Genomic DNA, 144179 nt, shown 5'->3' on the forward strand with positions numbered 1-144179 from the left:
CGGTGAAACATAGGTTGCTTTGGTAGTATAATATTTTGGGTAAAATTTTGAGTAAAATATTAATTTTTCTGATCTATGGGCATAAGATATCTTTCCACTTATTTGCATCTTTTTCAATTTATTTCATCAGTGTCATACAGTTTTTGGTGGATAGATTTTTCACTTTTTGGTTAAATTTATCCCTATTATATTGTTTTGATGCTGTCATAAATGATATTATTTTATTTATTTCTTTTTCAGATTTACTGTTTATTGTACACAGTTTATTGTTACTGTGTACAAATACAACTGATTTTGTATCTTGATTTTCTATCCTTAAACTTTTACTAGATTTTTTATTAGGCCTAAGAGTATTTTGGAGGAGTCTTTCAAATTTTCTATAATACAAAATCATGTCATCAGCAAACAAAAATATATTTATCTCTTCCTTTCCAATCTGCATGACTTTTATTTCTATTTCTCACCTAAATACTCTCGCTAGAACTTTCAGTACTATGTTCAATAGGAGTGGTGAGGGGAGGAACCCTTATTTTGTCCCTGATCTTAGAGAAAAAGCTTCAAACTTTCACCACTCAGTATACTGTTAGCTATGGGCTTGTCATAGATGGTGCTTTATACTCTGAGAGATTTTTTTCATGAAATAATGTTGAATTTTGTTAAATGCATTTTCTATGCATATTGAGATGATCATATGATTTTTGTCTTCATTCTATTAATGTAATGTATCACATTTATAGGCTTATGTGTGTTGAACCATCCTTGCATCCAGGAATAAATCCCACTAAAAGGATATGATCTTTTTAGTGTACTATTGAGTTCAATTTGCTAGTATTTTGCTGAGAATTTTTGAAACTATATTCATCAGTGATGTTGGCCTGTAGTTTGCTTTTCTTGTAGTATCTTTATTTGGCTTTGGCATCAGGATAATGCTGGCCTTATGTAGGAGTGTTCCCTCCTCTTCGACTTCTTGCAAGAGTTTGAGAAGAATTGGCATTAATTCTTTTTTAAATATTTGGTAGAATTCACACAGGAAGCCATCTGGTTCTGAACTTTTCTTTGTTGGAAGGTTTTTGGTTACTGATTAAATCTCCTTGTTATTGCTCAATCTCCTTACTTGTTACCTATAACAAGTAAATTACTCTTTATGATTCAGACTTAGCAGGTTGTATATTTCTAGGAGTTTATTAATTTCTTCTAGGCTGTCAAATTCATTGGCATATAATTGTTCATAGTAGCGGCTTATGATCCTTTGTATTTCTGTGGTATAAATTTTAGTATCTCCTATTTCTGTTATTATTTTATTTGAGTTATCTCTTTTTTTCTTTGTAAGTCTAGCTAAAGGTTTGTCAGTTTTGCTTTCTCTTCAAAAAATCAACACTTAATTTTATTGATCTTTTCTATTGTTTTTCTATTCTCTATTTCATTTATTTCTCCTCTGACCTCCATCCTTCTACTAACTTTGTTCGTGTTTTTCTGGTTCTTTGGGGTGTAAAATTAGATTATTTGAGATATTTCTTTTTTCTTATTGTAGGCATTTATAAACTTTCCTCTTTGCCCTGCTTTTGCTGCATCCCATAAGTTTTGGTATATTGTGTTTCCATTTTCATTTAAGATTTTTTTTAATTTCCCTTTGATTATATCTTTGATCCATTGGTAGTTCAGGAATGTGTTGTTTCATTTCCTCCTATTTGTGAATTTTCCAATTTTCCTCCTGTTACTGATTTCTAGTTTCATTCCATTTTGGTAGGAAAAGATAGTGATTCAATAATTTCAATCTTTTTAAAATAGCTACAACTCATTTTCGTGACTTAACATGTGATTTATCCCAGAGAATGTTTCATGTGCACTTGAGAAGAATGTATATTCTGCTGCTGTTGGATGGTGTTCTATATATGTCTCTTTTTTTTTTTATGAAATTTATTGACAAATTGGTTTCCATACAACACCCAGTGCTCATCCCAAAAGGTGCCCTCCTCAATACCCATCACCCACCCTCCCCTCCGTCCCACCCCCCATCAACCCTCAGTTCTCAGTTTTTAACAGTCTCTTATGCTTTGGCTGTCTCCCACTCTAACCTCTTTTTTTTTTTTTTTCCTTCCCCTCCTCCATGGGTTTCTGTTGAGTTTCTCAGGATCCACATAAGAGTGAAACCATATGATATCTGTCTTTCTCTGTATGGCTTATTTCACTTAGCATCACACTCTCCAGTTCCATCCACGTTGCTACAAAAGGCCATATTTCATTTTTTCTCATTGCCACGTAGTACTCCATTGTGTATATAAACCACAATTTCTTTATCCATTCATCAGTTGATGGACATTTAGGCTCTTTCCATAATTTGGCTATTGTTGAGAGTGCTGCTATGAACATTGGGGTACAAGTGCCCCTATGCATCAGTACTCCTGTATCCCTTGGATAAATTCCTAGCAGTGCTATTGCTGGGTCATAGGGTAGGTCTATTTTTAATTTTCTGAGGAACCTCCACACTGCTTTCCAGAGTGGCTGCACCAATTTGCATTCCCACCAACAGTGCAAGAGGGTTCCCGTTTCTCCACATCCTCTCCAGCATCTATAGTCTCCTGATTTGTTCATTTTGGCCACTCTGACTGGCATGAGGTGATACCTGAGTGTGGTTTTGATTTGTATTTCCCTGATAAGGAGCGACGCTGAACATCTTTTCATGTGCCTGTTGGCCATCCGGATGTCTTCTTTAGAGAAGTGTCTATTCATGTTTTCTGCCCATTTCTTCACTGGGTTATTTGTTTTTCGGGTGTGGAGTTTGGTGAGCTCTTTATAGATTTTGGATACTAGCCCTTTGTCCGATATGTCATTTGCGAATATCTTTTCCCATTCCGTTGGTTGCCTTTTAGTTTTGTTGGTTGTTTCCTTTGCTGTGCAGAAGCTTTTTATCTTCATAAGGTCCCAGTAATTCACTTTTGCTTTTAATTCCCTTGCCTTTGGGGATGTGTCGAGTAAGAGATTGCTACGGCTGAGGTCAGAGAGGTCTTTTCCTGCTTTCTCCTCTAAGGTTTTGATGGTTTCCTGTCTCACATTCAGGTCCTTTATCCATTTTGAGTTTATTTTTGTGAATGGTGTGAGAAAGTGGTCTAGTTTCAACCTTCTGCATGTTGCTGTCCAGTTCTCCCAGCACCATTTGTTAAAGAGACTGTCTTTTTTCCATTGGATGTTCTTTCCTGCTTTGTCAAAGATGAGTTGGCCATACGTTTGTGGGTCTAGTTCTGGGGTTTCTATTCTATTCCATTGGTCTATGTGTCTGTTTTTGTGCCAATACCATGCTGTCTTGATGATGACAGCTTTGTAGTAGAGGCTAAAGTCTGGGATTGTGATGCCTCCTGCTTTGGTCTTCTTCTTCAAAATTCCTTTGGCTATTCGGGGCCTTTTGTGGTTCCATATGAATTTTAGGATTGCTTGTTCTACTTTCGAGAAGAATGCTGGTGCAATTTTGATTGGGATTGCATTGAATGTGTAGATAGCTTTGGGTAGTATTGACATTTTGACAATATTTATTTTTCCAATCCATGAGCAGGGAATGTCTTTCCATTTCTTTAAATCTTCTTCAATTACCTTCATAAGCTTTCTATAGTTTTCAGCATACAGATCCTTTACATCTTTGGTTAGATTTATTCCTAGGTATTTTATGCTTCTTGGTGCAATTGTGAATGGGATCAGTTTCTTTATTTGTCTTTCTGTTGCTTCATTGTTAGTGTATAAGAATGCAACTGATTTCTGTACATTGATTTTGTATCCTGCAACTTTGCTGAATTCCTGTATCAGTTCTAGCAGACTTTTGGTGGAGTCTATCGAATTTTCCATGTATAATATCATGTCATCTGCAAAAAGCGAAAGCTTGACTTCATCTTTGCCAATTTTGATGCCTTTGATTTCCTTTTGTTGTCTGATTGCTGATGCTAGAACTTCCAGCACTATGTTAAACAACAGCGGTGAGAGTGGGCATCCCTGTCGTGTTCCTGATCTCAGGGAAAAAGCTCTCAGTTTTTCCCCGTTGAGGATGATGTTAGCTGTGGGCTTTTCATAAATGGCTTTTATGATCTTTAAGTATGTTCCTTCTATCCCGACTTTCTCAAGGGTTTTTATTAAGAAAGGGTGCTGGATTTTGTCAAAGGCCTTTTCTGCATCGATTGACAGGATCATATGGTTCTTCTCTTTTTTTTTGTTAATGTGATGTATCACGTTGATTGATTTGCAAATGTTGAACCAGCCCTGCATCCCAGGAATGAATCCCACTTGATCATGGTGAATAATTCTTTTTATATGCCGTTGAATTCGATTTGCTAGTATCTTATTGAGAATTTTTGCATCCATATTCATCAGGGATATTGGCCTGTAGTTCTCTTTTTTTACTGGGTCTCTGTCTGGTTTAGGAATCAAAGTAATACTGGCTTCATAGAATGAGTCTGGAAGTTTTCCTTCCCTTTCTATTTCTTGGAATAGCTTGAGAAGGATAGGTATTATCTCTGCTTTAAACGTCTGGTAGAACTCCCCTGGGAAGCCATCTGGTCCTGGACTCTTATTTGTTGGGAGATTTTTGATAACCGATTCAATTTCTTCGCTGGTTATGGGTCTGTTCAAGCTTTCTATTTCCTCCTGATTGAGTTTTGGAAGACTGTGGGTGTTCAGGAATTTGTCCATTTCTTCCAGGTTGTCCAATTTGTTGGCATATAATTTTTCATAGTATTCCCTGATAATTGTTTGTATCTCTGAGGGATTGGTTGTAATAATTCCATTTTCATTCATGATTTTATCTATTTGGGTCATCTCCCTTTTCTTTTTGAGAAGCCTGGCTAGAGGTTTGTCAATTTTGTTTATTTTTTCAAAAAACCAACTCTTGGTTTCGTTGATCTGCTCTACAGTTTTTTTAGATTCTATATTGTTTATTTCTGCTCTGATCTTTATTATTTTTCTTCTTCTGCTGGGTTTAGGCTGCCTTTGCTGTTCTGCTTCTAGTTCCTTTAGGTGTGCTGTTAGATTTTGTATTTGGGATTTTTCTTGTTTCTTGAGATAGGCCTGGATTGCAATGTATTTTCCTCTCAGGACTGCCTTCGCTGCGTCCCAAAGCGTTTGGATTGTTTTATTTTCATTTTCGTTTGTTTCCATATATTTTTTAATTTCTTCTCTAATTGCCTGGTTGACCCACTCATTCGTTAGTAGGGTGTTCTTTAACCTCCATGCTTTTGGAGGTTTTCCAGACTTTTTTCTGTGGTTGATTTCAAGCTTCATAGCATTGTGGTCTGAAAGTATGCATGGTATAATTTCAATTCTTGTAAACTTATGAAGGGCTGTTTTGTGACCCAGTATATGATCTATCTTGGAGAATGTTCCATGTGCACTCGAGAAGAAAGTATATTCTGTTGCTTTGGGATGCAGAGTTCTAAATATATCTGTCAAGTCCATCTGATCCAATGTCTCATTCAGGGCCCTTGTTTCTTTATTGACCATGTGTCTAGATGATCTATCCATTTCTGTAAGTGGGGTGTTAAAGTCCCCTGCAATTACCACATTCTTATCAATAAGGTTGCTTATGTTTATGAGTAATTGTTTTATATATTTGGGGGCTCTGGTATTCGGCACATAGACATTTATAATTGTTAGCTCTTCCTGATGGATAGACCCTGTAACTATTATATAATGTCCTTCTTCATCTCTTGTTACAGCCTTTAATTTAAAGTCTAGTTTGTCTGATATAAGTATGGCTACTCCAGCTTTCTTTTGGCTTCCAGTCGCATGATAAATAGTTCTCCATCCCCTCACTCTCAATCTAAAGGTGTCCTCAGGTCTAAAATGAGTCTCTTGTAGACAGCAAATCGATGGGTCTTGTTTTTTTATCCATTCTGATACCCTATGTCTTTTGGTTGGCGCATTTAATCCATTTACATTCAGTGTTATTATAGAAAGATACGGGTTTAGAGTCATTGTGATGTCTGTATGTTTTATGCTTGTAGTGATGCCTCTGGTACTTTGTCTCACAGGGTCCCCCTTAGGATCTCTTGTAGGGCTGGTTTAGTGGTGACAAATTCCTTCAGTTTTTGTTTGTTTGGGAAGACCTTTATCTCTCCTTCTATTCTAAATGACAGACTTGCTGGATAAAGGATTCTCGGCTGCATATTTTTTCTGTCTAGCACCCTGAAAATCTCGTGCCAATTCTTTCTGGCCTGCCAAGTTTCAAAAGAGAGATCAGTCACGAGTCTTATAGGTCTCCCTTTATATGTGAGGGCACGTTTACCCCTTGCTGCCTTCAGAATTTTCTCTTTATCCTTGTATTTTGCCAGTTTCACTATGATATGTCGTGCAGAAGATCGATTCAAGTTACGTCTGAAGGGAGTTCTCTGTGCCTCTTGGATTTCAATGCCTTTTTCCTTCCCCAGTTCAGGGAAGTTCTCAGCTATGATTTCTTCAAGTACCCCTTCAGCACCTTTCCCTCTCTCTTCCTCCTCTGGGATACCAATTATGCGTATATTATTTCTTTTTAGTGTATCACTTAGTTCTCTAATTTTCCCCTCATACTCCTGGATTTTTTTATCTCTCTTTTTCTCAGCTTCCTCTTTTTCCATAACTTTATCTTCTAGTTCACCTATTCTCTCCTCTGCCTCTTCAATCCGAGCCGTGGTGGTTTCCATTTTGTTTTGCATTTCATTTAAAGTGTTTTTCAGCTCCTCGTGACTGTTCCTTAGGCCCTTGATCTCTGTAGCAAGAGATTCTCTGCTGTCCTGTATACTGTTCTCAAGCCCAGCGATTAATTTTATGACTATTATTCTAAATTCACTTTCTGTTATATTATTTAAATCCTTTTTGATCAGCTCATTAGCTGTTATTATTTCCTGGAGATTCTTCTGAGGGGAATTCTTCCGCTTGGTCATTTTGGATAGTCCCTGGTATGGTGAGGACCTGCAGGGCACTTCCCCTGTGCTGTGGTGTATAACTGGAGTTGGTGGGCGGGGCCGCAGTCAGACCTGATGTCTGCCCCCAACCCACCGCTGGGGCCACAGTCAGACTGGTGTGTGCCTTCTCTTCCCCTCTCCTAGGGGCGGGATTCACTGTGGGGTGGCGTGGCCCGTCTGGGCTACTTGCACACTGCCAGGCTTGTGATGCTGGGGATCTGGCGTATTAGCTGGGGTGGGTAGGCAAGGTGCACAGGGGCAGGAGGGGCAGGCTTAGCTAGATTCTCCTTAGGTGATCCACTTCAGGAGGGGCCCTGTGGCAGCAGGAGGGAGTCAGATCTGCTGCCGGAGGTTTGGCTCCGCAGAAGCACAGAGTTGGGTGTTTGCGCGGAGCGAGCAAGTTCCCTGGCAGGAACTGGTTCCCTTTGGGATTTTGGCTGGGGGATGGGCGGGGGAGATGGCGCTGGCGAGTGCCTTTGTTCCCCGCCAAATTGAGCTCTGTCGTCAGGGGGCTCCGCAGCTCTCCCTCCCTTTGTCCTCCAGCCTTCCCGCTTTCCGAGCAGAGCTGCTAACTTATGTCCTCCCAGACGCTAAGTCACGCTTGCTGTCGGAACACAGTCCGCCCGGCCCCTCCGCTTTTGCAAGCCCGACTCGGGGGCTCTGCTTGGCCGGTGAGCCGCCCCTCCGCCCCGGCTCCCTCCCGCCAGTCCGTGGAGCACGCACCGCCTCGCCGCCCTTCCTACCCTCTTCCGTGGGCCTCTCGTCTGCGCTTGGCTCCGGCGACTCCGTTCTGCTAATCCTCTGGCGTTTTTCTGGGTTATTTAGGCAGGTGTAGGTGGAATCTAAGTGATCAGCAGGACGCGCGGTGAGCCCAGCGTCCTCCTACGCCGCCATCTTGCCAAAGTCCTCTATATATGTCTCTTAAGTCCATTTGGTCTAAACTGTTATTCAAGTCCCATGTTTCCTTATTGATTTTTAGTCTAGATGATCTATCCATTGTTGGAAGTGGGGTATTGAAGTCCTCTACTATTATTGTATTTTTGTTGATTATTCCCTCAGATCTGTTAGTATTTGCTTAATATATTTATGTGTTCCAATGTTGGGTGTGTGTATATTTACAGTTATTATATTCTCTCTTATTTTTAAATTTTTATTTAAATTCTAGTTAGTTAACATACAGTATAATATTAGTGTCAGGTGTACAATAAAGTGATTTGACACTTTAATACATTTGTTGCTCATCACAAAAAGTGCACTCCTTATTCCCCATCACCTATTTAACCCATCCCCTTGCCTACTTCCCCTCTGGTAACCATCAGTTTGTTTCTCTATAGTTAAGAGTCTGTTTATTCATTTGCCTCTCTGTCTTTTTGCCCTTTACTTGTTTGTTTCTTGAATTCCACATAAGAGTGAAATAATATGGTATTTTTTTTCTCTGACCGACTTTATTATCATTCTATTGTTGTTTCTGGATATTTTCTCTGATCCTTCCTTGTCTTTGTCACTTTTGCTCTTTCCTTTCTACTCAGAGTCCCCTTTAATATTTCTTGCAGGGCTGATTTAGCGGTCATGAACTCCTTTAGTTTTTGTTTGTTGGGGAAACTCTTTATCTTTCCTTCCATTCTGAATGATAGCCTTGCTGGATAGAGTATTATTGCCTGCGGATTTTCCCCATTCAGCACTTTGAATATACCATGCCACTCCCTCTGGCCTGCCAAGTTTCTGTTGAAAATCTCCTGCTAGACTTATGGGTCTTCTTTGTAAGTGAAGGATTTCTTTTGTCTTGCCACTTTTAAGATTTTTTTCTTTATCACTACTTTTTGCAAATTTAATCACAATGTCTTGGTGTTATCTTGCTTTTGTTGATTTTGATAGGAGTTCTCTGCGCCTCCTGGATCTGGATGTCTGTTTTCTTCCCCAGATAAGGAAGTTTTCAGCTATCATTTCTTCAAATAACTTTTCTGTCCCCTTTTCTCTCTTCTGTGATCTCTATAATATGAATGTTATCATAGTCAATGGAGTCACTGAGTTCCTTAAGTCTATTCTCATCTTGCATAATTCTTCTTTTTCTCTTTTGTTCAGCTTTATTATTTTCTATTATTTTGTCTTCTAAATAAATAATTCATTCCTCTGCTTCTTCCAGTCTAATGTTCATTACATTAATCCTGCTTCCAATCTCATTTATTGCATTCTTCATCTCTGACTGATTCTTATTTTTAACACTTTTATCTCTGTGGTGAGGGCCTCCCTGATGTCTTCTATTGTCTCAAGCCCAGTGAGTATCCTTATGATTTTTGCTTTAAATTCTCTATCATGTATGTTACTTATATCTGCTTTGCTTAGATCTCTGGCTATGGTCATATATTGTTTTTTCATCTTGTCTAAGTTTCTGCCTTCTGTGTGTTAGAAAAGCCAGTTATGTTTCCTGGTCCTGAAGGTAATGGCTTTATGAAGGAGAGATCATGTAGTGTTCAGGGCCTGGTGCTTCAGTAAATGTCTGTACTGTGTGCTGTGTGCACTCTGCTGTTGTGTTTTGGTTACTTTATCCTTCGGGTTACTTTTCTAAGAGACTCTCCTTGCCTGCTGTGGGCATTGTTTTGTCTCTGGACTGAATGTAGTGAGTTTTAACTAGATGTGCTCTGGTCTGCTTGTGAAATGAGACCTGCTACAACCTCCACTAGGACTGAAGCCCTGCAGAACTCTCTGGTTGGAAGACATGGTGTTGGCAAGGGTTTGTGCTGGTTTTCTGGGGGAGGGGCCACCACGCTGAGACTGAGGAAAGTTTGACTGAGATTGAGGCAAGCTTGACTGAGAAGGGCAGTCAGGCCAGAGTATGGGCAGTGGAGGGTGAGGGGGGCTTTGTTTAAGCAAGTTAGGCAACCTGTGTTGGGGCTGTGCTGCTTCCCACAGGTGGCTCTGTGTTTATTCCGAGGGCCAGGGGAGGGAAATGGTGCTGGCCAGCTCCTTTGTTCCCAGAGAGGTGTCCCTCCATGAATGCTGCCTCTCATGGAAGCACTTCAAGAAGAGAAAATAATCTAACTCCTGTGTGCCCTAGGCATTCTTCAAATCCCTGTTTCCACATCATTTGCCCCTGTTTTTTGCCTGCCCTCTCTCTGTCCTAGACAAACTTATTGACCTTTAAAACCCCAGGGTTTAAGCCCCACTGGTTGCAAGAACTTACAAAACTCAGCCCCTCTTATTTTCAAATCCAATGGCTTTGGAGAAATATTCTCCTTGTGCAGCCCCCTGAGTGCTCTACTCTCTCTCTCGCCGTTCTCCATGAACCATGGCTCCCTCACCTCTGCAGCACCCATGACCTATTTCTCCCTAAACCATGTCTCTGTACTTCCTATTTTCTTCAATGTGGCCTCTTCTCTCCCTTCAGTTGTGGAGTTTGTTCTGTCAGTCTTCAGGTTGATTAATGGGGTATTTAGGATGATTTGATAGTTATCTAGTTGTGTTTGTGGGACAAGACAATCCTAGGGTCCTCCTACTCCACTGCCATCTTCCCTTTAGATCTACAATTTTTGTATTCTTTTGATAAATTGACTTGTTTATCTTTATATAATGAATTTCTTTGTCTCTTATTACAGTTTTTGACTTAAAGTCTATTTGATATGAGTATAGCTACCCCTGCTTTCTTTTGGTTTCCACTTGATAGAATGGTTTTTCCCTTCACTTTGAACCTATGTGTGTCCTTCAAGTTGAAGTGTGTCTCTTATAGGCAGAATATATTTAGGTCTTGGTCTTTATCCAGTTAGACACTCTATGTCTTTTGATTGGAGAATTTAATCCATTTATATTAAAAGCAAAAAGCATAAACACACTGGCAGCTGTGAAAGCCCTAGTTACTCACTTATTCTACTGTGACTGCTAGGTTTTATCATGGTCACATGCAAGTGAAAGCTGGTGTCAAGTCAAACTGGGGGTGGGCAGGTGCACAGATGGGTTAGCTGCCATTAGGTAAGCAGTTGGTAAGCCCACTGCTGCAGGCCAGTGATAGAAGACAGGACCTGATTCAGGCCTGCGATCAGCTGAGAGAGTCCTGGCTATTAGCAAGCCATTCTGTGGCTCCAGGATCTTCCCACAGATGTGTACACAGCAGTGGAGGCAGGTGATGGGTGTCAGGCCAATGGCATGCAGATACACAGCTGGGGAAGGGAGGAGTTAGCCCCAAGTGCACACATGGTAGTAAGGATCATCTGAAAGGGTCTAGACTGACAGCTTGCACTTGTATGGAGTCACAGAGGACTATGCTGGCTGCCCAGTGTGAGTCCTGGACTCCAGTGGGGGTGAGGTGGGTGGGTGGAGGGAGCCAGGAGAGACCCGGGTGGCTGGCATCAGCAAACATGAATACCAGCAGGGCAAAAACTGGTGAAATCTGCAGGAAGTCCATGGTAGCTGTGCTGGCCATGCAATGGGAAAAGCTGCTGAGGTTCTATGCAGCAAGGTCACTGGGTACCACGGTTGCTACAACAGCATGCTTGATACTGGCAGCTTTTGCTTTTGTTCCTTGTTCTTAGCTATCTCTACACCTCTCAGTTTTGTGGGTCTTTAGATAGGATGAAACCAAAATGGGTCCTTCACGCAGTGCCCCAAAGGCTGGAAAAGATTTCGGTTTGGCTACTGTGATTTTCAGAATTTCCATTTAGTTTCTTTTTATAATTCCTATTCCTTAATTGATCTTCTTATTTTGTTCACACATTGTTTTCCTGATTTCCTTTAGGTATTTTTTGTTGTTGTTCATGTCTTCCTTTAGTTCTTTGAGTATATTTAAGGCAGTTGTTTTAAAGCTTATAGATGATATAATTCTGACATCTGGACTTCCTCACAGAAGGCATTTATTTTTTTCCTTTGAATGGGTCACACTTTCCAAGGTTTTTTTGTATGTCTTATGGCTTCTTTTGCGAAAACTAAACATTTGACTACTATAATATGGTAACTCTGGAAATCAGATTCTTCCCCTTCCCTGGCTTTGCTCATTTATTGGTTGTTAAAGGTTGTAGTAGTGACCTTTCTGAACTATAACTGGAAAGACTACATTGTCAATGTAGTCACAGGAGTCTCTAATCCTTAGCTTTTGTTCAGCTGCTGTTTTGATAGAAATTTCCTTGAATTCCAGAAGCGCTCTCAGTCTTTGCAAACTAACTCTGTCCTGGGGCCCTCCTTTAACACCTAGCTAGATTTGCACTAAGCCTGGGAATCAGACCAAGATGAAAGCCCAGAGTCTTCTCAGGTCTTTTCTGAGCATGTGTCTTGACCTGGTCATGCACATCACTTTCCAAATTCCCCAGTATATATAGTTGCTTTCAGATGTTCTGATTTCCCAAAGACACTTATTCTAGATTTTGCCTAAGGCAGTCTATTGTAGGTTTTGACTATAATCTTAGGTGTCTGAAGCTTGTTAATTTGGCTTGCAGTGTTTTCAAGCTTTTCCAGTCTGAGTTCAGAGTTAGGTGAAATAGAGGGGAGCACATTGTGTCAGTTCTTCAGGTATCCCCCAGACAGGTTAGAACAGGCATACACAATTATTTGTGAATGTGGTCTTCTCTGCTCCCCTGGAACCAAGAAAATGGTTTTACACGGGGAACACAGCTGCCCCCACTTTAAGAGTGACACTTTATGACTGCTGCTCCTTTAAGACTGTCACCACACAAGAGAGAGAGCTACAGTCATTATTTTGTTTATAGTCAACATTTGGTAATGTCTTTTTCTTGATTCAGTGCTTGTTTGGTTGCTATAAACTTTTGACTATTTTCCTGAGTTCTCCAAAAATTGGTTCTGACAGTTTCTGTTCATTGTTCAATGGAGGTGAAAGCTTAGAGTGACCCACTCCACAATTTTGCTGGTGTCACCATTTTTATGATGTCATCCTGATTTATTTCTCTTTGAAGACTTTTTATATTCTTTGTCCATCTTTCTCCTAATGGTTTCCTCCTGTCTTTTTCTGTTGATTCACATAAATCCCTTGAATAGTCTGACTATCAATTTCTGGCTTTCTTTGTATCACTTTCTCTCTTCATGTTCTACCTTTCTCTTTTTCTGGCCCTTTGATGAGATGGATGTTAGACTGCCCAGGTCATATCTTTCAAGTTTTATTTCACTGTTTCTATCACTTTGCCTCTTTTTAATACATTTTAGGATAATTCCTGGGCTTCATATTTCTATCCACTAAGTTCAGTTCTGCCCATTCTGCCATTTAGCCCATCCTCCAAGTATTCTATTTCCACAGGTTAAATTTTCCTTTTCAACATCTTTGGGTAGACAGTATAGTGCAGTATTTAAGAACTAGAACTCTGGAGTGAGGACACTGGCCCTGAAGTGGTCAGAGTTGGCATATGAAAATGAGAGACAAGGAGTGTGAACCTGTAAAAAGAGCTTGTGTTAACTCACATCAAGGATATGGTGCTGAAAATGCCTTTTTTATAATTATAGACTGAGAAACTTGGCTATTTGAAATTATATAAGTGAGAATAAAATATCTCACTCATCCCTGGATGCTCTGAGTCATGTGGTTCACTGACAGAGAAGCAGCTTCAGTTTCTAACCAAGATGCTGAGCTTTAGATAAGGGGTTTTTAGACATAGCATTCCATATTTCTCTTAATTTTGAATTTTTGAGATAACAGGAACTCTGGATCTGCTTCTTAAACCAGCCTGACTATTAATCCCTTTATACACACTCTCTACTTTACTTGGTGCCTAACAACTAGAAAACATCATTATCCATATCCTGAGAGTCTTGAAAGAGCCCTCATGGAAGAACAGAAGTCACTTTGACAGAAAAGATATATTCCTGTCACTATTTGGTCAGGAGGAGATATCCATCTAAACCAAAACTAGGAGTACAGGTTCTAGAGACAGACCCATCATGAACAAAACAATCAACTTCCCTGAACCTTCACTGTTCATCTGAAAACAGAAATAGAAATGCTTAACTCACAGGTTCAAGTGTTATAAATTTATAACATTTGTTAATATAAGTAAGTATGTGCTCAATAGATGTTGGTGCCCTGACTTGTCCACATCCCACCCCATTCCAGGATATTCAGAATTCAAGGAGAAAAATAGTATTACCATTGGAAGGTTGCCTTGGGAAATTCTGTGGCAGGGAGAGGAGACTGTCAACCCCTAAGCCGTGACCACCAAGGTCCATTGAAGGTCCCTGGATAAGTCCCTAAGTCTCTAAACTGCAGTTTCCTTCAAATTACTTCATGGAACTGTTGTAAAGATTAGGTGGGGTCATTTGATACTACCTGCAAGGTCTGGCCCATACAAGATGCCCAATAAATGTTAGTGCTTTTTCCCCTCATGCCTCTCCCCACCATCTGCAAAATATTCTACCTGTGAAAATAAGTTTCAGGGACAACATGTATATGGTACATGATGAGTGTGAAATATAAAATAAAATAAAAATCAAGCTGGTAAAGCGTCAAGCCTTGGCACCTAGGGAGGAGACAAGAATTAAGCAGGTAGGTCTTAAAGGTAAGAAAGAGTGGTTTCTGTACCTTGGCATTGTAATGTGCCTCAGCCATACCCACACAACTTTGGTTTCAGAAAAGAGTTTTTGCCCTAATACATCAATAAAAATCTCAAAATAAAGCCTGGGAAAGAGGCTTTTTCAGTTCTACCTTGCTGATGAAATGAATCCCCTTTAGAAATTAACTCTAAGTTGGAATTAACTCTAAGTAAACTGTTTTCAAAATGTGGTCCACAGACCAGTAGCATCAAAATCATCTGGGAACTTGTTAGAAATACAAATTCTCAGGCCCCACTTCAGACCTACTAAATCAGAAACTCTGGAAGTAGCCCCAATAATCTGTGTTTTAACGAACCCTCCCGGAGATTCTTATATAAGCTATTTTGATAATCACTGCTCTAAACTCTTTATCTGGTTCCTAAATGCCTATGTACATGCTGCCAGAACTTATATCAGGTGGGCAATTGCCACCAGTTTTTCAAGCAGGGGATGAATTGTATAAATCACATATTCTTTGAATTGCTCTTAGGATTACAAAAGCTGACTTGGTCAGGAATTCAATATGGAGCTCTGAAACTAAGCAACACTCACCTGAACCTCCCAGTGCCAGCCAAGCAACAATAGTGCCATTAACCTCATCCACAGCTATCTAATTCCATATTACCAATACATTAAGGCAATGGTACCTCGTTCAAATAATTTCATTTACCAAAATTCAATTCGAAGGTTAGAAGGAGTTTTCTTGGGGCTAGACTGGGAGGAAAGTTAAGAAACTTCTCTTCACCAACTAACTGCACATGTTTCTCTCCCATGGTTTTCTTTTGTAAAGAAGGACAAGCTGCAATGCATCTTTTAGGAGATGGTGATTCCCACATCAGGGAAGAGTAGGTTCCAGTGACTTTCAAAGGTAGAAATTTCTCTAAGTGAACACCAATGCCTGACTCAATTACATAAAAGTAAGCAATGCTTCCAGGTAAATCAAAGGACCCCAGCCTAAATTCACTCTGCAGGGAAGGAGGCCTGTCATTTCATTTGGGGATATTCTTTTTAAAATAGTGATCTAAATTTAAAGAATCTTTTTTTGCCTGGTTGGACCTGATTTTCCAGTTCTATAAACTGACCATAACAAGAAGTCACTCTGTCCCCAAATACTCATCTTTCAATTGAAATAAAAAATAGTTGTCTATACTCCTGAAATTATTCTAGCACAATTTATCACTTACTGGCCCTTCGTTACCCACACGATTTAGTCTGTCCTAAAAAGACATTATGTATTGAAAGTAGTTACCTCATGTTTACTAGATGTTTTGAAGTTGAAATCATCTCCTTTGCTACCTTTTATTCAAGTGGCTAGATTCTATTTTCAACTGTCTTGGCTCCTTTTTCCTAATCCACATCTTGTGCCAACTAAAGCTCTCCACGTAGTATTTCTTTAGAATATCTAGAAAGCAGAAAACCTGATGTTACAGTTTTTTTATGTTTTTATTATTATCAAAGTAATACATTTTAATTTATGGGACAAATGCTGTTTAATATAACATCTGCTTGTTATCTTTCATGTATGTATCTGTCATCCCCTTTACAAAGTGACCTAGTCACACCCAGAGGAGGTAGGTAGATGCTATAAGCACCAAGGTCCCCATTTTTCAAACAGAAAAATACACAGTTAAGACAAAATAATTTATCACAATATACACAGTGAATCATTGACAATGCCAGAAACTGAATCTAGGACAAACTAGATACGTTGTACCCACTTCATCCACTAGCTTTCAATCCTCTCCCTTTATCATCCCAATCCTCTCCCTTCATCATCCCTTTATCATCATACCACAAACTCCATATGAAACTGAGTCTGCTGAGTAATGCCAGACATGTGAAATTCCCCAAGTTCCCCTCTTCTCTGCCTCACTTAAAGGCAATATGAGGGTGTATCAAATAGTGCCCTTCCTTCCACAAGAACAAGATATCCCTTTGCCTGTTGAACCATTTTTACACCTAGGAGCTGTTCCACAGCACCTCAGTTCCACAGCACCTCAGATCCCAGCTCTTTCCTAAGCTAGTTTGAAATCAGGCAATACTAACATCATGACTTTTTCTTAACTTCAAAGAGTACATACTACAACATAATTGAGATTTCACAGGTGAGACTAAAAGAATTAAATTTAATTAATTATATTTAAATTACATTTTAAACACTTCTCCCTAGGAAACAGGTTCAACAAGAAATACACTCCTGTCAGCTAACAGTGTTGAGTGCTACCACTCAGGACAGAGACCACCTACCCTAACTTTGGTCAGTGGATGATCACCAACCAAGACACCCCAAAAAATAAGGGCTGTGGTCACATTTACTCATGGGGAAGAGAATATTGGGTTAATTGTTTACATGTTTCAAGAGACTGTGGCTTATTTGAGATGACGGATGTCCCAAAAGGTATAATTGCTCTATTCTGTGACATAGATCAGCTTCTAAGCTCATATGTCAACATCTGCACCATAAGGAAGAATGGCCTCTGGAAAATGCATTCTAATTGATGAAAGTCATCAGAGTGTGTACTTTGTGCAGCCACACACACACACACACACACACACACACACAATGTTTAACCAAGGGCCAGGCTTACGTAAAAATAAAGCAAGTGTTTATAAATAAATTGCCAAATCATCCATTCAGTCCATAAGCATTACTGAGTGCCTAAGACATTCCAGATACAGGAAATGACAAAATAAGTCAAATCTCAAACATGAGGAACTTGCAATGGACATCTTAAAAAAAAAAAAAAAAAAAAAAACAGAAAATCCCTTGACTCAAGATTATCCACTTTCCCCACATGTCTGAGACTAGTTCCTGGGTCCTTCCCTTTGGGGTAAGTCCTGCCATCCCTAAGCTTTCCCTTCAAAGAGAAAACACCAAGGGCAGGGACTTGATCAAGCTCCCAGCTTCACCTTCCATGCATTCATCAGTTTATCAGATTGATTTCCTTGTGCCAAGAAAAAACTTGACAGGGATGTGAGAGGGCAAATTTTTCTCTTAAAAAAAATGAGGGGAAAAAAAAGGAAAAAAAAATGAGGGGAAGGTCATATAGGGAAAGTGGCATGAACCAGGGAGACCACAGCTCTTAAAGTAATAATATTCAAGGATTACAACATTGACACACTGAATCTACCTGAGACAAATTTGCATCAGACATTGCAGAGCTTCTCTTTCTTAGTCCATCTTTTCCTGGACATGACTGAGTTGGACTTTCTTTCTGCAGCTCTAATATGTACAGCTGACAATATCACACTGGCCTCAAATACATAAGTTAAGAGCAAATTAATGATTTTTCTTCAGCTAACCTGCAATTACACCTGTACACATTTATCACTTGGGCAAAATTTACAACTGGCTGGTTTACTTTAATACCACAGAATGGTACTAAAGGAGGCAGAGGAAAAGTCTGGCCTTCCCAAACACAGCCCATAGCAGAAGGCAAGGCTCAGGCAAAAAATGCATGGCAGAAAACAGCCACGGCAAGCAGGATGATGCCATTGATATTAACTATTGTTCTCCACAAAGGCTTCTCAGAGGTGTCTGTCATCTTCAGCTTCATTGCCGCCTCCTCTTCCTTTGTCATCTTGGGGCCCTTCTGTTGGTCCAGGCCACAAAACAGGTCATAGGCTCGCCTGAAACATCCTTTTTTCTCCTCAGGAACTTCTGTGTCAGGGGAAAGATAAAGAGAGAGAGAGAGAGAGAGAGAGAGAGAGATGATTGGATATAGAAGCAGGAGGCACAGGGAAAGGTTTCAGGGGAGATGTCATGAAATGGAACATCTACCATTCTACAGACATTTCCCAATTTTCTTGTTTGCAGGAAAGGAAATGGTACAAATGTTTAAGTGAACTTATTAATTATAAGATGATGGTAATAGATGAATTCTACATCTTTATGATCAAATAAATTATGTTTTATCTCTATCAGGCCAATTAAAATAAATTTTGATTTAGGTAAGTCATAATCAAGCAGGAAATAATACTTTGCGAGAAAAAGTGTTAACAATGGGCTTGGAAATATGACATATGAACAACATGGAAAACCCACTTCTGAAACACATAAGCTCATATCTGTTTACCACATCACTGGAAAGCAGTGAGACTGGCATGAGTCAGGAGCATATTGGCTACACCTGAAAGTTCCAAAGTTTTACAACATATCCAGCCATGTGGTAATAATTGGTCTGAATACTCCGTGATACAGGGCAGCAACAATCAACACTTCCAGGGCTTAATGTCTGCTCTTGCATATAAACACTGCTGAATCAAACCACCCAACTGGCCCTGTCATTCAAAGCAGATGCCCACCAAGGGAACTGATTCTCTCCTCTGAGCCAGTGTGTGACACTGAAGATATACAGACCTGGATTAGAATCCCAGATCCATGGCTCACTAGATATGAAATCAAGCACACTGTGTTTTCAACATGATGGTCAGAGACTACTCCTCTCCACTCTCTCATTTTTTAAGAGTTACAAACTTTTAGAATTGCAAATAACCTTAGTGATTAAGCACATACATGTGTCAGAACTGGAACCAAAACTCGGGTTTATGGTTTTGCTAATTCACCTGTCTTATCTTCAAGTGCATGTAAAATTGGATAAATAACACCTTCATTATAAGATTTTATAAGAGAATGCCCAGAGTGTAGTTGATATCAAGAAGTAATAGTCTCCTTCTATTCTTTTCTCTCATGCGTATAAGAAAGATTCCAGTCTCCTTGCACCCATTCTTTGGTTCACTCCACCAAAATAGGAGAATGGAGAGGGAGTAACAAAAGTTGGGCTCACTGACCAGCCCAAGTAAGAAATTCATGGTGATCTGGATCAATAAAAAGTTGGGCAGCCTTGAGAAAATCTCTATATCTCATTTTCCTTATCTGTAAAGTTGGAAGAATTATATTTTTATTATCTTATTAAAAGTATGATATGGTGCTAAAATGAATCTAGAGTAAGGTATTCATAATTTAAATATGTCATGATCATATTATCAGTCATGATGACAATAATGGTGATGATGACAAGATAGGTTCATGCTGCTGTTGCTCAGAGAATGGTGACAGTGATATATATTATCTATAAAAGCCCTCAAGAGATCTTAATTTATTTTATTACAATAAGTCAGGGTCATGTGTTTTCACCACGAGTTCTTCAAGAAAGAACAGAATTCAAGGTTGCCATGAACCTTAGAAGTCATTAAGCCAATTCTCTAGGCAGTGTGGGAGTCTCCACTATGGAATTCTTGATAGATGCACACTTTCTGCTTACCCCTTTCTAGACCAATTCAGTTAGAAAATTCTTCCTTAGCAGAAATCAAGATGGTGATACCTATAGCCAATTCTTATAATGGAGCATTATCTCATTCAGTGTTTCCAACAATGATATAAGGTATAGTCTATCATTTAGAATACTTTTATATAAAGAATATAAGCTTTAGAAAAAATGTAATCACTTGCACAAGGAGTAAGTAGAGAGGTAAGAATTCAACCCCAGTTCTTATTGAATCCAAAGCCCACACTATGTCTCTGCACTATACGGCCTCCTCACTTTGAGTTAAAATTGGATGAGTTCTACTCTGGTGAACAGGGGACATTGCACTGCAGGGCACTACAGGACCTCTTCTTCATACTTTCAAGAACAGGAGACGTAGCTGACTTTCCTAACACATAGAAACAGACAGAGGAGTGCCTGCATGGCTCATTTGGTTAAACATCCGACTCTTGATCTCAGCTCAGGTCGTGATCTTGCAGTTCTTGTGTTCGAGCCCTGCACTAGACTCTGCACTAATGATGCAGAGCCTGCTTGGGATTCTGTCTCTCCTTCTCTCTGCCCCACTTGTTCTCTCTGTCTCTCTCTCTCTCTCCCTCACTCAAAATAAATAAATAAGCATTTAAAACATTTTGAGACAGAGAGACAAAATGAGGAGACAGAGGAATATGTCCCAAAAAAGACAAAAAAAAAAAAAAAAACAGCAAGAGATCTAAGCAAAAGAGACAAGTAATATGCCTGATAGAGAATTTAAGGTAATGGTCATAAAGATACTCACTGGACTTAAGAAAAAAGTGGAGGACCTCAGTAAGACCCTTAACAAAGAGACAGAAAAAATGAAAAAGAGCCAATCAGAAATGAAGAACTCAATAACTGAAGTTAAAAGTACCCTGGATGGAATAAATAGTAGACTAGAGAAAGCAGAAGAACAGATCAGCAACCTGGAGGACAGTGTAATGGAAAGCAATCAAACTGAACAGGAGAGAGGAAAAATAATAATTATAAATGAAAATAGACTTAGGAAACTCAGCAATACTCTCAAGCATAATAACATTTGCATTATAAGGATCCCAGAAGGGGAAGAAAGGAAATGGGGCAGAAAATTTATTCAGCACTTGTTGGTATGAGCACTGCATGTTGTATGTAAGCCAATTTGACAATAAATTATATTTTAAAAAATAATAAATATATTTCTGCAATATTAAAAAAAGAAAAAAATATTCAAAGAAATAATAACTGAGAGTCCCCAAATCTGGGGAAGGAAACAGAAATTTAGATCCAGGAGACACAGCAAGCCCCCAAAAATCAACCCAAGGAGGTCCACATCAAGACACATAGTACTTAAGATGGTAAAAAAAAGTGGCACCTGGGTGGCTCCGTAGGTTAAGTGTCCAACTCTTGTTTTCAGTTCAGTTCATGATCTTGAAGTTTCATGAGTTCAAGCCCTGCATCAGGCTTTGCAGTGGCAGTACAGAGCTCACTTGAGATTCTCTCTCTCCCTCTCTTTCTGCCTCTCCCCCACTGGCACTGTCTCTGTCTCTCTCAAATAAATAAATAAACCTTTTACAAAATTATAAAATGGCAAAAAGTAGTGATAAAGAATTTTTAAAGCAGAAAGAAAAAGAAAAGAAAATGGTTACATACAAGGGAAACCGCATAAGGCTATCAGCTGATTTTCAGCAGAAACTTTGCAGGCCAAAAGGGAGTGGCATGATATACTCAAAGTGCTGAAAGGAAAAACAAACAAACAAACAAACAAACAAACCTGCAGCCAAGACTATTCTATTCAGCAAGGCCATCATTCAGAATATAAGGAGGGATAAAGAGTTTCCCAGACAAACAAAAATTAAAGGAATTAATGTCCATGAAACCAGCCCTACAAGCTGGTTAAAGCTGTTAAAGGGGACTCCTTGAGTGGAAAGGAAAGTAGGAGTAAGAAAAATAAGAAACACGAAAGCAGTAAAAAACAAATATATTTATGAATATTAGTCAAGAGAGTCATAAAATAAAAGGATGTAAAGTATGACACCATTTACCTAAAACATGAGGAGAGAGGAGTAAGGAATGGGTTCAAGTTTAAGCGACCATCACTTAATATAGACTGCTATATGCATAAGATATTATATATAAACCTAATGGTAACCGTGAATGAAAAACCAGTAATAGATATGCAAAAAATAAGAGAAAGGAATCCAAATATATCACTAAAGAAAACCATGGAAGAAGAGAGCAAGAGAAGAAACAGAAGAACTACAAAAACAACCATAAAATAAATAACAAAATGGCAATAAGTACATTCTTATCAATAATTACTCTGAATGTAAATGGATTAAGTGTTCCAATAAAAAGACATAGGGTGACATAATGGATTAAAAGGCAAGACCCCCCCCCCAAAAAAAAAGCAAGACCCATCTATACACTGCCTACAAGAGACTTATTTCAGACCTAAAGACACATGCAGATTGAAAGTGAAGTGGGCAACTGATGAATGGATAAAAAAGATATATAAGCGACCCAGTTAAGTAATATATATATATATATATATATACATATACATATACATACACATATACATATACATATATATGTATATATATATATAGTGGAAATAAGCATTATATATATATATATAATGGAAATAAATTAGAAAAAGACAAATACCATATGATTTCACTCATATGTGATATTTAAGAAACAAAACAGGGGCGCCTGCATGGCTCAGTCAGTTAAGTGTCCGACTTCAACTCAGGTCACGATCTCGCGGGCCATGAGTTCAAGCCCTGCGTCGGGCTTTGGGCTGATGGCTCAGAGCCTGGAGCCTGCTTCGGATTCTGTGTCTCCCTCTCTCTCTGCCCCTCCCCCGTTCATGCTCTGTCTCTCTCTGTCTCAAAAATAAATAAACGTTAAAAAAAATTTGTTTAATAAAAAAAAAAAAGAAACAAAACAAATGAACATAGGGAATGGGAAAAAAGAGAGGGAAGCAAAGTCTTAATTATAGAGTCTTAATTATAGAGAACAAACTGAAGGTTGCTGGGGAAGTGGATGGGGGGGATGAGCTAAATGGGTGATGAGTTTTAAGGAGGGCACTTGGGCTGAGCACAGCGTGTTATATGTAAGTGATGAATCACTAAATTCTACTCCTGAAACCAATACTACACTATATGTTAACTAACCAGAATTTAACAAAAATTTGAAGAAAAAAAAAGTAAAGGGATGGAAAAGATTTATCATGCAAATGGAAGTAAAAAGAAAGCCAGGGTAGCAATCAGACAAAACTGACTTTAAACCAAAGACCATAGATAGATAATAAATAAATAAATAAATAAATAAATAAATAAATACTTGTAACAAGAGACAAAGAAGGACACTATATAATCATAAAGGGCACAAACAAGAAGATATAAGAGTTATATTTATGCCCCCAACTTGGAGACACCCAAATACATAAAGCAGCTAATAACAAACATAAAGGAAGTAATCGATAGTAATACAATAATAGTAGAGGACTTTAACACCCCATTTACATCAATGTATAGATCACTTAAACAGAAAAATCAACAAATAAACAGTGGCTTTGAAGACACATTAGACCAAATGGACCTAACAGATATATTCAAAATATTCATCCTAAAACAGCAGAATACACATTCTTCTCAAGTACAATTGAACATTCTACAGAATAGATTCACATATTAAGCCACAAAACAAGCCTCAACAAATTCTAAAAGATCCAAGTCATATTCTGCATCTTTTTAAACACAATACTATGAAACTGGAAATCAATCATAAGAAAAAATCTAGATAAAACACAAATACATGGAGGTTAAATAACATGCTACTAAACAATGAGTGGGTCAACCAAGAAATCAAGGAGGAAATCAAAAAATAAATGGAGACAAACAAACAAACAAACAAAAAATACAATGGTCCAAAAGTTTTGTGATGTAGCAACAGTTGTTCTAAGATGGAATTATATAGCAATATAGTCCTACCTCAAGAAGCAAGAAAAATCTCAAATAAACAACCTAACCATGCACCTAAAGGAACTAGAAAAAGAACAAACAAAACCCAAAACCAGCAGAAGGAAGGAAAAATGATTAGAGAAGAAACAAACAAAATAAATACTAAACACAGACACACACACACACACACACACACACACACACAGTGGAACAGATCAATGAAACCAGGAGCCAGGTTTGTTGAAATGAGGTTTGTTGAAAAGACCAAATTCCTTTAGCCAGACTCATCAAAAAGAGGAAAAGAGTTAGAGAGAAGACTCAAGTAAAGAAAATCAGAAATAAAAGAGGAAAAATAACAACCAACACCACAGAAATACAAAGAATTATAAAAGAATATTATGAAAAAATCTATGCCAGCAAATTGAACAACCTATAAGAAGTGGATAAATTTCTAGAAACATAAATTTCCAAAACTGAATCAAGGAGAAATAGAAAATTTGAACAGACCAATGACCAGTAATGAAACTGAATTAGTAATAATAAAAAAAAAAAAAAAAACCTCCCTGGGAATGCAAGCTGGTGCGGCTACTCTGGAAAACAGTATGGAGGTTCCTCAAAAAACTAAAAATAGAACTACCCTACACCCCGGCAATTGCACTACTAGGCATTTATCCACAGGATACAGGGGTGCTGTTTCGAAGGGACATATGCACCCCCATGTTTATAGAAGCACTATCAACAATGGCCAAAGTATGGAAAGAGCCCAAATGTCCAATGATGAATGAATGGATAAAGAAGATGTGGCATATATATACAATGGAGTATTAGTTGGCAATCAAAAAGAATGAAATCTTGCCATTTGCAACTAGGTGGATGGAACTGGAGGGTATTATGCTAAGTGAAATTAGTCAGAGAAAGACAAATATCATATGACTTCACTCATATGAGGACTTTAAGAGACAAAACAGATGAACATAAGGGAAGGTAAACAAAAATAATGTAAAAACAGGGGACAAAACAGAAGAGACTCATAAATATGGAGAACAAACTGAAGGTTACTGGAGGGGTTGTGGGGGGGGGGGTGGGCAAAATGGGTAAGGGGCACTAAGGAATCTACTCCTGAAATCATTGTTGCACTATATGCTAACTAATTTGGATGTAAAATTTAAAAAGAAAAAATAAAATTAAAAAAAAAATTTTTAAAAACTGCCAACAAACAAAAGTTGAGGAACATATTTCTTCACAGATGAATTCTACCAAACATTTAAAGAGTTAATACCTATTCTTCTCAAACTATTCCCAAATATATAAAAGAGGAAGGAAAGCGTCCAAACTCATTCTATGAGACCACTCATCCTGACACCAAAAACATTAAAAAAAAATACAAAAAAAAAAGAGAACTACAGGGCAATATCCCTGATGAACATAGATGCAAAAATCCTCAACAAAATATTAGCAAACCAAATCCAACAATACATGAAAAAAAGCATTCAACACAATCAAGTGGGATTTATTCCTGGGGTGCAAGGGTGGTTCATTATTCACAAATCAATCAACATAATACATCATATCAATAAGAGAAAACACAAAAACCATATGATCATTTCAATATATCAATAGATACAGAAAAAGCATTTGACAAAGTACAGCATCCATTCTTGAATTAAAAAAAACAAAAAACAACAACAAAAAAACCTCAATAAAGTAGGTTTAGAGGGAACATACCTCAACAGAATAAAAGCCATATATGAAAAACCCCCACAGTGGACATCACACTCAGTGGGGAAAAACTGAGACCTTTCCCCCTAAGGTCAGGAACAAGACAGGATGTCCACTCTCACCACTTTTATTCAACATGGTACAGGAAGTCCTAGTCACAGAAATTAGATCATGAAAAGATTAAAAAGGCATCCAAATTGGTAAGGAAGAAGTAAAACTTTTACTATTCACAGATTACATGGTACTATATACAGAAAACCCTAAAAGACTCCACCAAAAATCTACTAGAACTGATAAATGAATTCAGTAAAGTTGTGGGATGTAAAATCAATATACAGAAATCCATTGCATTTCTATACACTAATAATGAAGTAGCAAAAAGAGAAATCAAGAAAACATTTCAATTTCACCAAAAGTAATAAAATACCTAGGAATAAACCTAACCAAGGAGGTGAAAGACCTGTACTCTGAAAACTATAAAACATTGATGAAAGAAATTGAAGACAACACAAAGAAATGTAAAGATAGTCTAAACTCATCCATACTACCTAAAGCAATCCACAGATTTAATGCAATCCCTATCAAAAATACCAACAGCATGTTTCACAGAACTAGAAAAAATAATCTTAAAATTTGTATGGAACCACAAAAGACCTCAAATAGCCAAAGCAATTTTGAAAAAGAATAAAACTGAAGGCATCACAACCCCATATTTTAAGATATACTACAAAGCTGTCGTAATCAAAACATGGTATTGACACAAAAATACAAGAATATGCAATGGGAAAGAGTCTCTTCGAAAAATGGTGTTGGGAAAACTGAGCAAAAGAATGAAACTAGATTACTTTCTTACACCATACACAAAAATAAACTCAAAACGGATTAAGGACCTAACTGTGAGACCTGAAACTATAAAAATCCTAGGAAAGTACAGGCAGTCATTTCTCTGACATCAGCCATACCAATATTTTTCTAGATTACGTCTCCTGAGACAAGGAAAACAAAAGCAAAAATAAACTATTGGGACTTCATCAAAATAAAAACTTCTGCACAGCAAAGGAAACAATCAATGAAACTAAAAGGCAACCTATGGAATGGGAGAAGATATTTGCAAATGACATATCTGATAAAGGGTTAGTATCTAGAATATACTAAAAATTTATACAACTGAACACACACACAAAAAAAAACCCAAATAATCCAATTTAAAAACAGACAGAAGACATGAACAGACATTTCTCCAAAGAAGACATCCAGATGGCCAACAGACATGAGAAGATGTTCAATATCATTCGTCGTCAGGGAAATGCATATCAAAACTACAATGACTACTTAACACTTGTAACAGTGGCTAAAATCAAAAACACGAGAAACAAATAGCATTGGTGAAGATGTGGAAAAAAAGGAACTCTTGTGCACTGTTGGTGGGAATGCAAACTGGTGCAGCCACTGTGAAAAACAGTACAGAGGCTCCTCAAAAAATTAAAAATCAAATTACCATATGATACAGTAATCGCACTACTGGGTATCTACCCCAAAATATGAAAACACTAATTCATAGGGGTACCTGGGTAGCTCAGTCAGCTAGGCATCCGACTTCAGCTCATGTCATGATCTCATGTGTCATGGGCTCAGGCCTTACATTAGGCTCTGTGCTGACAGCTCAGAGCCTGGAGCCTGCTTTGGATTCTGTGTCTCCCTCTTTCTCTGCCCCTCCCCTGCACACACTCTGTCTCTCTCTATCTCTCAAAAATAAATAAACATTTAAAAATTTTAAGAAAGAAAACACTAATTCATAAAGATATTTGACCCTTATGTTTATTGCAGCATTACTTACAATAGCCAATTTATTGAAGTAGCCCAAGTGTCCATCAATAGATGAATGGATAAAGAAGATGTGGTATATAGATACAATAGAATATTACTTAGCCATAAAAAAGAATAAAATCTTGCCATTTGCAACAACAGGGATGGACCTAGAGGTACTTCTAAGTGAATAAGTCGGTCAGAGAAAGACAAATACCATATGATTTCACTCATATGTGGAATTTAAGCAACAAAACAAACAGACAAAAAAAGACTCTTAATTATATAGAATACACTGATGGTTACCAGAGGAGAGGTGGGGTGATAATAAATTAGGTGACGGGGATTAAGAGCACACTTACCTGAAGGAGCACTGAATAAAGTATAGAATTGTTAAATCACTATATTATACACATGAAACTAATGTAACACTGTATGCTAACCACACTGGGATTAAAATAAAAAATAAAAATAAAATGGTGCTAGGGCAACTGGATAATCATATAAAAAATAAAAATAAAAATAAAATAAAATAAAATAAGATTCCACTCATCAGTCTTAAATTTGCCCTCTGGTACATAACTAACCTCTTCTTCTACATTAAAACATGCAAAAGACTTCTCATCCATGTCCCTTTTAAATCTATGATATTCTCACTCAGTGTGGAGACATTTTTGGAAGTGGGAGAAGCAGGTAGCATGTCCATGTCTCCCTGCTCCAAGGAAGCAGAAAATGTCTACCTTTTTCAACAACATGGTCAACTGCTTGTGGCTCTAGATTCTTTCCAGTACATGCAGAGTCACAGGTTTCAAAACTAAAAGGTCTTTAGAGACCAAGAGAAGATTGTATCAGAGCTGGGATAATAGGCAAAGCCACTTCCTTCCTGACTCCCAATTCACATGTCCATAAAATAAGGCCATAAGACCAAATGATATCTAGAGCCCTTTCCAGAGCTAGGGTTATATATTTCTGATGCATATTCAGAACTTATTCTGCTGCATCTGTGCTCCCCTTCAGATGGAGTGATGTGACTTCCAGTCCAGCACCAGATAAAGCACATATGATCTTGCACTCCCACACCTCTACATACAATACATCTCCACAACCATCCTAAATGTGTGCACCACTCCCGAGTAGGGAGAAAAAACTCCAATATATAAGCTGAGGAAAGCATTTCCCCATGATCAGGATAAGTCTCTAAACACTGACTATGCATTATCTTACTGGACTTCAGGGAAATTTGATTTTCTAAATCTGATGTGGTAAGCTGATGAGACATAAGACCCCAAGAGCCTCTCACCCATCTTCCTGATGTCACTAGAACTAACGATAGCTTAGGTTGCAACTGCTTTCAGTTCACAAGCTCTGATTCTTCCCTTGTCCTTGGCCATGCCTCAAATCAAGTCAGGGTGGCAAATACCCAACTCATACTTACATAGTTCACACTGTGAACTATGAGACATAATGAGGCCGGGATTGTTCTGCACCTCTCTCTTCCCCTTGACCAGGCCTCAGAGTGAATTTCCCATCCATTCCATCTCATTCCCCACCTCACTCCCTACTCCCTTCCAGAAGAGAGATCTGAGCTTTGATGAAGACATTTCATAAATGCTTCAGTACAGTGGCCTTGCTATTGGAGGAGTAACTTTTTAGGGCTTGGAACTAGGTTCTGAATCACAAATCACCTATTTCAATGGTCTCCTCTGGGGTTTCTTGGATGTCCTCCTCTCCTGCATCCAAGTCAATACGTTCCTCTTTGCTGTTGCGCAGGCTCCAACACAGACGATAGAGCTATGGAGAAAGCAAAACAGGTTAGCAGAAAGATCCAAATAGTGTCTTGGGTCAAGAAGTTGGAGAACAAAGATATGTGCTCAAGAAAGGAAAAGGTACATCACTTCCTGAAAGGTGTCAGTGGATAGCTAGCCATTGCTCTAGAATACAGTGGGCATTGGAGGCACTCACAGTGAGACATTCACTTTGCCAGTGTTTGCTCAATGAAACTCAATAAAAAATGAAAACAACAACAAAAAAAGAGGTATCGTAGTCTCTCAGTACCAACAAAAACATAGATTAACAGTTCCATCTACAACATTATTTCTAAATATGGATACTTCAATGTGAATTATACACATGAATTCACATTGTGTGATATTATATTCAGAGACTAAGAGACTGCCTTGAATAAAGAAATTTTTGTTGAATGAATGAACTCTTCTCACACATGATAACCAAATTTGTTCCTTTACACTTATTTGTCTAGACCAACAGTATAAGAGTAGAGTTTTATACTATGTGTTTGTTACCTTATAAGGACATAATCTGTAGAATTATGAGCCATATTAGAATAGAATAGAGCTGGAGACACAGCTTCTATGGACATGAAACCAGAAACTCGTAGAAGTCTGAAAATCAATTTAATGTGTTCATTCTACCCATGACCTCTTTTGGTAACTACCTTCCTTTCTCTACTTCAAGAGGAATCATGGAGCTAAATGTGCTTGGGGCTGCAATACTTGCAAACACTGAGATATCAGGAAGCATTAAAAACAACACAAAGAAAGCCAGTTGACAGATTCAGCAAAAAAACATAATGGCAGTTCTTCTGCTATAAAAGCAGTCTTTGTTTTACATCAAGATTGGTCACAGCTTTGAAAAATTCATAATGAGGTTGAAGGTCTCTTAGGGATTCCGTAAGTCCCTGTGACTAAAAAGTCACTTTCTCTTTCTCTATGGGCAAAAATGGCCTTGGCTAACTCTCTAGCTCTGTTCCTAAGAAACCTTAAAAAGGTAAAATGTCAGCTGTACTGAGCTACCAGACTATATTGCTTATGGTAAAAATGACCCATAATGGGAAATCTTCATCTGCATTGGGAGGGCTGTGAATAAATCTTAAACCAAGGGTGACATCTAGAGTTAAAGGAGAGTATTTACTATTTTTGGAGTCTTGAATCAATTGGACTTTGATATTGTTTGAAATTTCTCAAACTATACGGGTAATTGTTTGGAAGCTTAATTGGACAAAAATTAAGGGAATACCGTACTTCAAATTTCCCTGAGTGTGGTGATTTTTGTAACTAAGTATATCCCTTGCTGGGACCCCTGGAAGTCATGCCATGGGACTATTAGAAAAAATCTAAGTTCCTATTTGAGATATGAGCATCTCAGCCAGAGTAGCCCCTGTGCTCACCCATGTGATCTCATGCCCTTGTGTTGTGCTGTCACTCAGGGTGAAGGATCCAGAGAATACCCTTTCAACTGAAATTTGAACTACTATGAAAACTTCTGCCAAAGACACATGCTTGATACTGCTTTGCTGGCACACCATGTTTTCTGTTCTGTGTCTTTCTACGTAAAACAAATTGCAAGCATGGGCTATTTTAGTCATATGAGTGCAAATGTCTAATTGAGCAAAGAGCAACCAAGGTGGGTGTTGCAGCATGAACATGAAACAAGGGCAGGACACCTCCCCAAAATGGATACTCACATGCACATCTGGAATGGGCTTGGTGAAGAGAGACACAACCACAATGATGATGATAGAAATGACAAAAAGGATGATGGCAAAATACAGGTAGTGCACACCACAGATAATTTTGGGACAGTTGCTAGGCTGCATGCAGCTCCCAGTTCCATAGGAAAATTCAGCCACCATACGGGACACCCCAATCAGAAATCCTATGATCAGTCCCCAAAAGGCTCCCTGTGAAAGAAAACCCTGGGTTAACCAATACCGAACACACAAAACAGCTGGGCATTCCTAGGGGGACAGAGGCAAAGGAACAAAAATGAAACAAATGATATCTTCAGGCCATCTGAAGCCAGAACACTGGAGTTCAGAATATGGCTAGGAGTGTGATGTCTGGCCTAAGCCTTCAGCAGGTGTGTTTATCATGTTTCAGTGATGTGATTTTACCTGGGTCTTAAAATGAGGATTCATAATATAATGGGGTACAGTGTCTAATAACTGGTGTTGAATGTCAATCCAAAGATTTAATTCCAAAAATTCCCTTTAATTTTAAAAGTAATTTGAATCTCTCTCCCTGTAGCTACTACCACCATCAGCTTCCAGATTTAGCCATGTTCAGATGCAACGTAATTACTTGTGAAGTAATACGTATTCCTTGAATACACTGAAAAAAAAATTGGGTCTTTTGAAGATGGAAGAGAAAGGAATGTTTCCATCAAGATATAAATACTACTTTCTTCATTAACCTCTTTTAAGATCCAAAGTCACTGTTTTTAATTTGAGAACATAAAACTATACTATGTGTTTTTACATTAAGCTTTGGGTTTTCATATTAGAAATATGGAAAACTTTAAGAGACTAGAATTATTGGGGGACAATTTCTCAGGGTTTTTTTAACCCTTTCCATCCTTCCTTCCTTCCTTCTCTCTTACCTTCCTTCCTTCCCTCTACCCACTCCCCCTTTTTTTTGGTCAGTCCTCACCTAGAGAACCAAGTCTGAATCTAGAGACCCACATTTTAAAAGGAGCAGTGACAAAGTAGAGTGAATTCATAGAAGGGTGGGAAGAAAGAGACTTCATGTCAAATGTTGATTCTTGAACTCTGCTAGCCACAGGTACCCCTGCACTTTATATCCCAGATGTTCTGCATTATCATGTCATGAGTATTTATGTCCTGGGTCTTTGCACAGGTCATTATATCTGGGAAAGCACAGGCTCTTCCCTTCCTAGTAACCTTGTTCTCACTTAAATGTCCCCTCTCACCCTCCCAAGACAGAATTGGGCAGGCCCATCCTCCTTGCTGTGACTGCACTGCAGGCACACCTCCATGCCAACACTGATCCCACTGCTATGGAATCATTCATTCACTTACTTCTCTTTCTCCCCATCTGAATGGGAAGTTGCCCAGAGAAGGAAACAGAACTTATTCCCTTTGTGTTGCTAGTGCCTATTTCTATGTCTGGCATCTGGAAGTATCTGATAGATAGATAGATAGATAGATAGATAGATAGATAATAGATAGATGATAAGGAAAAAGAAAAAGGCATTCCCCATTAACCCCCCATACACTTATTCATTCAAAAAATATGTTTTTACTTTAGTTTGTATAAATAATATTGATAAAATCTGCTCTAGAGCTTTCCTTCTCTCTTGGCAATTTGCCTGTTCCTGTTCTTTTAGTCTTATTTGCAAGAGGCCCTTGAAAAATCTTGGAAATCTTTGACATTTTCCTCAAGATTTAGAGTCACCCTCATCAAACACAATCTCTGACCTGTCCTGAGAATCACTTTGCAGTCTCTACATGTTACTCTCCAGAGACTCTAGGCAAGGGTTTTTCACCCTCAGCACTGTGACATTTGGGCTTGAAAATTCTTTTGGGGGTGGGAGGTGAGCCTGGGAGAAGCTGTGTTGTGCACTGTAGAAAGTTTAGCGGCATCCCTGGCCTCCACTCACTAGACAGCAACCCAAATCATAGCAATCCACCCAAATCATAGCAATCAAAACTGTTGCCAGACATCGCCAAATATCCCCTGGGGAAAGGGCAAAATCACCCCCAGTTGAGAACCATTACACTGTATCCCAATTCTTAGCCTTCTTTTTTGAATGCCCCAGTCCTTTGTTGAATTGAATCTGTTTTTGGTTCGTGGCAATACCCAACTGGGCTTTTAGCCATACTTTACTAACTTACATTTTAGAAATCTCTCAGCTTCTGCCAATATCTATTGAAATATATCCTAAGATTGTACCCATTTTTCTAACCTGTCATAACTTGCAGGTTTTTTTCTTATTTTTCAAGGGTGTTTATCTGTGCATGCAGTTTTGTGATACCAGCAAATCTGGACTATGTTCCTAATGGCAAATGTTGAAGGAAGAGAGGCACATGTGGTAATTTTATACTTCATATCTGGGTCACTCCAGTGAGGTATTTGTTTCTGTCCTATTGGGAGAAAGAATTTATCTCTAACCAAAAATATATCATCATTTATACTGCTTCAGACAATAAGCTACATAGTCAACACCCCATTCCATCCCAGCCTTCCTCAGACATGTAGGTGGTTTGATACAGAGAGAGCTGAGCAACACTTCAGTCAGAAGGCATATCCAAAGACATCCTTTTCATGGTTGAATACCTGTGACAGCACTCCACTGAAAATCCAAACTCTTTAGCCTGGCTTTCAAAGGAGCCATTCCTTTTTTCCCCAAAAACTTTTATTTAAAGGTTGTTCTTTTTTTTTTTTTTTTTGAGAGAGAGAGAGAAAGAGAGACAGAGAGAGAGAAAGAGAGAGAGAGAGAGAGAGAGAGAGCGTGTTTGAGCAGGGAAGGGGCAGAGAGAGAGAGAGGGAGAGGGCGAATCCCAAGCAGGCTCCATGCTGTCCAGCACAGAGCCTGACACAGGGCTCAAATTATGAGATCATGACCTGAACTGAAACCAAGAATTGAATGTTTAACCAACTGGAGCCATCCAGGCACCCCCCAAATTTTTACTTAAATTCTAGTTAGTTAACATATAGTATAATATTGGTTTCAGGAATAGAATTCAGTGATTCATCACTTACATACAACACCCAGTGCTCATAACAAGTGCCCTCCTTAATACTCATCACTCACCACCATCCCCACTCACCTGCCTCCATCAACCCTCAGTTTGTTCTCTATCATTAAGCATCTGTTATGGTTTGCTTCCCTCTTTTTTTCCTTCCCATATGTTCATCTGTTTTGTTTCCTAAATTCCACATGAGTGAAATTATATGGTATTTGTCTTTATCTGATTGACTTATTTCATTTAGCATAATACACTCTAGCTCCATCCACATTGTTGCAAATGGCAAGATTTCACTATTTTTTATAGCTAACTAATATTTCATTGTGTGTGTATATATACTACATATATATATATATATATATATATATATATATATATTCTTCAGTCAATGGACACCTGGGCTCTGCTCTTTTTATAGTTTGGATATTGTTGATAATGCTGTTATAAACATTTGGTTACATGTACTCCTTCATATCTGTATTTTTGTATCCTTTGGGTAAATACCTAGTAATGTAATTGCTGAGTCACAGGGAATTTCTATGTTGGGCTTTTTAAGGAACCTCCATACTGTTTTCTAGAGTGTTTGCAACTAGTTTCATTCCCATCAACAGTGTAGGAAGGTTCCCATTTCTCCACATCCTCACCAACAACTGTTGTTTCTTGTGTTGTTAATTTTAGCCATTCTGACAGGTGTGCAGTAGAATCTCGTCATGGTTTTTATTTGTATTTCCTGATGATGTAGGATGTTGAGCATCTTTTCATGTGTCTGTTAGCTATCTGGATGTCTTCTTTGGAAAAGTGACTATTCATGTCTTTTGCCCCTTTTCTTAACTGGGTTGTTTGGTTTTTGAGTGTTGAGTCTGATAAGTTCTTTATAGATTTTGGATACTAACTCTTTATCAGATATGTCATTTGCAAATATCTTCTCCCATTCCACAGGCTACCTTCAGTTTTGTGCATAAGCTTTTTATCTTGATGAAGTCCCAGTAGTTCATTTTTGCTTTCATTTCCCTTGTCTCTGGCAACATGTCTAGTAAGAAGTTGCTGCAGCCGAGGTCAAAGAGGTTGCTGCTTTTTTCTCCTGTAGGATTTTGATGGTTTCCTGTTTCACATTTAGGTCTTTCATCCATTTTGAATTTATTTTTGTGTATGGTGCAAGAAAGTGGTCCATGTTCATTCTCCATGTTGCTGTCCAGTTTTCCCAAAACCATTTGTTGAAAGGACTGTCTTTTTCCCATTGCATATTCTTTCCTGCTTTTCAGAGATTAGTTTACCATATAGTTGTGGGTCCATTTATGGGTTTTCTGTTTTGTTCCATTGATCTGTGTGTCTGTTTTTGTGCCAGTACCATACTGTCTTGATGACTACAGATCTGTAACATAGCTTGAAGTCCAGAATTGTGACGCCTCCAGCATTGATCTTCTTTTTCAACATTACTTTGGCTATTGTGGTTCCATACAAATTTTAGGATTGTTTGTTTAGCTCTGTGAAAAATGCTGGTGGCATTTTGATAGGTATTGTATTGAATATGTAGATTTATTTGGGTAGTTTAAACATTTTAACATTTGTTCTTCCAGTGCATGAGCATGGAATTTTTTCCCATTTTTTTGTGTGTGTCTTCTTCAATTTCTTTCATAAGTGTTCTATAGTTTTCAGAGTACAGACCTTTTACCTCTTTGGTTAGGTTTATTCCTAGGTATCTCACTGTTTGTGGTGCAATTGTAAATGGGATTGATTTATTGATTTCTATTTTCTGCTGCTTCATTATTGGTATATAGAAATTCAACAGATTTCTGTACATTGATGCTATATCTTGTGATTTTTCTGAATTCATGTATTAGTTCTAGCAATTTTTTGGTGGGGTCTTTACAATTTTCTACATAAAGTATCATGTCATTTGCAAATAGTGAAAGTTTGACTTCTTCCTTACCAATTTGGATATCTTTTATTTCTTTTTGTTGTCTGATTGCTGAAGCTAGGACTTCCAACACTGTTAAATAGTAATAGTGAGAGTGGGCATCCCTGTCTGGTTCCTGATCATAAAGGAAAAGCTCTCAGTTTTCCCCCATTGAGGATTATATTAGCTGTGGGTCTTTCATATATGGCCCTAATGATGTTGAGGTATGTTCCATCTATCCCTACTTTGTTGAGGGTTTTATCAATAATTTTAATTTTTGTCAAATCCTTTTCTGCATCTATTGAGAGGATCATATGGTTCTTACCCTTTGTTTTATTAATGTGGTATATCATGTTGACTGATTTGCAAATATTGAACCACCCCTGCAGCCCAAGAATAAATCCCACTTGATCATCGTGAATAATGTACTTTTGGATTAGATTTGCTAGTATCCTGTTAAGAATTTTTGCATCCATGTTCATCAGGGATATTGGCCTATAATTTTCCATTTTAGTGGGACTTTGCCTGGCTTTGGAATCAAGGTGATGTTGGCCTCATAGAATAAGTCTGGAGGTTTTCCTTCCATTTCTATTTTTTTTTTTTGGAACAGTTTGAGAAGAATAGGTATTAACTCTTCCTTAAATGTCTGGTCAAATTCCCTTAGGAAGCCATCTGACCCTGGACTTTTATTTGTTGGAGACTTTTAATTACTGATTCATTTCTTTGCTGGTTATGGGTCTGTTCAATTTTCTATTTCTTCCTGTTTCAGTTTTGGTAGTTTGTATGTTTCTAGGAATTTGTCCATTTTTTCCAGATTGCCCAGTTTGCTGGCATATAATTTTTCATAATATTCTCTTATAACTGCTTGTATTTCTATGGTGTTTGTTGTGATCTCTCCTCTTTCATTTGTGAATTTATTTGGGTACTCAAAGGAGCCATTCCTAATTTAACTCTAACCTGTCTTTCTAGCATGTCTTCCATTATCCATACACACAAACTTTCTCTCAAGCCAGGTGAGATTCCTTTCAAGCCCCTGACCCTCACTCTTACCTTTGCACTTCCACCTCTGAGCCTCAGGAAGGTGCTGTTCTCTCTGCTTTGAATGCCCTCTCTTCCCTCTCAGTTTCAGTTCATGTTGATACAGCCTGAGAATCCTTTCTTATGTTCTATGCCATATTTTATCCCTCAATTACTATCTACCTTATGCTATTTTGCATATAAACTGCTTGAGCACCAGGACTTCATCCTTCACTGGTCCCTGAGAATTACCAGCTGGAAAGCCAAGCTCACTGAAGAACCACTGAAGGTAGCCTATGTTAAGACTTGCTCCTGAGCTGCTTACCCAGGGGCTACAAACTTCCTAGGGAGTGTCATGTTGTCAGGTCAAAATCACCAAGATTACATGGAAAATGTACATCATTAGTTGGGAATGAGTTTGGAAGCTGCAGCAAGGAGGAGTGGGAGTCCAAAAGAATGTGAACCTAGGAGAGTCCCTGAAGCCTTTCCCATACAAACCCTCAGCAGCACATCTTCCTGCTTGAGATCTGTGGGAAATAGAATCCCTCTCACAGAGAATATATCGATCTGGGTGGGAATTTCTGTGTCAGAGTGGTTTTTCGGGGCATGCATAAATGATACCTACCTGTTCATTGACTCTCTTGCAGAAAATAGCAAGCAGGAAGACAGCTGCAATGGGTGGTCCCAAGTAACTGGTAATGGACTGGATGTAATCAAAGAGCTGCCCACTTTGCGCTGACTGCACAATGGGCACCCAGGCAATGCTGATGCCAGTCAGCACCAAGATGAACAACCTGAAATCAAAGCCCCCACAACAGAATGTCAATAAATGGCTCTGTGTGAATAAATATATATCTCTATGTATCAGGTGTGTGTGTGTGTATACACAGATATATAGGGAGACAGATAGATAGATAAATGTATATATTTATATGTGTGTATATGTAATTTCATTTATTATATATCATATATACATGGTGTGTGTGTGTGTGTGTGTGTGTGTGTGTGTGTGTAATATGACCATGGCAAGGAAAAATAATTAGCAAATTCATTCTTGAGGCTTTTTTCCTCTGTATGCTGCCTCCTTGGGAAAGTCATCTGTGCCTATGAATAACTGAAATGTACTTGACTTTCCATAGTAACCTAAACCAGTCACTGACATAAAAGAATCACACTTCGACAAGTAGTAGTGTATAGGAATAAATGTATGGATTTTGGAGCCAGACAATCCTGGATTCACATGTTTTTCTCTCTGCAACAAAGGACACCTTGCTTAACCTCTCTGAGTCTCAATTTCTCCATTTGTGAATTTGGAATAATATGACTGACCTTGCTATTTTGGAATAAGGATCAACTATAGTAAAACACCTAGCAAACAGTAACCACTCAATAAATAGTAAAGACTATAATTTTTATTTTCTTCTTCTCCTCCTTCTCCTTTTCCTCCTCTTCTTTGTAATAAAGTGAAAACCACAAGCCAAAAAGAATTTTATAAAGGAATGGACGCTACCAAGTATTTCCGATTCTCCTCTCCTTGAGTTTCACTTCAAGTCTTGAAGAGATTGAAGGATTCCCTTAAAAGCTCCTCTTACTTGTGCTCTTGATTTAATTAGAAAGAGGGCTATGATTCCCTTCCCTTACTTACATGAATTTAAGGCAAGAGTCTTAAACTAACCTTCGTAAAGCAGTGTTTTCACTCATATATTTCTCCCTCTGGAATGTCCTTCCACTGCCCCCCATTTACCCACTACCCACCATTTTGGACTTAGTTCAGGTCTCCCTCCTCCAGGAGATTTCCTCAAGTACTGCATGCCATGCTTACCTCTCCCTTCTCCGAGCTCTTGATTGCTCTTACAGTCCCCATAGCAAAGTTTGGGATTGTTTCCTGTAAACCTGTCTAGGGCAAGGATAAGCCCCAGGGCAGCAGTCATAGAATACACAAAAATGTGAGCTCCAACAATCTCAGAGCCAAGCAGGCCAGCCCTGAGCAAACCCAAAACAAAACAAAACAAAAAAAAAAGGTTCTCTTTCCATGTTCATCTTGAGCCTTATAGATAACAGGAAAAAAATTATGAAGTCGTTTCTAAGGGAAAAACCATTCAGGGTGATGGTGCTGCCTTCTGTGAAGCAAAGTAGTAGACTCTGGCCTGGTCAGATCTCCCCTGGGTGCCAGGTATTTCATCACCTGAGAGTGGCCTGTCATTTTCCCTTTCCTTCCTTTGCCCTAATCTTACTGATGAGACCTATGAGGTGGCAGCCCATACCCCTTCTGCACTCACTGTGAAACTTTCCCTTGACTGATATCACACAGACTTGATCCTCCTGATCTGAAGAAGTTGACCTGCCATAGCCCCACAAAGAGGCATTGCAGAGGTTTGGTTAGTACTCTATCCAGAGCATCCACTCTATGAATTACTCTATTCATCACTCTATGAATTATGAGCACCTCCAACCCATGTACCAACTCTTCTGGCTTTCAGTATCCTATTGTGTCCATTATCCCATTTGGCAATAACAAATGTACACATAGTATTGTGCTTTAGACTTTACAGAGCATGTTCTCAAGCATACTATCACTTGACCTTCATAATGGTCTAGCAAAATGTTGCAGCAAAGAGTCAAGGCATCAGAGGCATCTGGGCCTCAGAGATGGCCCATATGAAAAGCTATAGTGTAGGACTGAGGGGGGGTCACATGGGAACGGATAATGAGCCTTGGACAAGGACTCAGTTGGTCTGAGTTCCAATCCTGGCTCTGCCACTGTCCAGACTGCCTGGATTTAGGCAAGATGAGCCTCATTTTTTTGTTGATAAACTGAGGGTTAGACTAGATGATTTCTGATGCCACATCTTACTCCAAACAGGCATTGTTTGATGATCTTCAATTTAAAATTAAATCCCACTGAGATGCAAATATAACTAGCTACAGAGGTTACTCTCATTCTACCCAGATATCTACCAATCTTCCCTAGCATGGGAGGCGGGGGGCGGGTACATTCAAGCTTTCATGGTGGGTGACAAGAAGAAGCTGCACTTACCTTCCTGCAATCATGAGTTCTTTTTCAGATGCTCGTTTTCGGATCTTGGTGTAGATGTCCATGGTAAAGAGGGTGCTGGCACTATTGAAGATGGAAGTTAGGGAGCTCATGAGAGAAGCCAACATGACTGACAGCATCAGGCCTCGCAGTCCTGGAAGAGAAGGAGGTTCTGAGTGGTACACACAGTACCTCAGCTCTTTTGTACTTGGAAATTGTGAGGACTCAAGATTTGTTTGCCTTCTGAAACCATGCCATATTCTTTGATTTATCTCTCCAGAAAGGCTAGACATTTTAAGGAATGGACAATGGCTTTAAATTATATTGTTAGCCCAAAGCAATCAACAAAGAGATAGGGGCAAAATATATATGAGGTAAATAGTTTGCAAATGAATGATGATGATAGTGGTTAATGGTGATGATGATGATGGTATGTGTGTGTGTTTCCATCTAAGAGGACTTTTATAAGGTCTTTTACTCAAAAAATTCATGGCATGGCAGAAAGATTCAAACTAGGATTCCAAAAATGAGGTTTTTGAGAAAGTGAAAAGCACGTAGAATAGAAGGAAATATTGCAATTCATATATCTAATAAGGGTCTAGTATGCAGAATATATGCATAAAATGTGTAACTGAATAATAAAAAGACAAAAAATCCAATTAAAAATGGGCAAAGGACTTGAATAGAAATTTCTCCAAAGAGTTTCTCAAAAAATTAAAAATAGAACTATCTTATGACCAGCAATAGCACTACTAGGAATTTATCCAAAGGATACAGGAGTACTGATTCATAGGGGCACATGTACCCCAATGTTTATAACAGCACTTTCAACAATAGCCAAATTATGGAAAGAGCCTAAATGTCCACCAACTGCTGAATGGATAAAGAAGATGTGGTCTATATATACAATGGAATACTACTTGGCAACAAGAAAGAATGAAATCTGGCCATTTGCAGCAATGTGGATGGAACTGAAGGGTATTATGCAAAGTGAAATAAGTCAGTCAGAGAAAGACAGATATCATATGTTTTCACTCATATGTGGAACTTGAGAAACTTAACAGAAGACCATGGGAGAAGGGAAGGGGAAAAAATAGTTTCAAACAGAGAGGGAGGCAAACCATAAGAGACTCCTAAATACAGAGAACAAACAGAGGGTTGATAGGGAGGGGGATGGGAAAGAGGGGGGAAATGGGTGATGGGCATTGAGGAGGGCACTTGTTGCGATGAACACTGGGTGTTGTATGTAAGCGATGAATCATGGGAATCTACCCCCCAAACCAAGAGCACACTGTATACACTGTATGTTAGCCAATTTGACAATAAATTATATTTTAAAAAAAGAAAGAAAGAAATTTCTCCAAAGAAGATAAACAAGTAGCTAATAATCACATGAAAAGATGTTCAACATCAGGGAAGTTCAAATCAAAACCACAATAAGATACTACTCTGTATCCACTAGGGTGGCTGTAATAATAATTTTTAAAAAGGACAGATAATAACAAGTGTGGGTGGAGATATGAAGAAATAGGAGCCTCATACATTGTTGGCAGTAAGGTAAAAGGGCATAGCCACTGTGCAAATAATCTTGCAGTTTCTCAAAATAAACATGCAGTTACCATATGACTCATTAATTTCACTCCTAGGTGTCTGCCCAAAAGAAATAAAAACATATGTCCACATAAAAACTTGAACATGAATGTTCATAGTGGTATTATTTATAATAGCCAAGTAGAAACAATACAATGTCCATCAACTGATAAATGGATAAACAAAATGTTATATGTCCATGCAATGGAATATTATTTATCAATAAAAAGGAATGAAGTATTTACACATGCTATGACATGGATGAACCTTGAAAACATTATGCTAAGTGACAGAAGCAAGACAAAAAGGACAACTATTGTATAATCCCACTTATATGAAATGCTCAGAGTAAGCAAATTCATAGAGACAGGGAGTATACCAGTGATTGCCTAGGGCTAAGGAGTTTGGGGTGAAATATGGGATGATTGCTAATAGGTACAGGATTTCTTTTGGAGATGATAAAAATTGTCTGTAATTGTGGTGATGGTTGTACAACTCTGTGAATATACTAAAAAAAACCACTGAATTGTATACCTTAAGTGGTTAATTATGTGGTATGTGAATTATAATTCAGTAAAACTGTCATCAAAAAAAAAAAAAAAAGACAAGGGTGTGTTTCCAACTCTGACCCCAAGCAAGTTATGCCAACCTCTAGGCCTCATCTCCTAATATGTTAAATGGGGATAATACTACACTTGCCCAAATCAGAATAAGAGATTGTTCTTAAATTTTTCCCAATCATGGCAAGCATGGTTGGCTATAATCTCTATTACTACTTCCATACCAAGGAGAGCATAAAGAGTACAGTCTTAGAAGTAAAAGTAACCTTAGAGGTCACCTAGGCCTATCATCCATTGGTAGAATCCCTTCTACATTCTATCTGCCCAAACTCTCTAGCATTAGGAGATCTACTACCCCACAGGGAGTCTGCTCCCTCTTGGGCAGTCCTAACCAGGCTGTTATCTGCCTCTTTGTGGCCTTAAACACAGTCCTTATGCTACCCAACCAGAGAGGTCTTATCTTTCATCCACTTTACCATCTTTCATATATTCAAAGATAACTCGTATCTTCTTGAACTCTCTCTTCTCCACACTAAAGATCCTCAGTTTCTTATAATACTCTTTATAATTGGTTTTGGGGGACCCAAATATACAGAACTTGACATATTACCTCTATTAAACTTTAGCTTATTACATTTGAGTCAACATCCCTGCCTCTTGAGATCTTTTTGGAAATGATTCTACCATTCCTCTAGATTTGTATCTATAAATAATTTTAAATAAAGGCTATCTCCTTCAATTATTTTGTCATTTGTTGGGAATTTTTTAATCATCCTTCCTGAGTTTGTACCACATAGACCACAGACTATTGGAGCTATAGAAGGAGTTATAAAGATCGTCTAGTCTAATTCCCTCACTTTTCAGTTGGTAAAACAAAAGTGCATTTCGGGGCACCTGGGTGGCTCAGTCAGTTAAGCATCTGATGCTTAATTTCAGCTCAGGTCATGATTTTACAGTTTGTGGGATAGAGCCTCACATCAGGCTCCATGCTGACAGTGTGAAGTCTGCTTGGGATTCTCTCTCCCTCTCTCTCTGCTCTTCCCCCGTTTGCATGCACATGTGCACACACGTTTTCTCTCTCTGTGTCTCTCAAAAGACATAAGTAAAAACATTTAAACAAAGGTCCCTTTCAAGGAGTTAGTAGGTAGGGTTTCAAGCCTAGTTCTGCCATTTGTTCAGGGTTTCTTCACCAGTTAATTGTTAAGCTGGGATAGAGCTCTCCCCTTTGTACTCTTATCAAACTCTTTTTCACTCAATAAATATTTGTTGAACATAATTTTACAGTGGTCTGGGCATGAAATAATGGTATATCAGTGTAGGGTGATACTACACTGGAAAGAGATAGATGAATATAAGAGATATTTAGGCAGCAAAATGGATAGAATTTAGTGACAGACTGGTGGGACAACATTTACTGGCCAAGTGGAGGAGACTGAATCTTCAAATGAGACAAAAAGTTGCAGCCTAAAGGATAGGGGTAAAAAGACAAATAGGAGAACATAGTATTATGGCATCCAAGAGAAGAGAATAACATAAGAAAGATGAGTGATCAATAATGCTGAATGCTACTCAGGGGTCAAATAAGATAAAGAATGAAAAATATCTATTTAATCTAGTACAGGGAGGTCATTGTCGATTTCGGTGTTTACAGAAGCCAGATTCCAGCTGAAGGTGAAGGAATGGCAATGATACATGTAAACACAGAATTTTGTTGTCTTGCATGCCATGCATCTTTCTGTCATGTACAATTCACTCGAACACAGTGTTCAGAAATACCTACAGTCCTCACCAAGGATCTGCCAATCTAAAGAAATAACATAAACAGGGGTGCCTGGCTGTCTCTGTTGGTGGAACATGTGACTCTTGATCTCAGGGTTGGGAGTTCAAGCACATTGGGTATAGAGATTACTTTTTAAAAAAAGTTTTTTAGCCTTAAAAAAAAGAAAAGAAATAACATAAACACCCCCCACATAGGCCAATGTAATCCAAATCAGAACTCTAAAAGAGCCAGCCGTGTGACTCTTCTAATTGCAACCTTAATTAATAAGCAGCCTGGCTCAGTTGAATAGTTAATGATTACCCCCATTTTTTTATAATTTTAATGCAAATGGTTTACCCAATCATACATCCAGTATGTGATTTAAAAAAATTATTCAATTCAAGCCTTGAGCAGAGTTAAGCAAGCCAGACACTGAGTTGCTGTGTGGCCTTGGAAAAAATCATTTTCCTTCTGTAGGCCTCAGTTTCCTCAACTATAAAATGAAAAGGTTTGACTAAATAGTCTCTAGGTTTCCTCTCAGTAACAAAATTTTTAAGTTTCTTCTAAAACCTGATCAATACCTTTGAATTTCTGGTCTCCTGAAACCCGCTAACCTAACAAGATTTGCATCCCTTGAGCCAGAAATATATTTTTCTTAACATGAAACATGAACAGTAGTCCTACAGGTCTACACCAAAACTCTAACTATTCTGGACTCCAAGTACTCAATCTTTTAGTATAACACATTTCTCTGTAGTGAGAAGCCCCCTGGTGGCGCATCCATCTACTGCCTCCAACTTCCCCATTTAAAGCTAAAAATCACTCTGCATTTCTTTCCAGGTTTTTTCTTAGAACATCAATTCATTCCACAGGAAAAACTCCACTTAGTTCAAGCTTTCATGTTAATGTCTGTTGGAGAGCTAGAAAGACCTTCTAGATAGCATGGAAAAGTCGTGATTTTCGCTAGCCCATTTTCAGGTCACCTCTTTTCCAAGATTGACTGATGGACACATGCCAGGTCTCATAGAGCTCAACCAAGTCATAAGCTGACTTCCACTGAGGGAAGACATGTTCAAAACCTGAGGACACCCAGAGGGAGGTTTTCCCTACTCGGCCCCAAGGCTCAGAAATGGCTTTTCCCCAGAGGGCTGCAGAAATCTACATAAAGTATAAGTCCAATCAGCCTCCAAAGAAAGACCCTGCCAGCAAGGTGACTCTCACCATTGGGCATGAGCTCCACCACCAAGGTTGGGTAAGCCATGTTGGTACAGCCAACTTCAGTGCCACAATATTTCTTACATTCCGAGGGGACGGTGCAGGCAACTTTTTCTGGAGAAAGATGAAAAGCCAGGTCAGTAAGTAGACATTGGGGAAATACTTCCAAGATTCGCTTTCTTAAAACAAGGCTTCAAACAAGACATTCCTGCCCATGGTCCTGAATTGGTTCCACAGAGAGTGCAGCTCCAAATTGAGCCCTTCTATGCCATGCCCCTGCCCCGCTGGTATGCCTGTCTCTAAGATCTTACTGGGGAGAAAAAGGTTCTTAGGCAGAGGAAGGGGGAAGCAAAGCAATGCTCAGAGTAGGAAGGGAAGGGGCACAATCTTTAGCTTGGAACTCTCTACAGCTTAGCAGTAACTATTGTCTTGTTTCTCCTGAAAATCACAATGAAACTGTGGCTCCTAATTTTGAAGTTTATTTGAAGTAGCTTTTACAAGTAGGATTGAACACCAGATGACTGAGGGAATTCCCCACTAGGAATGCTGTTGGGTAGTACTTCTAAGATGTGAAAAATCTGGAGTGGAGAGAGACAGGAGGTAGTCTGGAAAGGGAAGGGGACATGATTTAGAGGCTTAGGGAAAATTTTAGTAACTTCTTTAAAATTAAAACAACAAACATTTATTATGTACCTACTATAGGTATATCCTTTAGTGCTGTTCCGTAGAGCACTGATTCATTATAGCACTGCCTCAAATATTAAGTGTGTTATATCTATTATATCATAAATTATTCAGTTAAGAATATTACTCTCATGACAGGTGAGCTAGTATAGGAGTATGAGATCACTATTAGGAGCATGATTAACAGCCAATGGCAGCAAGTACCCCCAGACTGTCCTGTCTTCATTTTGGAGAGAGCTTACCAAAGTTTCGCTCCATGGTGCTCTCTTTTTTGCCATTATTTCATATTCCAGGAAACAGTTTTGACCTATTATGGCTGACCCGAAAAAGCAAATGGAAATCTGGAGAAGCCTCAAAAGGGCCAAGAAAGACTCTATCACCCTAGATAGCAAAGTACAAGACTCGGGGCTCTTCAAGGAAATGGTCCAAGAAACAGGGCTCTGAGCACCAAGCAATTAGAGACTGGGCAGGGTTCTTTGCCATTAAAGACACACCACCACGGCCTGAGTAAGACTGAGCAAAAAGTTAGCAAATATTAGCTGGAAGAAGCTACAGCTAGAGGTGTATCATGACTTCAGAGAATTTGGAAAAGGGAAGAAAGTAATTGTCAATGTAAGGAACCAGAAAGACAACCCCACAGGCTCTGTGACCTTAAGTTGTTTACTATCTAAAGGGGGAATAATAATACCTGGTAATTGTGGCAAGAAAAAACAGAAGATGGCAGAAAAGAAAGAGCAGAGAGCTACAGGGCTTTAGAAGTTACACAGAGCCTGGAAAATGGAAGAGAGTGGCTGCTGAGTCTAGCAAAAGGCATCACCTGTGTACAGGATGCGGCTGATCATTCCCGGCATCACCATGAGGAACATAGGCAGCAGCTTCAGGTACCCACACATGACACAGCCGGCCTTCACATGAGACATGTTTTTGGCTGAGAGGCAGCGTTGCACAATGACCTGACAGAGAAAGCAGTGAGAGTGGGGTGCAGGCCAGAGACCCCTCAATGCCCTCTGGCTACTCCTAGCAACACTCCTACATGTCCTCGGCCCTTGGCCTGGCACCTCCTTGTCAGTAAGGCTCAGTGACCCCAGACCACATGAGCCCTGTTCTACCTTACCCACTACCACAAGCCACAGACAGGAGTCCCTGTAGAGACCTGGGAACACCCCGTCCACTCCACACATCCAGCATAGGTACCTGATCTGTGCACCAGTACCACAGGGCAAGGATGGACAACCCAAAGGTGAGCCCAGGCCATGGCAGGTCTCCAGTGAGGGGGTCTCGGAAGATGTGGAAAGAGTCAGCTCTCGGTGTATAACATTCTTTCTTGATGGTGATGTTTCCATCAGAAATCACAGTTGGAATGGCTTTCATGTACTTTATCATGAAGGTATCATACCCTCCCACTTCGTGAAAAGCTGGAAAACATCAGCAACAAACATCCTGAAACTCTCAACTCTTAATTCAAGTTTCTTCCTGTGAATGCCTGAGAAATCACCCTCGCAGTGTGGTCTTGGGCAAGTCATTTTCCCAACCTGGGCCTCAACCTTCTCATCCACAGAATGGGATTATTAACCCTGCCCAACCTCCTTGCGGGGCTACTCTGAGGGTCCAAAACAATAACCTGTAAAAGTATTTCAACCATAAACCTTTTTAAAAAGAGAAAGGATTTGGGGCACCTGGGTTAAACGTCTGACTCTTAATTTCGGCTCAGGTCATGATCTCATGGCTCATGAGTTTTGCTAGTGCAGAGCCTGCCTGGGATTCTCTGTCTACCTCTTTCTCTGCCTCTCTCTCTCTGTCTCTCAAATATAAATAAATAAACATTAAAATTTTTTTAATTAAAAAAGGGAAAAGACTTGAATTATTAAAAGAAAGACCTTGGTTTTGAAGATTCAAGGCCTCTTTTCCCCTCCCTTTTGCTGTCAGCAGCAGCCTTTAAAATCCTGCACAGAGACCTAGAGACACACAGACTCAGTCATACCACTCCTGGTCACAGCAATGTGGTAAGACAGACAGAGAAAGGGTAAGGAGTATGGAGAAAGGGTAAGGAGCCCTACCACCTCTTAGCTGTGTGTCCTTGAATAAGGTATTCCAGCCTCTGCCCTGCTGAACCCCATGGACCACTGGGGGGAAACCAAATAGAAGCTCTTGGAAAGAAGAGAACAGAGAGTGGATAAGAGGCTTCACAGGACACACAGAGAGTACAGGCCCTCTTAAAAACAAAATGCATGTATATTCTCCCATAACAAGTACCTCTGTATCTAGGGTCTCCAGTTTTGTCTTTAGGATTTCACAGACAAATAAAATTTCAAAATTGGAGTCAGGGGACAACACACAATGGCTAATTTTTAAAATTTTATCAAATAAGGACATAAACAAGAAAATGATCACTTATTGTCATTAATTCATAAAAGAAAGGATATTTAACATTTGAATATATTTAGCGTGCTGGATATTTAGCCTTATCCTTTTTTTTTTTTTTTTTGTCCAGTTTTTCTGTGGAGAGCAGACCATGACATCAGAGGCCCACATTGGGAACCACTGGCTCAGTCCATCTAGAGAGAGCAGTAGGGAATCCAGGTATTGTCTGGGCCAGGCCTAGTCTGAGATCTCCAGGGCTGAGGAAGGTGCCCCCTGTACACCCACAGTGATGGCCAATCTAGGCTGGACCACTCCCCTAGAGAGGGCAGAGGGTACCAGGCTTACTTCCCGGACCAGCAACAGGCTGGGAGGCTAGGCTTGCTTTTCTTTCCCTGGGCCTCTTACTCTGCCACCCCACCTCCCCAGTCTGCCCCAGCCCCACTTACCAAACCCGGTCAAGATAAAAGACCCCACCAGCATGATCACTGTCTGCAAGGTGTCCGTGTAAATCACAGCTGCCAGGCCCCCTAAGCAGGCAAAGGAGACAATATGTCTGACCTCATATAGGAGGACAACCTGTCAGCCTACCTCCTTTGCCCACTGCCTGCCCCTCTCCCTCTGCACACCCTCTGAGCACACCCCTCAGTCACCTGCCTAACTTTCCTTCCCTCTCTTGTTCTTTTACAGTAGTCTGCTACCCAGAATGTTCCCACACCTCCACTTTTCACAACGCTGGGAAGGCCTTGGAAATTGAATATTTCTCCCTGCTTGAGGAGGAAGAGTTTGATGCAACCATTTGAAGGTAGGAGATGGCTCAAAGGAGATGGTTGTGGTAAGAAGCGTCTTCCACAGGGGCGCCTGGGTGGCTCAGTCCATTAAGTGTCTGACTTCAGCTCAGCTCATGATCTCACCACTCCTGAGTTCAGACCCTTTATCGGGCTCTGTGCTGACAGCTCAGAGCCTGGAGCCTGCTTTGGATTCTGTGTCTCCCTCTCTCTCTGCCCATCCCCGCTTGTGCTCTCTCTGTCTCTGAAAAATAAATAAACATTAAAAAAACATGTCTTCCACAAACGAAGACAGGGAAGAGCAAGGAGTAGACATCTCTACAAGGTATCTGGGGACTTTACTGAATCAACACATTTCAAAGGGCCACTAGCATGTCTGCTCTCTCTTTACTCAGACCATCTAAGTAACTTTTTTTTTCTTTCATAATTGAGTTTTTATTTGTTGTTCTGAGGATCAGTACAGACAATTCAATTTGTACACAATTCTTAACGTACGTACCGAAAACCTAAAAAAAACCATGTAGCTGTGGTTCTTTTCTCAAAGTTATTACAGTGAATTTCCAGCTTAAAATTGGAGGCAAATTTCCCTTAACAGTATAGCAAGTACTGGTATCTTCAAATGTTGATATGCTGTTACACTGTTAAGTCCCATTAATTCACTATTTAATGTCATATACACTACATACTCAAATTTTCAATCTTGCACAAGACATTAACAAGGTTACTAGGAAACTGGACTACCACAACCAACATGTTACAGAATGCACAAAATTCTGACAGGGAGAGCCAAGCAAGATCAAGGAGTGATTTTCTTTAAGAAACAATTCTAGCATAAACAACATGGGAATAGAAGTAATTTAAAATGTCCAAGACATATTAAATGCACAACTGACTCCAAGTTGCCATTTAGTATGCTTGGTATTATAGGATATAAAAACTACCCCATCTATGAATGTTAAGCTGACACCCAAGACGATCAAAGCCTCCCATATTCAATATCCCACTATTTTCTGGTTGTGCCAAAAAATAAACAGCGGCAAATGATTTCACCTCTTAAAAAAAAAGCATTTACACTTAAAAAATGGGATGAGGTGGGATTTCCTCCTTCTTAAAAATGTTTCTAGAGCTACTAAAAACCTTGCATTTACAAAATAGTTGATAAAAATATTCCTCTGGATTGTACAAGAAGGGAGACAGGGACCACTGGTAAGACATGGGATATGATACTAATCAGACTTGGCTTCTTTCTCTCCTACTTCATCAGAGGCTGGACTCTCCTCGTTTTTAGTTTCTCCGTCTTCTGCAGGTAAGTCTTCTTTTGTTTCTTGGTTAGCCACTTCAGTCTGTTTTCCCTTTGCTCCCCTTTTCCCCTTTGTTTGCACTCTTTTGTCTGAAGATTTCTCCTTTCCCGCCGCCTTTTTTGGCTTCGCTTCCACTTTTGCAAGAGCAGGTTTAGCTGACCTCCTCTTGGGCTCCTTCTTCGCCGCCCCCTCGGCGGAGCTGACCTTCCTCTTGGGCATCGTGGCGGCGGGGCGGGCACGTGCCGGCTGCCTGGGGGCCGCCGCGCACCAAGAGCCTTCGCGAAGCTGGCCTGCCTGGCCGCTACCACTCCTCCCGCCACCCGAGCTGCTCTAAGTAATTTCTTGTCCCAAAAGCTGTGGGACTCCAGCTACACAGCAAACTTCATTACTGACCCAGCCCCCTCCCCAACCTAGAACAGAGTAACACTTCCGAAAAGGTGTCCCCAATCGCTCTTCCTGTCACTAGCTTCTCCATTCATCTCTTGAGTCTTCTTCTAAAATCTCTGTATGTGTCACTCCCTCCCTTCCTGCCTACAGTGCCTCCCAGTGGCTGTCACATCAAACCCAAAGCCTCCTTCTGGCTTCCAGGACCCTTGCACTGTGGCCTCATTTGAACTATCAGGACTTATCACCCACACACATACCCCAGGTACCTCCCATTGACCACCCATCTCCAGCCAAACACATCTACTTGCTCACACTGGTCCAAACCCATGCCATGCCCATTCCTGACTCCATTCCCTGCTCTCCCCTATCCCTGCACCTGGCACTCCCTCTCTAATTCTCCCAACTTCTATCCACAACCTGGAAGGCCAGGCCCTGCCCCATTTCCTAGAAGCTGTCCTGACTATTCCACCCAACACTGGAGTTTTCTGGGGGCCCCGTATAACTTGTTAGGGCCTGAGAGTGGGGACTAAGCAAACACTCCATCCTAAAACTGTTTCCTGGGTGTATCTCTCTTTATTGAGAGAAGAAGTTATGTCCTCCTCCTTTCCTGGGCTTCAGTTGAGTCATTTGTAGGACTCACCTGTGATCGTATAAAGACCAGTGATTGCCAATAAAAGAAAGATGGCCAAATACAAATCCAGACCCAAGGCCATGTTGATGAATATGGCCCCAGAGAAGATGTCTGCCTGGAAGGAGAGGAGAGACAGAGTTAGGAATGAGGGAAGCCAGCTGGCTGCAAGTTGCACCCAGGGTCTGACTGAGGCACTTCAGCTGCAGGGACAGAGAGGCAAACTTGAAAGGGGTAGCAGAAAGTGTTTCCTTAGTAATGTCAATGCTTGTGATTTCTGCAGCCCAATGTTAGACCACACATCCCTTGCCCTTTGGCTAAAATCCCCCAATTAGAGGTTCATGTTTTTATCCCTGGTTCAGAATATAAAAGACAAGTATTGCACATTTCCACATATATACGATATCTAAAATATGCAAATTTATAAAATCAAAGACTAGAATAGTGATTACCACGAAGGGGGGTTGGGGGACAGGGAAATGGGGAGTTATTAATCAACGGGCACAAAGTTTCAGTTAAGTAAGATGAATAAGTTCTAGAGATCTGCCATACAACATTGTGCCTATAGTCAACAATAATGTATTTTACACTTAAAATTTGTCAAAAAGATAGATGGCATGTTAAGTGTTCTTAACACAACAAAATAAAAAATAAAAAAATATTAACACTTCAGGATCATACTATATTTCTAGGTTTCTCGACAAGCTTTATTCAAGATGATAGTAGATATCCCACGGGAAGAAAAGATTCCCTGGTCAAAAAAGTCTATGAAATGCTGGATTAAACAAATTAAGGCAGTTTCTTTACTACACAATTTCTCTAAGCCTTTAAAATACAGCATGTACTGTGAATCCCCAGGAGAGGACCATGGGAAATGACCCTTCACAAACTTAATTAACTATGGAACTCTGTTTGCCAAGGAATAACTATTAACACCTTGAGGTTCGCCTAACCCACCTGTGGACTGCTGCTCTAAGCTATTATCCATCATTTACACCTCAGTGTGCAAAGGCTTATCAAATCTATTCCCAAAAGCAAGTTTGAGTGCTAGAGAGTCCATGAGAGGGAAACCCCACCCACACTCTGGAGCAGAGAGAAACTTTAGCAATATCATAATTTTATCTTCTCAACCCAGATGGAGTCCACCTTGACTCAAACACAACCAGAACATCACCAAGAATCTCTTGCATGGCAGGCTTGCTTCTAGGTGGTTTTATCTAGATTATCTCATGTAGCTTTAGGGAAAAGTGTTCCCTCTTCACCCCCAAATTCACCAGTTGTGTTCTTGATGCTGTTCTCTTTCTCATCCCTGCCTCATTTAGCCCCATAAAGAATCTTCTACCTGGCTGTATGGTGCAATTCCTAATTTTAACCAACAGAGAGCACTGGAGTCACCCAAAATGAATTTTTCATGGCAGCTCCAAAATACTACCAGGAAGGGTAGGATTAAGGGATTTCTTAGTGAACCTTTTTTTCAAATCCCTCGGTGTGAATGAAGTTAGACCTCCCTTAGAAGCAATGCATGAGCTGTTTCACTGCATAAAACCTGATGTATTTCAGGGTGTGTAAAGGGCCACCCAGTCACAACCCTGGAAATGGTGCCCTTACGTCTCCTCTCCATTCTTGGTTTCCCCACTTCCACCTCCTCACAGCTCCAGCAGTTCATCTCCCTGCCAACCAAATCTCCTAGTCCCTGCCTCTATTACTTGGCAGAGAGCTTGTCTCACACCAACTCCAAGCTTATGTGCAACTCTCCCTCCCAAGATGGGTCTCCTGAGTACTGGTGCCTTAGCTCCCCTGCAGATTCTCTAGCCCCAGGGGACCTAATATCATTGTCATTCCTGGTGGATGAGGAGAAGTAGAGTCAGAAATCCCACATAAACAAAGGCTGGTGGTCAGAGGACCTGGGTTTTAACACCAGTGCTGCCATTGTAGGCCTGAGTGACTTTGGATAAAACATTTCACCTCTCCATGTCTCTGTGTTCTCATTTTTAAAGTAAGCTCTGACTCTGAAGGTTTATGATTCACAGTGGTTGGAAGTGGGAAAGTCCTGCAACCAAAGAAAGCATTCCCCTCCCAGGTCCTGGACCTGTTCCACCCGGTCCTCTAATGCCAAAGAGGAAGAAAGAGCCCCTGGCTGCACGTCAGCCTAGCTAAAGGTGAAACGGCCACTTCTTCCTGACCCTGCACATTAACCCACTGGAATTATGATGAGTATTCATAATGCTGGACCCTCCCCTCCCATGCCTCTATATCATTACACAAAGTTATACCAGTTGAAGGGGCCCCATTCATTGATTACATAGGAGTGCTAGTAAGTGCATACATTTTTGTTTGGTGAATTAGCTAATAAGCATACGTGAGCAATAAAAAGATTCCAAGGCTGTTACTGCCTTAAAAATGCCTTTGGTTGGTTTGTTTTTCAGAGTAGTTCATTTGTAATGCTTTATGACAACATGCCATAGAAGACTGTGTTACCCTCATTAATATGTGCCTTCCTATCTTCAGTCACAAATAAGTAACACACAACTCCTAAGATAATGCTATAACTAAAGTCTACAAAGACTTATGGGAAGTGTTAGGCTAATGGAAATCTTGTCTTTATGATACTCTATTTCCAGCTAACAGGGCAGATAAAGAATTCCAAGAACACATTCCTCATGAATTGAAGAAACCTAAGACAAATTCTATCTCCCATGAGTCACTCCTAATTTCAGAAATGAATTCTGCCCTTTGAACCCTGAAAGCCAGCAGGAGTGCCTCCAGATGCCATGCCATACCTGAGCTCACGTTAGTCCAGGCACTCTGACATTAGTCTTTGAATCCTAGGTACCCAAATTTTATGTGCTTTACTAGGGTTTTTTTTCTCCATATCTAGGGAATTTTATAGTTTACCAAGTGCTTTCAGATACATTCATTGTTTTAATCTCCAAAACAAGGTAATAGGACAATATATTGGCTCCACTTTATAGATAAGAGAGACCAAATTTATGACATGCTCAAGAGCTAAAATCCAGTTTTCTGTCTCCAAGTTCAGTGACTTTGCCACAACATTAAAAGGTAAGGGCTCTTTTTTCTAGATTATTTTCTGCAGAGAGCAAGATATTTTATCATTTAAAAAATTGTTTTACCTACTTTTAAGGTAAAATAATTTATGGGTATGGTTGGGAAAAAACAGCACAGCAAGCTATACACTGAAAAGTAAAAATGTCCCTACTTCCATGATTTGGACCAAAGGTGACCACTGTCAAGAGCTTTTGGTCCACCAGAGGATTTCCAAATAGCTTGCTGAAAACTATATGTCAACAGTTATGTTCCACAGTCCCCAAAATAATTATGAATGGGGCACCTGGGTGGCTCAGTCGGTTAGGCGGCCGGCTTCGGCTCGGATCATGATTTCATGGTCCGTGAGTTCAAGCCCTGCGTCGGGCTCTGTGCTGACAGCTCAGAGCCTGGAGCCTGTTTCAGATTCTGTGTCTCCCTCTCTCTGACCCTCCCCCGTTCATGCTCTGTCTCTCTCTGTCTCAAAAATAAATAAATGTTAAAAAAATTTTTAATAATAATTATGAGGATTGAAACATGAAAAATGTATACAGTTTGATAAGAAGATGGAGAAGAAAGGTGACAAAATGCTATGCACATTCCAACTGCAATTCTGTAAAGGATAGCACACATATGGGTGAGGCCACAATATGAAATATCTGTATTAAAGCCATGGGATTATGGGTGCTTTCTCCTCCAGATTTTCTTAAATACCATTGTTTCATTTTTCTTACAGTTCAAAAGTAGGGGGAGCAGAAATTTAAAAACACATTATATTCTTTATGGGATATATAAATGTACATATATATGTAGTAAAAATATTAAAACAGACCAAAAGAAAACATACCAAGTTTAAAACATATACAACTTTTCAGAAGGAAGAAAACAGAGTCAAGAAAGATAGAGATAAGACTTCCATAATATCTGGGTTTTATTTCTTTTCTGTAAAAATGACTGATTTTTTGAGATCTATAGAATCTGAGTGGTGGTCTTTGCTATATTAGTCTTTTTACTCTTTTGTATGTTTGAAGTATTTCAAACATACTTTTTTAATTTATAAAAGTCTTTAATTTATAAAAGTAGGGGAATGAATAGGTAAATATACCACCGCACTAATAGAAAAGAACTCTCCTGTAATCCTATGGGATCATTTGTTTCTCAGCTCTTCCCAGATTGCTCCTTCTCTAAACTACTCTTAGCCCTTAATAAAGGGGGGAAGAAAATAGAAGAAAGGAAGGAAAAAAGCAAATTTCCCCAATGCTGCTAAGCAAAACCAAATTGAAGTAAAATAAAAAACTATCACACTCTAGACCAGGGGTCAGCAAACTTTTTCTGTAAAGGATCAGGTAATAAGTGTTTCATGTTTTGTAGGCCATACAGTATCTGTCTAACCTGCTCAACTCTGCAGTCAAAGCATGAAAGCAGCTATGGACAACACAATATTAGCCATGATCCAATAAAACTATATTTACAAAAACAAGTAGTTAGATTCAGCTCAAAAGCTTTGTTCCTGTCGCTTTGAAAATTTGAACCACATCCATGGGATTCATGGGGAATAATAAAATTACAGATTCAGTTGGGAAAACCTCTTGAGTTTTTTTCATAGGAGTTTTTTCATAGGAAAACCTATGAGTCTCTGACCATGAGCCTTGGGCATATTACTTCATCTCAGCTCAGATGCTTTGAGATCCTGTGATTCTATATGTGTGCTTTTGCTGCCCATTCTGGTCCGAGTTGTATCTGAGCCCCCAATAAATCCTGCCTGGCAACGACATTTGAGATCAAAAGCCCCATTGCTCAAATTTCTCTTTTCATTTGTGAAAGTGAATGGCTCAGGTAATAAGTATTCAAACTTTAAGCAAAAGCCAAAGCTCTTATTTTCACTCAAGGATCCAAAGTGGCTAGTGGAGTTGCTGTAAAAGTTTACTGCAGTCATGTTAATAGCCCCAGGAAACATAAATAGGGACATTCAGTCATCATATGTAATGCATAAAGTCTGAGGCTTATCTCAAATGATTGCGCACACGTGAATAAGGTATGTGATACTAGGAAATTTTACAGAGCAGAACACTTCTCAGAACTTGATAAGTCAGGGTGCTCGGGAGGGGGACAGCGGGGAGCCAATACAATTCAGTGGAGTGCATGGAGGAATAATCAAATCCGGGTCTCAAAGCCCAAAATCTGGCCACAAGACAGTAGCCATAGTCAAGATTCCACACTACTGCTACTCAGTGGCCTGGATCACAACTGGACCCTGCACCTGAAATGCTTTTTCTCTCCTATCAATTACATACTCACTGGATCCCTATGTCCTCCCCAAGCCTTCCTGGCATGTCCCTAGTTGTTCTCTATGTGGACTTGGATCTCACAAGACCCCTTCTCTTCTCACCCATCACACAAAATGCCTCTACACACACACAACAAAATTGATTAATCTTTGTGTGTAATGTAAATAAACACCTATCTTACTTTATTAACTAACAATTCTTTTCTTTTGTCCATGAACTTGAAACTCATGTGTATCTTAATGTGAACTCCTAGAAGGTACATTCAACATCAGCATAATTATTTTAATGATTTCATGTTCTATGATTCATGGTGAACCTGAAGTCAGCCAAATGTATAGAGACAAAGTCTCATCTGTCTGACCCTTCCCCGCCCCTCCACTCTGCCTAAATGTCCTTCCTTCAGACCCTTCGTACCAGTGTGTAGTCAATGTTCTCTCCTCATAGTCCTCTGAAATCCTACTCTTGGAAACTTGTTCATAGTTATTTAACAGACTATCTTAATTTTTCCCAAGGTTTTGAATTTTAGCTGACTCTGTAAAGAAGAAATGAAAGACTTAGAAGGCAGGGACCAGGGGTGCCTGGGTGGCTCAGTCAGTTAAGCATCCAACTCTTGATTTTGGCTCACAGTCGTGAGACAGAGCCCTACATCGGGCTCTGCACTGTCAGCAGAGTCTGCTTGGGATTCTCTCTCTCTCTCTCTCTCTCTCTCTCTCTCTCTCAAAATAAATAAATAAACTTAAAAAAAAAAGGCAGGAACTACATAATGCCAAAGGTTTGGATTCAATAACAGGGATGCTATTGCTCATCCTAAAATTCTGCTACTTTTTAACTCCACAGAGTCCCTTCCCTTCTTGAGAACTGTTCCCCCATCTATAAAATGAGAGCATAGGACATAGAACTAGATGATCTATCCCATTCCATCACACTATGCTTTCATTCCATCCCAGCACAGAGTAGAACTGTGAGAACACAGACTCTGAAACTAGAGAGACCTGGGTGCCAATCTTGGTTTTGCCATACACTTCCTATGTGATTTGAGATAAATTACCTAACTTCTCTGAAACTCGGTTATCACTCCTACAAAGTGGAAAATAAAACAGAAATCCTTACCCATGCAGCACTGTTATGTGAACTGGAGATGGAATAAGTAAAGCCCCTATTGGAATCTAAGCAAGAGACTGACACTAAATAAAGGGCAACCCTCATCCTTCCTACATATTATTCAAGGAATTACTGCCTCTGGGCAGCAGGAGGAGCAGGTAGGATGTTGGGCAAGGCCTCCAGCAAGAAGCCCCAGAAATCATACAGAGAGGGAGCAGCCTATACCAAGTACTATTCAAAAGCAAAAATCAGAAAAAGCTGACTGCTGGGGAATAGGTTCCATCAGGACTTGAGCTGAGTTAGACTGCCCCTCAGCTACCCGGGGGCTCCCAAGTCAAAAGAGTTTAATCAGTAACCTGAACAGTAAGTGTTTGGAAGGCAAGGAGAGAGGTTGGGCATCTAGTTTATTTATTTGACTACCGCACACCAGCTCCAAGGGCAAAGAGTACCCTTTCCATGGCAACCACAGTCAACAGACTTTTACCCACTTGAACTGTGGACTTGAAGGTTTGGTTCCAAGATGGAGAATCCCAGTGCCCTCCTCTCAATGCTCATTAGACAGGTGCCACCTCACAAGCTAAACTAAGGAGCAGTTCCTTTGTCAACCCCGCCCCCAGCTCCAGGGTGACCTCCTTTCCCTCCCTGCTTATATTCCTTTTTCTCCTCCTATATCTGCTCTTCCCTCCCTTAGGAAGCCTGATTTCTCCACCCCTCCCAGCATTTCCAGTCTAGGCTCTGCACTGATATCTAACGATGTAGGATTGAAAAGCCCAGGGTCTTCATCTTATAACTAAAAACTAACCCTGAGGAGAGGAGGAGAATGTGAAGGTGGTGAAATCATCACAATGGTGGCAAAACACAAAGAGACCAGTCAAAGGCAATAGCAGTTTGAGCCAGGAAGCTGGGCAGGGAAAGAACAGTGTTCTGGGCATCAGTCTTAACTCCAAGACAAAGCCCTATCAGCCCTATAGGCAACAGCATGTTTTCATTGAGTTGTATAAAAATGTATGTGCAAGACCATTCAATTAGGAAATAATAGTCTCTACAACAAATGGTGCTGAAAGATTTGGACATACACATGCAGAAGAGTGAAGCTGAACCCCCACCTCACATCATATACAAAAACATAACTCAAAATGGATCAAAAACCTTAATGTAAGAGCTAAAAATATAAAATCCTTCAGAGAAAACATAGGGATCAATCTTCATGATCTTGGATTTGACAATGGATTCTTAGAAATTACAGCAAAAGCATAAGCAAATAAATAAACTAAAAATAGATAAACTGAACTTCATCAAGATTTAAAACTTTTGTGCCTCAAAGGACATTATCAAAAAAAGGAAAAGACAACCTACAGAAAGGGGGATATTTGCAAATCCTATATCTGATAAAAGTCTAGAACCTCTGAAGAACTCTTTCAACTCAACAAAAGAAAAAGACAAACAATCCAATTTTTTTAAAAAAGTGTGTTCATGTAGGCCAGGACTAGGGCTGGAGGGTAATGATATAAAACTGAAAAATAATTACAGTAAGCTGAAGATATAGATATAGGTATTTCCTTTAAAGAAAGTATAGTCAAATACAATGTATAGACTTCATTTGGATTCTGATTCAAACAAATCAACTGTAAGAAGAAAATTTTTATATAATCAGGAAAATCTGAATATGGACAGGTATTAAACTACCTAAATTAACAAATTCCTATGGATTTTTTGTGTGATAATAGCACAAGGGTTATGTTTTTGTTTGTTTGTTTGTTTGTTTGCTTGTCTGTTTTAAGTCAAAGATGAGCCACCTGGGTTGCTCAATCAGTTAAGCCTCCCACTCTTGATTTCAGTTCAGGTCATGATCTCACAGTTCGTAAGTTTAAGCCCTGAGTCAGGCTCTATGCTGACAGAATAGAGCCTGCTTGGGATTCTCTCTCTCTCTCTCTCTCTCTCTCTCTCTCACTCTCTCTCTATCTCTCTATCTCTCTCTCTCTCTCTCCTCCCTCTCTCTCTCTCTGTTTCTCTGTGCGTGTCTCAAAAACAAATAAATAAATAAATACATTTTTTTTTAATTTTTTTTTTCAACGTTTATTTATTTTTGGGACAGAGAGAGACAAAGCATGAACGGGGGAGGGGCAGAGAGAGAGGGAGACACAGAATCGGAAACAGGCTCCAGGCTCTGAGCCATCAGCCCAGAGCCTGACGCGGGGCTCGAACTCACGGACCGCGAGATCGTGACCTGGCTGAAGTCGGACGCTTAACCGACTGCGCCACCCAGGCGCCCCATTTTTTAAAGTCAAAGGTATATTCTGAAGAATTCACAGTTAAATGACATAATATCTAGGATTTGACTTAAAATACTTCTGGAAAAAAAAGTTAGAAGAGATAGGTGAACAAGAATGGCAAAATTATTATCATTGTTAAAGCACAGTGATGAGATTTAGTTCCACAAATGCTCATTGTACTATTCTTTCTCTGGGTATGTATGTTTGAAATTTTCCAAAATAAAAAAAAAAGTACAAATGTGATTTAATATTGTAGTCATCTTGGCTTTAAGAAACCAGGAAAATAAAAGCTCTAGCAGCTATTTTTTTAGCACCCCACCTAGCTAGAGCAGAAGGCTTATTTCAGATGCAACCTGACTCAAATTTCAACAAGTCTTTTGCAAGATGCTGAGATTGGTCTAATCTTACCTTTGGTGCTGGATAGGGAAGGACAAGAAAAAGGAGGAAAACTGATCATACCCAATGAGAAAACTCCTCTGATAGAGCAGTGAGCACTTTGTAACTGCTGACCAACAGGAAAAGCTACAGCCACTCCCTATGTGGTCTCAGAAAATGCCACTTCTCTCTCTACCTCCGGATTTAGCAATGGATTCTTAGAAATGACACAAAAATATGAGCAACATAAGAAAAAACAGATCTAAAAAAACAGACAAGAAGCCTCATGCAATGAAAAGAACAGTGAGATGGAGCCAGAGGTCTGGGTTCTACTTTTGATTCAGGATCCTGAGCAAGTTTTCTCTAATCCCAGTTTTCACTTCCCTGTCCATAAAAGAAGAGGGAGAATTTCTGAGGTCACTTAAAGAGTTGCCACTGACTGCCCATGTTTAAGTGTATTAGAAACATCACCTAGAGCCAAATTCTGATCCCTCCAGGCACAAAGACTCACAGCTAACTCTAAGGTTAGAACTAGCCCTTAAATATTCTGAAGTTCCTTTCAGTCTTCTATTAAGAACAGTTTTCACTGAAACTTCTTGAATCTGTTTATGTTTTTAACCTTCCACATGGTGAAGGGTAAGGAATTCCATGTGTTGGCTCTTGATGCATGAAATAGGACTTTACTCCTTAGAATAAGAAGACTAAGGGACCAAATTAATAGAAACAAATATTGTTGTCCCTTGGTGGGCCAGGATGTACTAAGAAGAGGGAGCGGGCAGGTTCTAAGATAGCCAATGCCCATCCCCGGGGCAGTAGACTCACCGAGATCTTGGTGAAAATGTAGAGTAACAGGGACAGAATAGAGAGGTAGATCTGGATCCTCTTGCCTCCAAATCGCTTCCTCAGGTACTCTGGCATTGTCACCACCTGCATGGGATGTAATGGAGGTCGCCATCAGTCAGAGTGACCAGAAGATCCAGAGCAAGCAGAGCAGTGGCATCCACATGGCATCAGATATATGCTCAAAAGTTAACCCTTGTGGGTCAGAGAGGTCTGTGATGTAGCCAGATGGCCCCTATTCTCCAGCCATTTGCTCATCTCTTTCCCACATGCCCTACCACTGCAGGGGTAGCTGGGTATTGTCCCAGAACATTTAAGGTGCCCAATAAATACTTTTTTAAATGAACACATGACTGTACATAACCAAGAAAGCAGATCTTTGCCCTGGAAGAGGAAGTGATAGATATATATCCCTATACAACATACCTACTATGAACAAGACACTATAACAAAATAAATAAACATTAAAAAAATTGCTTTTAGGTAGTCAAAAATTTTTTTTAAAAGTAGTCACAAGTTTATAACCTGGAAAAGAAAGCCAAAACACAAGTCATTCTCTGCCACTTATTCCATAAAGCCTCCTCTGCTTTCAGGAGGATGGAGCTCATATTATGTATGTGTGTGTGTGCATATATGTGTATACATATGTAAACATATATAAATATACATTATCAGCAAGACATGGAATAACAGAGCAGATACTTACCCCAGCCTTAATGTAAATGGGAACAAACACCCAGCCTAAGACAACCACCCAAATCAGGGCCTGAAACAGACAAAAAAAAAAAAAAAAGCACGTAAAGTCAAACCAGGAGGAACCTTAGCTCACCCTGCTGCCTGCAGGGCCCTCAACTACTATGGGACAATCAGCAAGCATTTTCTCCTGGGGTTCTGGGGACAACTCCCTTAAGTGGCCATCAGAAACTGAAAGAGGCTTTTGCTGCTCAGTTGGCCCATGGGAACAGCAGTAGGGCATTAGTGGAGGAGACACCAGGGGGCTGCCCACAGACATCCCAGCTCCTCTTGCCTCTTCTCTGATTACAAGGAGTAAAATACCATTTAGAGAACTTTTAAGTAATAATAATTAATAATAATAATAATAATAATAATAATAAATAATGGGAATCTGGTGGTAAGAATTTCCAAACCTTCAATATGGCCAAAAGGGTACAGGAGGGCTTGGATTTTTTTTTAATTTTTAAACAATTTTTTTAAATTTATTTATTGTTTAATTTACATCCAAGTTAGTTAGCATATAGTACAACAATGATTTCAGGAGTAGATTCCTTAATGCCTCTTATCCCTTTAGCCCATCCCCCCTCCTACAACCCCTCCAGCAACCCTCTCTTTGTTCTCTATATTTAAGAGTCTCTTTTGTTTTGTCCCCCTCCCTGTTTTTATACTCTTTTTGCTTCCCTTTCCTTATGTTCATCTGTTTAGTATCTTAAATTCCTCATATGAGTGAAGTCATATGATATTTGCCTTTCTCTGAATAATTGTGCTTAGCCTAATAGAAGGGCTTGGATTTTTAAAGAAAAAAACACTACTGCCATCATATCTGTAGTTGTCTCATGTTGCTCTGGTAGAAGAGCAGCAGGACCCTGGGGGTCCTGAAGCTGTGCCCCTCTTCCATCTGCATCCAAGGGTGGCCCTGGTTGGTTCCCTAACACTCAGAGCATCTCTAAACATAGACTGAAGTGGCTGACTGGCTGACTGCTAAAACTCCTTCCAGCTCCAGGACACAGTGTCTCTGATGTTACTCACATTCCATTCAAAGCCCCCAGTGGCGATGCCTGCTGCAGCTCCTGTCCCCGCCAGCCCCACAAAGTGGCCACTTCCAATGTTACTGGCAAAGAGAGATGCTCCAACCTGGAAACACAAAGAGAAAATCTGGTAAGAACTCTGTGGTCCAGGACACTCAGAGGTAGACCAAAGAGAGAAGAGACATGTCACCCAAGAGAAGGACAAGAAATAGAAGAGGCAGTCTGGGAACTTGACTGTGTGTTCGTTGGGACCACAGGTTCACAAGATGGATGTGGGGTCTTGGGTAATAGTGAAGATGAAAAGGAGAGGATGGGAGAAAAGGCAATGTGTATCCCCAAATCAGATCAAATCTGATCCAAACCTGTGGGTTTTTTGGTCAGCCCAATGCCAAAGAGTGAAGAAAATATGGGCAACCCCACAGTTCACTGAGCCTCCCTTATAAGTCTTCCAAAAGGCTGTCAGCTGAAAAGCAGGGCCTGTGCCATTCATCCCTGTGTCCTCCAACAGTTGACCAATACCTTGACCAAGGACCTTGACCAATACTGGCTCTCAGTAAATGCAGACAGTTTTGATAAAAGGAATCATTTAAACGAAGCCTCTGGGCATCAGCCCTTTCACTTACCAGAGAAGTCAGGGGGTAGAGCCTATACTTCCCAATGATTCTTAACTATTAAATTCTATGATCCCATGTGCTCCCAAGAAACATGAGATGCTACTAATAATAACTCCCTAAATCAATATAGTATTTTTATTTTTTATTTTTTACAAAGGTCTCATAGACCCCATGGCACGTACACAAAACACATGCATTTTTCAAGGACATACATATGTCTAAATACATAGGTAGAAGACAGATTGGAAGGATATATATTAAAAACCCAAGATTGGAAGCCTGGAAGGAAAAAGGAGAATGAGACTGTGAATGGGAGATGGAAGACAAAACATCAGGTAAAACAAGAGAAGGATCTTGCACTAACTAATCATAATACTGTGCCATCAACTCAATTGCATCTAAGCTCCATGAGAACCCCAGGAAGTTTTAGAGTCCTTCTGTACCCATGAGGAGAGGCATAGCACCATTTGATAATTATCAAACTAGTATAATTATCCCCATTATTGCTTAGCAATGGGGGAAAGCTGGTAGTTATTTGTCTATTATCCCTAAGATGGTCCAGATCTGGAACAAAACAAAGAACATTATTTCACAAAAGACAAATTACTCCAAGAAACTGTCCTAGCTACATCAGTTCCTACCTCCAATATAAGGTAATGGTTGCTTAGTACCAAATAGTTAAGTCAGAGAGGAGGGAGTTCCCTGAAGGCCAGGTCAGAAAGTCTCTGGAATGATGCAATAATGATATAAAAGTACACTCATTCATTCACTCAGTGAATATTAATTTAGCATCAACTCAATGTAACATGCACTATTCTAGACCCTGGGGACTCCAATGTGAATAGCACAGACAAAATCCCTACTCTCCAGAATCTTATATTCTAACCAACATAAATAAACATAAATAATTTTTTTAAAAGAGAGATCAGAGAATGGTCAGTGCTGTAAAGAGAACAGAGAGGGTGTGATAGAGTGACTAGTTCCAATTGGAGAGTCAAGAAAGGTCCCTCTGTGTAGATGCCCTCTATGTTAAGATTGAAGTGATAAAAGAAGTCCACTGTGTCAAGTCAGAAGGAAAGTAGTTGTAGTTAAGAAGCAAAAAGAAGGGCAGACTGGCTGGAGTGTTGTAGGCAAGGAGAAGGGTGGTATGAGATGAGGCTGGGAAGCTGGGCAGGGATATATCAGGAAGGTCCTAGCAGGCAAGGAGGATAGGAGGTTTGAATTTTATTCTAAGTGTGGGAAAACACAGTTGGGAGTGGGGGGCAGTTAATCAGTGGAGAGAAAGGACTTAATTTGCTTTTTAAAGATTGTTCTCAAGTACATGGAGAAGATAGTGTTGGGGGCAAGGGAGAAAACAAAAATGTAGAGGAGGCTATTGCTGTATCTACATAAGAAGACAGTGGCTCGGTCTCTGGTGGTAGCAGTCAAGACAAGGGCAAGTGTAGAGATTGGAGTGTGTTTTAGAAGCAAGTTGACAGGAGTCCTGAATCTAAGAGTTACCCTTGAAGGATCAGATGTGGGAAATGAGAGAAAGAGTAATCAAGGGTAACTCCTAGATTCAGGACTTGAGTAGGTGGATGCCACTTATTAAAAAGGGGGAAATGGATCCAAAGATGGGTGAATAAAGAATATGCAGTAATATATATACAATGGCATATATTACTTAGCCATACAAAAGAATGAAATCTTGCCATTTGCAACAACAATAGACCTAGAGGGTATGATGCTAAGTGAAGTAGGTCAATCAGAGAAAGACAAATACCATACAATATCACTCATCTGTGGAATTTAAGTAACAAAACAAAACAAACAAAGAAAAAATAGATTAAAAAAACCTCTCAAATGCAGAGAATAAACTGGTGATCACCAGAGGGGAGGTTGCAGGGGGGGTGTGAAATAGATAAAAGGGATTAAGAGTACACTTATCCTGATGAGCACTGAGAATTGTACATAATTGTTGAATCATATTGTACACCTAAAATTAATATAACACTGTATGTTAATTATACTTAAATTTTAAAAAAAGAAGAAGGGGAAATTGGGAGGAAAGCAGGCTGTTCAGAGATATTCACCTCTTTCTCCTCAAAGTTGGATGGAGATAACAGTCCACTTTCAATCAGAATTACCTTTGTCATGTAGCCTGCCTGCCATGATCCATTATCTTTCCATTTATCATCTCTCACTTGATAAATTATTAAGCCTAATGTTGTACTATTAAGGGCATAATTACCAGTAATGATTAACTGCATTAGATTAACCTTCAGTTCAAGAAGTCCTCTCCAACATCCCTCCAAAGGGAAACATTGAACTTTAAGAAGTTGCTGGCTTTCCTGAGGTACCCCTTTACTGTCTGATGGAATAGGGGCCAGGAGAGCTTTGCCTTGCACAGATTTACTTAATTTCTGTCATAGTCACTACTCTTCTCCAAGTCACTTGCCTTGGCCTCATTCTGGACTCCCTCCCTTCACCCCATGGCCTTCACTCAATCATTTACCAAAACGCTGACTCTGCCTCCACAATGTCAAAGGCATCTAGCACTTCTTATACTGCCCTTGTACAGGCTGTGATTATCTCTCAACAGGCTTCTAGATAATTTCCAGTCTCCCCCTACACACATGGCCAGTTCCCCAAAGCACAACTCTGATCAAGCCACTTCCCTATTCAGAGAACCTCCTCAACATCCAAATGGGGCTGCCAAGTAGTCTTCCTGGAAGTTCCAGGTTTAAAGACATAGTCCTAAGAATTCAGAAAGATTTCAGGTTAGAGTCCCCTCCAGTGATAAGGAAGTATGAAAATAAAAATTAGAGTTTGAATACTTTTTAACCTCTTACTATCTGGGTGATCATAACATCTGTGAGCCTCAATCTTCCCTCATGACAGGTTGTTCAGAAGTCAAATGAGATTATGAATCAGTAATGATTGACATTTTACTGACCCTCAAACAGAGTCCTTTCTCTCCTCCAAGAGGATAATCACTTCATCCTCAAAGACAATTCACAAGAGCTACAATGGACACAGTTGGAGTCTGAATTGTGTGCCCCCAAAATTCATGTGTGGTGGTCCTAACTTCCTAATGTGACCTTATTTGGAGATAGGGTATTTAGGGAGGTAATTAAGGTTAAATTAGGTCATAAGGGTGGGGCCCTAATCTATTTGATAGGACTGCTCCTTATAAGAAAAAGAAAAAGACATCGTCTCTCTCATCCTCTCTCATTCTCTCTCTCTCACTCTCATTTTTTACTCAGAAAAGAGACCATATGAATGCACAGACAAAAGGCAGTCATCTACCATCCAGAAAGAGAGACAGAAACCAACTCTGACAGCACCTTGATCTTGAGCTTCCAGCCTCCAGAACTGTGAAAAAATAAATCTCTCTTGTTTAAGGCTCCCAGTCTATGGTATTGTGTTATGGAAGCCCAAGCAAGCTAATACAGACACCATTGCTTTATCACCTCCATTCCCCTGCCAGGTTTTCATTCTGCCCTTCCTCTCACTGAAGCTCATTAACAACGCTTTCCTCATTCTAATTTCCCAAACACTCCCTCTGTCTACCCCTCACCCACATTCATGCCCATTTGGGAATCATGCCCCATCCAGGGAGTGATCCAGTGACATGAATCATCATGTCCTTCTCTGTAATCTCCTCCCACATTCCCTCTGAGTTCAGGGTTTTAGACTTCATCTAAAATTTCCCCAGCTTGACCTTGCTTTTGACTAACTTCTTTCCAAGCCTTCCTCATCCCCTGATGGGGCTCAGGAAGCTATTATAAGTATTTAGATGACTTTACTGTAACTGTGCAAGATGAGCTGGGTCAGACAACACCCAACAGGTTTGATAGCATGATAATCAGGGAAATAACATAATGTGACATCACAAATGGAAAAAAAAAAAAAAAACCACTATATTTTCCTTTGAATTTGGAGGAATTCATAATCACACTTTACTACCTAAACTTCTTACCCTAGAAAGTTGGCAGGATGGGAAATATTTGGAGAAATTATAGAATCACAGAGTCTTAAAGAGTTATATGGACCCACAAATGTCACAGTTTGAATCCCCTCTGCAATACCACCCCCCCCCCTCAAGTGATGGTTGGTTTCTGGATGCCATGCTTCTAGTGACAGAGAACTTGCCCAATTTACAAGGCAGCTGAATCCATTGAGGAACAATTCTAATGGTTAAAAAGTCCTTCTTTACCTTGAGCTGAAATCTGCACATTGGTCTACTTCTGCCTTCTGGAGTGATACAGAACAAGTCAAATCTCTCCCACAAGCTAGCTCTTCCAAGGTCTAAGGAAAGGGATTGTGCCCACCCTCAAATCTTCTCCAGGCTAAGCTTCCCCTTCTCATGTGTCTGCTCCTCACTGGCCATGGAATTGAATCTCACCATCTGTGTTACTATCTGCTGCCCTCAGTTTTAACAGTGTCCACAGATGCGCCTCAGGCCCAAATGAACCACTTTAGACATGGGCCATGCAGAGTGAAACAGGCTGCCCTTCCTGACTTCCCATACGGTTTTAACATTATATGGCTTCAAATCCTTTTTTAAATCTGTCACTCAGCCATGAGTGCCTGGTGGTAGTAAGGACTAAGCCAGTCCCTCTAATTCTCATCACTGTCAGAAAACCTGCCTCTAAATTATTTGGACCATTTAACAAGAACAGATTCCCTCTCACTGCAGTTTAGATTCCTGATAATACCAGTTTGGTTTACCTCAACAATACAGTGGCTCTAACACTTAAAATTTTTTCACTTCGATTCTTCCAGGGTTTGGCACAAATATGATGTTCTCCCATAAGCCTTACCTAAAGAGAAAACCACTTAAACTACAAAGGAAAATAATCTAACCAAATTAATTTCTCCCTACCAACTATTAATGTCAGAAGTTGGAAGCTAGCAGGGATTGCATCTATTCCTCGAAAAAAGGCAGACATTAGTCTCTTCAATGATCACTTCTTCAGTTCTTATCACAGCCCTACAAATGGACTTCCTGAACCCATGCTACTCACAGAGTGTTCCACGGGCCAGGAGCATCAGCTTCACCTGTGAGCTTATGAGAACAACAAATCCTCTGCCCCCCACCCCAGACCTATTGAATCAGAGTAGTAAGCTCTTCAAGTGATTCACATGTACAATAAAGTTTGAGAAACCTACCTACACTGTACTAAATGTCACTGTTATCTCCACAAACTTGTTTGACCTCTCTTCAGGAACAAGAGCACAGGGACTAACTACAAAATTAGGATGCTAAGGTGTAAAGGACAAAAACTTTGGGGTGAAACGGACTTTGTCCAAAATTCTCTACTTAACCTCCAGAGTTTCAAAGGTCTGTTACCATGGTACTCATGCTTCCCAGTGGGAGACACTGTCTCTTCAACCACATGCCAACACAAGCATTTGGACTGAAAGAATTTTTACCAATCTCACAGGTAAAACTTCAGAACTAGCTGGTTAAGTCAAATAAAGATTTCCAGAATATCCTCACACTGCAGCAAAATTATCAAGACATTTCAAATGGAAATCCACAGATACCACTCAAAAGCTTTGTGGGAAATCCTACAATTTTTCTCCTCAAGAGATTGGGTTATAAGAATTCCCAGAGGGTAATCTCCACCACCAGAAGCAACAAACATTGCTGATTGGAAGACTCCTCTGCCATGATATGACACTGGGAAGAGGAATTACAGGCTTTCAAGGCTTTCTGCAATACAGCCCCCTCCTCTTTCTCCACTCCCAGCAGCCTCTCCATACCCTTTCACATCCCCTGCACTCCAGCTAAATTATACTAACTCAGTCTCCTAGATATGCTCTGGGCATTCCTGCCTTCTGAATTTATTTATGCCATTTCCCTCTGCTTGAACCTCCTCTCCATCAACTCTTATGCCCCTAAAACACTGACCCAGTCTTCAAAAGGAATCCCAGTCTCATCTCTCCACTGACACCATTCAGAGCTGATCTCTTACCCTTCTGGTCTCTCACCTCCAATCCTCATCTGTTGTACTCTCCAGGGGCATGACACTGCTTCTGTCCAAGTGTTATTCCCCACAAACCTTCTAGCCCTCAAAGAGGATTTCTGCTTCTGCTGAGCATAGGACCTTTCTTGCACATGACAAGCATGCAGTAAAAGTCTGCTGAGTGAGTGAGTGGGCTGGTGTATCAAATCCTTGGATGGTAGCAACTGAATGCCTTAGAGCTGTACTTATTTCCACTGGTTACATAGAGTTAAGACTCTTCCCAGGGACATGTCAAGGATGGCTCTCTCTTGAGGAAGAGGCCAATAAACTTGGCCTGCTAGGCCTAGATGGGGCCCAGCAGAATAATGGGGTGTGCTAGGATTATGCACTACTCTGAGATGTTAATATGGTGACCTAAAAGATCAGTGTTAGTAAGAACAAGACCTCAAGTGGAATCTGACCTCCTGGGTTAGTCCATCAGGCAAGTAAATACGTTCTCCCATATATTTCTGATAGAAATGCAATTCTGGAAAGCAGTTGTTGGTACATATCAAAATCTCATCTCCTTCTACCATATGATCCTACTTTTTAGTACCTTAAGAAAATCATCAGAAATGCAGACAGGGGCGCCTGGGTGGCTCAGTTGGTTAAGCAGCCGACTTCGGCTCAGGTCATGATCTCGTGGTCTGTGAGTTCAAGCCCCACGTCGGGCTCTGTGCTGACTGCTCAGAGCCTGGAGCCTGTTTCAGATTCTGTGTCTCCCTCTCTCTCTGACCCTCCCCCGTTCATGCTCTGTCTCTCCCTGTCTCAAAAATAAATACACGTTAAAAAAAATTTTTTTAAAGAAATGCAAAGTCTTATACATGAGTTTCATTAGTATGTTCATTGCCATGTTATTTACAATACAGGAAAGTTGGAATCAACATAAGTGCCCAACCACAGGAAGACAACTGGATAAATTAAGGTACATACTTGTGATCGAATATTATGCAGCCATTAAAATCATAGCTTTGAAAAATATGTTATGGTGGGAAGGTGATAGTGATAAAATCCCAAATAAAAAAATAATATACAGTTTTTTATAGACATAGACATAGACATAGAGTTATATCTCCAAATTTAACAGTGGTTATCTTTGAAAGAGAAAACAATGAGCATGTTTTCATACCTTTCCAATATTCCCACAATGAATTTGTGTAACTTTATAGGCAGAACACAATTCATCAAAACCTTTAACAATAAAGGGAAATCATTCCAGAGCTGTCTCAGATTCACTTGCAGAGCCTAAGAACAAAGTATGTAAGGAAGTCATGTGTTTGTTGGGGGCAATATAGAAAAAGACATGAAATGTCATTGAATGCTACCTAAAAATTATGTTTTGTGTGACAGGAAAAAGGAAATAGTAAATATATGGTACAGCCTATTTATTTACCAATATCCAGTCATCTGATATTGGAGCTAGAATTAACTTGGAAATGATTAAGGTTGACCTTGTCATTTTCAAATGAAAACAAAATTATAGCCCAAAGGAAGAAAGTGATTCAAATTTATATATTAATTCTATCTTTACTTCCACACCCTTAGGAAAGTAAAATAGTATGCGTACACTCTGAACCATTAACCCAAGAGTCAAGAATTGCCTAAGGCAGTGGACAACTACCTGTGTATGTCTTCCTCAGACAATGGTTCTCAAACTATAGCATGCATCAGAATCTACAGTAAAAATACACAAAAACCAGCAAAATCTGAATGATAAACACATTCAGTTTTAATAAAATTATGTTCAAATATTGCATGAAACATACAAACAATACAAAAGTATTCATTGTTTGTCTGAAATTCAGATTTAACTGGCCATCCTTTATTTTTATTTGCTGAATCTGGCAACACTAATTACAATCACCTAGATTTGTTAAACCACAGATGTTTGAACCGCATTCCTTCAACTTTCTGATTCAATATGTTTGGGTTGAGGCTGGAAATTTTGCCTTTCTAACTAGAGCCCAGGTCTTGCTGGTGCTGCTGGGTGGGTACACTTTGAGAGGCCTGTCCTGGGAAAATAAGAAAGGGAGAGGGGATGACTTTTACAGTGCCTCCTGTTGGCCAAGTGTCAGGACAGGCACTTCATTCACTTCATCTTACATCGTGCTTACTACAGTCTGTGAGGTAGGGATTATTCTCATTTTCATTTTACAGGTAAGAAGACTGAAGACCAGAGCAGTGATTTGCCTACAGTCCTACAGTCTAACATGACCAATGTCCAAGGGACAGAAAGGGAGGCCACAGTGCCACTCTGACTTTCTTCCTCCTTCCTCAGACATTTCTTTCTCAACTTCCCTGAAGGGGCACAGTCGGGTCAGGCCTCCCCACCCATCTCATTGTAAACTTAGGAACAGCATGTATATATCTGCATCATGTTTGTATTTCAGATTCTTCCCTCATCCTCTGAGGAACTGGTCTTTAACCTGAATTACTATTTTGATTTCATTCGTAAGATATCTTTTCATAGGGGAGATTTGGAGAGATTTAACCTTTGACTTTTGCCATCTCTTGAAGATCACAATTCCTGGACTGGGACAGAAGAGAAGGTGGGACTCATATATTCAGACCATTTTATTTCTGAGATTCTGGTAAATGTTTAGACACAGATCTTGCTCCAGAGCCATCATAATCTCTGTTTACATTAGCTCGTGTACTCCATAAACAATAGTGGCCTTTCACTCATTATCTTCACAAATCTCTCTCCTTGCTCTAAGAGCCAAAAGGGCAGGAAATCAGGAAACCACTGCCAAGGCTGGCATTTTCCCACAGGTTGTTGGCACAAAACACAGGTGAGGTCTTCTCTTGGCATTTATAGGTCAAGGAGGCTAGAGACCAACCAACCCTCTCACCAATTCAGATAGGTTCATCCTTGGGATCATCAACTTGCAGTCCCTCACTCAGGGCCTGAGTGAAGTGCATTATCTACCCCTACACTGGCCTCCTTTCAGTTCCTCAAATATCCCAAGATCCTTCCCTCCTCAGGCCTTTGACTATTCTGTCCCTTCTGCTTGGATTGCTCTTCCCCCAATCTTCAAATGGCTGCCTCTTTCTGATTCCTCACATCTCAGCCTAAATGCTCAATTCTCAGAAAGATCTTTCCTGATTCTCTTATGTAGTTTGAGAAACACCCCTTTTCTTCCCTCCCACCCTTGACTCAAATACACTTTCTTAAGACCACTATTTGTAATTTTGGATATATATATATAATTTTGGATTATATAATTTTGTAAGAATGTGTGTGTGTCTCTCTCTCAGACACATACACACACACTAATATATGCCAGCACCTAACACAGAATGTGGCATATAATAAGTAATCAACATGTAAATGTAGAATAAAGTAATAGCAATGCATCAATGGATAAATGATTGAATTCACAGTTTAAGAAGGAGGAGCTAAAGATGAGATACAATAATAATAATGATGATGGGAGCACCTGGCTGACTCAGTCAGTAGAGCATAAGACTCTTGATCACAGGGTCATGAGTTTGAGCCCTACATTGAGTGTAGAGATTACTTTAATAAAAAAGTGATGATGATGATGATGATAATGATATTAAGAATAGCCAGTTTGGATAGGACTAATTACATACTATTGTAAATGACTTACATATTTATCTAATTGAATCCTCAAAACAACTCTCTAAGATAGGTGCTATGGGGACGCCTGGGTGGCTCAGTCAGTTAAGCGGCCAACTTCCGCCCAGGTCATGATCTCATGGTTTGTGAGTTTGAGCCCCATGTCAGGCTCTGTGCTGACAGCTCCGAGCCTGGAGCCTGCTTTGGATTCTGTGTCTCCCTCTCTCTCTGCCCCTTCCCAGATCATGCTCGCACTCTGTCTCTGTCAAAAATAAATAAACTTAAAACAAAATTTAAAAAAAGATAGGTGCTATGATAGAGATAGGTGCTATGATAGAGTTGAGGAAACTGAAACACAGAAAGGTTGAATAACTCACCCAAGGCCACAAAGCTAGGAAGGGGGACCTGGGGTTCTAAACAAGGCAGAGTGACTTCAGAGTCTCTGGTCTTAACCCTAACTCTAAATCAGCTCCCTAATATAAAATTTACCCAAAGTAAAACATATAGGTCTCAGTGACTCAAAATGTGCCACGCAAATCATAGAAAGGAAAAGCCCAGACACATTTACTTTTTTAGGGTTTTTTTGGTAATGCTTATTTCTTTTTGAGAGAGAGACAGACAGAGTGCAAGTTGGGGAGGGACAGAGAGAGTAGGTGACACAGAATCTGAAGCAGATTCCAGGCTCTGAGCTGTCAGCACAGAGCCCGATGCAGAGCTCGAACCCACATACCGTGAGATCATGACCTGAGCCGAAGTCAGATGCCACCCAGGTGCCCCAACCCAGATACATTTCTAACATGAATAATCCAAAGACTTCATCATAGCTGATAGTTTCAGCATTCTTCTGACTTCAACCAACTAGAAATGTTGATTATAGTTTACTTTTTCCTTTCTCTGTCTGCGGAAGCGCTAACATGTTAGAAAATATTGGGAAGGTATCCAGAGTGAAAGAAGAAAGCAGGAGCTTATACACCAAGTAGATGACAGGAAATTGGCTACACACCCATCAACTTATGCCTAAGAACACAAAGAATACATGGGGTGGTGAGTGGCTGTGCATTAATCAGTGAAACTCTTCAGAGGAGACTAAGCCATGAAGAGTGGCAGGGAAATAGCCCTGACAAAAAGAGAGAGGGCAAGAAAGACAAGGGAGAGAGGGTGAGGGAAGGAAGAGAAGAAATAGGGGAAGGAGGAGGTGGTGATAGAGGAAGAGGAAAAGGAGAAGAGAGAGGAGAGGCCATTCAAGAGCAAGGCAGCAACTGGCATGTTAAGCAAAAAACTCTCACCACAAAAGAGATACATATCTATGGGAATAGCCAAGTTTTGCAAAATCTTGTCTCAGCCTTTAAAAAAAATGTTTTAGATAGTAAGGAAGCATAGTCACACCAGCCTTTTTTTCCCCCAAGGGATCCAATGAGCGCTAAAATCAGGCACTCTGATTGGGGCCAGGATTGCTTTTCCAGTTTTATTACCATGAACCTTAAAAAAAAGAAGTCTAAAGGAAAAAAAAAGTTCTCTGTACATAGAAACAGAAATGTGGAACACTGCTAGAGAAAGGCTTTGACTTGGACCCAGCACCTTCCTAACCTCCTGAATTCTTACCACTGCCTACATTCTGTGGCCACTGCTCCAGAGAGCAGAATGCAGGCTGAGGTCTTAGGTGACATCAACAAGGGGATCCAGCATGAGAGTCTGAGGACATATCCCTTTCCTCCCTCCCTTTTCTTTAATTTAGCACGTATTTCTCAAATGCCCAGTAGATGCAAGGTCCTGGACTAGGTATTGGAAGAAAAAAAAGATTAAGAAAAACATAGGCTCTGCCCTGGGATAAATGAAAGCACACATAGCCATATGCAAGTAGAAGACAACCAGCAGGAATAAAGGGTCAACTGAACTTGGCAGTCACTTCCACTCAACCTTATGAAAGTCAAGTACTTGTTGGTCCTTCATCTCACATTTTCCTGAGCTTTGTTCCCTTGGTGACCTTTCTACCTCTTCTGTGTCCATTCCCCTAGTTCATGCTCTTTCTCTCTCAGGTCTTATGTTCCAAGGTCTTAGATCTACCAGACTCTTCCAGGATGCACCCCAGTAGTATCCTTAGTGGATGAACTTTGATTTGATCATTGGGATTTACAGACTTAAATATCAAATCAGATATAGTTTACTCAAGAAAGTTTAGTAAGTATGAAGAGCTATCTTCTTTCCTTGGGGAAAATATTCAAAGGGGTCTCTGGTTAGCCCTAACTGAAAGAATTTCTTGGTTGTCAGGTAAACCTCTAGACTACATCTATTGATCTCACAAATTTCCATCTCAAAAGATAAGAAGAAAGAGACCTGAATAACAGAAAAATAGAGAGAGTCCTAGCTCTGTCATTATCTTGTGTGAAGTTGGGCAACCCATGGGGTTAATCTCCATTTTTGCTGGATCACTAAGGATCCAATCAAATACAGGATATAATAGTCCTTCAAAAGTTTTCAGCTGAAAAAAGAAAAACAAGAGCTAAACCTGAGAATTTGCTGAGTGCCAGGCACTGTTCTGAGACTGTGCATATGTCCACACAACAATCTCAAGGAAGTACTGTTATCCCCATTATAGAGATAACAAAGGTAAGACACAGAGATGTTTAGTAACTCACACAGCTAGTAATGGGCAGAAGCTGGATTTGAACCCAAGCAGCCTGACTCCAGAGCCTAGGCCTGAACAAGGTGTCAGTGAACTAGGACCTACAAACCAAATCTGGTCCTCAGCCTCTTTTAGTAAATAAAGTTTTATTGGAATACAGCCAGGCCCATCCATTTATGTACTGCCCATGGCTGATTTCATGATACAACAGCAGAGTTGAGTAGTTGTGACAGAGATCATATAGCCTACAAAGCAAAAATATTTGCTATCTTGCCCTGTAAAGAGAAATTTTGTCAACCCTTGCCCTAAGTCACTGTGACATACACCTCTCTGATGATTCTCTAATAATAAAAGAAGGAAAGGAACTGTGGCTATTGACAGACACACAGCCATTCAACTTTCAAGACCCTCGTTGGCAATAGACTGGCTAGCATGCCCACACCCATTCTTGTTTCCTCTGTGGAAGAAATTTTAGTCCTGGAAGACCTTTGAGATGCTCAATCTGACTGTTCCTCATTACAGAGGAGACTGAGACCCAGAGAAGTTAATGATTTGCCCAATGTCACAAACCTGGGACAACCCAAGTCCTTTGGTTCTTTGTGAGGTTCCTATTCCCTCTGGAATGTTTACTTCTTCATTTAAGGGGGTTTTCAAAGGGTTGACTCAACCCCATTGTACCCCACCCATTTCCTTGGAGCTGACTCCGGTAAGTGTGACCAAACTCTCCTCCAAAAAAGAATTCTCCACTGGGCTGTGTATCTGGGGCCCAGCCTCTCTGAGTAATTTCTGCTACCAATAGACAAGGAGTGGGGAGTTTCCCCTTCAATGCTCACATTCCTGCTTTCCCATCTCCCACACACCCACATAACCATTACAACATAGCACACAGCTGTTTGTTAAAGCTTCCAAATACAGAAGGGAATCCTGGGCCACGAACCAACCCACAGTTACAAAAGGTAATATCATGGTTTCATGTTACTCAGTTGGCTTGGCTTGCTCACCCATGACTCAGACTTCTGGGGGCCTCCCTGCCTGGCTCCCTGTGTAATCTGTCTCCTCTGTAACCCAGCCCTGGAATCCTTGCTCTTCCTTTTTAATTATCTGTCACTTCTACATCCAGGCCAAGGTGCATATGATTTCTCTCTCTCTCAGCCTCATTAACTTTTTAGGAATGGAGTCGTTTACCAGGGCTCCTAAATTTTCACCTGTTACAGGTCATAACTGCTCCTTTCAAAGTCCCCTAAGACCCAGGAATGTCCCCAACTGGCCTCTCTGTTCAATCTCCTTTTGGACTTTTCAAGATCCAGTTTCCTCCTATTTTTTTTGAGGGTGAATACTCAAGTCCCCCAAGTCTCTGATGTATTGATCCAAGGTCCTTCCTCCTAAAATACCCGAGGACTCTTCCCAGAGCTTCTCTTGTTGCTCACTCCTCCTACAGCACAAAGCGACAGGGCTAAAGGCAGATGGAGAGGCAAAAGTGTCCCATTAGGGGGTTTCTGACAGAGATGTGAGCTCCAGAAAGACTGTAGCCCTGTGATGTTCTCCTTGGGCCTGCACATTTGAGAATCGATATTCCAATTATGAACTTCCAGGCCCGAAAGACAGGATTAAATTGGCTTTGTATTTTAATACAAAGAGAAATTTAGATGTATAGGTTTAATATAGTTTAAACTCTTTTTCAGTTTTGGAGGAAAAATACTTAGATTTGCATTTTCTCACATGCTATATTTTCCTTTACTCCTTCTTTCAAGTGTGTATTGCAATAGTGCTTTAAAACCATTTTAAGGGCACCTGGGTGACACAGTCAGTTAAACGTCTGACTCTTGATTTCGGTTCAGGTCATGATCTCATAGTTCATAAGATAGAACCCTACATCAGGCTCTGCACACTGACATTATGGAGCCTGCTTGGGATTCTCTCCCTCCCCTTCTCCCTGCCCCTCCCCTGTGCGCTCTCTCTCTCTCTCTCTCTCTCTCTCTCAAAATAAAAATAAAAACAAACTATTTTAAATTTTATAATAAAAATTATCATGCCTATTTTTCTTCTAAATTAATAGTTTTTAAATTTTATAAATAAACAGAAATTTGTTCTCAAACAAAATCATAGCAGATTCCTCTTATATAAAATAAATAAAAGGTTGCTGGGAAGGAATGGGAGGGCAGACACTGAGGTATTTCTACAGTGAAAATATTTTTTTAACTTTTTTTTATGTTTTATTTTATATTTGAGAGAGAGTGTGTGCGTGAGCAGGGAAGGGGCAAAGAGATGGAGACAGAATCTGAAGCAGGATCCAGGCTCTGAGCTGTCAGCACAGAGCCTGACACGGGGCTTTAACCCACAAGCAGTAAAATCATGGCCTGAGTTGAAGTTGGACACTTAACCGACTGAGCCACCCACGTGCCCCTACAGTCAACATATTTTTAAAACTCACTATTTTAGAATATAACCATACTTTATTGAATCTAAGACACCAACTACTGTAAGACATACCATGTAGCACAAAGAAAGAAAAAACATTAGCATTTAAACTGTGGCATGCCACTGATTGATTATAACACATAAGCCAATCTCAGAGTTGTTAAAATGTGGTCATTGTGGTCCTATAAATCATTGATGATTTATAGCAGTATAAATAAATATACATATAAACCATGTTCATTTATTCACATGGTTGATCTGGAAGTTAAATTTAAGTGAAGTGGCAGTACTAGCTTCACATAAATATTAGTTTTCATTTACTAGGCGCTACTAAGTCCTATGCCCCAGACAAGTGTCAACTGGGAGGTTGCCTTGTCACTCCTATCTTCCTTATACTTCTTAATATTTTCATTTACTGAGTACTTCCCAAGTGCTGAGTGCAGTACATGAATAATCTCATTGAATCCTGTCAAGAACACTCCAAAGCAGGTACTATTCTCCAACTTATAGAGGTAGAAATTGAAGCTCTGGGAGGTTCAGTGACTTGACCAAAGTCACACAATTAGTAAATGTGGCAGATCAGATATGCTGACTTCAAAGCTAGAATGTTCTAGCATAAAAGCATTCTCAAAGTTGAAAGGGACTTAGAAGTCATTGCTCCTCCATTCAAGAATCTCCTTCTCCAGCATCCCTAACAGATAGTGATAGTTTCAATATATCTGACCAGATAGATAAGCATCTATCCAAGCCAGTAATTATCAAACCTGCCTGATAATCAAAAGCATCTGGGAAGCTTTTTATAAATGCAAATTCCTGGAGCACCTGACTGGCTCAGTCAGTTGAGCATCTGACTCTCGATTTCAGCTCAGGCCATGATTCCAGGGTCATGGGATCAAGCCCCACATCAGGCTCTGTGCTGAGTGTGGAGCCTGCTTGAGATTCTTTCGCCCTCCGCCCCTCTCCCTGCCTCTCTCTCTCTCTCTCTCTCTCTCCAAATAAAAATAAAAATAAATTAAAAGCAAGTTCCTGGGACTCTCTTCCAAGGTTTTTTTTCTTTAAGAGGTCTTGAGTGAGGCCTAGAAATCTGTATGTTTGGAAAGCATATCCAGGTGATTCTGATGAAGCAAGTTTACAAACCATTAATATAATCTCACAAAGTCTTAGGTAGAAACCATTGTTGGGAGAAGAAGTTGAATATCAGCCCCATAAGGAAGTAGTGACTTCTGCACAAAAGAAGAATGATGCCATGCTTCTCTATTGGTTAGAATAATCCAACACCGAGACATGAGTAAGGTAAATAATACCCACAGGAAACTCCACATGAACCATTGAACCCTACATGTTTTGGGTGGGCTAAATCCTTTTACCAACCAAATCTCAGCCCAGACCCACTCCCAGGTGTTATCAGGAAGAAAGACATCATTGCTAGTTAGGATGTGATGTGTTCCCAGGCCTAGCCCAAAATGAATATCTCGTAAGAATGGTTCTTCCCCAAACCACCCCCTCACTACTCTCATTGGCTTCTCCATGACCCAGAGATTAGAAGTTGAGGTCTTATCCCCAATAAAGCATCCCTAGAAATTTTACATGAAGAGGTATGAGAATTTCCTATCATAGTAGGGGGAGGAGGTCTGGATGCAAACCGAAGGCAAATAAGCACTTGGCAGGCATACTGTAGGGAGCAGTGAAGCATTAGATGGGGTGGAAAGTGCACTGCTTCCAAAATAAATAAACCTCCTATTCAGCTCTCTAATTCAACAAATCTCAAGTCCACTAAGATTTCATCCAGTCTTGGCTCTGAAATCTGTACAGCACACTGTCCAATAGAACTTTCTACAATGGGAGAAACATTCTAGATCTATACTATGTAATATGGCAGACACTATCCACATGTAGCTATTAAGCACTTGGAATATGGCTAGTGTGGCTAAGGGAAGAAATTTTTAATTTTTAAATTTTATCTAACTTTAATTTCAATTTAAATAGCCCATGTGAGGGTGCCTGGGTGGCTCAGTCAGTTGGGCGACCAACTACAGCTCAGGTCATGATCTTGCGGTCTGTGAGTTTGAGCCCCGTGTCAGGCTCTGTCCTGAGAGCTCAGAGCCTGGAGCCTGCTTCCAATTCTGTGTCTCCTTCTCTCTCTGACCCTTCCCTGCTTGCTGTCTTTCTCTCTCTCAAAAATAATAAACAATAAAAAAACAAAAATAAATAAAAATTAAAAATAGCCCATGTTATTAGTGGCTACCATACTAGGCAGTGCAGTTCTAGAGGGACTGACCCAGCCTCATCTTGAACTTTGTGATCAGAGCTGCCTATTCAACACCAGCTTTTAGGAAAGCACCAAAGTACAATGCTCCAGAAGATAAAATATGTCAGGAGGGAGCACCATGATGGGGCCACCACAGAAATCAGCATCTGCCCAATATTTTTAGCCACCTTAGGGGTAAGGCTGAAATGACTTCAGGGATAGCCCAAGCAACTGTGAAGATGCCAGTCATTAAAATCCATCCCAAAATAGCTGATCAAAGGCCAACTTCAGGGTGTGATGTGATTTCCTTGCAATTTCTCTTATGCTCTGCATATGACAGTGACAATTTTTACTTTCTTGTTTCTCTTCCTCCAATCAACTCAGTGCTGTCACTTTCTTTTCATTGTTTCTATGCTTCATTAGCCACCTCTTTCACCAGCTAGTCTTGCTTATATCTTTAGTCCAAAAAAAACCTGCACAACTTGGCTAATTTAGTCAACCAGTCATTTTGGTGAGAACTCTGGGTTGAGATGGTCATTGGACTTAACTGATAAGACAGCCAGAGCCCTGTGCTGATAGGATGGAAGGGTCCTCCTAGTTTCTCTTCCACCCACACACGTGTCCTTTAACTGGGATAGTTCCACCCATGTACGAATATCAGGAAAAATACCTCTCAAATATACAACAAATATACAACATACAAAATCCTCCAAGAGTTGAAAAAAACTAGGAAGAGTAGGGGCTCCTCTCCATCTGTTCTATGAGTACTTATTGAGGTTCCTTTGTGTATCAGGCATTGCTTTCAGCTCCCAAGGTAAGACAAATAAAGTCTCTCTTTCATGGGACTTAACATAACAAAAAGGTAGTAAAAGAGTTATTATTTATTGAGCTTCCACCCCATAAGAGGTACCCATTTCTCATAACACTCCTGGAAGATAAATACTCTCATCCCCATTTTATAGATACAAAGGTAGAAGTGCAGGTTTTCCCAAGATCACTTCAGTCTGTGTGTTCTTTCTGCTTCTCCACACCGTCTGCTTGTGTAGTCTCTTCCTCTACTTATACAGTAAAGGATTTCAAGCACATTTCTTTAAAGGCTATTCCCTTACCACAAGAGATTAAGTTTATCCAGATTAAGACCTGGTGAGCAGAAGACCCATTATCAGAGAAAGGCAGGAAGGAAGAATCACTGCCACCCAAAGCCAAGAAGAATAGGGCCTTCTATGGGGAATTTTGTAGTTAAGCAAATAGTTTTCAGACAAAACTTACCGGCCACCACACCATACTTCGTCCTGCCAGGAAGAAGCCTCCAACAGTCCCACGATTAGTGGAAAACATAGCCTGAAGAGGAAAGGTCAAAAATTTAGTATAAAACTAGAACAGAGCAACTTTGCCTGCCAAAAGGACATACCTCTCCCACTCCCATATACTTGTACTTTCTTTTACTGTCTTTATTTCTGAGGCACTTCCACATTCCTTACTCCCCTAGAACTCCACTATACTTAGATGAAGGAGGCAGGGACCTACATATGACAGACAAGAAGACTGAAGCTCAGGTTTAAAAACCTTTCCCTGGTGCAGCTCTGCAATGAGTTCACAGTGTGGCTTCAAGCAAGTCACTCCACCTGAATGTTTGTTAAATAAGGAAAATGGAACTTTTCATGCCATTTTTACAAGCATACTCAAGGTGCCTAATGAAATATCATTCTTTTTGGGATGCCTGGCTGGATCAGTAGGATAAGCATCTGGCTCTTGGTTTCAGCTCAGGTCATGATCTCACAGTTCGTGAATTCAAGCCCTGCACCAGTCTGTGTGCTGACAGCACAGAGCCTGCTCAGGATTCTCTCTGTGCTCCTCCCCTGCACACGTGCTCACTCTTTCTCTCTTCAAATAAGTAAATAAACTTAAAAAAATTTTAAGAAATATTCTTTTTAAAAGCATTATACATGGCACAAAAACAGACACATAGACCAATGGAATAGAATAGAAATCCCAGAACTAGACCCACAAACGTATGGCCAACTCATCTTTGACAAAGCAGGAAAGAACATCCAATGGAAAAAAGACAGCCTCTTTAACAAATGGTGCTGGGAGAACTGGACAGCAACATGCAGAAGGTTGAAACTAGACCACTTTCTCACACCATTCACAAAAATAAACTCAAAATGGATCAAGGACCTAAATGTGAGACAGGAAACCATCAAAACCTTAGAGGAGAAAGCAGGAAAAGACCTCTCTGACCTCAGCCGTAGCAATCTCTTACTTGACACATCCCCAAAGGCAAGGGAATTAAAAGCAAAAGTGAATTACTGGGACCTTATGAAGATAAAAAGCTTCTGCACAGCAAAGGAAACAACCAACAAAACTAAAAGGCAACCAATGGAATGGGAAAAGATATTCGCAAATGACATATCAGACAAAGGGCTAGTATCTAAAATCTATAAAGAGCCCACCAAACTCCACACCCGAAAAACAAATAACCCAGTGAAGAAATGGGCAGAAAACATGAATAGACACTTCTCTAAAGAAGACATCCGGATGGCCAACAGGCACATGAAAAGATGTTCAGCGTCGCTCCTTATCAGGCAAATACAAATCAAAACCACACTCAGGTATCACCTCACGCCAGTCAGAGTGGCCAAAATGAACAAATCAGGAGACTATAGATGCTGGAGAGGATGTGGAGAAACGGGAACCCTCTTGCACTGTTGGTGGGAATGCAAATTGGTGCAGCCGCTCTGGAAAGCAGTGTGGAGGTTCCTCAGAAAATTAAAAATAGACCTACCCTATGACCCAGCAATAGCACTGCTAGGAATTTATCCAAGGGATACAAGAGTACTGATGCATAGGGGCACTTGTACCCCAATGTTCATAGCAGCACTCTCAACAATAGCCAAATTATGGAAAGAGCCTAAATGTCCATCAACTGATGAATGGATAAAGAAATTGTGGTTTATATACACAATGGAATATTATGTGGCAATGAGAAAAAATGAAATATGGCCTTTTGTAGCAACGTGGATGGAACTGGAAAGTGTGATGCTAAGTGAAATAAGCCATACAGAGAAAGACAGATACCATATGGTTTCACTCTTATGTGGATCCTGAGAAACTTAACAGGAATCCATGGGGGAGGGGAAGGAAAAAAAAAAAAAAAAGAGGTTAGAGTGGGAGAGAGCCAAAGCATAAGAGACTGTTAAAAACTGAGAACAAACTGAGGGTTGATGGGGGGTGGGAGGGAGGAGAGGGTGGGTGATGGGTATTGAGGAGGGCACCTTTTGGGATGAGCACTGGGTGTTGTATGGAAACCAATTTGTCAATAAATTTCAGAAAAAAAAAATAAAAAAAAAATAAAAAAAAATAAAAAAAAAAAGAAATTGTGGTTTATATACACAATGGAATATTATGTGGCAATGAGAAAAAATGAAATATGGCCTTTTGTAGCAACGTGGATGGAACTGGAGAGTGTGATGCTAAGTGAAATAAGCCATACAGAGAAAGACAGATACCATATGGTTTCACTCTTATGTGGATCCTGAGAAACTTAACAGGAATCCATGGGGGAGGGGAAGGAAAAAAAAAAAAAAAAAGAGGTTAGAGTGGGAGAGAGCCAAAGCATAAGAGACTGTTAAAAACTGAGAACAAACTGAGGGTTGATGGGGGGTGGGAGGGAGGGGAGGGTGGGTGATGGGTATTGAGGAGGGCACCTTTTGGGATGAGCACTGGGTGTTGTATGGAAACCAATTGGTCAATAAATTTCATATATATATAAAAAATAAATAAATAAATAAATAAATAAGAAATTAAAAAAAATAAAAAATAAAAGCATTATACAGTGGTGCACCTGGGTGACTCAGTTTATTAAGTGTCAGACTCTTTTTTTTTTAATATTTATTTATTTTTGAGAGAGAGAGAGAGAGAGAGAGAGAGAGAGCAAGCTGGGGAGGGGCAGAGAGAGAGGAGACACAGAATCTGAAGCAGGCTCCAGGCTCTGAGCTGTCAGCACACAGCCTGACGCAGGGTTGGAACTCACGAACCATGAGATCATGACCTGAGCCGAATGCTTAACCAACTGAGCCACCCAGGCGCCCCAAGAGTCAGACTCTTAATCTCAGCTCAGGTCATGACCTTGCAGTTGGTAAGTTCGAGCCCCACATTGGGCTCTGTGCTAATGGTGCGGAGCCTACTTAGGATTCTGTCTCTCCTCTCTGCCCCTCCTCTGCTTGTGCTATAAATAAATAAATAAATAAACTCAAAAAAAATTACTAAATAAATGAAAGCACTATACAAGGGGCATTAAGGAGGACACTTGTTGGGATGAGCACTGGGTGTTCTATGTAGGAGATGAATCACTGGATTCTATTCCTGAAATCATTATTGCACTATATGCTAACTAACTTGGATGTAAATTAAAATAAGTAAATACATACATACAAACATACATACAAATATACATACATAATAAGCACTATACAGTATTTGAATTATATTTCAGTAATGTTATTATCAAAACAAAAAAATGAAAAATGCTAGAGGAATGCATGGTGTTCTTATTAAATACATTAAAGATGGACCATTCAAACTCAGTTCAAAACTTTCTGAGATGTAGGTAGAAGCTTGCTGGAAACATTACTTTTCAACATATTATGAGTACTGCAGAATGATTATTGTTATGAATACAGAAGGAGGAGATTCCTTCTGACTGGGGTGTCAGGAAAGGCTTCACAGAGGGAGCAGCACTTCAGCAAGTCTTGAAGATAGAGTGGGATTTATTAGTGAAAGAAAAGAAGGAAAGGACATTTCAGACTGTGGGAACAACATGAGCAATAACCCAGAGATAGAACTGCAGTGTGGGGAGGAAGGGAACGGTGAATAGCATTACCTGGAGAACCTGGCTGAGGCATATCAATGAGGAGAATGGTGAGAAGTGGGAACAGACTGCAGACCATCAAATGCCAAGCTAAAACATATAGGCTTTATTCCATAGGCAGTAGGGAGCCACTGAAGGTTTATGAGTGCATTTTCAGTAAATGACCACCAGACCCTCCTTCTTACAGAACCCTTGGAATGTTGCCTCTGAACCTTCAGCTGATTCCTGGTCCAGCTCAGGCCCAGGTCCAGTCCTCCAGCTCAAAACTGGGACAGTGTCTCTGCTAGTGTTCTCCTCCTCCCTCCCTCTATGTCAATGGCCTTCCCTTAGCTGATGGCTTGCTAATGTCTCTGAAAATACTGATAACTGATAATGACTGAGCCCTGTTAAAGCTTGTTGCATCGTGACCCCTGAGGCTTAAGAGCATCACTGGTGCAAAGGAATTAACCTCAGATGGTGACATTTCAGACGCTTAGAAATTCAGTTTATTCAGCAAACATGCCTACTATTGATAGCATATTGCTAAGTGCTCAGAATCCAGAGACTGACCAGACTCAGTCCTTTAGGAAGCAGTGTCATTCATACATCCAACAATCAACATAAATTGATTGTTGTGTGCCAGGCAGTTCCAGGGAGAGCACAGCTCAGATCTTTCTGGACTCGTGGCAGGGTCCTCCCTCCCATAGGACATACTCTTAGGGATTCTGTGGTGTTTTTTTCTAGGAATAGCAAGAGGACTAACAAACACAAGGAGCAAAGAAGGTAGTCAGGGCTGAACAAAACTATGGTCCAAGGACGCAGATTCTAGTAGTTTTCCAGGGAAAGGCCATTCTGAAAGTGATTCCGATGTCAAAGCAGGTTGATATGCCCCAGTTGGTATTGGAGGGACAAAAAGTGGGTTTGGGGCCCAGATACAACATTTCCAAGTTGGTCTCAGAAACGAAGAGCTTAGAGGAAGGATGTGACAGTCAAGACTAGAGTGGGGAACTGGATAATTGAGGAAAGATGTTGGGAATGGATAAAAGGCAAGGACAGGTGTACCTACACCAGGCCTTCTCTTCTCTGGAATGTTTATCCCCTCATCTCCACAAGCCCAGACCCAGCAGACCCATCCTTCAAGGCTCCTCAAATGTTATTTTCCCCATGAAACTTTACCTGACACTCCACCACAGAAACTTCCTTCTCTACTATGGCCTCTCCCCTTCACAAACAAAAAATAATCTCTCTCTCCTGTGAACATCTAGAGATTTTCTATAGATGTTCTATGTTTCTATACCTCATTCACAGCCCTTACACTTTTTTCCTTTATGTTGCCATATTATAATTTTTTCCAGCTTTATTGAGGTATATGGACAAATTAAAAATTGTTTATATTTAGGGGATACAATGTGATATTTTGAAATACATATTCATTGCCAAGGGCTGCCTGGCGGGAGAAATGGAGAGATGCTGCTCAAAAGGTACAAGGGTAAAATTGTAAGATGATTTCTGGAGATCTAATTTACATCATGGTGACCATAGTCCATAATACTGTATTGTATAGTTAAGTTTGCTGAAAAAGTAGATCTTAAGTGCTCTCACCACACACAAAAAACATTGTAACTGTGTGAGATAATGGATATGTTCATTAACTTGATTGTGGTAACCATTTTACAAGTTTTTAATCCCCTGTAATGCTTAGTATAATGCCTAGTGCATGGTACACATTCAATAAAATGTTGGATAAAGGGGTTTCTCAGTGCCTTCTGCCTCCACTCTTCCCCCATATCCCACCCCCGAACACTCCTTCTGGAAATGAGCAACGCCCTTCCAGGCAGGCATTTTGCAGACTGCCAGCAACATTCAGTAGGTGCTACCAGTAGGTGTTATTACTATAACTCGTGTACCCTGCCTCCTTCTTCCCTGCTGTTTATTCCCTACAATGGAAAGACACTGTCTCCATGAGCAAAGGATGCTCAAAGGAAAGCTCTAAGGTTCCAACACCACTTTGTAAAGCATGGCATTAAATTTGCCTGTCCACCCTGCAACTAGAAGAGAATGATTTCACAAGTGCAAGCCAGAGGAGCAAAAGAAACACAAGTACTGACCCATATTTTTTTTTCTTAATGGATTAAAAATATCACTGAACAAACGGAAGGTGCTTCAGACCTTTGCTTAAAGCTTAAGAAACTGGGGATGTTGGGCCTGGAGTAGAGAAGACTCCAGTGTGGCCTACCATCTTCTGAGGTAAAGTGAGACAGCATGGTCTGCATAAGGCACAACCAAATACAATGGAGAAGCTCCAGGACATCAGATCTGGGCTCCATACCAGGAAGATTTTCCTCACTATCAGAGCTGTGTAGAGATGGAAGTGGTGCCACTGGGGAGAGTCTTGGCCAGAAATATTCAAGTGAAGGGTGGACAATTGTTCAAGATATTTTGGTCAAGTGGTTTAAGAATAGACTCTAGCACAGGATGAAGAGGGTTAAAACTGAATAAACTTTAGGCCTTCACTTTATGAAAATATGTCAGGAAAGAAGGAATTCCACACCACCAGGACACTGTCACAGCAATGCAAATGGTGGTAAGGATCATGGAGAGAGTATTGCCAGAAAGGATGTTGTCTTAGGGAAGGGAAGGTGAGACAGTAGAAAAAACATGCCTTTGGTATCTAATCCCAGCTCTGGCACAGATTCATCTGACTGACTTCTTGTCACCATCTGACCCTCACCTGTAAAATTGAAAGGCTGAGCTTCCCCAGGGGCAATTGCTACTCAGGCATCCAATGATGCTATTAGTGTAAATGATTGCATAAGGCAGGGATCAGTAAATTTTTCCTGTAAAGAAAAATGTCCATATCATAAGTTATTTAGGTTTTGTGGGACACACATGATCTCCACTGGACATTCTTCCTCTTTTATTTTTTACAACTCCTTAAAAGTGTAAAAACACATTTGTAACTTGTGGGCCATACAAAAACAGGCGGTGGGCCATATTTGCCCTGTGAACTATAGTTTAACAACCCCTAGCATAAGGGGGTTCAGGATAGCTTAAATGAAATCTTCCAGAAAAAATAAAGTTAGAGATTTAGCCTAAAATGATACAAAATCCCCCAAGAAACAGAGAGGTGGTGAAAGAAAAATGGAAATATACAGTGAAGAATAAGCTCAAACCCAAACATGATTGGAAGAGGGTAAAACAGAACAAAATAATGTTGGAAGAGATGTGGATGGTGATAGAGGGACATTGGCTATGGGTGTCTTTTCTAAGATGAAGAAGCACCATAAGCCAGGATCACTCTGTCTGTGCAGCCCAGAGATCACTCAGGAGTCAGGATGTCTATCCCCAAACCAAGCCACTCTTGATGCTCCAGTAGAAAAAAAAAGGAATGTAAACTGGAAGAAATCCAGCACGTTAAATAATCAGGGTCCAGAGGCACTGACTAATGGGGAAAATTAAATGTAGACAAATATTAGCAGGCTCATTAAGTAGCATTTAACAGGACAAGTGATACTGATTCACAGATATTTGAAAAGCATAAACACCATAATCAGCAGGACTGGCAGGGGCTAAAATAAGATTGGTTAGGGGAACAGAGATTATCGGTGATTTTCTGGGAAATAAGCAGTATGGCATAGCTAGCAAATGATGAATTCACATCCAAGTGCTAGGCACTTAGAAGCTGGGGAAGGGTGTGGGGAGGAAGGCAGGCAAAGTGGCAAAGCCCCTGGTACTCTGGAAAACCAAGAGTCAAAAGATCTGAGTTCAAGGAAAATTTCATGTACTGCAACCTTAGGTAAACCACAACAACATGGGGCTTCAGTTTCCTTTTCTGTAAAATAGGGATTAGTATTCCTGCCCTCCTTATGTTGAGGCATTTTGTGAAGATGCCCTATCCAGTTGACCGCATTTTCCCATTTTACTTAAAAGGACAAAAACAATTCAGGGCATGGCTCATACCTTGGAGGGCAAATGATGATATTATTTAAAAAGACTCCTAGACTCCATAAAGAATTTTCAGATTCATGTCTGCGGATCCTCACAACAATCTTCAGGAGTCATAAGAATAGGTAAGATTGTACCTGTGCACACTTGAGTAAACTGAGGCTGAGACAGGTTGCCTGAGGTTGCATAGCTAGAACCATGTCAAAGCCAGTAGTAAACCTGAGAATCCTGGCCCCTGGTTGGACACTTCTGGGAAGGTGAGCATATTGGGGAAGAGTTAGTAACACTGACCCCTTGTGACACTTGGAAAAGCTTTCAGTCACATCTAGTTTCTATGATTACTTAACAAACCAAAAAAAAAAAAAAAAAAAAAAAAGCTTCCTTCTATCCCTAAAAAACAAACAAAACAAAATAAAAAACTCTGTGGCCATGGAAGGGTTAATATCCACCCTGCCCCCCCCCCCACACACACTCCCCTCTAAATCAAGAAAGAGTTCAACCACCTGCTGCCATCACAGCCTCCTGGCCCAACCCTACCCACAACCAAAGCTTTTGAGAATGTCTGCAATATGTGCACATTTAAAACACCTCATCTTCTAGTTGCTGGGTGTGCCAGAGTCTGTCATAGTGAAATTTCCAAGTTCCAAGTTCCAAGCCTGCGAAGAACAAGTTTCTCTGGTTTGGTGTGTCCCCAGTCCCCAAGGGGAGCCACGTGCATTTCCCCAGCACCAGGCCACCCTCCAAGGCTTCCTCCTCCTCCTCCTCCACCCAAGCTTTTTCAGCTCTCACTCATTCCAGTCCCTGGGCTTCCAGGTCAGCCTTTCCCAGGGGGACACCAGCAGCACCCCTCCATTTGGGGCTGCCCCACAGCCCCTGCACCTGGCAGAGGCTTTGTGTCCTTCCTGCTCTAAATTGTTTCTTTTCCATCCAGAACTGTATGACTAAGAAGAAACAGGACAGTCCTAGCCTCCTTGGGACTTATCTTCAAGCCCAGAGATCTTCCCTGAAGCCCTAAGCTGTCCCTCTCCTGCCCCTCACACTAGCCTCCAGCCTCTCCAATCTCTGCCTCCTTCTCTGCTCACAGGCCAGGGGTATTTTCCTTGGACCTTCCTGGCCAGCTCCCCTCAGAACCCCCCTCCCTTCTGCTCATCCTTGCTTGCCCCCCTCACTTCACACTGTGCCCCCCTGAATTCCTCTCAAGGGCTTCCAAGTTATTTCCATTCGGCTCCACAGACCTTTAAACCCACCCTTTCCTCCTCACAGCTCACGGATGCAGTGGCTCCCCTGTGCAGCCCCGCCCCCCTTGTCCCTGCTGGTGGCTCTTGCCCCTTCAGCCCACGTCTCAGAGCCCTCACATACCCACAGCCCGACGGCCATCACCACCACAAAGTAGACAACGATGACAGAGATGTCGGCCGCATTGCGGATGCGCTCATGTGGCGCAAGGGGTGAGGTAGTGTCGGTCGTGGGGCTCCAGGTGGTAGTGTCCATGGCGGCGGTGGCGATGCGTCCCTCCCGCCCAGGCCACTCGCTCCTTATACCGCCTCCGGGTTAATAATCAGCCCGAGGGAGGGCGCCCGCGAAGTCGAGCGGTGCAGCTCCTGCGCTGCACCGTCGGGGAGCAGCTTTGGAGCACAGAGCGCTGAAGGAGGAGCAGGTGGAGCTGTTGGCAGAAAGGGTGGCAGGCTGGCAGGTAAGGGCTGTTCCGTGAGTGGGGAGGGGCCATCCAGGGGGTGGTGCCCGCCTGGCACAAAGGCCGGCTGTGTTCCCGGCAGGGTAGCCTCGCCTGCTCTGCCAGGGGCAGAGAGGGTGCGGCTCCATTGAGGAACCAGGCTGCCTGAGGCCAGGGGCCTAGAGGCTTCAGGTCGCCTGCCACCTGCCCTTGGACCAGTACTGAGGCTTCTACAGACTCCGGTTCTCCATGTGTAAAACCGGTACAAGACTGTTCCCAGGATTCAGCCAAGTTCTTGGTCTCTGTGGAGAAAATTCTGGGGAAGACCACTTGTTGGGTATTGCTGGCAAGAAATTCAGAACAATTTCTTGGCCATGGGGACAGCCACCCACCTACCTACATTTCTGGCGCCCCTGCAGCCCCCAGAGGCACTGTTACTGCCACTGTAAGGAGGAAAAAAGAGAGACTAGGAGAAGGAATCCCACTGGGAGTTTTTCTTTGCCCTGTGCCTCACCCAGTAATTGATCTGGGGCCCTTCTGGGGCAGATAGAAGCGAGGATACTAGAGAATCCCTTCCATGGAGCTCATCATATGTTGACCCTTCCTGGGGATTCAGCCTGCCCATCTGGAGACACATGTCTAAGTTGAAAGTCAGGGCTCAGCACTGAGATGATTGAGAAAAGAGGCATGACTCACCCAAGGTCACACAGTGAGCTAATGACAGACCTGGTCCTACAACCTAGACCAGGGTAGGCCTAGTTCAGAGGAAGGTTGGAGATGCTCTCAGGTGATAGCACTAGGGAGCTTTGCTGGAGTGATGAGGTACAGGGAGGGGGAAGGACCACATAAACCCTGCCCGGACTCTGTTCTGCCTCAGGTCCTCCCTGCCCACCACCAGACAACCATCCACTGCCCAAATGCCAACAACTGATTTCTTTGCACCTCACTGTCTCTGAGGTCCACTCCCATCCTCCCTCATCAGCACTTGCTCTTCCTACTGAGGTTGCAGTCAAAGAATCATTATTTGGACTGCATCCATGTAGGTCTTCCCCATTCCCCCCCACCCACTCCCCTAAACTAAGGTTATGCCCAGGGCCCAACATAATGCCTGGCCACCAGGAACAGGAATTCCTCTTCTGGGGAACCCAGAAGCAGGGGATCTTCAACATGGATGTCCTCCAAAATTTCAAGCTGAGCCATCAGCCACAGCTTGGAGCAATTGACCTTTCATCTATATCCATCTGTTCCCAAATTCAGCAGAGCATTTTCACCTGGCTCCGCCCAAGCAGAGCCCCTGCCCTCCGGAAACTTCCAGTCTGATCTGGAAATGAGCTCATCCACAGCAAAAGTTCAGCCCTGAACCCCCAGCTGCAGGCATCCAGCCTGTGCCAATTTCCAAAAGTGAAGACTGGCAATGAGCAAATCTGAAAAGTGAGCAGGAGGAAGGACCTGAAGTACTATAGGACCTCAATGGAGGGAATAAACCATTCTTTGATCTTTCTCAAATAGCAAAACATGGATGGCTAGAGAAGGAAAGGATGGCAGCCTGGAAGAGACCAGAAAATGCATTCATTCATTCATTCATTCATTCATTATACATTCATTCATTCTTGCAACACAAGAACTACTTCTATGTGCCAGGTCATGTGTGCCAACCCTGGGGATATAGCTGTACACAAGATTCACAGGGTTCTTGCCCTCACAAGGCTTCCAGCCCAGTGGGAGAGATAGACCATCATCAAAAATGAGACAAATACCTATAAAATTAGCATTGTGATATGTGCTTTGAAAGAGACATAGTAATGCTCCAAATGTGTAGCAAGGATTTTAACATGGAGATGAGGTAAAGCTGGGGGAAGGCCTCGGAAGGTCCGGTTTGAACAGGACCTTAAAAGAAGAACAAGCAAGGTAAGATGGGAGTGAGGGATGTAGCAGGAGAGGGCAAGCTGGGGCTAAAAATAAAAAATAAATTAAAAAACATGTCAGTACCAAGTATCCCCCTACCATGGCAGGGTGGCAGGGGGAGTCCAGGATACCTGAGGCCCTTTTGCAATTTCTGTTCCTCACTGGTCTCCTCTAAAAGGACAATTTATACCCAAGAAAACAGCACAGAGATTCCTCAAAAAATTAAAAATAGAATTACTCTGTGATCCAAGAATCCCATTTCTGGATTATATATCCAAAGACAATGAAATCAGTATCTTGAAGAGATATCAGCACTCCCATGATCATTAAAGCATTATTCACAATATCCAAGTTGGAAACAGTTTAAAGTGTCCATGAGCAGATGAATGGATAAAGGAAATGTGGTGTATATATATACATACCACATTTATGTATATGTCTATGTGATGGAGTATTATTCAGCCATAAAAAAGGAAATCCTGCCCTTTGCACCACCATGGATGAATCTAAAGGACATTATGCAGACAGATAAAGACAAATACTGTTTTATCTCATCTATATGCACAGTCTAAAAAAGTCAAACTCAAAATGAATTACTGGGACCTCATCAAAATAAAAAGCTTCTGCACAGTGAAGGAAACAATCAGCAAAACTAAAAGAAAACCAACAGAATGGGAGAAGATATTTGCAAATGACATATCAGATAAAGGGTTAGTATCCAAAATCTATAAAGAACTTATCAAACTCAACAACTGAAAAACAATCCGGTGAAGAAATGGGCAAAAGACATGAATAGACACTTCTCCAAAGAAGACATCCAGATGGCCAACTGACACATGAAAAAATGCCCAACTTTACTCATCATCAGGGAAATACAAATCAAAACCACAATGAGATACCACCTCACACCAGTCAGAATGGCTAACATTAACAACTCAGGTAACAACAGATGTTGGTGAGGATGTGGAGAAAGAGGAACACTTTTGCATTGTTGGTGGGAATGCAAGCTGGTGCAGCCACTCTGGAAAACAGTATGGAGGTTCCTCAAAAAACTAAAAATAGAACTACCCTATGACCCAGCAATTGAACTACTAGGCATTTATCCACAGGATACAGGGGTGCTATTTCGAAGAGACATATGCACCCCCATGTTTATAGCAGCACTATCAACAATAGCCAAAGTATGGAAGGAGCCCAAATGTCCATCAATGGATGAATGGATAAAGAAGATGTGGTATATATATATACAATGGAGTATTAGTTGGCAATCAAAAAGAATGAAATCTTGCCATTTGCAACTACGTGGATGGAACTGGAGGCTATTATGCTAAGTGAAATTAGTGAGTCAGAGAAAGAGAAAAATCATATGACTTCACTCATATGAGGACTTAAGAGACAAAACAGATGAACATAAGGGAAGGGAAACAAAAATAATATAAAAACAGGGAGGGGGACAAAACAGAAGAGACTCATAAATATGGAGAACAAACTGAGGGTTGCTGGAGGGGTTGTGGGAGGGAGGATGGGCTAATGGGTAAGGGGCACTAAAAAATATATTCCTGAAATCATTGTTGCACTATATGCTAACTAATTTGGATGTAAATTTTAGAAAATTAAAAATAAAAAAATTAAAAAGCCAAACTCATAGAACCGAAAACAGAATGATGATTTCCAAGGGCTAGGGAGGGGGTGGGAGAAATGGGGAAATGTTGGGCAAAGGTTACAAACTTCAAGTTATAAGATGCAGCGTATGATGACTAGATCTAATGCAGTATATAATGACTATAGTAAACAACATTGTATTTATACTTGAAAGTTGCTAAGAGATTAGATTTTAAGTGTTCTCACCACAAACACACACACACACACACACACACACACACACACACACAATGGTAACTATGTAAGGTGCTGGGTGCTGGATGTGTTAGTTAACTCAATTGTGTTAATTCAATCCCACTGTATGCATATATTAATTAAATCATCACATTGTACACCTTTTAAAAAATCATGCTGTACAACCCAGGTTTTTAAAAAAAAAGAATTATTTTCTCTACACAGATGCTTCCAGGAAACACAGTATGATACACCACCTGCCCCCCACAGCTGGCCAGAGCTGCTGGACCACTGCTCATTGGTAAAGATCCTGTTGGCCTCTCTCCTGCCCTCCCTGGTGCCAACCAAAATCAGGCTCTGGTCACAAAAAAGAATCTTCTTACCAGAACCCCAAGGGAAATAAAAAAGCTGCCCAAACAGCCAGACCAGGGGGAAGATGGGGCTGATGAGGAAAGACAGACATAAAACCAAGAAGCAGACCCCATCTGAGTTCACAATCTCAGGTCAGATTGGGGTCCTAAGTTTGAAAACCCAGATGCCCACAGATTCACAGCTAAACCTGACTGTTCAGAGAATACTATTCAAATAACTCTGAAGTCACTAAGCTAATATCTACAGATGGCAGGGGAGGAACCCAGATTTGGAGTGTAATGCCTCACCACTATGTGGGAATTCTCCTGTTGCCTCTTCTCTGCCTTCCTTCCACACTACTCAGGTGTCTAGGTCCCACAGGAGTCCTACCTGCTTCTACCAGCCCAGGAGCTCTTCCCCAGCAGGCCTCGAATGTGCAGTGTCCACCTCTTACTGGCCAAACTGTGCTCCTAAACTCTTGTCACACCGTGAAATTAAACAGCCTAGGTGCAGAGGCTGTGAGTTTGGGAAGTTGTCTGGGGAGGGGAAACCACATAACTAGTTTGAATCATAGCACAGCCATCATCCAGCAGCAGACCGTGGATAGTTCATTTGACATCCGTGATCCTCCATTTGGACATCTGTAAAATGGCATAGACAAGGACTGTCTTGTGAACCTGTGAGGTCCAAATGAGATGAAAATGCAAAGGAGCCTCACTGACAATAAAAAAGGCAAAGGTGAGGTACTGCTATGATTTTCTCTTTTTTCCTTTCCCTTGTTGCAAGCTCAGTTGTGGGAAGCAGACTGTTGATCAGTGTATTTGTTTCCTGAGGGTGCTGTTAACAAATTATCACAAATTTGACCACTCAAAAGAACATAAATGTATCCTCTCATGGTTCTGGAAGGCAGAAGTCCAAAATTGGTTTCAATGGGCTGAAATCCAGGTTTCAGCAGGGCTGCATTGCTCCAGTTTTAAGCAGGATCCTTCCCTGCCTCTTCCAGCTTCTGGTGGTGCCAACAGTCCTTGGCTTGTGGTCACATCACTCCAATCTCTGCCTCTATCTTTCTGTGTGTGTATGGTAAAATATACATAACATAAAAGTTCCCATATTAATTATTTTTAAGTGCACAATTCAGTGGCATTAATATATTCACAATATTGTGCTACCATCACTACTATCTATATCCCAAGACTTTTTCATCATCCCACACACTCTCTATCCCTGAAACACTAACTTCTTATGTTCCCCTGGAAACCATCATTCAGCTTTCCATCTATATGAATTTGACTATTCTAGGTACCTTTAGCCAAGAGGAATCATACAATCTACTCTGTCTTCACAATGCTTTCTCTTCTGTCTCTCAAATCTTCCTCTGTCACTAAGGACATTTGTGATGGTATTTAGGGTCCACCAGGATAATCCAGGATCATCTATCCTCATCTTAAGATCCTTAACTTAATAACATGTGCAAAGACCCTTCTTATAAATAAGGTAGCACTTACAGGTTCCAACAATTAGGACCTGATATCAGATGGCCATTATTCAGCTACTGCAGTGATGGTGAAGGAGTCCGAATATGGAAGGATTTGTTGGAAGAATCAGGATTGGAGCGGCTTTGGGAAAGGTGGAATGGGGAATAAGACACTGCTGGAGGGGGTGAGTCTAGGCCCAGAGGGGTAAAAGCCCAAAAGCTCCCAGGCAAAGAGGAAGTGAGAATAAGTGAGAAGGGCCAGGAGAGGGAAACAATGAGTTGGCCCCAGGCTGCCTGCCCTTCCTCCCCAAGCCCCAAGCTGGTATCTGGGCATGAAAGGAGTAAAGGAAAGGACAGAAAGCTAAGAAGAGCAAAATGCTCCTGGCCCTCCCTCTAAAGCTGAAGTCAATAGTAGTTGACCCTTGGTGGTCTCTATGCAATCATCTGAACCCTAGCTAGGCCTCTGTCATGCTGGGTCACCTTGGGCAAGCCCCTTATGTTCACTGAGAACCACCTCTACAGTGGGGATTGAATTTGAACTAACAAAGACTTGCTGAGTACCCACCATGCATATCAGTTTTGGGCTGGGACCAAAACCCAGGTTGCTTAATGGTAGGCTGTAGCTCTTTCCTCTACATTCCAAATCCCAGACAGGCTTCAGGAAGAAGCTTCAGGGTGAGATGCTGCAAGATGTCTTAGCCTACCTCCCCTAGAGCTCTTCACAGGGTATTGCCTCAGCCCCAGGCCTTAGGCTGGGGCAACAGGAATAACACATGGATGATGGATGGCCCAGAATCAAGAGACCTGAGTTCAGGTACTGGTTACTCTGCCAAGTGGCCTTAGATAAGTCACTTTTCCCTTTTAATACTGTTTTCTCACCTACCAAATTGGCAGAATTTGACCAACTGGTCCCTTAAGAAAGATGCTGGTACCAATTCTATGACTCTAATCAGGTCCCTGAATTTCCCTGATCCTCTATCTCTCATTTATAAACTGGGGACATTAAGCCCTGGACAGTTGCATGTCACAAGCATGTCAATTCCACTTCATCCTAAATCTCACCCCTCACTATGTCTGCTGGCCCCAGGGCTCACATTTTCTACTGCTCACCACCATTTCTAAAATTGGAAAGGGTGACTATGACCCTCCCTACACAGTCCTCACCCAATGAGCTCAGCAGCTCTAAAGCAGTGTGGGAAGCAGACCTGGTTGGAATTGTGCCTCATATGTAAAACACTTCAGCACACTGCCAAGCACATATTCAGTTTTCAATAAAATGTTAACTTTAATCTTCATCTTCACCTCCTATCTAGACTCAAAGTCATGGGGCCTGGGGCCCTGCCCTCAAACAGCAGAAGACAGATATGAAAAAGAAAACCTATACTATGTGTTGAGACAAATGGTACAACTTTAATCTTCACAATGGTCCTATTGTTTTTCCATTTTATGGATGGATCACTGAAACAGTGGTTAAGTAACTTGTCCAAACTGGTAAATGGCCATGCTGGCGCTCAAAGTCATGCATGTCTAATACCAAAGCCTGTATTTTAACTACTGAAAAGAGGGTAGGGAGAGAAGGAGAGATGAAGAAAGAGTGAAGCTCTAGCCCTGATTCTAAGCCTACTCCCCAGCCAGCATCCCTGTATTCCTCCCCTGCCTCATCCCTGGGTTGGCATTTGGGCCCAGCTACCTGTAGGTGTGAGACATTTCACTGAGTCACTAATTATAACAGATGCAGGCAAGAGTCAGCAGCATTACTATCTTCTGCCAAACACCCTGGTTTTTTGATAACCCACAGCTCAGGATTAGAGTAGGTGAAGTAGCAGAGTTAACTGTCACTCAAGTCCTGACATTGTAACTGTCACCCCATGTGTTCTAACTCCCTCTGTGAGATGAGACAGAGAAGCAGTTCCTGACAGGAAGTAGCCAGAGGCCTGCTGGGATTGGCTAAGGAACTCATCAGAGCTCTCACCTGTGAATCTTATCCCCACATAGCCAATGCCACCAATCCATCAACCCACACTGAGAAAACCAAGCTCAAAAATCCTTGGGCAACTGAAAAACCCATGAAGGTAACAGTGGGAATGGCAAGTCATTCATATATTCAACAAATATCAGTTGTGCATCTGTCAAGGCTTTAGGGGTACAAAGTGAACAAGATAAATGTAGCCCCTTTCTTTGAGGAACCTAAAACTCATGCATGTGCTTAATGGGTATGGGGTTTCCTTTTGGGATGATGACAATGTTTTGGAACTAAATAGAAGTAACAGTTGCATGCACTTAATCCCACGAAATTGTTCACTTTAAAATGATTAATTTATATTATGTGAATTTCACCTCAATTAAAAAAATAAAAAATAAAAACCATAACCATGCATAAGGCATCAGGCCTGGAGACAATAAAAATTTAATTCTCACCCAGATGATTTCTTCCCAACTTGTTGACTGATCTTAAAATTTCATGAGTTTCATTCATTTGTTCAACTAATCATTTGAGGAGAATGAAAAGGTGAATTTGTTTCACCATCAAAAGAATATCTTCTCCCATGTAATGGCTGGTCCTGATAATTCTATATTAAGAAATGTCACTCGTTCATTCATTTAGAGTATCCATTCTACACCAGGTACTGGGGTTACAAACTTGAATAAGACACAATCTTTGCAATGAATATAAAAGTGCAGCTATCTCTTCAAGATACTTCAAGATTTCAATTCCTTGGTATATATACTCAAAAGTGGGATTGCCAGATCATATAGTTCTACTTTTATTATTTTTTATCTTTTTAAAAATACTTCCATTTGGGTATAGTTAACACAGTTTCAGGTGTACAACATAGTGATTCAGTATCTCTATTCCTTATGCTATGCTTACCACAGTGTAGCTATCATCTGTCCTGATATGTTACAATATTATTGACTGTATACCCTATGCTGTGATTTTTATTCTTGTGACTTACTCGTTCCATAAATGGAAGCCTGTACCTCCAACTCTTCATCACTCATTTTGCCACCTTCCCACCCTCCTTCCCCCTGGCAACCATCAGTTTGTAGATCTGATTCTGCTTTTTGTTTGTTTATTTATTCATTTGTTTTGTTTCTTAGATATGGAAACAACCTAAATGTCCATAGATAGACAAATAGATAAGGAATATGTGGTACGCACGTACACGCACGCACACACACACACAGAGAGAGAGAGAGAGAGAGAGAGAGAGGAATATTACACAGCCATAAAAAAGGATGAGATCTTGCCATTTGCAACAACATGGATGGACCTAGAGAGTATTATGCTAAGTGAAATAAGCCAAACTGAGAAGGATAAATACTATATTATTTCACTCATGTGTGGAATCTATTCTTCCTGTGTGTGTGTGTGTGTGTGTGTGTGTAATCTATTCTTAATTTTTTGAGGAAACTCCATGTCTTTCATAGTGGTTGCACCAATTTACATTCCCACCAACAGTTCCCAAGGTTCCTTTTTTTTCATATCCTCACCAACACTTCTCTCTTGTCTTTGTGATAATAGCCATTTTAAAAAGCATGAGATAATATTTCATTGTGTTCTTTTGATTTCTACAATGATTAGTGATGTCAATCACTCTTTGTGTATCTGTTGACTTTTCATATATTGTATGAGTTCCTTATATTTTTTGGATATTAAAAAAAGGTAACTATGTGAATTGATGAATGTATTAACTTGACTGTAGTAGTCATTTTAATATATATCATATATATTAAATATGTATATATATAATCATCACATTATATACCTTAAATACATGTAATTTTGTCAATTATATATCAATAAAGCAAAAGGGGAGGAAAGAATAAAATACACACTAGCCAAAAAAAAAAAGACACATTCTCTGCCTTGGGGCCCTTCCAGTTCATCAAGGAAAGTTTACATCTGATATGCACGTGCTGTTCCCTATGCAAGGACACTTTCTCCCCTGCTCTTTGCCTGGCTAACTATCATAATCCTGTCAACTTAATTTTTTCCAAGAAGATTTCTGAACTGCACCCAACTCCTTTCCTGTCTCGTTTTTTAATTCACATCTAGTTGCATAGTTATATTTAATGCCTATGGACCCCACTGGACTATAAGCATCATGAGAGAAGTGCCAGTGTCTCTTGGCCATCACTATGCCTAGTACTGAGGCTGGCATATAGTAGATGCTCAATAAATATTATATGGGTGCATAAATGAATCAAAATAATGAACACAGGGACGCGTGGGTGGCTCAGTTGGTTAAGCATCCGACTTCAGCTCAGGTAATGATCTCGTGGTTCATGAGTTCAGCCCCCATGCTGACAGCTCAGAGCCTGGAGTCTGTTTCGGATTTTGTGTGTGTCTCTCTTTCTACCCCTCCCCTGCTCATGCTCTGTCTCTCTCTCTCTAAAATATACATTTTAAAAAATTTAAATAATGAACACAAACAATTATGATGTGATAGATGTTCTAACAGTGAGGGAAGATGAGACAAAACATGCCTTACTTCATCTCTCTGAGGAATAGAGAGAGAGGGGCAAAAGAAATAATCATTAAGAGGGGATATTTGCACTGAATCTTTAGGGATAATACAAGTTCCTGAGGTAACACAGCTGAGATGAGCTTTTGAGATATGAGAGCACACAGTATGCATATTCAGAGACAGTAAGTGGTTGTGGTCTGCATGACTGGATGGAACAGCAGGAGATAAGACCAGAGATGTGGGCAGAAATTAGCCCACAGGAGATCTTGTGTGACATACTAAGCATCCTGGAATTCATCCCATAGAACACTGGAAAGCCAGTAAACAGGGGTTCCTGACCTTAGACTCATAGGCCCCTCAGAGGTGGGTTTTGAACATCCAAGGATTCTAAAATTGTATGTACAATTGTGGTCAGATTTGTGATTTCAGTTTTCATCAGATTCTCGGAAAGATCCATGACTCCAAAGAAGTTTAAGAACCACCACCTTCCCTGACCACCCTAACTAAAACAGCCCCCGTACCCCCACCCCAGTTTACTGACTTTCATAGTAGTTATAACAAAATGTAAGTATCTTGTTAATTTCTTTGCTACTTGCTTACTGCCTATTTCTCCTCTGACAGAGCAGGGAATTTGTATTGTTCAAGGTTCTATCTCCAGTGCCTATCATACATGGCCTGGAACATAGATAGCTCAATAAATATCTGTTGACTAAGTAAATCTAACTGTAGGTGTTTTTTTAACTGTGGTAAAACAATATATAATATATAATATAAACATAATATAAAATTTACCATCTTAACTATTTTTAAGTGTGTGGTTTAGTGGCATTAAATACATTCACATTGTTGTACAGCCATCACCCCCATCCATCTACAGAATTCCTTTCACCTTGCAAAACTAAAACTCTTTATACCCATTAAATAATAACTCCTCAGCCCCTGGCAACCATCATTCTACTTTCTGTCCCTATGACATTGACTACTCCAGGTACCTAATATAAGTGGAATCATAGAATCGGTGTCCTTTTGTGACTGGCTTATTTCACTTAGCATAATGTCCTCAAAGTTCATCCATGTTGTAATATGTCTTATAATTTCCTTTTTAAGGCTAAACAATTCCACTTTGTATATCATATTTTGTTCATTCATTCACTCAGTGATGGACACTTAGATTGTTTCCACCTTTTAGCCATTGTGAATAATGCTGTTATGAACATGATGTGTATGTATTTTCTTAGTCCTTTTTGAAATAAGAGTAGTCACAGGATGGGTGAGTGGATGAATGGATAATGATGGATGGATGGATGGATGGATGGATGGGTGGATGGATAGATACATTAAAACACCTGAACTGAGAGTCAGGAGATCTGTTTACTGTCCTAACTATGACATTTCCCATCTACATGACACACCAGACATCAGGGATACTATGAAATAACACTTATGCCCATTGTAACAATGGCAGCAGTATTAACAGGAATTTCAAAATATTCATAAAGATGAGTAACTCTGTGCTATTTCATGATCACAGTTGTAATGCGTCAGTAAAAGGATTATGTACTAGATTTAAAGGTGTTACTGACTATGAAGAATGGGGTTTCCCAGAGTGGTAACCCTGAGAAGAAAGGTAGTGATTCCAGCTGGGTAAAAAATCACATTTAGTATCAAATATGAAACAAGCATAACATGAGTCAAAACAGCAAAATCAGAGTCACCAAAAATTCAGAACCTTGAGCCAAAAGATACTGGCAGCAAACAGATTCAAATGCCAAAGAAATGTGTATAAATGAAAGGTACAGAGAGAGGAGATTTTGAAGATATTGAGCTCTGCTCTGAACTGGCCCACAGGATTTGCTCATCCATGATCTCACCATCCATGGCAACTGTAAGAAACAACCCCAAGAAAAAAATGAACAAAAAAATATAGATAGTCCAAATATACATAAATATAATTATTATAAACAGTCTATATAAAAGGAAATACTAATGACATATAAACATATTAAAAGATGTCCAATCTCTCTCTAATATGGCAAATGCAAAACTACAGTGAGATACTATTTTTTTACCTATCAGACTGGAAAAGATCACAAATTGATAATATATCATGTTATAAGAGAAAACAGGTACTCACACATTACTGGTGGAAGCATAAATTGGTACCACCTCTAAGAGAGTAATTTGAGAACATCCATCAAAATTATATCAAGAGAATGAGAAGACAAGCTGCAGAATGAGAGAAAATACTTACAAAAGACAAATCTGATAAAGGACTGTTAACCAAACTATCAAAGAACTCTTAAAACTCAACAATAAGAAAAAGAGTAATCCAACTAAAAAGTAGGCACAAGATCTGAACAGACACCTCATCAAAGACATACAGATATCTTTTGATATGCAAAAGATATGCAAATAAGCATATGAAAAGATATTCCACATCATATGCCATTAGAGAATTACAAATTAAAACAACAACAAGATGTCACTACATACCTATTAGAATAACCAAAATCCAAAGCACTGACAACACCAGATGCTGGCAAGGATGTGGAACAATAGGGACTCCCATTCATTGCCGATGCAAACAAAAAGTACAGCCACTTTGGAAGACAGGCAGTTTCTTATGAAACTAAACATATTCCTTCCTACCATATGATCCAGCAGTTGTACTCTATAGTATTTACTCAAAGGAGTTGAAACCATGTTTGCACAAAAACATGCATACAGATGTCTATAGCAGCTTTATTCATAATTGCCAAAACTTGGAAGCAACCAAGATATCCACCGGTAGGTGAATGAATAAATAAACTGTGTACATGCAGAAAATGGAATATTATTTGATGATGAAAGGAAGTAAGCTATCAAGTCATGAAAAGACATGGAGGAATGTTAAAGAGACATTAGTAAGTGAAAAAAGCCAATCTGAAAAAGCTATATACTGTATAATTCTAACTATAAGACATTTCATAAAAGGCAAAACTATGGAAGCAGTAAAATGATTCATGGTTGCCAGGAGTTAGAGAGGAAAAGGAGATGAATACATGAACACAGAGAATGTTTAGAGTAGTGAAATTATTCTGTATGATATTATAATGATGGAAATATTTGTGTCCATTATACATTGGTCAAAACTCATAGAACGTACAACACCAAGAGTGAACCCTAATGTAAATTATAGACTTTGGATGATAATGAGGTATATCCATCAATTATAACAAACGTACCACTCTGGTGGAGGATATTGATGGTGACAGAGGATGAGAATAGGGGTAGTGGGTGGTAATATGGGAAATCTATTCAGTTTTTCTGTAACCTAACACTGCTCTGAACTGGCCTACAGGATTTGCTCATCCATAATCTCACCATTAATAACAACTGTAGGAGCCAACCCCAACAGAAAAATGAACAAAAAATATAAACAGTCCAAATACACATAAATATATAATATATATATAAAGTTATACACATTATAACTTTTGACCCAATAATTTTACTTCTAAGGATTTATGCTACAAATAGACTTACATAAAGGTAAATGATCTATGTTCAAAGTTATTTATTGCAGCACTATTTATAATAGAAAAAGACTAGAAGCAACCTAAAAGCCCATTCATAAACAACTGGTTAAATATATTATGTTTTATCCACTTAATGCAGCCATTAAAAAAAAAGAAAAGAAAACTCTTGAGTATAAATATGGGTTGATCTCAATGTGATTTTGTTAGGTTAAAAAATCAAAGTGGGACACCTGGGTGGCTCAATTTAAGCATCGGACTCTTGGTTTTGGCTCAGGTCATGATCTCACAGTTCGAGAGTATAAGCCCTGCATTGGGCTCCGCACTGATAGTGCAGAGCCTGCTTGAGATTCTCTTCCTCTCCCTCTCTCTCTGCCCCTCCTTCACTCTCTCTTTCTGTGAACTGTGAACTGTGAAAAAAAAATCAAAATGTGCAGAACAATATATAGTATGCTACCATTAGTGTAAAATGGGGGGTAGGAAAAGAATATACACACAGGTCTGCTTATGTGTACATTAAAAATCTCTTGGGGGTGCCTAGGTGGTTCAGTCAGTTGAGTGTTTGACTTTGGCTCAGGTCATGATCTCACAGTTCATGAGTTTGAGCCCCAAGGAAGTCCCTGCACTGACAATGTGGAGCCTGCTTTGGTTTTTCTCTCTCTCCCTCTGGCTCTCTGCCCCCCTCGAAAATAAACAAACAAACAAACAAACTTTAAAAAAAAATCTCTTGTATACACAGGAAACTGGAAAAATTGGTTGGCTTCAGGAAGAAAATTTCGATGGCAGGGAAGCTTTCTCTATATACACTTATGTACTTTATGAACCATGGAAAGGTATTGTTTACTAAATCAATAGATAGAGGAGGAAGGAAGGGAGGGAAGGAAGACGAGAGAGAGGAAGAGAATAAATACTACACTAGGATCACTGAATATCCTAATGTAGGCTGTGGACCCAAGCACAGGGCCTCATTTTTAATGGAGAGCCACTATAAAGTCCATTTGCGCTGCTCTCTGGCAAGTAGTTGTCATTCCAGGTCCCAGTGTTAGTGTCTTACTTTGACTCATTCTGAGTCACACCCTACTTGTTTCCCACTTCCACTCCTTGGGAAAGCACCTGGGCTGGGAGGGCTTCCTTAAGTATTCACCAAAGTCATGGCCCCATGTGGAAGAGCTGTGAGCTCTTTGGGACAAAGACCTCTTTGAATACAACTGTCATTAACATGATTACACCCACATAACCCTGATATGGGAAGACTCTTTGTGCCTTCTGGAGCATAGGATGCTGCTGGTGAGTAGCCTGAAGAGCCAGTTTTGTAATGCCTGAATCAGTCATGTGTCAGGTTTTCAATTTAAATGATAGACTCTTTGACTGAAAAGAGTTAAGAGCATTCAACTGACCCCCTCATTCTATAGTGGAAATTGAGACCCAAAGAGGAAGGTTATTGTCCAAAGCCACAGCATGGTCTCTGAATTCCTAATCCAATGCTCTGTCTTCTCCAAAAACATTGTTCAAAACAAACTTATAATTTCTTATAAAGTTAAAGCCATACCTTGTAATTTCACTTTTAAATATTTATTCAAGAGAAGTGAAAGCATATGCTATGCTCTGAATGTGTCCCCACCAAAGTTCATATGTTGACTCCTAAAACCCAAAGGCAATAGTATTGAAAGTGGAGTCTTTGGGAGGTGATTAGGTCATGAGGGTGGAGCCTCACAAATGAGATTATTGCCCTAAAAAAGAGGCCCCAAAGAGCTCGCTAGCCCCTTCTACCAGGTGAAGACACAGTGAGAAGTCATGAGCTATGAACCCAGATGAGGGCACTCACCAAAACTTGACCATGCTGGCTCTTTGGTGTTGAACATTCTCATCTCTGAAACCATAAGAAATAAATTTCTGCTGTTTATAAGCTACAACATCAGTGGTGTTGTGTTATAGCAGCCTGGTCCAACTAAGGCAACATATATCCACAAGAAGTCTAGTATATGAATGTTCACAGCAGCTTTATCTATAATAGCCAGAAAGTAGAAACAACCCAAAAATCCATTAAAAGGTAAATGGCAGCACCTGGGTGGCTCAGTCAGTTAAGCATCTGACTCTTAATTTCAGCTCAGGTCATGATCTCGCAGTTTCATGAATTTGAGCCCAGCACCAGGCTCTGCGTTGGCAGTGTGGAGCCTGCTTGGGATTCGCTTTTGCTTTCGCTTTCGCTTTCGCTTTCTCTCTGTCTCTCTGTCTCTCTCTCTCTCTCTGTCTCTCTCTCTCTCTCTCTTTCTCTGCCCCTCCCCCATTTGTGCTATCTCTGTCTCTCTCAAAACAAATAAATAAACTTTAAAAAAAACTTTAAAACAGAGGGGTGCCTGGGTGGCACAGTTAGTTGAGCAACTGACCTTGGCTCAGGTCATGATATCATGGTTTGTGAGTTTGAGCCCCGCATCAGGCTCTGTGCTGACAACTCTGAGCCTGGAGTCTGCTTCAGATTCTGGCTCCCTCTCTCTCTTCCCCTCCCCTGCTTGCACTCTGCTGTCTCTCTCAAAAAAAAATAAACATTAAAAAAAATCTTTTAACTTTAAAAAAGAGGTAAATGGATAAACAATTTGTGGTATATTTATTCAATGAAATGCTACTCATCAATAAAAAGAAACAAACTACCAATCCAGAGAGCAACATAGATGAATCTCATAGACAATGAATTGAGAAAAGAGGGCGAACATAAAATTACCTATTGTATTATTCCATTTGTACATAGTTCTAGAGCATGCTCTACGGTGATAGAAAATAGAACAGGGGCACCTGGGTGGCTCAGTCAGTTAAGCAACTGACTTCAGCTCAGGTCGTGTTCTCACAGTTCATGAGTTCAAGCCCTGCATTGGGCTTGAGCAGGAGCCTGGAGCCTACTTCATATCTTTCCTCTCTCTCTCTCTCTCTCTCTCTCTCTCTCTCAAAAATAAATAAAACATTTTAAAGCTAATCATTAAAAAAAAAGAAAATAGTACATAGCTGTCTGGGACAGGAAAGGGATGAACGGCTGCAGAGGGGTATGAGAGAACTTTGGGGGTATTGTCAATGTTCCATAACTTGATTGAGATGGTAGTTACATGGGTATAAACATTTGTCAAAATTCACCAAACTATGGTTACAGATGATGACTACACTTGGCATGGTAAGCATTAAGTAATGTATAGAATTGTTGACTCAATGTATTATACACCTGAAACTAATATAACATTGTGTTAATTATATTTAGATAAAAATTATATATTTTTTAAATTCATCAAATTTGTATACTTAAAATCTGTGTATTTCATTGTATGTAAATTGTACCTTAAAAGAGTTAATTAAAAAAGGGAAAAACAAGCCGTTATATGTATATGTATATCACTCTTTCCTATTTACAGAGCACTTTCTCACCTCTTTTTTATAATGCCTTATATAGAGAAAGGTTTAACATAAGTACGTCTACATAAGTACAGGTGTGGCAAAAGATGATCCTAGCAGGTGATTTTCAATTCTGAGTTTAACACAGATCTATTAGTATCTTTGAGGAATCAAGAAAGGCTTTACAGAGAAGGCAACATAAAAATACCTATTTAAAAGTCAGACAGAGAAAGACAAATACCATATGATCTCATTTATATGTGGAATGTAAAAAGAAGACTCTATAGATACAGAGAACAGACTGGTAGTTGCAAGAGGCAGGAGTGAGGGGGGTGGTCAAAAGATATAAAATTCCAGTTATAAAATTAATAAGTCCTGGGGATGTAATAAACAACATTGGGACTATAGTTAATAATACTGTATTATATAGTTGAAAGTTGCTAAGAGAGTATTTCTTAAAAGTTCTCATCACAAGGAAAAAAATTCTAAGTATATATGGTGATATATGTTAACTAGACTTATTGTGATGATCATTTTGTAATATATACATATATAAAATTATTACATTATACACCTGAAACTAGCATAATGTTATATGCCACTTATACCTCAGTAAAAAAGGAAGAAAGAAAGAAACTTATCTAATGTAAAAATACCTATTTAATGTATAAATCTTGTCCAGCATTACAGGGAACTGCATGGGCAAAAGCTAGGGAACAGGAATAGTCAGTTTGGAGGGAAACTTTCTGTATCTGTTCATATAAATTAATAAATTTGTTATTGAATACTTTCTATGTGCCACACACACTGCTCTGGGCATTGGAGGTACGACTATCCTTATTCACATTCTAGTTGTGGAAGATAAATTTTAAAAAAACAAGCAAATAGTGCATATATCAGGCAATGATAAGTGCTGCAAAGGAAAATAAAGCAGAATATGGAGATAAAGATGGTCAGAAAAAGGCAGGGTGATCAAGTAGGACCCCTTACGAACCATATAGAAGGAATGAGGGACTAAGCCACGTGATGCCTGGGAGAAGACCCTCCCAGGTAAAGAGAAAATGCAAGGCCCCTGAAAGGTGAGCATGAAGAGAATAAGAATGAAAGTTTGAGAGACAGACTCAGGACTATGTTATTAAAGGCCTTGGATGCCACTTAATCCAGTAGCAGGAATTCTTCCAGAAATTTAACATAAGGCAAGAGCACTGGACTAAGAATCAAGATTCCTAGATTCAAGTACTGAGTCTGCTTCTAATTTGCTTTTTGACCTTGAGCTAGTGACTTCAACTCTCTGGGATTCAGTTTCCACAGGCATTACATCCCATCTTCAGGGGAGGCTCAAAGGAAGGCAGAAGTAGGACCCCTTAAATTTAATTAATTTAATACCTTTTTAAAAGGTATTAAATGAGGAAGTCCATTGCCCTAAAAGTTGGAAGGAAAAGGTAACATGGATATCCCCAAAATCACTTTGGAGGCCCTCCTCAAGGCCAGAGTGCAGGACTCAGAGAGTATGAGAGAGACCATCTTTGGAAACTACCTACAAAAAATGCTTACATGACCTGAGGTGGCCTGAAGCCCTCAAGATTTCTGACATCATATGTGTGCGTGTTAGGGGATCATCACAGCCAGGACAAGTCCTAATCTGTAGGAGAAAGGAGATAAAGTGTTCAGGCCAGGGAACATGACCGGAAAAAAGGGTGAAGTTCAAAGCCTTGCACCAAACCGCCACTCTTGTAGACCCAGGTAATGATTCTCTGGAGACCATTGTTAGAATAATAACAAAAGAAGTGTCATTTAGCAATGGCTTGCTATCATTTATTGACTACTATAACAAGTGCTTTACAAACATTATCTTCCTCTTTAATCCTTACAACACTCCTATATGATAGGTGCTATCATCCTCAATTTGTAGATAAGAACACCGAAAATTAGATTAAGTAACTCATGAAGGACAGAACTAGAATTTAAATCCATTACTCTTAACCACACATTAAAAATGTGCTCACAAAGTATACATATATCAAATCATTGCAATGTACCCTTTAATATATGCCATTGTAAAAAATAAATTAAAATATATATACATATAATTGTATTTGTCAATTATACCTATATAATATACCTATATAAAAGGAAAATTAAAAGGTGCCCAGAGAGGGTGTCCTGGGAAGAAGGAAAAAAAAAAAAAAAACCTCAGCAGGAACTCAGAATGTCAGCTTCCAGTCCCTGCTCCACTCCTCATTCACCACGTCATCCCAACAAATCTCTTCTCCTCTCTGACCTACAGGTCCTCTGTGAAACCATGAGATTCTCAGCAACCCAGTTCCACCAGTATCTCCCTGCCTCCTGGGCCCTTTGGCCTCCTTCATCTTCTCAGAGATCCCAACATCATGCTAGCATGCCTTTTCCCACATTTCCAGCTGTGCCAGACTCAGATTCTGACAGAGGCCCAAAGTCTTGATGGCCTATGGGTTGAGCATTGGAGAGGAGACTCCAGGGAGCTCTGCTCAGCTCAGGACCCTTGGCTCTTTCCCTGCAACCTTTAGCAAGGCTCATAACTTGAGCCTTATCACATAATGAGGCTAGTACTTTCGGAGGCCAATAAACCACACACTCCCCCTCAGAAGGTACACAATTTACATGATAACCTAAGTCATGCCAACATACCTCTACTGCAAAAATGTTTAACAGGAGCAGAGTCTCAAATACTGTTATCACAGTATTTATATGTGTTATATCACATATAACAAAGCCATCATGGCTCCTCAGCTACCTCACTAAGGAGCCCAGAGCTAAAGACTTGGCGAAGCCAGCTCACTGCACCCAGAAAGCCAACTGGTCTGCATTTCTAAATCTGCTCTCCTCAGCTGCAACTTGCTAAGCTCCTTTGGAAGACCTGGAAATTAGATAGCTTGAATGTGGGCCCTGAAAAGTTCACTAGAGATGGCATAATCCATTCTCCACCATTCACAGATGGAACACTGAGGCCCAGTGAGGCCTCCTGGCTCAGCTGGAACCAGAACTCAAGCCTTCTGCCCCCATCCTGCCACCTTGATACTTGCCTTCATTTTATCCTTCAGCCAGTTTGATAAGTCATAAGTGCTATGACAAAAACACCCACATGGTGCTCTAGAGATTTCAGATAAGGCATTGAATGAAGGCTGTGTCCTCAGAGGCAGGGGGTCAGAGAAAACTCCCCAAGATGTGAGCAATGTCACAAAAGATCAGTGATAATGATCCAGGGGAAAGGAGCTAACTGGGCTAGACAGAAAGAAGACACAGAATGAGACTAGGAGCATAGAGGCAAGTTGGAGCACCACTGCATCCTGCACACAGCTGGTGCTCAATAAGTACCAAATAAGAGGCAGCCTGGGATCAAGGGCAGAGCCCTGGGATTCTCTGCCCTTGTCATGGCATATGAACTTGGGTAAGTCTCGCTTCTGCCCTGAGCTCACTGTTGTCACATGACTCATAAGGCAGCCCCAGTTCCAAGATGCTGAGATTTGGAAAGAAACACTAGGTTTTGGGATGGTACTCCTTCATTCCTCCAGCTGAGTCAGGCAGGGGCATGTTTTCATCCTGCTCAATTCAGGAAGAGTTTGACCTAAGAGGCTGGCACCACCCTCTTCAGGTCACACCTGTCTCTGAAACAACAAACACTAATCACCTTATGAGCACTGTCACACCCTCTTTCTGGGAAATTTTCCTTTTCACAGCTGGGGGTGGGGGGAAGCCCAGATATTTTAGGGAGCTACTTGGCCTCAGAGTCTATCCACAGAACACCAGAAGTGGAACAGGGTCAATCATTGAATTCAAGGCAAAAAATAAGCAACTTCAGTGAGTGTAAATTTGAATAAGCTGGTGAGAAGTAAATAAATTATATTTTAATACAATAATTTTGAAGGAAAAGTATTAATTTATATAAAACTAGTCAACTTTATCAATTCAGTATTTTTTCCAGTTTTATTGAGATATAATTGACATATAACATTGCATAAGTTTAAGATATACAACATGATGGTTTGATACATGGATATATTGCAAAATGATAGCCATAATAAGGTTGGTTAACACCTCCATCACTCATAATTGCCGTTTGTACTGTGCAGAGAACAAAAGTAGATTTAAGATCTACTCTCTTAGCAACTCTCAAGTATATAATACAGTATTGTTAACTATAGTTCTATTCAGTATTAAATTAGCTACTTAGAAAAAAAGACCTTTGTGTTTGGTGAAAAACTCCATCTGAATTATTTGCATCATATAACCCAAAAAATCTGGTTTATTCTTTCCATTTATTAACCGGCTCAGTATTACATGTAATCCTAGAGAAGGAGTGATAGATCAGATCTCAACCACAGCTCACCTTATGCTTGACAAATGCAAGAGTAGCATCTTGAATATCCAACTGCCCCAAGAAGGAAGAGGGGTGAAAGTAGGGGTGGGCACCTGTATAGTTTCCTATAGCTGCTGTAACAAATTACCACAAACTTGGTAAACTAAAACAACACGCAAATTTGATTCAAGTGATAAAACCCAGGTTAAACCTAAACAAGGCAGGGGCACCTGGGTGGCTCAGTCAGTTAAATGTCCACCTCCAGATTTCAACTCAGGTCATGATCTCATGGCTCAAGCCCCACATCAAGCTCTGCACTGGCAGTACAGAGCCTGCTTGGGATTCTCTCTCTCCCTCTCTGTCTGCCCTCCCCTGCTCAGGCTCTGTCTCTCTGTCTCTCTCTCTCAAAATAAATAGATAAACATGAAAAAAACTGTTTTAATAAATAAATAAATAATTTTTAAAATCCTACATAAGGCAAAACAAAACAAGCAGAAAACAACATGAGAGTAACATATTTGTATATTCAACATAATCACGGGAAGGGCCAAATGGGGAGCTAGATTTATATATGACTGGATACAGAAACCCAAATGATATCAAGATTCCTTTCTTCTTAAAAAAAAAATTCCTTGTTCTAACTGTGTATCTTATCTCTTTTTGTTCTATGTTGACTATCAAACTGTAACTGAGCATTTCCATATGGTATGGAACATGATTGCTATTGAAAAGTATTTTTAAGTCATCCAGCATCCAGAGATAAACTCTCTAACCATTTTCCTTACAGGTTTTATTTATGTTATTGTATGCACATATAACACCCCTTGCAACATACATGCACACACACACACACACAGGCATACATAATCATAATTATTTGGGGATCAAACTGTGTACATATAATTTCGTAGCCTGCTTTTGTTACTCAGAATTTTTTAATGAAATTTTTCTGGGGTACCTGTATGGCTGAGTAGGTTAAGTGGCCAACTTCAGCTCAGGTCATGAGCTCTCATAGTTCATGGGTTCGAGTTCCCCATTGGGCTCTGGGCTGACAGCTCAGAGCCGGGAGCCTACTTCAGATTCTGTGTCTCCCCTCTCTCTGCCCCTCCCCCACTCATGCTTTTTGTCTCTCTCTCTCTCAAAAATAAACATTAAAATTTTTTTAAAAGAAAAGTTTTCTTGTTATTAAATTATATCTGTAAATGAAGCACATACACACTCTCTTACAGTGAGTCTAAAATCATTTTCACTGGGGTGAAATCAAGCTATCAACAGGACTGCACTTCCTCTAGTGGCTCTAGAAGAGAATCTGTTTGCCTGCCTTTTCTGGCTTCTAGAACTGCATTCCTTGAAGCTCATGGCCCCTTTTCCCAACTTCAAAGCCAACAATTTTGAAGTATCTTGCTTCAGTGATCACATTGCCTTCTTCTGGGTCAAATCTCCCTCTGTCTCTTTCTTACACTGGGCCCATTTGGATAATCCAGGATAATCTCCCCATCTCAAAATCCTTAATCACATCTTCAAAGTCCCATATAAGGTAATATTCACATATTTTGGGGATTCAAATGTTAATATATTTGGGGCCATTGTTCAGCCTCCTATGGCAGAGAAGCTACCAGCAGATGATAGTAGGAGAACTGTCTCACACAGGCATAGCCAGAAGGAGGCAGCCAAGCCAGATGCTGGACCAGACTCCACAGTCTTGTGGAAAATCATGAGTTGAAAAGGAAACTCTTAGCCACCATATAATCTTGTGGCTTAGTATTTAAATAAACTTCCCCCCAGCAAAGCCTCCCAGTATGTATTTAAAACAGAAACACATCAAGGGGAGTCTCAGAGTCTGGTACATTTTGCTGTGCGCTCAGCCTTAACAAAGGTTCCATTTTCCTCCTAGATCTCCTCATAGCACCAGCTGAACACTACCCATGAAGCCCACTCTTCATGATTTTCGATACTACTCATCTGGTAGAACACTCTTCCCTTGACTACCCCATTTCTGACTCTCACCAGCCTGTCCTGAACAAAAGTTGTTGGCACATAGCTCAGCACTGGGTAAGCCAAAGATGAGTCAGATATTGTCCTCAAACTCACTGGAGAAATGTCCCTTACATAACTTACTGTTCCTTCCTCAAAAGCTATACTCCTGCTCAGAATGCCCTGCCCTTTAATAATAATATGAGGATGGGAATACAAGCTGGTGCAGCCACTTTGGAAAACAGTATGGAGGTTCCTCAAAAAACTAAAAATAGAACTATCCTACAACCCAGCAATTGCACTACTAGGCATTTATCCACAGGATACAGGGGTGCTGTTTTGAAGGGATACATTCACCCCCATGTTTACAGCAGTACTATCAACAATAGCCAAAGTATGGAAAGAGCCCAAATGTCCATCAATGGATGAACGGATAAAGAAGATGTGGATATGTATACAATGGAGTATTACTCGGCAATCAAAAAGAATGAAATCTTGCCATTTGCAACTACGTGGATGGAACTGGAGGCTATTATGCTAAGTGAAATTACTGAGTCAGAAAAAGAGAAAAATCATATGACTTCACTCATATGAGGACTTTAAGAGACAAAACAGATGAACATAAGGGAAGGGAAACAAAAATAATATAAAAACAGGGAGGGGGACAAAACAGAAGAGACTCATAAATATGGAAAACAAACAGAGGGTTACTGGAGGGGTTGTGGGAGGGGGGATTGGATAAATGGGTAAGGGGCACTAAGGAATCTACTCCTGAAATCATTGTTGCACTATATGCTAACTAATTTGGATGTAAATTTTTTAAAAATTAAAAATACAATTAAATAATAATAATAATAATATGAGGGGTATAAACATTTTTACAATTTTTTAATGTTTATTTATTTTTGAGAGAGAGAGAGAGAGAGAGAGAGAGAGAGAGAGAGAGGAAGAGCCAGAGAGAGAGGGAGACACAGAATCTGAAGCAGGCTCCAGGCTCTGAGCTGTCAGCACAGAGCCTGATGCAGGGTTCGAACTCTCAAGCCGTGAGATCATGACCTGAGCCGAAATCGGATGCTTAACTGACTAAGCCACCCAGATACCCCAACATTTTTACAATGTTTGTTCTTCCAACCCATGAGCATGGAATGTTTTCCACTTCTTTGTGTCCTCTTCAATAAAGCAAACATGAACTGTTGGGACTTCATCAAGTTAAAAAAGCTTCTGCCCAGTGGTAAAAACAATCAACAAAACTAAAAGGCAACCAACAGAATGGGAGAAGATATTTGCAAACAATATATCTGATAAAGGGTTAGTATCCAAAATCTATAAAGAACTTAAAGAGAATCTGTCTGCTTGCCTTTCCTGGCTTCTAGAACTGCATTCTAGAAAACAAAAAACAAACAACCCAGTTAGGAAATGGGCAGAAGACATGAATAGACACTTTTCCAAAGAAGACATCCAGATGGCTAACAGACACATGAAAAGATGCTCAACATCACTTACCATCAGGGAAATACAAATCAAAACCACAATGAGATACCACCTCACACCTGTAAGAAAAGCTAAAATTAACAACACAAGAACCAACAGGTGTTGGCAAGGATGTAGAGAAAGGGTAACCCTCTTGCACTGCTGGTGGGAATGCAAACTGGTGCAGCCACTCTAGAGAACAGTATGGAGGTTCCTCAAAAAATTAAAAATAGAACTACCCTACAAGCCAGCAATTGCACTATTAGGTATTTACCCAAAGGATGCAAAAATACAAATTCAAAGGGGTACATGCACCCCCAAAGTTCATAGCAGTGTTATCAACAATATTATCAGTAATAGCCAAACTATGAAGAGAGCCCAAATGTCCATCTACTGATGAATGGATAGAGAAGATGTGGCATACACACACACACACACACACACACACACACACACACACACACACACAATGGAATAGTACTCAGAGACCAAAAAGAATGAAACCTTGCCATTTGCAACAACATGGATGCAACTAGAGTGTATTATGCTAAGTGAAATAAGGCAGAGAAAGACAAATGTCATATGATGTCACACATATGTGGAATTTAAGAAACACAACAGATGAATATAGGGGAAGGAAAGGAAAAATAAGATAAAAGCAGAGAGGAGGCAAACCATAAGAGACTCTTTTTTTTTTTTTTTTTTGCATTTCGATTTTCTTTTTTTTTTTTTTTTTTTTAGATTTATTTTTTTTTTTTTCTGAAATTTATTGACAAATTGGTTTCCATACAACACCCAGTGCTCATCCCAAAAGGTGCCCTCCTCAATACCCATCACCCACCCTCTCCTCCCTCCCACCCCCCATCAACCCTCAGTTTGTTCTCAGTTTTTAACAGTCTCTTATGCTTTGGCTCTCTCCCCTTCTAACCTCTTTTTTTTTTTTTTTCCTTCCCCTCCCCCATGGGTTCCTGTTAAGTTTCTCAGGATCCACATAAGAGTGAGACCATATGGTATCTGTCTTTCTCTGTATGGCTTATTTCACTTAGCATCACACTCTCCAGTTCCATCCACGTTGCTACAAAAGGCCATATTTCATTTTTTCTCATTGCCATGTAATATTCCATTGTGTATATAAACCACAATTTCTTTATCCATTCATCAGTTGATGGACATTTAGGCTCTTTCCATAATTTGGCTATTGTTGAGAGTGCTGCTATGAACATTGGGGTACAAGTGGCCCTATGCATCAGTGCTCCTGTATCCCTTGGATAAATTCCTAGCAGTGCTATTGCTGGGTCATAGGGTAGGTCTATTTTTAATTTTCTGAGGAACCTCCACACTGCTTTCCAGAGCGGCTGCACCAGTTTGCATTCCCACCAACAGTGCAAGAGGGTTCCCGTTTCTCCACATCCTCTCCAGCATCTATAGTCTCCTGATTTGTTCATTTTGGCCACTCTGACTGGCGTGAGGTGATACCTGAGTGTGGTTTTGATTTGTATTTCCCTGATAAGGAGCGACGCTGAACATCTTTTCATGTGCCTGTTGGCCATCCGGATGTCTTCTTTAGAGAAGTGTCTATTCATGTTTTCTGCCCATTTCTTCACTGGGTTATTTGTTTTTCGGGTGTGGAGTTTGGTGAGCTCTTTATAGATTTTGGATACTAGCCCTTTGTCCGATATGTCATTTGCGAATATCTTTTCCCATTCCGTTGGTTGCCTTTTAGTTTTGTTGGTTGTTTCCTTTGCTGTGCAGAAGCTTTTTGTCTTCATAAGGTCCCAGTAATTCACTTTTGCTTTTAATTCCCTTGCCTTTGGGGATGTGTCGAGTAAGAGATTGCTACGGCTGAGGTCAGAGAGGTCTTTTCCTGCTTTCTCCTCTAAGGTTTTGATGGTTTCCTGTCTCACATTGAGGTCCTTTATCCATTTTGAGTTTATTTTTGTGAATGGTGTGAGAAAGTGGTCTAGTTTCAACCTTCTGCATGTTGCTGTCCAGTTCTCCCAGCACCATTTGTTAAAGAGGCTGTCTTTTTTCCATTGGATGTTCTTTCCTGCTTTGTCAAAGATGAGTTGGCCATACGTTTGTGGGTCTAGTTCTGGGGTTTCTATTCTATTCCATTGGTCTATGTGTCTGTTTTGGTGCCAATACCATGCTGTCTTGATGATGACAGCTTTGTAGTAGAGGCTAAAGTCTGGGATTGTGATGCCTCCTGCTTTGGTCTTCTTCTTCAAAATTCCTTTGGCTATTCGGGGCCTTTTGTGGTTCCATATGAATTTTAGGATTGCTTGTTCTAGTTTCGAGAAGAATGCTGGTGCAATTTTGATTGGGATTGCATTGAATGTGTAGATAGCTTTGGGTAGTATTGACATTTTGACAATATTTATTTTTCCAATCCATGAGCAGGGAATGTCTTTCCATTTCTTTAAATCTTCTTCAATTTCCTTCAGAAGCTTTCTATAGTTTTCAGCATACAGATCCTTTACATCTTTGGTTAGATTTATTCCTAGGTATTTTATGCTTCTTGGTGCAATTGTGAATGGGATCAGTTTCTTTATTTGTCTTTCTGTTGCTTCATTGTTAGTGTATAAGAATGCAACTGATTTCTGTACATTGATTTTGTATCCTGCAACTTTGCTGAATTCCTGTATCAGTTCTAGCAGACTTTTGGTGGAGTCTATCGGATTTTCCATGTATAATATCATGTCATCTGCAAAAAGCGAAAGCTTGACTTCATCTTTGCCAATTTTGATGCCTTTGATTTCCTTTTGTTGTCTGATTGCTGATGCTAGAACTTCCAGCACTATGTTAAACAGCAGCGGTGAGAGTGGGCATCCTTGTCGTGTTCCTGATCTCAGGGAAAAAGCTTTCAGTTTTTCCCCGTTGAGGATGATGTTAGCTGTGGGCTTTTCATAAATGGCTTTTATGATCTTTAAGTATGTTCCTTCTATCCCGACTTTCTCAAGGGTTTTTATTAAGAAAGGGTGCTGGATTTTGTCGAAGGCCTTTTCTGCATCGATTGACAGGATCATATGGTTCTTCTCTCTTTTTTTGTTAATGTGATGTATCACGTTGATTGATTTGCGAATGTTGAACCAGCCCTGCATCCCAGGAATGAATCCCACTTGATCATGGTGAATAATTCTTTTTATATGCCGTTGAATTCGATTTGCTAGTATCTTATTGAGAATTTTTGCATCCATATTCATCAGGGATATTGGCCTGTAGTTCTCTTTTTTTACTGGGTCTCTGTCTGGTTTAGGAATCAAAGTAATACTGGCTTCATAGAATGAGTCTGGAAGTTTTCCTTCCCTTTCTATTTCTTGGAATAGCTTGAGAAGGATAGGTATTATCTCTGCTTTAAACGTCTGGTAGAACTCCCCTGGGAAGCCATCTGGTCCTGGACTCTTATTTGTTGGGAGATTTTTGATAACCGATTCAATTTCTTCGCTGGTTATGGGTCTGTTCAAGCTTTCTATTTCCTCCTGATTGAGTTTTGGAAGCGTGTGGGTGTTCAGGAATTCGTCCATTTCTTCCAGGTTGTCCAATTTGTTGGCATATAAGTTTTCATAGTATTCCCTGATAATTGTTTGTATCTCTGAGGGATTGGTTGTAATAATTCCATTTTCATTCATGATTTTATCTATTTGGGTCATCTCCCTTTTCTTTTTGAGAAGCCTGGCTAGAGGTTTGTCAATTTTGTTTATTTTTTCAAAAAACCAACTCTTGGTTTCGTTGATCTGCTCTACAGTTTTTTTAGTTTCTATATTGTTTATTTCTGCTCTGATCTTTATTATTTCTCTTCTTCTGCTGGGCTTAGGCTGCCTTTGCTGTTCTGCTTCTAGTTCCTTTAGGTGTGCTGTTAGATTTTGTATTTGGGATTTTTCTTGTTTCTTGAGATAGGCCTGGATTGCAATGTATTTTCCTCTCAGGACTGCCTTTGCTGCGTCCCAAAGCGTTTGGATTGTTGTATTTTCATTTTCGTTTGTTTCCATATATTTTTTAATTTCTTCTCTAATTGCCTGGTTGACCCACTCATTCGTTAGTAGGGTGTTCTTTAACCTCCATGCTTTTGGAGGTTTTCCAGACTTTTTCCTGTGGTTGATTTCAAGCTTCATGGCATTGTGGTCTGAAAGTAAGCATGGTATAATTTCAATTCTTGTAAACTTATGAAGGGCTGTTTTGTGACCCAGTATATGATCTATCTTGGAGAATGTTCCATGTGCACTCGAGAAGAAAGTATATTCTGTTGCTTTGGGATGCAGAGTTCTAAATATATCTGTCAAGTCCATCTCATCCAATGTCTCATTCAGGGCCCTTGTTTCTTTATTGACCGTGTGTCTAGATGATCTATCCATTTCTGTAAGTGGTGTATTAAAGTCCCCTGCAATTACCACATTCTTATCAATAAGGTTGCTTATGTTTATGAGTAATTGTTTTATATATTTGGGGGCTCCGGTATTCGGTGCATAGACATTGATAATTGTTAGCTCTTCCTGATGGATAGACCCTGTAACTATTATATAATGTCCTTCTTCATCTCTTGTTACAGCCTTTAATTTAAAGTCTAGTTTGTCTGATATAAGTATGGCTACTCCAGCTTTCTTTTGGCTTCCAGTCGCATGATAAATAGTTCTCCATCCCCTCACTCTCAATCTAAAGGTGTCCTCAGGTCTAAAATGAGTCTCTTGTAGACAGCAAATAGATGGGTCTTGTTTTTTTATCCATTCTGATACCCTATGTCTTTTGGTTGGCGCATTTAATCCATTTACATTCAGTGTTATTATAGAAAGATACGGGTTTAGAGTCATTGTGATGTCTGTATGTTTTATGCTTATAGTGATGTCTCTGGGACTTTGTCTCACAGGGTCCCCCTTAGGATCTCTTGTAGGGCTGGTTTAGTGGTGACAAATTCCTTCAGTTTTTGTTTGTTTGGGAAGACCTTTATCTCTCCTTCTATTCTAAATGACAGACTTGCTGGATAAAGGATTCTTGGCTGCATATTTTTTCTGTCTAGCACCCTGAAAATCTCTTGCCAATTCTTTCTGGCCTGCCAAGTTTCAAAAGAGAGATCAGTCACGAGTCTTATAGGTCTCCCTTTATATGTGAGGGCACGTTTACCCCTTGCTGCTTTCAGAATTTTCTCTTTATCCTTGTATTTTGCCAGTTTCACTATGATATGTCGTGCAGAAGATCGATTCAAGTTACGTCTGAAGGGAGTTCTCTGTGCCTCTTGGATTTCAATGCCTTTTTCCTTCCCCAGTTCAGGGAAGTTCTCAGCTATGATTTCTTCAAGTACCCCTTCAGCACCTTTCCCTCTCTCTTCCTCCTCTGGGATACCAATTATGCGTATATTATTTCTTTTTAGTGTATCACTTAATTCTCTAATTTTCCCCTCATACTCCTGGATTTTTTTTTCTCTCTTTTTCTCAGCTTCCTCTTTTTCCATAACTTTATCTTCTAGTTCACCTATTCTCTCCTCTGCCTCTTCAAGCCGAGCTGTGGTGGTTTCCATTTTGTTATGCATTTCGTTTAAAGCGTTTTTCAGCTCCTCGTGACTGTTCCTTAGTCCCTTGATCTCTGTAGCAAGAGATTCTCTGCTGTCCTGTATACTGTTTTCAAGCCCAGCGATTAATTTTATGACTATTATTCTAAATTCACTTTCTGTTATATTATTTAAATCCTTTTTGATCAGCTCATTAGCTGTTGTTATTTCCTGGAGATTCTTCTGAGGGGAGTTCTTCCGCTTGGTCATTTTGGATAGTCCCTGGCGTGGTGAGGACCTGCAGGGCACTTCCCCTGTGCTGTGGTGTATACCTGGAGTTGGTGGGCGGGGCCGCAGTCAGACCTGATGTCTGCCCCCAGCCCACCGCTGGGGCCACAGTCAGACTGGTGTGTGCCTTCTCTTCCCCTCTCCTAGGGGCGGGATTCACTGTGGGGTGGCGTGGCCCGTCTGGGCTACTTGCACACTGCCAGGCTTGTGATGCTGGGGATCTGGCGTATTAGCTGGGGTGGGTAGGCAAGGTGCACAGGGGCAGGAGGGGCAGGCTTAGATCGCTTCTCCTTAGGTGATCCACTTCAGGAGGGGCCCTGTGGCAGCGGGAGGGAGTCAGATCCGCTGCCGGAGGTTTGGCTCCGCAGAAGCGCAGAGTTGGGTGTTTGCGCGGAGCGAGCAAGTTCCCTGGCAGGAACCGGTTCCCTTTGGGATTTCGGCTGGGGGATGGGCAGGGGAAATGGCACTGGCGAGCGCCTTTGTTCCCCACCAAACTGAGCTCTGTTGTCAGGGGGCTCAGCAGCTCTCCCTCCCTTTGTCCTCCAGCCTTCCCGCTTTCTGAGCAGAGCTGTTAATTTCTGACCTCCCAGACGCTAAGTCGCGCTTGCTGTCGGAACACAGTCCGCCCGGCCCCTCCGCTTTTGCAAGCCCGACTCGGGGGCTCTGCTTGGCCGGCGAGCCGCCCCTCCGCCCCGGCTCCCTCCCGCCAGTCCGTGGAGCGCGCACTGCCTCGCCGCCCTTCCTACCCTCTTCCGTGGGCCTTTCGTCTGCGTTTGGCTCCGGCTACTCCGTTCTGCTAATCCTCTGGCGGTTTTCTGGGTTATTTAGGCAGGTGTAGATGGAATCTAAGTGATCAGCAGGACATGCGGTGAGCCCAGCGTCCTCCTAAGCCGCCATCTTGCCGCAACCTCTAAGAGACTCTTAAATACAGAGAACAAACCGTGGGTTGCTAGAGGGAAGGTGGGTGGGGGGATGGGCTAAATGGGTAATGGGCATTAAGGAGGGCACTTGTTGGGATGAGCACTGGATGTTATATGTAAGTGATGAATCACTGGGTTCTCCTCCTGAAACCAATACTACACTGTATGTTAACTAACTTGAGTTTAAATTTTTAAATAATTAATTAATTAATTAATTATAAAAATAATTTCCATAAAAGAAGAGTAGTATATACATACAATGGAATATCATTCAACCATCAAAACATGAAATCATGCCATTTGCAATGATGTGGATACAGCTAGAATGTATTATATGCTAAGTGAAATAAGTCAGGCAGATAAAAACAACTATCTTATGATTTCACTCATATGTAGAGTTTAAGAAAGAAAACAGATAAACAGGGAGGGAGGAAGAGAAAAAAGGGAAACAAATCACACAAGACTCTTAACGATAGAGAACAAACTGAGGGTTGATGGAGGGAAGAGTGTGGAAGATGGGCTAGATGGGTAATGGGTATTAAGGAGGGCACTTGTGATGAGCAGTGGGTGTTGTATGTAAATGATGAGTCACTGAATTCTACTTCTAAAACCAATATTGCACTGTGTGTTAAATAAAATATAAAAATAAATAAATAAATAAAAATTTAAAAAATAATAATGATAATACTAACACTACCATGCTAATATTATGATGGCTACTATGTGCTAGACACTGAGCTAGGCATTTTGCAATATATTGGTTAGTTTAATTTTCACGAAAATCCTATAAGCTGAGATTTATTACCAGGTTTCACAGATGAAGAAACTGAGAAGTGAGGTAAATGGCCCAAAATCACAGGTAGTAAGAGGCATAGCTGGCATCTGAATTACATCTTAGTCTGTGCCTTTGGCCCAACTAGCCACCTTTCAAGGCCCAGCCAAAGTCCCACTTTACCTAACGGACCCCACCCAACAGGATCCTACCCTTATTCTAAAATCCCAAAGCCCAGGGTTTCTCAACCTTAGCTGCACATTATAACTACCTGGAGAATTTTTGTTGAGTGATAACATATCAGTGTGAATGTCCCACCTCTAACCAATTAAACAGAAAATTGTGGAGTGAGGCCCACAAGTAGTTTTTAAAACTCTCCCAGGTCAAAAAAAATTGGTGTTTACTCTTCAGAAATATCAATGTCATGCAATACTAAGAAAAGCTGAGCAACTGCTCGAAATGAAAACAAACTACAGAGACATGACAACTGAATGCAATACATGATCTGGGTTTTTCTTTACACTGGGATGCTTGGCAAAATATGAATAAGTCCTGTAAATTAGATAGTAGTATTACATCAGTATTAATCCCTGATTTTCTGTGGTTTTGTAAAGATAATGTCCTTGCTTTTAGAAAATCACACTGAAATATTTAGGAGTAAAAAGGTATCATGCCTGTGATTAATTCTCAAGTGGTTCAGAAAAAGAGTGTGTGTGTGTGTGTGTGTGTGTGTGTGTGTGTGTACATACATACATACATATATACGGAGAGAGAAAGAGATGAGAGAAAGAAAAGAGAGTGAGAAAATTAAAAGCTAATGTAGTAAAATGTTACGTTTAGGAGATCTGGGTAAAGGATACATGGGAATTCTTTGTACTATTCTTATAACTTTTTTTTAAGTTTAAAATTACATCAAAATTAAAAGTTCAAAAAAAATGGACCTTGAAAGCATTGTGCTAAGTGAAATAAGTCAGACATATAAATACAAATATTGGGGGCGCCTGGGTGGATCAGTCAGTTAAGCTTCCGACTCCTGATTTTGGCTCAGGTCACAATCTCATGGTTCCTGAGTTCTAGCCCTGCATTGGACTCTGCACTGACACTGCAGAGACTGCTTGGGATTCTCTCTCTCTCACTCTCTCTACCCCTCCCCTGCTCTCTCTCTCTCTCTCTCTCTCTCTCTCTCTCAAATAAATAAATAAAACTTAAAAAAAATGTTAAGTACAAATCTTGTATGATTCCACTTATATGAGGTACCTAAAATAGGCAAATTCCAAGACAGAAAGTAAAATACAGATTACCATGAGATAAAAGTAGGGAAGAGTGGAGTTACTGCTTAATAGGTACAGATTTTCTGTTTGGGATGATGGAAAAGTTCTTGAAATGGATAGTATAGTGGTGATGGCAGCACATTTTAAGTATAATTAACGTCACCAAATTGCACACTAAAATGATCAATTTTGTGTTACTTATATCTTACCATGATAAAAAAGTTTTTTTAATTTTTTTTAATGTTTATTTCTTGAGAGAGAGACAGAGTGTGAGTGGGGGAGGGGCAGAGAGAGAGGGAGACACAGAATCTGAAGCAGGCTCCAGGCTCTGAGCTGTCAGCACAGAGCCTGACGTGGGGCTTGAACTCACAAACTGTGAGATCATGACCTGAACCGAAGTAGGACACTTAACCGACTGAGCCACTCAGGCACCCTGATAAAAGAATGTTTTTAAAAATTATCCAACAATACATTTTAGTAGGCATCTGAGCCCATTTGTTGAAAATGTTAGAATACAAAGTTTGTAATAACAACTGATTAATGTCAAGCACAAACAAGACAAGATAAAGCAAAAATCAAGGACTTACTGCTTCAGTCAGTAAAGATACAATGTGTTTATGTTCAGAGAGTTTATAACTTACATGAACAGCAAAAAGAAGTATTGGCAAAGGTGCCAGCTCCCCATGGTGCTTGTCATACACACCCAAAGATGGCACCAAAATAAAAGGGGCCAGATGACTGCAATATAAGTTGTAGGATATCCCATTTCTGAGGAGCTAATTCTAGACTACAGCTAAGTGATTCTACATTCTGCAGCTCTATACTGAGGGATGGGGCAGAACAGCAAGCCCCATATCTCACTAGAATCTAGGAGGCAATGAAAAACTCTTTCATGACAGCCTCCTAGGGGAGATAAGAAGGTGAGTATGAAGTGGTCTCAGAGTAAGTGCCTCATAGGTCTCCCATCCTCTTGTGTTCCAGGAGGATCAATTCTGCAAAACTCAGATTACCTGTGCTTCAAGTCTTTACTGCATCTATTAATATTTTTAAAAATTCAAATAAAAGCCCCCAAGTCTTCTGGTTTTGATGAAGATAGAGTAAACCCAATGAAACGTTTCTCTTCCAATGATTAAAATTAAAAGCTCCAGACAAAATACAAAAAAACAACTACCTAAATAGAAAGACATCCACATTCGTGGATTGGAAGATTTACAAAGCAATCTATAGGTTCGACACAATCCCTATCAAAATCCCAAAGACTTTTTTACAGAAATGGAAAAACAATCCTAAATTTCATATGCAACCACAAAAGACCCCAAAAAGTTAAGGCAATTTTGATCAAGAACAATAAAGCCAGAGGCATTAAATTTCATGGATTCAAAATATTACAAAACTACAGAAATAAAAATAGTATGGTATTGACAAAGAAATAGACATATAGGACAATGGAACAGAACAGAAAGTCCAGAAATAAACCCAAATGTATATACTCAATTGATCTTTGACAAGGTTGTCAAAAATATACAATGGAAAAAGGATAGTCTCTTCAATAAATGGTACTGGGAAGACTACATACCTACATACAAAATAATAAAATTGAACACTTATCTTTCACCATACACAAAAACTAACCGAAAATAAATTAGATTTGAACATAAGATTTGAAACCAAAAAACTCCTATAAAAAATACAGGGGAAAATCCTCTTGACATCGGTCTCAGCAATGATTTCTTAGATATAACGCCAAAAGTACAGGCAACAAAAGTAAAAATAGATAAGTGGGACGACATCAAACGAAAAATCATCTGCACGCCAAAGAAAACAATCAGAATGAAAAAAGTAACCTGTGGAATGAGAGAAAATATTTGCAATCCATATATCTGATAAAGGGTTAATATCCAAAATATATAAGGAAGTCCTACAACTCAATAGCAAAAAGCAAAACAAACAAACAAATAAACTCTGACTTACAGGATCTTTTTTTATGTTTTATTTTACTTATTTGAGGGGGGGCACAGCAGAGAGAGAGAGAGACAGAGAATCTGAATGAGGCTCCATGCTATCAGCACAGAGCCCAATGTGGGCTCCAACACACAAACTGTGAGATCATGACCTGAGCCAAAGTTGGATGCTTAACTTACTAAGCCACCCAGGCACCCCAAAACCTGACTTTAAAACGTTCAAATGGAGGGGCGCTTGGGTGGCTCAGTCAGTTAAGTGTCTGACTTCAGCTCCAGTCATGATCTCGCAGTTTGTGGGTTCAAGCCCCATGTCGGGCTCTGTGCTGACAGCCCAGAGCCTGGAGCCTGCTTCAGATTCTGTGTCTCACTCTCTCTCTGCCCCTCCCCCACTCTCACTCTGTCTCTCTCTCTCTCAAATAAACATTAAAAAAATTTTTTTTTATGTTCAAATGGGGTGCCTGGGTGGCTCAGTCAGTTAGGCGTCTGACGTTTGGTTTGGGCTCAGGTCATGATCTCATGGTTTCATGAGTTCAAGCCCCATATCAGCCTCTGTGCTGGCAGCAAGGAGCCTGCTTGGTATTCTCTCTCTCCTTCTCTCTCTGCCCCTCCCCCACTCACACTGTCTCTGTCTCTCTCAAAAATACACTTTAAAAAATATGTTCAAAGGATCTAACCATTTTTCCAAAGAAGCTAGGCAAATCACCAAAAGGTATACGAAAAGACACTCAACATCACTAATCATCAGGGAAATGCAAATCAAAACCATAATGAGACATCACTTCACACCTGTTAGGATGGCTATTATTTAAAAATAAATAAATAAGTAGTGTTAGGTCATGGAGATATCAAAACCCTTGTACACTTGGTAAGAATGTAAAATGTTATAGCCGCTATGGAAAACAGTATGGAGGTACTTCAAAAAATTGAAAATATGGGAATGCAAGCTGGTGTAGTCACTTTGGAAAACAGTATGGAGGTTCCTCAAAAAATTAAAAATAGAACTACCCTACGACCCAGCAATTGCACTACTAGGCATCCAAGGGATGCCTAGGGATCCAAGGGATACAGGTGTGTTGTTTTGAAGGGACACATGCACCCCCATGTTTACAGCAGCACTATCAACATTAGCCAAAGTATGGAAAGAGCCCAAATGTCCATCAATGGATGAATGGATAAAGAAGATGTGGTATATATATACAATGGAGTATCACTCCGCAATCAAAAAGAATGAAATCTTGCCATTGGCAACTACATGGATGGAACTGGAGGGTATTATGCTAAGTGAAATTAGTCAGAGAAAGACAAAATTCACATGACTTCACTCATTTGAGGACTTTAAGAGACAAAACAGATGAACATAAGGGAAGGGAAACAAAAATAATATAAAAACAGGGAGGGGGACAAAACAGAAGAGACTCATAAATATGGAGAAAAAACTGAAGGTTACTGGAGGGGTTGTGGGAGGGGGGATGGGCTAAATGGGTAAGGGGCATTAAGGAATCTACTCCTGAAATCATTGTTGCACTATATGCTAACTAATTTGGATATAAATTTAAAAAAATAAAATTAAGTATTATGTTGGGAAAAAATTGTGATGAAAAGAGTGGAAGGAAATGTGTATCTTAGTAGCATAAACCATTATACTTAACTGGAATAAATATAATTAAATGTATATTTTTAATGTAAAAAAACTGAAAATAGAACTACAATATGATCCAGAAATCCTACTTTTGGGTATAAATCCAAAAGAAATCAGGGTCTCAAAAAGATATATTTATTCCCATGTTCATTGTAGCATTATTCACAATAGCCAAAATATGGAAACAACCCTAGTGTGTCCATCAACAGACGAATAAAGACAATGTCGTGTACTCACACATATACACACACTGAAATATTATTCTGCTTTTAAAAAGAAGTAAAATCCAGCCACTTGGGGCAACATGGATGAACCTGAAGGACAATGTGCTAAGTGAAATAGTCATGGAAGGACAAATACTACATGATTCCTCTTATATTAAGCATCTAAAAGAGTCCAAGATATAGAAGTAGACAATAAAAATACTAGGCTACCAGGGAATAGGGGGAGGGAGATATGGGGAGTTGTTGTTCAATGAGCATAAAGTTACAGTTACACAAGTTGAGTAAGTTCCAGAGAACATCATGCCTATAGTTAACAAGGCATTGTATACTTTAAAATTTGTTACAAGGGCCAATCTCACATTCAGTGCTCTTACCCAAAAAAAAGAGGAGTAGGGGACACAATGAAACTTTTAGAGGTGATGAATATGTTTATTATGTAGATTGTGGTGATAGAAACACAGGTGTATATGTCCAAACTCACCAAACCGTATACATTAATTTTGTGCAGTTTTTTGTATACCAATTTTAACTCAATAAAGCTGGGGGCGCCAGGGTGGGGGGCAACTATCTGAGGACTCTGAAAAGTAAAGCAAAAAGAATGTAAAAGAAAGTCAAGATCCAAAGAATGACCAAAACAGTGGTGGTGAATTTCCTTGGATTTTTTTTCTTCCTTTACCTCCTTGCTTTGACACAAGGCAAATCAAGTTGGAAAACCGCAAAGTGCTCACAGAGAGAAAAAAAACTCCATGAAAAAGAATCATCTTTCTGACCAAAGGATTAGGGAAAAGGGACTTCACAAGCTGAAGACTGTGGGAAGAATCCTTGTTATTGGTGGTTTCTTTTACTGTCTCCTGGCTCTGCTTACAGCATAGCCCTAGTTAGTAGCTGTACGCTGCCTCAGTAGCACCCTGAGAACTTAAAAACTTCAAGAGAAAACCTGTCCCTCTTAATAGATGAACAAAAGAAAGGAGCCTCTATTGTATACAGAGTGTATATGAAAGCCCTGTTATGTTTATCCCTCACTTTTCTCCTACCACTTTGCCCTGAGGTTGGACCCAGAAGCACAGAATTGCATGGCAATAATGATGGCTACAATTCCAAAAGAAATACCTGTATTTTTTGCAAGAGGACGGGCATAGGGGTTCCTGGGATCTGGAGAGTGTGGGGGAAATCTCACAGAAGAGAGAGCAGGAAGAGGAGATACCCTAATTCCATATAAATCAGTGCAGGTTCTTGGCTTACCCTTCAGCTATGCATGCACAACCAAAGAAGTATAACAAAAGCTTCGAGAGCTGAACTACAATACCAGTGACCACTCAAGTTCCAAACCACTCCTGCTAGTGCATGCAGGGAACAGACCAAAACAACAGAGCAAAGACTTCAAAAACTTAACTGATATTAGAATCACCTCCCACAGAAAGTGAAATGGAATTTGTGTTCTGAACCTAAATAGGGTTAATTGTCAGCTAAAATAAAATTAACATTATCCAAAAGATTTTAACAAGACTCATAGTCTTACAACATAATATACAAAATGATTAGACTACAATACAAATATACTTAACATATTAAGAACCAATAAAATCTGACCAATTTCCAAAGGAAAAGACAATCAACAGATCCAACCCTGAGATCACTCAAATGTTGAAATTATAAGACAAAGACTTTAAAGCAATTATTATAACCATACTCTATTAGGTAAAGAACAAACACCCTTGAAATGAATGGAAAGACAGAAATTCTCCATAGAAAATATTGGAAAAATAAGCCAAATGGAAAATTTAGAACTGAAAAATAAAATATTTGTAATTAAAAAAATCACTGGGTGGCCTCAATAACAAAATTAAGATGTAGAGAAAATGGTCAGAAAATTTGAAGATTTATCAATAAAAATGACCCAATCTGAAGAACAAAAAGAAAAAAAATTGAAAAAATTAACAAAGCCTCGGGACTTGAATGAATTCTGGCATTCATGTCATTAGAGTCCCTGAGGGAAAAAAAAGAGATTGGTTCAGGAAAAATAATAATAATGGAGAAATAATGACTGAAATTTTCCCTAATTGGGGGAAGATATAAGTTTACAGGTTAAAGAACCTCAGAAATCTCCAAACAGGATAAACTCAAAGAAAACCATGTCCAAATACATAATAATCAAACTAAAAGCCCCAAAAAAGCTTTCAAAAATCTTGAAAACAGGCAGAGAAAAACAACACATTGCATATAGGGGAAACACAGTTTGAGTGACAAGTTTCTCATCAGAAATCACAAAGGAGTGGTGCCTGGGTGGCTGAGTTGGTTGAGCGTCCGACTTCAGCTCAGGTCATGATCTCGTGGTTGACCAGTTTGAGCCCCAAGTTGGGCTCTGTACTGATAGCTCAAAGCCTGGAGCCTGCTTCGGATCCTTTGTCTCCCTCTCTGCCCCTCCCCCACTCATGCTCTGTCTCTCTCTGTCTCAAAAATAAATATAAAACATTTAAAAAGAATTTTTTTTTAAAAGAAAAGAAATCACAGAGGCTAGGTGCATCTGGGTGGCTCAGTCAGTTAAGTGCCTGATTTTGTCTCAGATCATGATCTCACAGTCCATGGCATTGAGCCCCACTGTCAGCAGAACCTGCTTGGGATTCTCTCTCCCTCTCTGACCCTCCCCTGCTGGTGCTCGTTCTCTCTCTGTGTGTGTCTCTCTCTCTTAAAATTAGTAAATAAACATTTTTTCACAGAGGCTAGAAAACGGTAAAACCACATTTTAAATTGTTGAAAGAAAAGAACCATCAACCCAGAATTGATATCCAGTGAAACTATCCTATTAGAAGAAGGTAAAACAGGGGTTTTACTCTTGATTTTAGCTCCGGTCAGGATCTCACAGTTCATGAGTTTGAGCCCTACTCCTCTTGTTCTCTCTCTCTCTCTCTCTCTCTCTCTCTCTCTCTGTCTCTCAGAAAACAAATAAACTAATAAAAAAAATTTTAAGTATTAAAAAAAAGAAGGTAAAACAAAAACATCCTCAAATTAAACTAAGAGAAATTTGACAGCAGACAGACCTGCTCTAAAAGAAATACTAAAGGAAACTCTTTAAATTGAAGAGAAGCAATCCCAGAGGAAAACTTGAAATTTCAGGAATAAAGAAAAAGTAACAGATATGGTAAATATTGGGGTAAATGTAATAAAACCCTGTTCCTCTCTTAAGTTATTTAAATATGTATGACTTTTTTGGAGACAGGGAGAGAGAGAGAGAGAGTGAGGTGGGGAGAGGGAGAGAGAGAGAGAGAGAGAGAGAGAGAGAATCTTAAGCCCAACACAGGGCTTGATCCCATGACCCTGGGATCACGACCTGAGTCAAAATCAAGAGTCAGATGCTCAACCAACTGAGCCACCCAGGTGCCCCAGTATGTATGACTTTTGAAAACAAAAATTATAATAACGTCTGGGGGAGTTTCAATGTATATATATTTAATACAGATGACATCTATAATATAAAGGGGAGAAAGTAACAGAATCTATATAGTGGTCAGGGTTCTATATTTTTCTAAAATAAAACAGACTGTGCAGAGTTGGTATGTATGTTATAATCCCTAGAACAACCAATTAAAAAATACAAGGAGATAAAGTCAAAAAGTCAATAGATAAATTAAAATCTATGTTTATAAGTTAGAAGATTCAACATAGTAAAGATGTCAGTTCTCCCAAAAATTTATTTCATTTTATTCTATTTTTAAGAAAAAGAGAGTATATGCATGTGTTATTGGGGGAGGGGCAGAAAGGGAGAGAATCCCAAGCAGGCTCTGCACTGAGTGGGGAGCCCCAACATGGGGCTTGATCTCACAACCGACTGTGAGATCATGACCTAAGCCAAAATCATGAGTCAGACACTTAACTGACTGAGCCACACAGGTGCTCCCAAAATTTATCTATATGTTTAATATACTTCCTGCCAAAATCCCTACAAGGTTTTTTGTAGACATAAACAAGTTCATTCCAAAATTTATATGGAAGGGCATAGACCCCAGAATAGGGTCTTGAAAGAGAAAAGTGAGAGAAATCACTCTACCAGATATTGAGGCCTACTATATAGCTATAATAAATCAAGAGAGTGTGGTACTGGCAGAGGGATAGTACACACTGGTCAATGGAATAGAATAGTGAACTAGATATGGATCCATATAAATATACCCAACTGATTTTTCACAAAAGTGTAAAAGAAGGAAAGATAGCCTTTTGCACCTTTCAACAAATGGTGCTGAAGGAACTAATAAGCAATTAGATCAAAGTTTCAGGATACATGGTTAATATACAAAAATCAATGAATTTCCTATATACCAGCAATGGAAAAGTGGAATTTGACATTAAAAACTCAACATTTACATTAGCACCCCAAAAAATGAAATACTTAGGTATAAACTTACCAAAATATATACAAGATTTACATTAGGAAAACTACAAAACTGTGATGAGGAAAATGAAAGAAGAACTAAATAAATAGAGAAATATTACATGTTCACAGGTAGGAAGACTCAATATTGTCAAGTTGTTCATTCTTCTGAGCTTGATCTATAGATTCAATGCAATACTGATCAAAATCCCAGTAAGTTATTTTGTGGATATTGACAAACTGAGTCTAAGGTTTATATGGAGGCAAAAGACCAAGAATAGCCAACACAATATTGAAGTTGAAGAACAAAGTTGAAGAACTGATACTACCTGACTTCAGAATTTACTCAAAGCTACAGTAAGAAAGACAGTGTGATATTTGTGAAAGTAAAGACAAGTAGATAAATGGAACAGAATAGAGAGCCCAGAAATAGAACCATGTAAACATAATCAACTGATCTTTGACAAAGAAACACAGGCAATACAATAGAGAAAGATAGCCTTTTCAACAAATGGTGCTAGAGCAATTAGACATTCAAACACAAGAAAAATAAACTTCAACCTAAATCTCACGCCTTATATAAAAACTCAGAATAGACCATAGTTGTAAATGTAAAACTTTAAAACTTGGAGACACTCTTCAGTATCCAGGGTGAGGCAAAGAGCTCTTGACACCAAAAGCATTCATAAAAATAAAAATTGATAAGTTAGTCCTCATCAAAGTTAAAAACTTTGTTCTGCAGACTCTGTTAAGATGAAAAGATAAGCCACAGACTGAGAGAAAATATTTGCAAACCACATACCTGACAAAAGACCAGTATCTAGAACTCATAAATCAATAATAAAAACAAACAACTTATTGGAAAATGGGCAAAAGACATGAAGACGCATTTCACCAGGATAAGCAAATTGCAAATAAGCACATGCAAAGATGTTCAACTTCATTAGTCATTAGAGAAATGCAGTTTGAAACCACAGTGATCTATCACTGCACACCTACCGGAATGGCTAAAATTAAAAATGGCAAAAACACTGAATGATGGCAAGGATGCAGAGAAACTGAATCAAAATACATTGCTGGGGTGGGGGAGAGGGCACCTGGGTGGCTCAATCAGTCAGTTAAGTATCTGACTCTTGATTTCAGCTCAGGTCATGATCTCACAGTTGTGAGGTCATGGAGCCTGCTTAAGATTCTCTCTCTCCCTCTCCCTCTGCTCCTCCCCCTCTCACCCTCTCTCTCTCTCAAAAAAAAATTTTTTTTCTAAAAAAAAATACATTTCTGGTGGAAACTTAAATGGCACATGCATTGTAGAAAACAGTTTATTTCGTTTTTAAGAAAAATACTAAAATTAACATGCAACTACCATAGTACCCAGCAATTCACTCTTGGAAATTTATCCCAAAGAAATGGAAATTTATATTTATAGAAAAATCTGTACATAAATGCTCGTAGAAGCTTTATTTGTAAAAGCCAAAAAGTGGAGATAACCCAGATGTCTTTCAATGAGTGAATGCTTAAACAAACTATGGTATATCCATTCTACAGAATACTATTCAGCAAGAAAAAGGAACACATTATTGATAAACACAACAACTTGGATGAAGCTCAAAAGAATCATGATGCATGAAAAAAGCCAATCCCCAAAATTAAATACTGTATAGTTGCATTTATATAACATTCTTGAGATGACAAAATTACAAAAATAAAAGAACAGATTCATAATTGCCAAAGGATAGGGCCAAGAAAGGGAAGGAGGGGGGTTATAAAAAGGCAACATAAAGGATCCTTGTGGTGATGAAACTGTTCTGTAGTTTAACTTGTGTCAAGGTCAATACCCTGACTTTGTGATATCATACTATAGTTTTGCAAGATATTACCATTGGGAGAATCTGGGTAAAGGGTCCATGGACTGTCTGTATTATTTCTTACAACTACATTGTGAACCTACAATTTTATTTAAAGCTTACTTTTAAAATTTGTGGAATGCAGGTAAAACAGTGCTTAGTTGGAAATTCCTAGGTAAGTGCTTATATTAGAAAAGAAAAAAAGGTCTAAAATCAATAATCAACACCTCCCTCCTAAGAAATTAGAAAGAGAAGAGCAAATTATACACCAAAATAAGAAATAACATAATAAATATAGGAGAAAAAAGAAACTAAATATAGAAAAATAGAAAAAGATCAATGAAAGCAAACCTGGATTTTTAAAAGATAAATAAAATTAAGCCTTTAGCCAAGTCAACCAAAAAAAGAAGAAAAGACACAAATTGCCAATACTGGAAATAAAAGAGAGGATATCACTAAAGATATTAGTGGTGTAATTAATGGTGTAAGACATTTAAGGTGTAATAAGAGACAACTATTAATTATACACACACAAATTTAACAACTGTGACAAAACAGAACATTTCCTTGAAAGAGAAAAACTACCAAAACTAAAATAAGAAAGAGATAACCCAGGGGCACCTGGGTGGCTCAGTTGGTTAAGCATCCAACTTTCGGCTCATGTCATGATCTCACAGCTTATGAGGTCATGATGTTCCAGTTCATGAGTTCAAGCCCCACATCAGATTCTGTGCTGACAGCTCAGAACTTGGAGCCTGCTTCAGATTCTGTGTCTCCCTCTCTCTCTGCCCCTACCCTGCTCACACTCTGTCTCTCTCTCTCTCAAAAATAAATAAGCATTGGGGCGCCTGGGTGGCTCAGTCGGTTAAGTGTCCGACTTCAGCTCAGGTCATGATCACGCGGTCCGTGAGTTCAAGCCCCGCGTCGGGCTCTGGGTTGATGGCTCAGAGCCTGGAGCCTGCTTCCGATTCTGTGTCTCCCTCTCTCTCTGCCCCTCCCCCGTTCATGCTCTGTCTCTCTCTGTCTCAAAAATAAATAAACGTTAAAAAAAATTTTTTTTAATAAATAAGCATTAAAAAAGAAAAGAAAGGGGCGCCTGGATGGCGCAGTCAGTTGAGCGTCCGACTTCAGCCAGGTCACGATCTCGCGGTCCGTGGGTTCGAGCCCCGAGTCAGGCTCTGGGCTGATGGCTCAGAGCCTGGAGCCTGTTTCCGATTCTGTGTCTCCCTCTCTCTCTGCCCCTCCCCCATTCATGCTCTGTCTCTCTCTGTCCCAAAAATAAATAAACGTTAAAAAATAAAAAAAAAAAAGAGATAACCTGAATAGTCATTTATCTGTTGAAAACAATTAAATTTGTAGTTTTAAAACCTTCCAACAAAGAAAACTCCAGGCCCATACGGTTTCATATGGTTTCATAATTCTACCAAACTAATTCAAGGGAGAAATAATATCAATTCTACAAAACTGTTCCAGAAAACTGAAGAGACAGGAACACTTCCCAATTCATTTTATGAAGCCAACAGTATTTTAACACCAAAACCAGACAAAGACATTACAACAAAAGAAAACTCCAGACCAATATCCCTCATGAACATAAATATAAAAATCTTCCATAAAATACTAGCAGATCAAATCCAACAACATATAAAAAAAAAGGGGGTTATTACATCACACAGAGTAGGATTTATACTGGGAAGACTGATTTCACATTTGAAAAAATCAATCAGTGTAATTCTCCATATTAGTAGACTAAAGAAGAAAAACCATATGATGACCTCAGCAGGTGGAGAAAAAGAATTAGACAAAACTCAACTTTCATTAATAATTTTTTTAAAAGTCTAAGCAAACTAAGATAGAAGGGAATTTCCTTAACCTGATAAAAGGCATCTACCAAAATCCTACAGCTAACAATTTACTTAATGGTAAAAGGCCAAACGCTTTCCCCCTAAGATCAGAAAAAAGGCAAGGATGTCCATTTTCACTAATCCTATTCACCACTGTCCTGGCAAGCACAATGAGGGGTGGGATGGAGGGAGGGGTAGAAGAGAAGAAAAGGAAGGAAAAGAAGGAGGGAGAAAAGTTATAAAGATTAATTGGAAAAGAAATAAAACTCTCTATTCTTAATTGAAAAAATTGAAATATTATTTTTAACATATAAAATCTCATGAAGTCGGGAAGCCTGGGTGGCTCAGTCAGTTAAGCATCTGACTTCAGCTCAGGTCATGATCTCACAGTTCGTGGGTTCGAGCCCCACATTGGGCACTGTGCTGACAGCCAGAGCCTGGAGCCTGCTTCGGATTCTGTGTCTCCCTCCCTCTCTGCCCCTCCCCCACTCGTCCTCTGTCTCTGGCTCTCTCTCTCTCTTTCTCAAAAATAAACAAACATCAAAAAAACTTTTTTAATGAAATGCTAAGGTATGAATCTGACAAAATATGTGCAGGATCTGTATGCTGAAAACTACTAAACACTGATGAAATAAATGATAAATGGTGAAATAGATCAGGTTTGCTAAAAACACTAAATTTAACTGAGTGAATTTAAGGATCTAACTGGCTTTATTCCACAATTCATGAAGCTCTCACCTAGCAGAAGCTCCAAGGAGCTGAACAAAATGAAAATGGAATTCTTCCACTTTTATACGCAGAAAGGGGTGGAACAAGAAAGTTACTTGCAAAGAGTGGATTTCTTCAGGCAAGGTCATCTTCCTTTAGAAGAAGACAGGGGGTCTATCAGTCAGATTACCTCACTAGTGCTAACCAAGGAGTTACAGACTGATTGGTTAAGGTTGCATTCCTGGAAGAAACTGAAACTGTAATTAGGTATTGAGTCTCAGTATGGCAATGTGGGCTTAGCACAAGTGACTCCAATTTGTGTATGTTTTCTCTTTTTTTTTTTAATTTTTTTATGTTTATTTATTTTTGAGAGAGAGAGACAGAGTGTGAGCAGGGAAGGGGCAGAGAGAGAGGGAGACACAGAATCCAAAGCAAGCTCCAGGCTCTGAGCTGTCCGCACAGATCCCGACGCAGGGCTCGAACCCACAAACCGCGAGATCATGACCTGAGCCAAAGTCAGACGCTTAACCGACTGAGCCACCCAGGCACCCCCTGTTTTGTCTTTTTTAACAGGTTCATGGATTAAAAACCTCAATATTGTTAAAAAGTCAATTCTTCCCAAATTAATCTATGGATTCACTACAATCAGAGTCAAAAATCCCAGAGAGATTTTTTTCTAGGTATTGAGAAGATCATTCTATAATTTAGAAAGGCAAAGGAATATGAATAGCCAAAGCAATTTTGAGGTAGAATAACAAAGTTGGAGAATTTACATTGTTTCAAGACTTACCTTATAGGGGCACCTGGCTGGCTCAGTCAGAAGAGCATGAAACTCTTGATCTCAGGGTTGTGAATTTGAGCCCCAGATTGGGTGTAGAGATTACTTAAAAATAAAATATTAAAAAAAAAGACTTACCTTATAAAAAGCTACAGTAATCAAGACAGTATTGGTGAAAGAAGATAGATGATAGATAGATTAGATAGATAGATAGATAGAGATAGAAGAAAAAAAAGAAGTCTAGAAATAGACCCATGCAAATATGGTGAATTCATTATATTTTTAATTAACAGATTTATTTCTTATAGAAGTTTTAGGTTTGCAGAAAAATTGAGCAGAAAGTACAAAGAGTTACCATATACTCCCTCTCCCCTCATCCCAATTTCCCCCATTATTAGTATCTTGCATTAGTGTGGTATTTGTTACAACTGATACATTATCATTAACTAAAGTCCATAGTTTACATTACGGTTCACTCTTTGTGTTGTATAATTCTATGAGTTTTGCGAAAGGCATAATATCATGTATCCACCATTACAGTATCATGCAAAATAGTTTCACTGCCCTAAAAATCCCATGTTCTACTAGTCATAACCTCTCCCATCTCCCCAACCCATGACAACTATTAACCTTTTTACTGTCACTATAGTTTTGCCTTATCTAGAATGTCAAATAGCTGGAATCATATAGTATGTAGCCTTTACAGGTGGGTTTTTTCACTTGGCAATATGTATTTAAGTTTCTTCCATGTCTTTTCATGGCTTCATTGCTCATTTTTTTAATTACTGTATAACATTCCATTGTATGGATGTACCAGTTTCTTTATCCACCTATTGAAGGATGACATCTTGGCTGATTCCAATTTTTGGCAATATGAATAAATCTGCTATAGACATTTGTGTGCAGATTTTTGTGTAGACATAAGTTTTTTACCCATTTGTGTAAATATCTAAGGAGAACGATTGCTGGATCCTATGGTAAAACTATGGCTAGCTTTGTAAGAAACTTCTAAACTGTCTCCCAAAGTATCTGTACCATTTTACATTCCTACAAGCAGTGAATGAGTGTGCCTTTTGCTCCACATCCTCATTAGTTTTTAGTGCTATTCATGTCCGCTTGAATTTTTTTAAATGTTTATTTCTGAAACAGAGAGACAGAGCATGAGTGGGGGAGGGGCAGAGAGAGAGGGAGACACAGAATCAAAAGTAGGCTCCAGGCTCTGAGCTGTCAGCACAGAGCCCAACGCGGGGCTCAAACTCACAAACCGTGAGATCATGACCTGAGGCAAAGTCGGTTGCTCAACCGACTGAGCCACCCAGGCGCCCCGCGCTTGAATTTTTTTTAAGATTTTATTTGTAGGTAATCTCTACACCCAAGATGGGGCTCAAACCTACAGCCCCGAGACCAAGAGTCTCATGCTCTACTGACTGTGCCAGGCAGGCACCCTCCATTTGATTTTTTAATTAAGCAACAAAGGCAATTCAATAGAGAAACAATAGTACTTTCAACACGTGGTACTGGAAAAATTGACCATCCATATTCAAAAGAAAGAACTTCAACTTATATCTCAAATCTTATACAAAAAAAAAAAAAAAGCTCTAAATGGATCATAGACCTAAATGTAAAAGTAATAAACCTTCGAAAGAAATCAAAAGAGAAAATCTTTGTGATCTTTCTTTAGGCTAAGAGTTCTTAGCTATGACCCAAAAGCACAGTCTAAAAGAAAAATTGATAAAATAGGATTTTTCAAAATTTTAAATTTTGTTTTCTAAAGACACCCATAATTTAGGAGAAAATATTAGCAAATCACATCATCTGACAAGGGATTTAGTTGTATCTAGAATATATTTCTAAACTCAAGAATAAGAGAACAAACTCAATTTTTTTAATGACAAAAGATTTCAACAGACTCTTCATCAAAGAAGATATAGAAGCAAATAAGCACGTGAAAAGATGCTCAACATCACTAGTCATTAGTGATGCAAAATAAAAGCACAGTGAGATACTACTACAAACCTATTAGAATGATTTTTTCAAAAAATTGACAATACCATGTGTTGGAGAGGATTTGGAGCAACTGGAAATCTCATACATTGCTGGTGGGAATGTAAAATGGTACAGCCACTCTGGAAAATAGCTTAGTGGTTTCTCATAAAATTAAACCTATAATTAGCATGTGACTCAGAAATCCCCTTCATACCTATTTACTCAAGAGAAATGAAAACCTATGTTCACACAAAAACCTATACATGCCAAAATTGGACACAGTGTCCCTCAACTATGGAAAAAATAAACAAACAATAGTATATTCATAAAATGGATTGTTATTTCATCAATAAAAATTAACAAACTACTATTGATATATGCAAAAACATTAAAGATCTCAAATGCATTATGCTAAGTGAACGACATCAGAGCCCAAAGGCTATATACTGCATTATTTCAGTTATATGACATTCTAGAAAACACATAACTATAGTAATGAAGAACAAGTCAGCAGTTGCCAGTGGTTGGGGATGGGGGTTTACTACAAATGGACAGAAGTGGGGACGAGGGTGATGGAAGTTTTCTGTATCTTGATTGTGGTGGTAGTTACATGACTCCATGTTTTTATTAAAACTCATAGAACTAAACAACCAAAAAGTGAATTTTAGTGCATGTATATTAAGAATAATTTTTAGGGGTGCCTGGCTGGCTCAGTCAGTAGAGCATGTGACTCTTGATCTTAGGGTTATAAGTTTGAGCCCCATGTTGGGTGCAAAGATTACTTAAAAATAAAATCTTAAAAAATAATAATAATAACTTTTGAAATACAGTGAAAGATCTGTGATTTATAGCAAAAGTGAATTAACAAACTACCATTTCTTTACAGTTTAATAAGAGAAAAACTCCCCCAGGTGGTTTTAGTATGCAATAAAGTTTAAAAACCATAGCCCAAGGCAGTTATTTTCCCACAAGTGTATATAGATCCCCTAGGGCTACTTTTTCTTCCCAGGTTCCCCAAGAAAATAAGTCTCCCCTCCCACTTCAGGAGTCAGTAACAAAGACTCATTGACTTGGAAAAGGTGATCCGTGAATGCCTTAAAATGAAAGTGGAGGTTGACTGCACTAGAAATGTTTCATTTGGGGAAAAGGAGTCTTAAAACACACAAAGTTATTGTCTTTAGGTATTTGAAAGGTGATCAGGTGGAAAGAACAAATATATTTTGTGCTTTTAGTGGGCAGACAGGAAACAATGGGTGGAAAGGGCACAGAGCCCAATATAAGAAAGAGATTTCTAACAACAGTTAGTCTGCAAATAGAATGGGATGCCTCATGAAGGAATGAGCTTCAAAGACTAAATGGGTTAACCACTTATTTAAGATTTTATACAGGGGATTTGAGCACTAGGTGAAAGATTAGATCCAATGGCCCCTTAGGTCTGCATCTACTCTAAAATTCATGAAATTCCAAGCACTGCACAGAGAAACTGAATTCCCCTAGACTCTTCAGCTGAATAAACTTTTAGAGATTCAGATCCCACAGGGCCTACCTGCCCAAAACCTCTCCTCTGCCTGCAATTCCGTTTCACTTCCACAAACGCTAAATAATGCTCAAAAAGTAGAAAGTACTGGGCAGAAAAATTGTTATTTGGGAGATAAAAAGAAGATATAGCTCAGTTCCCCAACTGGCTACCTCATCCCCCTGGATCTCAGATTAAATGTCACTTCTGGGAATCCTCCCACTTCCCCTGAAATCTGGTTTAAGTGCCATCGCCATACACCTTTAGCCCTGTGTACTTCTCATAGCACCCTTTAAACTCCATTGCCTATTCTCTTCATTTGACTGTGAAGTCTGTGAGGACGGAGAATAAACATGTACAAAAACAAACATCCAGAATATATAAAGAGTTTTTATAATTCAATAAGAAAAAAATGACCCAATGAGGAGAAAGGTGGTAAAGGTATGAAGAAGCAATTCAAAATGAGGAGGGATTCCTTGGTGGCTCAGTCAGTTGGGCAGCCAACACTTGATTTCCACTAGGGTCATGATCTCATGGTTCATCGGTTTGAGCCCCACGTCAGGGTCCATGGGGACAATGCAGAGCCTGCTTGGGATTCTCTCTTTCTCCCTGTCTCTGGCCCTCCCCTGGTCTCTCTAAATAAATAAATAAATAAATAAATAAATAAATAAACTTAAAAAAAATGAGGAAACCTAGAGGGACAAAAATCATATAAAAGATGCTCCACCTCAGTAATAAGAGAAATACTTTTTTTTAACTTTATTTATTTATTTTGAGAGAGAGACAGAGAGCACGAGCAGGGGAGGGGCAAAGAGAGAGGAAAAGAGAGAGAATACCAAGCAGTCTCCATGCTGTCAGCACAGAGCCTGATGCAAGGCTGGAATTTATAACTTACCTCGAGATCATGACTTGAGCCAAAATTAAAAGTCAGATGCTTAACCCAGGCACCCAGGCACCCCAAAACTTCATTCTATACCTATCTGATCGGCCAATAAGAAAAAAAGGCTGGCAACAAGAGCAGGTATTAGAAAGTATGTGAAGTGTGAGTTTTAGTGCATTACAGATGGGAGCATAAATTAGTAAAAATATTTTGGATAAAATCTGATCATACCTAGTGAAGGTAAAGATATGCATACAGCTTTAAGCACTTCCACCTCTAGGTACCTACCCTAAAGAAACTCTTATACCTAACACATATGCACAAAGGGATAGACATAAGAATGCTCATTGCAGGTCTGTTTGTAGTAACAAAAAAATAAAAGCAAAACATAACTGTAAATCAGTTATCCTTAGAAGGGAATATCAAATAACCATAATATATGTTGGCATGGATAAATTTCAAAAACTGAATATTGAGTGAGAAAGACAAGGTTGCAAAGAATCTTACAGTATGCTTCCATTTATATGTATTTTCTTCAGAATTTGGGGTGGTTTTTTTTTGTAATCTCTACACCCAACATGGGCTTGAACTCATGACCCCAAGATCAAGAGTCACATGCTCTTCTAACTGAGCCAACCAGACACCCCCATATGTATTTTAAAGCACCCAAAACTATACGTGTGTGTATGCGGAGACAAACAGACACTGAGAGACAAAAAGAAAAAGTTTATAAGTACATACACATGTAGAAACAAAGTATAAAAATAAACATAGGAATAATAAATGACAACTTTGAGATAGTGATTACCTCTGGAAAAGCAGGAAGAAAGGTTGAAGAGCAGAGTTTTAGTTGAAGCTATACAATTATTATTTTAATTGTTAATGTTTATTTATTTTTGAGAGATAGAGTGTAAGTGGGGGAGGGGCAGCGAGAGAGGGAGACACAGAATCTGAAGCAGGCTCCAGGCTGAGCTGTCAGCACAGACCCCAATGCGAGGTCAAACTCATAAACCGCGAAATCATGACGTGAACTGAAGTCTGATGCTTAACCGACTGAGCCACCCAGGTGCCCCTTAATGGTTTTTTAAAAAGACAAAGAGATGTGAACCAAAGAAACACAAAGAGAGAGTTTGATAATATCAAAACATGCAAAGAGCTACAACAAAAGAAAGATTTGTGAGCCTGGGAAGCTCCAGGAAGACTTCATGGAGGGGACTGCTTAGAGCCTGGCCTTGAAGGATGGGTAGGATTCCACAGCCTGAGAGGATGAGGGAAAGCATGAGCAAAGGCATAGAGATGTGAACAGTAAAGGAGACTGGGGAAAGCCAGGTCACCCCAAGCAGCTGAGGTGAAGAAATGGGAGAGAATGATAGGATTCTTTCAGTAGGTGAGGGTAATGTTTATTTATGTATTTATTTATTTTGCTGGAAAACTCTCTAGGCTGTATGAGCAACTTGAGTGCCAAACTCTGCTTTTTCATAGCCTCACTACATATATAATAGTATCTTGCATATACCAAACACATATTCAACCAATAAAAGGATAGAATGAAAGCAGTGTCATCTAAGAGGCCTAAGACTCCTAGAGTTTTGCAAGAGGAAGGAAGGACTAGATTATTGCCTCCATTTTGCCTCTTTTTCAAAGAACTTATAGAAAGAAACCTAGGGTATAGCAGAAAGTTCTGGAAAGTCCATATGTGCAAGGTTAGAGTTAGGATTTAGAGCCCCCACCCTTTGTAGTGTAACACACTGCCATTATCTTAAAAGCACAGCAAAGAAACAAAAATATTTTTAACCATCTGAAACCTGATAGAACTTGAAATAGAATAGTCAATTAAATAATCTATTTAATTCGTGAAGCTGATCATTAGTTCTATTCGTTGAGTAGTGTGCAAATTTAAACATTTTCCTTCAAGGTAGAAACTGAAAGCAAAGGAAGCTACAGCGCCACCTTGTGGTGATACCCAGAATTTCCCTGAGATGGTTCCCCCAAGGCTCTTCAGTGGAGCTGTGCATTATTTGAGTCCGGAGTCATTAGATGTGGGTGGGACTCAGCAGAAGCTAAGAACTAGAATAAACAATAGACATGACCAGGAGTCAGGAGGCTCTGTTCTGGGGCTCCCTTGAAGTACTGGAAGCCTTCCTTCTTCCTAACATACTTCTGGCATGATCAGAACAGCCAATATCAGAAAGCCTGAAAGGCTATTGAAATGGGGCAGACAGAAGGAATAGTGTAATACCATCGACATTCCTTTGTGGTAAAATGAGCTTGTATTGATTATCTATGAGCCTCAGACCCTCTTGAAAAATAAATTAAACTTTTTTTCTATAAATAACTGCCTGATATCAGAAGCAGGGATTACCAGCTACAGATGGCCAACAGCCTTCATCTCAAGTGTCAACTTCAACTACATGATGGCTGCATTAAGTAGGATTCTGAGACAGAGTTTAAGCTCA

At 39.9% G+C, this 144179-nt stretch overlaps 2 protein-coding genes across 2 annotated transcripts; both read right to left on the reverse strand.

Annotated features, from left to right (window-relative positions):
* Positions 1-15859: 15859 nt before the first annotated feature.
* LOC122470400 (sodium/glucose cotransporter 1) lies at positions 15860-90527 on the reverse strand. The gene is made up of 15 exons (XM_043557931.1): positions 90227-90527; positions 81343-81414; positions 62596-62700; positions 61538-61597; positions 60814-60918; positions 50925-51030; positions 48258-48338; positions 46645-46865; positions 46268-46403; positions 44773-44880; positions 39646-39796; positions 37234-37402; positions 30671-30886; positions 28872-28977; positions 15860-18096 (listed from the first exon to the last, which is right to left on the reverse strand). The coding sequence occupies exons 1-15, from the start codon at positions 90356-90358 to the stop codon at positions 17879-17881; spliced, it is 1986 nt and encodes a 661-aa protein (XP_043413866.1). The 5' UTR covers positions 90359-90527; the 3' UTR covers positions 15860-17878.
* LOC122470401 (non-histone chromosomal protein HMG-14-like) lies at positions 49529-50166 on the reverse strand. The gene has a single exon (XM_043557932.1). It carries the CDS (start codon positions 50114-50116, stop codon positions 49823-49825), a length of 294 nt encoding a protein of 97 aa, XP_043413867.1. The 5' UTR covers positions 50117-50166; the 3' UTR covers positions 49529-49822.
* Positions 90528-144179: the final 53652 nt, after the last annotated feature.

The sequence above is a fragment of the Prionailurus bengalensis genome, chromosome D3 (assembly GCF_016509475.1).
Source record: "Prionailurus bengalensis isolate Pbe53 chromosome D3, Fcat_Pben_1.1_paternal_pri, whole genome shotgun sequence".
NCBI lineage: Eukaryota > Metazoa > Chordata > Mammalia > Carnivora > Felidae > Prionailurus > Prionailurus bengalensis.

Bases quoted from the DNA above. Each gene is read 5' to 3' on its own strand.
- LOC122470401 (XM_043557932.1), bottom strand. From the start codon at position 50,116: ATGCCCAAGAGGAAGGTCAGCTCCGCCGAGGGGGCGGCGAAGAAGGAG.
- LOC122470400 (XM_043557931.1), bottom strand. From the start codon at position 90,358: ATGGACACTACCACCTGGAGCCCCACGACCGACACTACCTCACCCCTT. The intron at 51,031-60,813 runs GTGAGTCTACTG...CTCTCCTTCCAG, and splicing joins ACATTTTCACCAAGATCTCG to GCAGACATCTTCTCTGGGGC. The intron at 30,887-37,233 runs GTAGGTATCATT...TTTCTTTCACAG, and splicing joins GCAAGAGAGTCAATGAACAG to GGAGCCTTTTGGGGACTGAT.